We start from the raw sequence: 113,505 nt of genomic DNA on the forward strand, positions 1-113,505 counted from the left end.
TAACAAGCTTTAGTGGATAGGGGGAATGAGGTAGATGTGGTATATAGTAAGGCTTCTGATTCAGTCTTGCATGACCTTCTCATTAAGAAACTAGGGAAATACAACCTAGATGGAGCTACTATAAAGTGGGTGCATAACTGGTTGGAAAACTGCTCCCAGAGAGTAGTTATCAATGGTTCACAGTCATGGCGGAAGGGCATAACAAGTGGGGTTCCACAGGGATCAATTCTGGGACTGTTTTTTTTCAATGTCTTCATCAATGATTTAGATCATGGCATAGAGAGGACACTGATAAAGTTTGCGGACGATACCAAGCTGGGAGGGATTGCAAGTGCTTTGGAGGATAGGATGAAAATTCAAAATGCTCTGGACAAACTGGAGAAATGGTCTGAAGTAAATAGGATGAAATTCAATAAGGACAAATGCAAAGTACTCCACTTAGGAAGGAACAATCAGTTGCACACATATAGAATGGGAAATGACTGCCTAGGAAGGAGTACTGTGGAAAGAGATCTAGGGGACATAGTGGACCACAAGTTAAATATGAATCAACAGGTAACGCTGTTGCAAAAAAAAAGCAAACATCATTCTGGGATGTATTAGCAGGAGTGTTGAAAGCAAGACACCAGAAGTAATTCTTCTGCTCTCCTCTGCACTGATTAGGCCTCAATTGGAGTATTGTGTCCAGTTCTGGGTGCCATATTTCAGGAAAGATGTGGACAAATTGGAGAGAGTCCAGAGAAGAGCAACAAAAATGATTAAAGGTCTAAAAAACATGACCTATGAGGGAAGATTGAAAGAATTGGGTTTGTTTAGTCTGGAAAAGAGAAGACTGAGAGGGAACGTGATAACAGTTTTCAAGTACCTAAAAGGTTGTTACAAGAAGGAGGGAGAAAAATTATTCTCCTTAACCTCTGAGGATAGGACAAGAAGCAATGGGCTTAAATTGCAGCAAGGAAGGTTTAGGTTGGACATTAGGAAAAACTTCCTAACAGGGTGGTTAAGCACTGGAATAAATTGCCTAGGGAGGTTGTGGAATCTCCATCACTGGAGATTTTTAAGAGCAGGTCAGACAAACACCTGTTAGGGATGTTCTAGATGGTGCTGGTCCTGCCATGAGTGCAGGGGACTGGACTTGATAACCTCTCCAGGTCCCTTCCAGTCCTATGATTCTATGAAAATGTTGACTATTATATTATCATAATCTGACATGAGATGTCCCATTATGACATAACTTGACAATTATGCACCACTACTCTGAAAATAATAAAAGTATTGTAAGAATGAAAATAAAGCAGAAAAAATTTCAAAACAAAAAGTTTTAATTTTTTTTCTGAAATTAAATGTTCTGATTTCTTTTTATGGGAATTTTCACGGAAGTAGATATGATTTAATGAAAAAAAATCATTTAAGTTGATATGACATTGTCGGACAGAAAACTTTTAACAAAAATTTTCTGACCAGCTCCACTATCAACCTTTTGAATGCACATAAGCATTTTATGTACTCTATGGCCTTGCAAAAATATACAAAATCATACAGCACAGTTATGGAACAATGGGCCAAATGCTTGATTCCTAGTCAAGTGCAGCTGTGTTCCAGCATTGTCAGAACAAATCATTGCAAAAGATGGAATCTCCATATTTTATTTTTACAATCCAGCATAGCTTCAAAATCCTGGAGGTTGCAGGTTCCATTAAGAATTTCCTTTGATCGTTGGTAACTTAGTAGTTTTTGAAGTAGGACTCGGATCTGATGATAACTTTTTTTTTATAATCTTGTTCTTATCCCAGATAAACAGCAACACAGGGATGCCACGGTAACATCCAGAGATACTTAGCATAGGTCCAGTGGGCACAATTAAAACTTCTTTGGGAAAAAAAAGTTCTGTAATGACTCAAGTTGCAAACTGAATTATACTGTAACACACACTTAATTACTTAGCTATAAAGTGAGAATTTGCCATGCACAACAACAATTAGGGGAATCTCCAGATGCTGAAGTAAACTTGGAACAAAAGAATTACAGACACTGGTTTGCTTCACTCACGTTAGCCCAGCTCCTATGCCTGGTCTAATAGTTAAAACAAAGCAAAACAAAAAATTGATTGATGAATATATCTACAACCAAAGCAAGCACTTTGGGTCACTCTGATGCACTGAGTTCTGTTATTTGTTTTGTGTGGTTTCAGCCTTTGGGTGACCACTGGTATGTTTATGAAAGTGTTTGCAAACCCCAACTTTTCACAGATATTATTGCAAATTCTTCTGAAAATTGGTCCCCAAAAGAGCACTTTTCCACCTTTCATTATTCTCCAGATGAAAAGGTTTTATGTTCATCCCTACAAGTGGGGAGTAGGAAGTATATCATATGGCTTAGGTGTCCTGTCTCCCAAAAGAATAAACGGCAAAGACTGAATAGTCAAGATGAGCAGTTTGTGAATAACCCATAAATGAACATCGTTTGACCAAAGTACTGTCCAAAAACTTATAAATACCAAATTCATTCAAAGGAAATCAGGTTCATTTGACAAATGATTTGCTAAGCAAAAACTGAGGCTAGGTCTACACTACGGGGGGGTGGGGTGGGGTGGTCGACCTAAGATAGGCAACTTCAGCTACGTGAATAGCGTAGTTGAAATTGCGTATTTTAGGTCAACTTACTTGGCTGTGAGGACGGCGGCGAGTCGACCGCTGCCGCGCCGCGGTCGACTCCGCTTCCGCCTCTTGCCGCTGTGGATTTCTGGTACCTTTTAGGTACTTAAAAACTGTTATCACATTCCCTCTCAGCCTTCTCTTTTTCAGACTAAACAAACCCAATTCTTTCAATCTTCCCTCATAGGTCATGTTTTTTAGACCTTCAATCATTTTTGTTGCTCTTCTCTGGACTCTCTCCAATTTGTCCACATCTTTCCTGAAATATGGCACCCAGAACTGGACACAATACACCAATTGAGGCCTAATCAGTGCAGAATAGAGCAGAAGAATTACTTCTGGTGTCTTGCTTTCAACATTCCTGCTAATACATCCCAGAATGATGTTTGCTTTTTTTGCAACAGCGTTACACTGTTGATTCATATTTAACTTGTGGTCCACTATGTCCCCTAGATCTCTTTCCACAGTACTCCTTCCTAGGCAGTCATTTCCCATTCTGTATGTGTGCAACTGATTGTTCCTTCCTAAGTGGAGCACTTTGCATTTGTCCTTATTGAATTTCATCCTATTTACTTCAGACCATTTCCCCAGTTTGTCCGGATCATTTTGAATTTTCATCCTATCCTCCAAAGCACTTGCAATCCCTCCCAGCTTGGTATCGTCCGCAAACTTTATCACCTTATTATCTTCTAGATGTTTGCAAATTGATTCCCTAATTATTTGCTCCTCCTCTGTGTTTTAAATCTTTTTATTTACCCTGTAAAGTTACCTTCCATCCTGATTTTGCAGGTGTGATTCTTTTACTTAAAAAAAATAAAATAAAATTATTCTTTTAAGAACCTGATTTATTTTCAGTGTCCTAAAAACCCAGGGGTTTTGTCTGTGCTCACATTGTAACCAATTGGTTAGTATATTATTCTCAAGCCTCCTCAGGGAAGGGGGCGATGGGGTTTGGGGGAATGTTTTGGGGAAACAGGGACTCCAAGTGGCCCTTTTTCCTGTATTTTTGTCTAAATCACTTGGTGGTGGCAGCAATACCGTCCAAGGACAAGGAAAGGATTTGTGCCTTGGGGAAGTTTTAACCTAAGCTGGTAGAAATAAGCTTAGGGGGTCTTTCATGCACATCCCCACATCTGTACCCCAGAGTTCAGAGTGGGGTGAGAACCTTGACAGTAAGCCTATCTGGTGGATGTGAGGGACTGATCTTTGAATTGCAGGATTTCTTTTTCCCCCGGCATTGAGACCTTGTTGTCTTTCTTCCTTGCTAATTGTGCCTCTCTCAAGCCTGCTGCCATCAGACTTCCCCTTTGTGTGTCTGACCCAGAGGTGAAAGTAAGCCAATACGCCCCGGTACAGCGTACCGGCAAGAGCCAGTGCGCCGTACCGGGGCAGCCCAACTTCTCCAGGCAGCAATTTAAAGGGCCTGCGGCTCCCAGCAGTGGCTGGAGCCCCGGGCCCTTTAAATTGCCAACAGAACCCCACTGCTGGAGCCCTGGGGTAGCGGCAGTGGGGCTCCGGGGGCTATTTAAAGGGCCGGGGCTCTCCTGCCTCTACTGCCCATGGCCCTTTAAATAGCTGCCGGAGCCCTGCCGCGAGCTACCCCAGGGGGAGGGCACTTACCGGTACAGGGCAGGATGGGGCTGGCTCTGACCCCCCAATCCCTGCCCCTTCTACCCAAGGCCCCGCCCCTTCCAGGGGCCAGAGCCGGCCCCAACCCAGCCCTGTACCGGTAAGTCCCTATTTCTACTTTCACCCCTGGTCTGATCTTCCCAAAATGGCTGCGGCCATACTTCCAAAAGAAGGGAGAGAGAGCAAACTGTCATGCCCAGTCACATGTCAGGGAGTGAGGAAGACCCCATTTCACCCACCCATCCTACTCCAATTTACCAACCATCCAGAGACGTGGGGAGAGGAAGGGGATTCAGCCATGACTTCCAAGAGGTAGTTAGGGAAAGAGGGTTGTGAGGAAAAATGAAGGAAAAGAGGGAACAGTAGCTGTAACCTCTCTGCTACCTCCACAGCAATCACCCCACCCCCCCAATGAAATTCTGTGTATAGTTTCTCCCAAGTTACAGACTGGGTCTGGTGTGCTCCCTAAAAGTTCCCCTGAAGATTGTATTTTATCTCAACTTCCTCAAGAGCTATGTAAAGATTCATCTCCAAAGGGGACTTTAATAAATAGCTGAGATGGTGACATTACCACCTGTCCCATACATTCCATTCCATTTCCTGAGGTTGCCTGGTTTCTGCTTGCCCGGGTGCTGGGGGTGAGGTCCAGTTAAATAGCTTTAAGATTGTTTTGGGTATCGTAAACCAGCATCATGGTGTGATGACATGTTATCTTCATGTTGAATCATCAAGTGTTTTACCAAGCTGTTCTTGTGATACAATACCATCACATGCTGATGTGACCTCATAACGCAGTATCAGGACTTCTGGGACATGACTCTTTTCTACTGTGGGGCAAATTCCAAGAGGCAGGAACTCAAAGGTGGAGGAGGTGATAAGCTAGGAGGTCCTGTCCCACCCATCTCAAACCATCCTAAGTCAACATTAACCAAATACCATTGTCTTCTACCAACTGTTTTGTTGGGTGAATGAAATATCTAGTCATCACAATACAGCTCCTTGCTTCTTGACCTATTGGTGTTAGCCTTGTCCATGAGAGACAAGCACAAGGGTGAAAAAGTTCAGTCTTGCTCCTTCTCTGGAGATTGCTAACCATGGTATCCAAGTGGGGCAGCTCTCTTGGGTGGCCTGGATGACGCATATTCTAAAAAGATGATCTTTCTGCATGTGTATAATATGGGAGCAGAGGGAGGGAACAGCTGCTAGAAAGGGGGTGGTCCCTTACTGGAAGATATAGATTTGTTTTAGAGGACTCTCATATTCTCACAACCGGAGGTATGCTCTGCTTTGAGTGCTCTGAAGTTCTGGTGGTCACATTCAGAAAGTTTGCAGGAATCTATTGATTGTGAGGAGTGTTAATGTCTCAAATTGAATGTAGCTTGTTTAGGAGAGTAAGTAGCATCACTGTAATTAATGGAAGCGAATCTGAACTGAATGAGCATCCCATCACCAGGACTGTTGTTCTTTTTGTTGGATCGTTGTGTTCACATGAGGGTGGAGTTGTTCATTATGGGTCATGCACCAGATTTCAAATGTCTTAACCATTGTCACTCACAAACCTTCTCTTTTCAGATGGGTCGAAAGAACCCCCTTCCATGACTCTGTCCAAAATAGCTCTAATTCCAGAGAGACCCATATTGCACAACCATCTGTGGGCAGCTTAATTAAAATGTACTACCCTGACATGACATAAATTGCACTGTACTTAAACGCAAAGCTAGATGGTTCAGAATTCTGCATACTACCTCTAAAATGCAATAAGCTTTGTTTCTTCCTCACTCATAATGCTAATTGTTTGCAAAGAGACATAACAAAAAAAGGACACATGAGACGCTCAAAAGGATTCACACAGTTTTATATATATATACATTTGCATTTAACAGATCCTCATAGTGAGCACATGCCTACATGTTCATGAGAACATAATGCAAAATTATTACTATTAGTAGTATTTCAGTATTGCCTAGTGGCCTCAACTGAAACTGGGACTCCATGTGCTTGGTGCTGTACAAACATAGTAAAAGACAGTCCCTGCCCTGAAGAGTTTACAGTCCAAAATGGCAAAATGTGGGAGGGAAGCAGAGGTCCAGAGAAAGGAAGTGACTGACCCAAATTCAGAATGTAACAGAACCAAGACTAGTACCCCATCACTTCAGAGCCGCAGGCAGGGCTATCACTGGGTCATACTGGTCCAGTGCTACTGGGACTACAATAATGATCATAAATAATCTAACTGAAATTAGGTATAAAATTGAACAAAGAACTGGAAAAGTTTCCACTTTTCACTGAGCCTTAAATGTTGCAAGCATTGACATCAAAGTAGAATGGCAATATGTAGCCTGATTTAGGGTGTACTAATAATATTAATTTAAGTTATCAATTTAATTTTATTTCAATTTGATTAATGTTATTATTAATAATTGATTAGTAATATTAATCAGTATGGGTCTTAGGCTCGCCAATCTGTTTGATCAAAAGATAAAAGTTCTTGTCCCAAATCAGGCTCCACACAATTTACAAAGGACCCTCGGGGGTATGAAAGGAAGCACATAGATATAACTGTAAAGACTTTTATTAACATCAATGAACTAGTAAGTAAATGGTAAAATAATCAGAGTTACAAAGTTACAATTGCATTACTGCTATTCAAAAGATAGTATTATAGGCTACCCAGCTTTGGTTAATATACTCACACCCTTCCTTGATAACCTGGTGGTAAAAGACACAGGACCAGCCTTGCGGTTCGGGTTTCTCAATTCTTGAGTGAGAGATGCAGTGCTTAGAAGAAACTAATGCTCAGAGCTGTTAAAGCTAACTTAGTGTTTACTTGAATAACTTAAACTTAAACATAAAACCTAATAAACAAACTAAGAATAAAAGTTTAAGGAAACCAGATTTAGCCTAGTTCCCTTGAAACTTAGAAAATTAAGAAGAACAAGTACAGCCTACTAACAGTAGTAGTCGTAGTAGAGAGATAGAATAGAATAGAAGCGGAATAGGAATAGGAATAGAGATAGACTAGAAATAGAATACTATAGCGAGGTGGGTCACCTCTTTTATCCTTCCTCCTATGCCCAAATTTCATTCCTCACCCACAAAATGTTAGGGTACACTTACTCCATAGGCTAGTATGTATGTGTGTATGGATGACATGTACCTACACACATATATTATTTCTGTTCTTTAGTCATTTCAGTTCTTTCCTTGTGGTGTACCTGTTAAGTCTGTGGATACAAATTGAAAAAACCCCTATGCCATTCTCCATTGTCTATTAGTCCAGATAAAAGGTCTTAGCTATTTAGGTAACAAGATGTAGATCAACTTTGCTTTCTGGGTAAAAGGTCTTAATACGGATATGCTAACTTTGCCTTAGCTTAACATACAGGATATGGCCTGTAGGTCTCTTGTATTACAGCCAAACTTACTTAAATATAAATCTATAAACCTAGTACAATAAACCAAATACTTAAACTAAAATAAAAATAAAATATATATATAAGCAAGCAGGCTAATCCTATAGGCTACACATAGCAGGATTCAGAGAAAATCATTGGGAATTTTCACAGAAAAACTGAACACCTGTGATATTAAAGGTTTCAGAGTAGCAGCCGTGTTAGTCTGTATCCGCAAAAAGAAGAACAGGAGTACTTGTGGCACCTTAGAGACTAACAAATTTATTAGAGCATAAGCTTTCGTGGACTACAGCCCACTTGCAGCCGAAGAAGTGGGCTGCAGTCCACGAAAGCTTATGCTCTAATAAATTTGTTAGTCTCTAAGGTGCCACAAGTACTCCTGTTCTTCTTTTTGTGATATTAAAATCTCTTTTCTCTAAAATTTCTGCTGAATAGCATTACTTGGCAGAACTACCATCATTCCACACATCACATTTTTCATTTCACCCCTAAAGTCACTTTTCTGCTCCCTAATTTTCTCATGGCATTTTTCACCTCCTTATTGCGCAGGGTGTAGATCAAGGGATTCAGCACCGGAGTGATAATAGTGTAGAACACGGTGACCATCTTATCCTCCGAGAAGGTGATGGAAGGTCTTAAATACATGAAGATACATGGCCCGAAAAATATAATCACTACAGCAATATGGGAGGCACAGGTGGAAAGAGCTTTGCGACGACCTTCGGAGGAGCGAGTTCTCAAGGAGACTAAGATGATGACATAGGATACAACCAGCACAACAAAACAGGTCAGAGAAATCATCCCGGTATTGGCAATGACCATGACGCCAACAAAGTAAGTGTCAGTGCACGTCAGTTTCAGCAAAGGGTGCACATCGCAGAAATAGTGGTCAATCTCGTTGGGCCCACAGAAGGGTAACTGGATGGTCAGGAGAGTCTGAACGATGGAATGCACAAAGCCACCCACCCATGAAGCCATCACAAGTGAGCCACAAACACACCTAGTCATTATGGTTGTGTAATGGAGGGGTTTGCAGATTGCAATGTAACGATCGTACGCCATCACTGTGAGGAGGAAGATTTCAGTGCACCCAAAGAAATGGAACACAAACAGCTGTGCTATGCAGCCATCAAAGGAGATGGTTTTCCTCTCCACAAAAAAAGTCTGCAATCAGTTTTGGGGCTGTGACAGAGGAAAAGCACATGTCTACAAAGGACAGATAGCTGAGGAAGAAATACATGGGAGACTTCAGATACTGGCTGCTTTTTACAGTGACAATAATGAGAAGATTTCCCAGCACAGTTGCGATATAGAGGAGTACAAAGAACACAAAACACACTGGCTGTAACATCTCATTGTGGCAAAGTCCCAAAAGGATGAATTCAGTCACATTCTGCGTGGCCTCCATGTACTCAGTTTAAATAATGGGTATATAGAATACCGCTAATCCACCTGCTGTGACACAAAACAAGGATAGGAATAATCAACAGATATTGACCGGTGACGAGGTGAATGTCAAGATGCATTGACTGAAGTGGTAGACTTTGTCCAAAAATAAAAATGAGCAATATGTAACTCAAGGAATTAGAGAAATTGGCTTGAGTTACATATTGCCATGAACAGTATATACACCTCTACCCCGATATAACGCTGTCCTTGGGAGCCAAAAAATCTTACTGCGTTATAGGTGAAACCGTGTTATATCAGGGTAGAGATGTACTCAAAATAATTAGAGTGGAAACTCTGAAGACGTTTCATTATATTCTTCCCCCATAGTGAATCATCAAAGACTTTAACTGTAAGTGAAAAATTTAACCTTAACTACGCTTTGTAATCAGCCCTTCCATGATACGCATTCTATTTTATTCTTATTGCATTGTTAAACACCCTTCAGAAATCCCATTTTTCAGCCAAGGATAACCACATCGCTTACCTTTGCATTTGGGCACATAAATGCTCAAAAATATTGATTTGTGCATGCAAACATGAAACTGAGTTACCTCGTTAAGTAACCAATGATTGAAAACTGGTCTCTGATTATTTTCATCACAAAATTATTTCACAAAATTTATATTTAGTTGAAAAGCCATTTTAACTGAAAAAAATGGTTTCATTGGAGAATTTTGACCAGCTTTACACAAAACCCCAATTTAAACTAGAATTGAAACACTAATTTATCAGCAGGACTCATGGATACACTTTAGATTATCTATGCTGCTCCAAAAACGCAAAGTAGCCATAAACACTGTTCGATTGACCGGTTAACTCTGTCACCAGAGTGGTGGAAAACAGCTGAAGCCTATTAGTGAACCTGACCCTATATGTGTTATCATTTGTTTTGAGGTGACTGAATTAAATTTTCTGTGTTCAAAAGGAAGTATTTATGAGTGGTCATAAACAGGAATGGATTAAATATGGTGTGGCGGGTGGTCATTGCTTATGGACTAGCATCTAATTTATTTTATAGATTTCAAAACTAAAATTAAAATAACAAATAAAAATAATATGAAGATTTTTCAAGAGGGCAGTTTGTAATGAAGATTTTAGAGTCATTCATCGTATTTTAGGTGAATTAGTTGGAGACTGATTGATGGAGGGGGGAATTAAATTGGAGTGAGTCGGAATAAAGTGTTTTCTTTTTCTTTTACATTGGTAGAGCTAAGCAGGAAAAGAACAGCATAAAATACTCAACCTTGCTGGAAAACTCACATGGGTTGTATTTGCAGATCTCAAAACTTACCTGGATGGTGATGGGTTTTATTTCCCCTGCTTCTAACCTGCTCCCGTAGCAAAGGTGTTTGGCTCTGAACAACAGTAAGCAGTTGATGAGGGTGATTTACAAGGTCATCAGTTACTCCCTACTATATAGATTTTCTGCTTTGTAAATTTCATCCTAACACCCATCTTTACAAGCCCTGTCTTAGGATGTCCTTTGCTGTCTGTCAAATCTGCGAAGACCAAATTAGCGAACTAGAGAAGTGGTTTGGTCAAGGCAGCCCCCAGGAATATTTTCACATCAACCACTCTCCTAAATCACAAAGCCTCAGGTCTAAGACCATCTCCATCCCTCACTCTGCAAAATCTAAGACCCAACAAGATCTTTGGGGAAAACTGTCTCCCTCTTTGCTGTGAAGTCACAGCAGAAATTTTTAAAATAAATATGTAGTGGCAGTGTGTTATTCTCTGGTTAATGAGGTCCCAGAGGCATTTCACGGCTTCTCCCCTGGAAATAGTTTTGAAGAAGCACTCCCCTATACAACTTTAAACATGTATGTGAAGCAAACTTCCAAAGCTCTGCTGAGAGTTAGTCCCTTTCATTGTTTTCAAACTCCATCTTTCAATGTGAACCCTCCCCCCCCGCCTCCTCATATTTTCACCAAGTGGTGGCCTTAGAGATCTTGCTATTATCCAGTTCCTTCTACTCGCGCCCACTACATAACAAGAGGGCACAGGAAGTCAAGTGTCAAGTTCCTCATTTCACTCCTATGCTTAGAAAGGGGACCTCGAGAACTTGGGCAAAAGGCAACAAGCTCTGTGGACCTGCTGTGTGTGGACAGCCATTGGATCAGGCCTTAACCGAAGAGAACTCATGCCCAACAAAATCAATGGAAAATCGCCGGGTTGACTTCAGTGACTTTTGCATCACCCTTAATCACTGATATACGGGATTGAACAACGTTTGGATTTCTCTTCTACATGATAATGTGACTCAACGGTGACAGGACCAGGGCTTGTGACAAGACTGGGGCAATGGGATTTCACTGCAGCGTCAGTTCTCAGAGACACTCTGGCTGCACAGGATGATGGGAGTTCGGAGGAAATGCCTGGTGATGTGGCCACTGCTGCTTACGTTCCAGGATGTTATCTTGTATTCCGCCCTAGGCTTAGTCTGGGGTGCCACGGCTGTGGAAAGTGTGGGAAGGCTAGCAGCATCACTGGTGCTGGGACCTCCCACCTCATATAGGCACTTTATACTATTCACAGTGAAAGTGTAGCCCACTAGTGAATGTGCGTCTCCGACCTTCCTACGTGCCAAAGTGCTGACGCTGTTGCTCTTTAATTCAAGCTCTACCAACTCCTGCCTTTACTTCCGGAGATCCCCAGTTAAATCCTTGGTGTGTTGGGTGTCACAGATGGAAGCTGCTACAAAAACAGTAGTGGGACCATGTAATCAAGGATATAAAATATGTTTGTACTTCATATGGCTTTTCTAAATCCGTACACGGGGGTGGGAGGGGAGAGAATATGGCTTGATACCCTCTCTTCTACTTCTGCAGCCATAGACAAACTGGTCCATCATAAGAGAAGAGTTAGTTATTCCCTGGGGTAACAAAATGTTGTGTCATGAAACCTCAATTGCAATGATATGGCCAGATCGAGCAGATAGAGCAGCCATTTGAGACAATCAAACTATGCCATTGACATAGTATTCATTGGGAATGTATCCCCTTTTTTCCTAAGCGAATCATTCATAAAAGCACTACTGATCTTCTTTGATCATATTCGTAACTCTTACGTCTACATGACAATGTTCAGATGGGTAATTTTCACTTCTGAGTTGTTCACAAACTGTTCGCTCGGACTTTTCTCTCTTTGTATTGAATTTGACATGTTGGTGGCCTGCCAATCCCTTCCTAACTCTAAGTGGGGATCCCAGCTGGCTTCAGTAAACTCCCACTGTCCCAGTCATGAATGGAAACAATGGAGGGGCTGCGGAAGCCTCTTGAAGCCCCTTTTAGGTCAGAGGACAGAAGAGCTAAGCAAGGAAATTATCCATGTACTTGTTTGGAGACACTGGCCGTCGGTCATGGTGCTTTGTCAGGTCCACTGCGGCCTGATTGACTCACCCTGCCGAGCTGCCCTTTGTGGCTTCCAAGGTGTATGCTCTATAGCACAGGGAGGCCAATTCCTCACCCTGCTTTGCCCCTGGGTCCACTAATTGAGCTGCCTCAGCAGAGCAAAGAACAGCACAGAGCCCTCAGTCATCCTTGCCTGGCGGCTCTGCTGGCCCTCCTTCTCTTGCTGTGCCTTGGTTTCCTCTCTCTGAAAAGCAGGAGTGAATCCATTTCACTCTCCAACTCACCCATTGCTGACTCAGTTTCCCCCTTGTTGTCCCTCCCATCTAGTTAGTCCTGCCTCCCCTGGCACTGTATTTGCAGGGTTGAGGGGCGCGGCCTGCTCACAGCCTGGTCATAGGGCAGCGCAGGGGCTGAAGAAACACTGGAGACTGAGGTATCATTATGGCAGGAGCATGCCTAGCTTCAAAACTTCCATTGGGCAGCCCTGCATGAAATCCTATACTGTATCCCCACAGGATGTGTCCAGTACTGTCAAAGATGAGGCTGGGGCCTTTCCAAAGGTGAAGGGGCCTGAGGTATGATACCCCAAACTGCTCCTAGGTCTGATGACCCATGCCTTGGTGGGGGTCTGTGTGTGCTAGCTCTATGCAACTGGTGAGTGGCCCCATCAAATGGAAGAGGTGAGCACAGAATCCACACGTCCAAGATGGTGGGGAGGGTGAAGGAATCTGCTGCGCCTCCCGCTGAATAGACACAAGGCCCAGAGTGGCCCTTTGTGGCATCCCTAAGTGAATAACCCACCCAAACCCCTATTTCTGCCGACTGAGCATGAGCTAAAAGCCAACGAGCTGTGAAGTTACAGCAGAAATATTTAGAGTGAATCATAAAGAGTAGCATGTCATTGCCTTCAGTAATGAGTTCTCAGAGGCATTTCAAGGTGTCGTCATTGGAAGCAACAGTGAAGAGGCAGCTAAGCCATATTGCTTTGGACACATCTTTCAGGCAAACTTTTGGTGTGTGTTGACAGTTAAGCCCAGATTTTTAGGCATTTCTCCACTCGGCATTACAAGGGCTAAGGGATTTAGGTACACTGCCTTTTCAGGTTCTAAGCAGCCTAAGTCAGACTGAGACTTAGGCTTCTAAGTGTCTAAATCACTTTTGAAAATAGGATTCAGCAATCTAAGTCACTCCGGCCTTGTGATACGGAGTGGAACAACATCTAAATACCTTTACAAATTCGGTCTTTAGTCCCTTTAGTGGTTCTGTGCCTCACACTTACAATTAGAGGTTTTACCAACAGCTTGTGCTATAGGTTTGAGGCCTTTCTATCTCACACATGGTTCATATCTGGTTCATTCTATCGACACCTTCCTACATAACAAGACATTGCAGGAACTCCTGTGTCAAAATCTTCAGTTGTCTCCTAATGCTCAGGAAGGGGGATCTTGAGAAGAGTAGCAATGGAGAGTTAGCTCTATAGGAAATGGTGGGCGTGAACAGCCATCGCTCCTAACTAGAGCTGTGTAAATAGATTTTTCAGTTCACTGGAAATTCCAAAGATAAACTGTGGGGGAGAGGAACTGTTTTGGGTTGAACCAAAACCAAGATTTTGGTAAATTGAAAAGATTTAAAAAAACGTTTCATTTTGGGTCAAATGAAACTTTTTGTTTGACCAATAATGACACAGGTTGATTTGGTTTTGTGCAATTTTTAATAATTATTTTTATTTTTTTAATAAAATTAAAGGAAATGTTGAAACAAAAAGTCATTTTGAATAAAAAAAACTGAAAGATATTTTTAGAAAAATCAAAACAAAATATTTATTTTTCTCTGAAATTTTTAAAAAGTTTCCCTCCCCCCCTTACCAAAACAATTCAGTGAAATCAACACATAGTATTTCAGTTTACCTGAATCTGCATTTTTTGCTGGTAACAAGGTTTCCGTTTTAAAATGTCACCTCGCTCTAGTCTAAACAATCACTTAAATAAGAGATTTAACAATATTCCGATTTCTGTTTTAGTATGTATGTGTGTATGGATGACATGTACCTACACACATATATTATTTCTGTTCTTTAGTCATTTCAGTTCTTTCCTTGTGGTGTACCTGTTAAGTCTGTGAGTACAAATTGAAAAAAACCCTATGCCATTCTCCATTGTCTATTGGTCCAGATAAAAGGTCTTAGCTATTTAGGTAACAAGATGTAGATCAACTTTGCTTTCTTGGTAAAAGGTCTTAATACGGATATGCTAACTTTGCCTTAGCTTAACATACAGGATATGGCCTGTAGGTCTCTTGTATTACAGCCGAATTTACTTTAATATAAATCTATAAACCTAGTACAATAAACCAAATACTTAAACTAAAATAAAAATAAAATATATATATAAGCAAGCAGGCTAATCCTATAGGCTACACATAGCAGGATTCAGAGAAAATCATTGGGAATTTTCACAGAAAAACTGAACACCTGTGATATTAAAGGTTTCAGAGTAGCAGCCGTGTTAGTCTGTATCCGCAAAAAGAAGAACAGGAGTACTTGTGGCACCTTAGAGACTAACAAATTTATTAGAGCATAAGCTTTCGTGGACTACAGTCCACTTGCATCCGAAGAAGTGGGCTGCAGTCCACGAAAGCTTATGCTCTAATAAATTTGTTAGTCTCTAAGGTGCTACAAGTACTCCTGTTCTTCTTTTTGTGATATTAAAATCTCTTTTCTCTAAAATTTCTGCTGAATAGCATTACTTGGCAGAACTACCATCATTCCACACATCACATTTTTCATTTCACCCCTAAAGTCACTTTTCTGCTCCCTAATTTTCTCATGGCATTTTTCACCTCCTTATTGCGCAGGGTGTAGATCAAGGGATTCAGCACCGGAGTGATAATAGTGTAGAACACGGTGACCATCTTATCCTCCGAGAAGGTGATGGAAGGTCTTAAATACATGAAGATACATGGCCCGAAAAATATAATCACTACAGCAATATGGGAGGCACAGGTGGAAAGAGCTTTGCGACGACCTTCGGAGGAGCGAGTTCTCAAGGAGACTAAGATGATGACATAGGACACAACCAGCACAACAAAACAGGTCAGAGAAATCATCCCGGTATTGGCAATGACCATGACACCAACAAGGTAAGTGTCAGTGCAGGCCAGTTTCAGCAAAGGGTGCACATCGCAGAAATAGTGGTCAATCTCGTTGGGCCCACAGAAGGGTAACTGGATGGTCAGGAGAGTCTGAACGATGGAATGCACAAAGCCACCCACCCATGAAGCCATCACAAGTGAGCCACAAACACACCCAGTCATGATGGTTGTGTAATGGAGGGGTTTGCAGATTGCAACGTAACGATCGTACGCCATCACTGTGAGGAGGAAGATTTCAGTGCACCCAAAGAAATGGCTCACAAACAGCTGTGCTATGCAGCCATCAAAGGAGATGGTTTTCCTCTCCTCAAAAAAGTCTGCAATCAGTTTTGGGGCTGTGACAGAGGAAAGGCACATGTCTACAAAGGACAGATAGCTGAGGAAGAAATACATGGGAGACTTCAGATACTGGCTGCTTTTTACAGTGACAATAATGAGAAGATTTCCCAGCATAGTCGCGATATAAAGGAGTACAAAGAACACAAAGCACACTGGCTGTAACATCTCATTGTGGCAAAGTCCCAAAAGGATGAATTCAGTCACATTCTGCGTGGCCTCCATGTACTCAGTTTAAATAATGGGTATATAGAATACCGCCAATCCACCTGCTGTGACACAAAACAAGGATAGGAATAATCAACAGATATTGACCGGTGACGAGGTGAATGTCAAGATGCATTGACTGAAGTGGTAGACTTTGTCCAAAAATAAAAATGAGCAATATGTAACTCAAGGAATTAGAGAAATTGGCTTGAGTTACATATTGCCATGAACAGTATATACACCTCTACCCCGATATAACGCTGTCCTTGGGAGCCAAAAAATCTTACTGCGTTATAGGTGAAACCGTGTTATATCAAACTTGTTTTGATCCACTGGAGTGAGTCCCCCCCCCCCCGGAGTGCTGCTTTACCGTGTTATATCCGAATTTGTGTTATATTGGGTCGCATTATATCGGGGTAGAGATGTACTCAAAATAATTAGAGTGGAAACTCTGAAGACGTTTCATTATATTCTTCCCCCATAGTGAATCATCAAAGACTTTAACTGTAAGTGAAAAATTTAACCTTAACTACGCTTTGTAATCAGCCCTTCCATGATACGCATTCTATTTTATTCTTATTGCATTGTTAAACACCCTTCAGAAATCCCATTTTTCAGCCAAGGATAACCACATCGCTTACCTTTGCTATCTGAGCACATAAATGCTCAAAAATATTGATTTGTGCATGGAAACATGAAACTGAGTTACCTCGTTAAGTAACCAATGATTGAAAACTGGTCTCTGATTATTTTCATCACAAAATTATTTCACAAAATTTATATTTAGTTGAAAAGCCATTTTAACTGAAAAAAAATGGTTTCAGTGGAGAATTTTGACCAGCTTTACACAAAACCCCAATTTAAACTAGAATTGAAACACTAATTTATCAGCAGGACTCACGGATACACTTTAGATTATCTATGCTGCTCCAAAAACGCAAAGTAGCCATAAACACTGTTTGATTGACCGGTTAACTCTGTCACCAGAGTGGTCATAAACAGGAATGGATTAAATATGGTGTGGCGGGTGGTCATTGCTTATGGACTAGCATCTAATAAACCTATTTTATAGATTTCAAAACTAAAATTAAAATAACAAATAAAAATAATATGAAGATTTTTCAAGAGGGAAGTTTGTAATGAAGATTTTAGAGTCATTCATCGTACTTTAGGTGAATTAGTTGGAGACCGATTGATGGAGGGGGAATTAAATTGGAGTGAGTCGGAATAAAGTGTTTTCTTTTTCTTTTACATTGGTAGAGCTAAGCAGGAAAAGAACAGCATAAAATACTCAACCTTGCTGGAAAACTCACATGGGTTGTATTTGCAGATCTCAAAACTTACCTGGATGGTGATGGGTTTTATTTCCCCTGCTTCTAACCTGCTCCCGTAGCAAAGGTGTTTGGCTCTGAACAACAGTAAGCAGTTGATGAGGGTGATTTACAAGATCATCAGTTACTCCCTACTATATAGATTTTCTGCTTTGTAAATTTCATCCTAACACCCATCTTTACAAGCCCTGTCTTAGGATGTCCTTTGCTGTCTGTCAAATCTGCGAAGACCAAATTAGCGAACTAGAGAAGTGCTTTGGTCAAGGCAGCCCCCAGGAATCTTTTCACATCAACCACTCTCCCAACTCACAAAGCCTCAGGTCGAAGACCATCTCCATCCCTCACTCTGCAAAATCTAAGACCCTACAAGATCTTTGGGGAAAACTGTCTCCCTCTTTGCTGTGAAGTCACAGCAGAAATTTTAAAATAAATATGTAGTAGCAGTGCGTTATTCTCTGGTTAATGAGCTCCCAGAGGCATTTCACGGCTTCTCCACTGGAAATAGTTTTGAAGAAGCACTCCCCTATACAACTTTAAACATGTATGTGAAGCAAACTTTCAAAGCTCTGCTGAGAGTTAGTCCCTTTCATTGTTTTCAAACTCCATCTTTCAATGTGAACCCTCCCCCCCCGCCTCTTCATATTTTCACCAAGTGGTGGCCTTAGAGATCTTGCTATTATCCAGTTCTTTCTACTCGCGCCCCCTACATAACAAGAGGGCACAGGAAATCCAGTGTCAAATTCCTCATTTCACTCCTATGCTTAGAAAGGGGACCTCGAGAACTTGGGCAAAAGGCAACAAGCTCTGTGGACCTGCTGTGTGTGAACAGCCATTGGATCAGGCCTTAACCGAAGAGAACTCATGCCCAACAAAATCAATGGAAAATCGCCGGGTTGACTTCAGTGACTTTTGCATCACCCTTAAAGACTGACATACGGGATTGAACAACGTTTGGATTTCTCTTCTACGTGATAATGTGACTCAACGGTGACAGGACCAGGGCTTGTGACAAGACTGGGGCAATGGGATTTCACTGCAGCGTCAGTTCTCAGAGACACCCTGGCTGCACAGGATGATGGGAGTTCGGAGGAAATGCCTGGTGATGTGGCCACTGCTGCTTACGTTCCAGGATGTTATCTTGTATTCCGCCCTATGCTTAGTCTGGGGTGCCACGGCTGTGGAAAGTGTGGGAAGTCTAGCAGCATCACTGGTGCTGGGACCTCCCACCTCATATAGGCACTTGATACTATTCACAGTGAAAGTGTAGCCCACTCGTGAATGTGCGTCTCCGACCTTCCTACGTGCCAAAGTGCTGACGCTGTTGCTCTTTAATTCAAGCTCTACCAACTCCTGCCTTTACTTCCGGAGATCCCCAGTTAAATCCTTGGTGTGTTGGGTGTCACAGATGGAGGCTGCTACAAAAACAGTAGTGGGACCATGTAATCAAGGATATAAAAGATGTTTGTACTTCATATGGCTTTTCCAAATCCGTACACGGGGGTGGGAGGGGAGAGAATATGGCTTGATACCCTCTCTTCTACTTATGCAGTCATAGACAAACTGGTCCATCATAAGAGAAGAGTTAGTTATTCCCTGGGGTAACAAAATGTTGTGTCATGAAACCACAATTGCAATGATATGGCCAGATCGAGCAGATACAGCAGCCATTTGAGACAATCAAACTATGCCATTGACATAGTATTCATTGGGAATGTATCTCCTTTTTTCCTAAGCGAATCATTCATAAAAGCACTACTGATTTTCTTTGATCATATTTGTAACTCTTACGTCTACATGACAATGTTCAGATGGGTAATTTTCACTTCTGAGTTGTTCACAAACTGTTCGCTTGGACTTTTCTCTCTTTGTATTGAATTTGACATGTTGGTGGCCTGCCAATCCCTTCCTAACTCTAAGTGGGGATCCCAGCTGGCTTCAGTAAACTCCCACTGTCCCAGTCATGAATGGAAACAATGGAGGGGCTGCGGAAGCCTCTTGAAGCCCCTTTTAGGTCAGAGGACAGAAGAGCTAAGCAAGGAAATGATCCATGTACTTGTTTGGACACACTGGCCGTCAGTCATGGTGCTTTGTCAGGTCCACTGCGGCCTGACTGACTCACCCTGCCGAGCTGCCGTTTGTGGCTTCCAAGGTGTATGCTCTATAGCACAGGGAGGCCAATTCCTCACCCTGCTTTGCCCCTGGGTCCACTAATTGAGCTGCCTCAGCAGAGCAAAGAACAGCACAGAGCCCTCAGTCATCCTTGCCTGGCGGCTCCGCTGGTCCTCCTTCTCTTGCTGTGCCTTGGTTTCCCCTCTCTGAAAAGCAGGAGTGAATCCATTTCACTCTCCAACTCACCCATTGCTGATTCAGTTTCCCCCTTGTTGTCCCTCCCATCTAGTTAGTCCTGCCTCCTGGCACTGTATTTGCAGGGTTGAGGGGCGCGGCCTGCTCACAGTCTGGTCATAGGGCAGCGCAGGGGCTGAAGAAACACTGGAGACTGAGGTATCATGATGGCAGGAGCATGCCTAGCTTCAAAACTTCCATTGGGCAGCCCTGCATGAACTCCTATACTATATCCCCACAGGATGTGTCCAGTACTGTCAAAGATGAGGCTGGGGCCTTTCCAAAGGTGAAGGGGCCTGAGGTATGATACCCCAAACTGCTCCTAGGTCTGATGACCCATGCCTTGGTGGGGGTCTGTGTGTGCTAGCTCTGTGCAACTGGTGAGTGGCCCCATCAAATGGAAGAGGTGAGCACAGAATCCACATGTCCAAGATGGTGGGGAGGGTGAAGGAATCTGCTGCCCCTCCCGCTGAATAGACACAAGGCCCAGAGTGGCCCTTTGTGGCATCCCTAAGTGAATAACCCACCCAAACCCCTATTTCTGCCGACTGAGCATGAGCTAAAAGCCAACGAGCTGTGAAGTTACAGCAGAAATATTTAGAGTGAATCATAAAGAGTAGCATGTCATTGCCTTCAGTAATGAGTTCTCAGAGGCATTTCAAGGTGTCGTCATTGGAAGCAACAGTGAAGAGGCAGCTAAGCCATATTGCTTTGGACACATCTTTCAGGCAAACTTTTGGTGCGTGTTGACAGTTAAGCCCAGATTTTTAGGCATTTCTCCACTCGGCATTACAAGGGCTAAGGGATTTAGGTACACTGCCTTTTCAGGTTCTAAGCAGCCTAAGTCAGACTGAGACTTAGGCTTCTAAGTGTCTAAATCACTTTTGAAAATGGGATTCAGCAATCTAAGTCACTCCGGCCTTGTGATCCGGAGTGGAACAACATCTAAATACCTTTACAAATTCGGTCTTTAGTCCCTTTAGTGGTTCTGTGCCTCACACTTACAATTAGATGTTTTACCAACATCTTGTGCTATAGGTTTGAGGCCTTTCTATCTCACACATGGTTCATATCTGGTTCATTCTATCGACACCTTCCTACATAACAAGACATTGCAGGAACTCCTGTGTCAAAATCTTCAGTTGTCTCCTAATGCTCAGGAAGGGGGATCTTGAGAAGAGTAGCAATGGAGAGTTAGCTCTATAGGAAATGGTGGGCGTGAACAGCCATCGCTCCTAACTAGAGCTGTGTAAATAGATTTTTCAGTTCACTGGAAATTCCAAAGATAAACTGTGGGGGAGAGGAACTGTTTTGGGTTGAACCAAAACCAAGATTTTGGTAAATTGAAAAGATTTAAAAAAAACGTTTCGTTTTGGGTCAAATGAAACATTTTGTTTGACCAATAATGAAACAGGTTGATTTGGTTTTGTGCAATTTTTAATAATTATTTTTATTTTTTAATAAAATTAAAGGAAATGTTGAAACAAAAAGTCATTTTGAATCAAAAAAACTGAAAGATATTTTTAGAAAAATCAAAACAAAATATTTATTTTTCTCTGAAATTTTTAAAAAGTTTCCCTCCCCCCCCTTACCAAAACAATTCAGTGAAATCAACACATAGTATTTCAGTTTACCTGAATCTGCATTTTTTGCTGGTAAAAAGGTTTCCGTTTTAAAATGTCACCTCGCTCTAGTCCTAAACAATCACTTAAATAAGAGATTTAACAATATTCCGATTTCTGTTCTACGTGCTCATGCAGTAAAGTTACAGGCCTCAATCATAACAATGCAAAGGCCCATAGAAGGAATGATTCAGCAAGTTTTGCAGCAGAGACATTATACCACCATCAACCAGTGAGGGCTCTGGGGAAGTGCATGCTCAAATGGGTCCTGCCACATTTTGTCACAACATGCTGCTTACATACCACTCCGTGACTGCTCTGGGCCTACAGCTGGAGCGAAGGGAGGACCCAGCATCTGTGGGAAGTCTACCACCACCAGTGGTGCTGTATTCTTATGGTGAAAGCCAGTGAAAGGTTCCCATTGATTTCACTGGGACCTGGATCAAAGGCCACACAGATTTAGGAAGTGGCTGCCGTTTGTTCACCTGTGTAAGATATGTATTGGGAGTAAGGATAAACAACCTCACCCACACCCTCACTTACCCACTGACAGAACCAGTCCTGCATTGATGCATAATGAGAGACCTGTGACGTTAGCCTATCTATAATGACACAAAACAAAGACTCTGACATCTCTTTCAGAGCAGGCACATGGCAAAGCCAAACATATTCCTTTAATACAGTATTCACTGGGATTTAGACTCAGTTTTTGTTTAGGTACATAATGGTCCCACTACTGTTTTTGTAGCAGCCTCCATCTGTGACACCCAACACACCAAGGATTTAACTGGGGATCTCCGGAAGTAAAGGCAGGAGTTGGTAGAGCTTGAATTAAAGAGCAACAGCGTCAGCACTTTGGCACGTAGGAAGGTCGGAGACGCACATTCACTAGTGGGCTACACTTTCACTGTGAATAGTATCAAGTGCCTATATGAGGTGGGAGGTCCCAGCACCAGTGATGCTGCTAGCCTTCCCACGCTTTCCACAGCCGTGGCACCCCAGACTAAGCATAGGGCGGAATACAAGATAACATCCTGGAACGTAAGCAGCAGTGGCCACATCACCAGGCATTTCCTCCGAACTCCCATCATCCTGTGCAGCCAGAGTGTCTCTGAGAACTGACGCTGCAGTGAAATCCCATTGCCCCAGTCTTGTCACAAGCCCTGGTCCTGTCACCGTTGAGTCACATTATCACGTAGAAGAGAAATCCAAACGTTGTTCAATCCCGTATATCAGTGATTAAGGGTGATGCAAAAGTCACTGAAGTCAACCCGGCGATTTCCCATTGATTTTGTTGGGCATGAGTTCTCTTCGGTTAAGGCCTGATCCAATGGCTGTTCACACACAGCAGGTCCACAGAGCTTGTTGCCTTTTGCCCAAGTTCTCGAGGTCCCCTTTCTAAGCATAGGAGTGAAATGAGGAACTTGACACTGGATTTCCTGTGCCCTCTTGTTATGTAGGGGGCGCGAGTAGAAGGAACCAGATAATAGCAGGATCTCTAAGGCCATCACTTGGTGAAAATATGAGGAGGCGGGAGGGGGGGTTCCTACTGAAAGATGGAGTTTGAAAACAATGAAAGGGACTAACTCTCAGCAGAGCTTTGGAAGATTGCTTCAAATACATGTTTAAAGTTGTATAGGGGAGTGCTTCTTCAAAACTATTTCCAGTGGAGAAGCCGTGAAATGCCTCTGGGAGCTCATTAACCAGGCAATGACGCACTGCCACTACATATATATTTTGAATATTTCTGCTGTGACTTCACAGCAAAGAGGGAGACAATTTTCCCCAAAGATCTTGTTGGGTCTTAGATTTTGCAGAGTGAGGGATGGAGATGGTCTTAGACCTGAGGCTTTGTGAGTTGGGAGAGTGGTTGATGTGAAAAGATTCCTGGGGGCTGCCTTGACCAAAGCACTTCTCTAGTTCGCTAATTTGGTCTTCGCAGATTTGACAGACAGCAAAGGACATCCTAAAACAGGGCTTGTAAAGACGGGTGTTAGGATGAAATTTACAAAGCAGAAAATCTATATAGTAGGGAGTCACTGATGACCTTGTAAATCACCCTCATCAACTGCTTACTGTTGTTCAGAGCCAAACACCTTTGCTACGGGAGCAGGTTAGAAGCAGGGGAAATAAAACCCATCACCATCCAGGTAAGTTTTGAGATCTGCAAATACAACCCATGTGAGTTTTCCAGCAAGGTTGAGTATTTTATGCTGTTCTTTTCCTGCTTAGCTCTACCAATGTAAAAGAAAAAGAAAACACTTTATTCCGACTCACTCCAATTTAATTCCCCCTCCATCAATCGGTGTCCAACTAATTCACCTAAAGTACGATGAATGACTCTAAAATCTTCATTACAAACTTCCCTCTTGAAAAATCTTCATATTATTTTTATTTGTTATTTTAATTTTAGTTTTGAAATCTATAAAATAGGTTTATTAGATGCTAGTCCATAAGCAATGACCACCCGCCACACCATATTTAATCCATTCCTGTTTATGACCACTCATAAATACTTCCTTTTGAACACAGAAAATTTAATTCAGTCACCTCAAATCAAATGATAACACATATAGGGTCAGGTTCACTAATAGGCTTCAGCTGCTTTCCACCACTCTGGTGACATAGTTAACCGGTCAATCAAACAGTGTTTATGGCTACTTTGCGTTTTTGGAGCAGCATAAGTAATCTAAAGTATATCTGTGAGTCCTGCTGATAAATTACTGTTTCAATTCTTGTTTCAGTAGGGTTTTGTGCAAAGCTGGTCAAAATTCTCCACTGAAATCATTTTTTCCAATTAAAATGGCTTTTCAACGAAATGTAAATTTTGTGAAATAATTTTGTGATGAAAATAATCAGAGACCAGTTTTCAATCATTGGTTACTTAACGAGGTAACTCGGTTTCATGTTTGCATGTACAAATAAATACTTTTGTGAGCATTTATGTGCTCAGATAGCAAAGGTAAGCGATGTGGTTATCCTTGGCTGAAAAATGGGATTTCTGAAGGGTGTTTAACAATGCAATAAGAATAAAATAGAATGCGTATCATGGAAGGGCTGATTGCAAAGCATAGTTAAGGTTAAATTTTTCACTTACAGTTAAAGTCTTTGATGATTCACTATGGGGGAAGAATAGAATGAATCATCTTCAGAATTTCCACTCTAATTATTTTGAGTATATACTGTTCATGGCAATATGTAACTCAAGCCAATTTCCTCTAGTTTCTTGAGTTACATATTGCTCATTTTTTATTTTTGGACAAAGTCTACCACTTCAGTCAATGCATCTTGACATTCACCTGGTCACCGGTCAATATCTGTTGATTATTCCTATCCTTGTTTTGTGTCACGGCAGGTGGATTAGCGGTATTCTATATACCCATTATTTAAACTGAGTACATGGACCCCACACAGAATGTGACTGAATTCATCCTTTTGGGACTTTGCCACAATGAGATGTTACAGCCAGTGTGTTTTGTGTTCTTTGTACTCCTTTATATTGCGACTGTGCTGGGAAATCTTCTCATTATTGTCACTGTAAAAAGCAGCCAGTATCTGAAGTCTCCCATGTATTTCTTCCTCAGCTATCTGTCCTTTGTAGACATGTGCCTTTCCTCTGTCACAGCCCCAAAACTGATTGCAGACTTTTTTGTGGAGAGGAAAACCATCTCCTTTGATGGCTGCATAGCACAGCTGTTTGTGGTCCATTTCTTTGGGTGCACTGAAATCTTCCTCCTCACAGTGATGGCGTACGATCGTTACATTGCAATCTGCAAACCCCTCCATTACACAACCATAATGACTGGGTGTGTTTGTGGCTCACTTGTGATGGCTTCATGGGTGGGTGGCTTTGTGCATTCCATCGTTCAGACTCTCCTGACCATCCAGTTACCCTTCTGTGGGCCCAATGAGATTGACCACTATTTCTGCGATGTGCACCCTTTGCTGAAACTGACCTGCACTGACACTTACCTTGTTGGCGTCATGGTCATTGCCAATACCGGGATGATTTCTCTGACCTGTTTTGTTGTGCTGGTTGTGTCCTATGTCATCATCTTAGTCTCCTTGAGAACTCGCTCCTCCGAAGGTCGTCGCAAAGCTCTTTCCACCTGTGCCTCCCATATTGCTGTAGTGATTATATTTTTCGGGCCATGTATCTTCATGTATTTAAGACCTTCCACCACCTTCTCGGAGGATAAGGTGGTCACCGTGTTCTACACCATTATCACTCCGGTGCTGAATCCCTTGATCTACACCCTGCGCAATAAGGAGGTGAAAAATGCCATGAGAAAATTAGGGAGCAGAAAAGTGACTTTAGGGGTGAAATGAAAAATGTGATGTGTGGAATGATGGTAGTTCTGCCAAGTAATGCTATTCAGCAGGAATTTTAGAGAAAAGAGATTTTAATATCACAGGTGTTCAGTTTTTCTGTGAAAATTCCCAATGATTTTCTCTGAATCCTGCTATGTGTAGCCTATAGGATTAACCTGCTTGCTTATATATATATATATATATATATATATATACAATCTTTTCTTATAGTTTAAGTATTTGGTTTATTGTACTAGGTTTATAGATTTATATTTAAGTAAGTTTGGCTGTAATGCAAGAGACCTACAGGCCATATCCTGTATGTTAAGCTAAGGCAAAGTTAGCATATCCGTATTAAGACCTTTTACCCAGAAAGCAAAGTTGATCTACATCTTGTTACCTAAATAGCTAAGACCTTTTATCTGGACCAATAGACAATGGAGAATGGCATAGGGGTTTTTTCAATTTGTATCCACAGACTTAACAGGTACACCACAAGGAAAGAACTGAAATGACTAAAGAACAGAAATAATATATGTGTGTAGGTACATGTCATCCATACACACATACATACTAGCCTATGGAGTAAGTGTACCCTAACATTTTGTGAGTGAGGAATGAAATTTGGGCATAGGAGGGAGGATAAAAGAGGTGACCCACCTCGCTATAGTATTCTATTTCTATTCCTATTCCGCTTCTATTCTATTCTATCTCTCTACTACGACTACTACTGTTAGTAGGCTGTACTTGTTCTTCTTAATTTTCTAAGTTTCAAGGGAACTAGGCTAAATCTGGTTTCCTTAAACTTTTATTCTTAGTTTGTTTATTAGGTTTTATGTTTAAGTTTAAGTTAGTCAAGTAAACTCTAAGTTAGTTTTGACAGCTCTGAGCATTTGTTTCTTCTAAACACTGCATCTCTCACTCGAGAATTGAGAAACCTGAACCGCGAGGCTGGTCTGTGTCTCTTACCACCAGGTTATCAAGGAAGGGTGTGAGTATATTAACCAAAGCTTTGTAGCCTATAGTACTATCTTTTGAATAGCAGTAATGCAATTGTAACTTTCTGATTATTTTACCATTTACTTACTAGTTCATTGATGTTAATAAAAGTCTTTACAGTTATATCTATGTGCTTCCTTTCATACCCCCGAGGGTCCTTTGTAAATTGTGTGGAGCCTGATTTGGGACAAGAACTTTTATCTTCTGATCAGACACATTGGCGAGCCTAAGACCCATACTGATTAATATTAATAATCAATTATTATTAATAATATTAATCAAATTGAAATAAAATTAAATTGATAACTTAAATTAATATTATTAGTACACCCTAAATCAGGCTACATATTGCCATTCTACTTTGATGTGAATGCTTGCAACATTTAAGGCTCAGTGAAAAGTGGAAACTTTTCCAGTTCTTTGTTCAATTTTATACCTAATTTCAATTAGATTATTTATGATCATTATTGTAGTCCCAGTAGCACTGGAGCAGTGTGACCCAGCGATAGCCCTGTCTGCAGCTCTGAAGTCACGGGGTACTAGTCTTGGTTCTGTTACATTCTGAATTTGGGTCAGTCACTTCCTTTCTCTGGACCTCTGCTTCTCTCCCATGGTTTGCCATTTTAGACTGTAAACTCTTCAGGGCAGGGACTGTCTTTTACTATGTTTGTACAGCACCAAGCACATGGAGTCCCAGTTTCAGTTGAGGCCACTAGGCAATGCTGCAATACTACTAATAGTAATAATTTTGCATTATGTTCTCATGAACATGTAGGCATGTGCTCACTATGAGGATCTGTTAAATGCAAATGTATATATATATAAAACTGTGTGAATCCTTTTGAGTGTCTCATATCTCCTTTTTTTACTATGTCTCTTTGCAAACAATTATCATTATGAGTGAGGGAGAAACAAAGCTTATTGCATCTTAGGGGTAGTATGCAGAATTCTGAACCATCTAGCTTTGCGTTTAAGTACAATGCAATTTATGTCATGTCAGGGTAGTACATTTTAATTAAGCTGCCCACAGATGGTTGTGCAATATGGGTCTCTCTGGAATTAGAGCTATTTTGGACGGAGTCATGGAAGGGGGGTTCTTTCGACCCATCTGAAAAGAGAAGGTTTGTGAGTGACAATGGTTAAGACATTTGAAATCTGGTGCATGACCCATAATGAACAACTCCACCCTCATGTGAACACAACGATCCAACAAAAAGAACAACAGTCCTGGTGATGAGATGTTCATTGGGTTCAGATTCACCTCCATTAATTACAGTGATGCTACTTGCCCTCCTAAACAAGCTACATTCAATTTGAGACATTAACACTCCTCACAATCAATAGATTCCTGCAAACTTTCTGAATGTGACCACCAGAACTTTAGAGCACTCAAAGCAGAGCATACCTCCGGTTGTGAGAATATGAGAGTCCTCTAAAACAAATCTATATCTTCCAGTAAGAGACCACCCCCTTTCTAGCAGCTGTTCCCTCCCTCTGCTCCCATATTATACACATGCAGAAAGATCATCTTTTTAGAATATGAGTCATCCAGGCCACCCAAGAGAGCTGCCCCACTTGGATACCATGGTTAGCAATCTCCAGAGAAGGAGCAAGACTGAACTTTTTCACCCTTGTGCTTGTCTCTTATGGACAAGGCTAACACCAATAGGTCAAGGAGCAAGGAGCTGTATTGTGATGACTAGATATTTCATTCACCCAACAAAACAGTTGGTAGAAGGCAATGGTATTTGGTTAATGTTGACTTAGGATGGTTTGAGATGGGTGGGAAAGGACCTCCTAGCTTATCACCTCCTTCACCTGTGGGTTCCTGCCTCTTGGAATTTGCCCCACAGTAGAAAAGAGTCATGTCCCAGAAGTCCTGACACTGCATTATGAGGTCACATCAGCATGTGATGGTATTGTATCACAAGAACAGCTTGGTAAAACACTTGTTGATTCAACATGAAGATAACATGTCATCACACCATGCTGCTGGTTTACGATACCCAAAACAATCTTAAAGCTATTTAACTGGACCTCACCCCCAGCACCCGGGCAAGCAGAAACCAGGCAACCTCAGGAAATGTAATGGAATGTATGGGACAGGTGGTAATGTCACCATCTCAGCTATTTATTAAAGTCCCCTTTGGAGATGAATCTTTACATAGCTCTTGAGGAAGTTGAGATAAAATACAATCTTCAGGGCAACTTTTAGGGAGCACACCAGACCCAGTCTGTAACTTGGGAGAAACTATACACAGAATTTCATTGGGGGGTGGGGCGATTGCTGTGGAGGTAGCAGCGAGGTTACAGCTACTGTTCCCTCTTTTCCTTCATATTTCCTCACAATCCTCTTTCCCTAACTACCTCTTGGAAGTCATGGCTGAATCCCCTTCCTCTCCCCATGTCTCTGGATGGTTGGTAAATTGGAGTAGGATGGGTGGGTGAAATGGGGTCTTCCTCACTCCATGACATGTGACTGGGCATGACAGTTTGCTCTCTCTCCCTTCTTTTGGCTTGCTCTGCTCACCAGCTCCTGGAAAATGTTCCTAAGAATTACTGTCTTGAGTATCAGTGAGAGCCTGTAAAACATCTAAACCCTTGAGCACTGGCTGCAGATTTGGGGTCAAAATACTAATAACTCAGTGACATAAAATGTTTGTGTATTTTGAACTCCTATAGTGAACAACTATAGTGCTGCCCAGAGGAATCAAGCATTGGGCAAGTCCCCAGCAGGTATAAATTGGCATATCTCTGTTGAAGTTAGTCAGTGAACCAGATCCCAACTGGTGTCTGGAGTTGTTCGGAATCTAGACAGCCATGCCAACTTCTACCAGCTCTGGATTTGGTCCTATTAACTTTTAAAGTGACAGGACATTAGATCCAAAAATAAATTATTTTGCTTCCTGTTCCCACTGCTTGTAACTATGATCACAGACTTGCCACGAAATCTGTTAACAATTCTTGGAGTGGGTTCCCTTGAGTATAATTAAAAGTTGGTTTTAAGGGGGTCCTGGTGCAATGCAACATTTGAATAAGTCACAGCAACAAATCCAATTCCAGTTTTTAGCTAAATAAACCTCAAATGTTTGCCACCTAGAACTAGGCTGATGCAATATAAAATGTTATTGCTTTGCAAATGCTGCTGGAATCAGAATTTGGATCCCAGGTGCATGAATTTCACATAACTTACTTTAACTATTTCTCCTTCAACTTCCTCCCGAGGAGATCAACGACTGCCAGAAGAAGAGAGTGACCTGGTCAGAGAAATAGGGAAGAAAGCTACTCACTTAGGTCAAGGTCTGCCAGCAAGGACAGAAATAGCCATTGGTCCATTCTGAGCCCAGAAGGGCCTTGGTATGAAAATTTAACTCGGTGCTGACAGGGTTAAATACCCTCCCCAGATCCTTAAGCACATCATTAGTGACCTTTAGATTACATAGAGGGACCTTAAGAATGGGTCTCATTTCTGGCCCGGGGGTGAGGTTTGAACATCATCCGGCCACAAACTCTTTACTGTACCAATTGGCCAATGCCACACTTCAAATAGCCCTGTAGGAACCAGGCTTCCCTGTAGGTTCTTAAGCTGATTGCACCTGGAAGACTTTAATTGAGGACCAGGTTAAAGTAGCAGAAATTAAAAAAAAAACACCTCAGAAAGCATTGACAATGAAGCCAATGTAACCGGCCCACCTGTCTGTCTGTCTGTCTGTCTATCTGTGAATCTCTAATGCATCCTTCATCTAGCCCTAAATAGAAGGATTCGCTGATATATAATTAGTCTTCCTCTAGGACTGTAGTCTTTGCTCCTTCCACTGATAAGCCGTATTTCTGAGAGATTGTTTCCCTTTACTTTTTCTTTTCTTACAAAGAAATTAAAGCACAAAGGGTCAGATTTTGAAAGATACTTTGGTGCCTAAGTCAGGTTAATTTTCAATACCCTTAAAAATCTGTCCCTAAACCCATTGACGTTAATAGGAATCTTCCTATCGACTTCAGTGGGCATTTGACTGGGACCCTAGTGCTGGCTCAGTCCAATTAAACTCTCCCCTTTGAGGAACATGTTTTCCATTCTCCATTCATGTTTTGTGGTTGTTCTGTATTTAAAATGAGTTGAGGCTAGAGAGAGGGGTTGGACTGACAGATCTGGAGAGTGAATGTTCTACAGTTATTGCCAGAACAGGTACCCACCACGCAGACAAACAAATTCCCCTGAAATGTGTCTCAGCCATGACTATGCAAGACCCCACCCCTGACAGCTACTATCGGACTGGGGAATTCAGCCCCCATGATTCAGGGGGGACACCTGGTGCCAATTGTGACGGTGGTTTTTGCTTAGCTGACAGTCAGGAACTATACTGAGAACCCACCAACTCATTTCACATGTGCGCCTGAAGAGCCAACAGGTTGTAACAGTCCTGGGCAAGTCCTATGGGAATATACTGGAGGAGTTAATGCAGGGCTGACCAACGGGCATTTGGAAGCTAGGCCATTTACTGCTTCTGCTGCTGGCCTGGTGTTGCCGGAGTCCCTGTTATTTCGTTTAACATTTAAACATATTCTTCAGAATTACAAATATCGTCAAAGAAAATCAGGGTTGCATTCACGAATGATTCGCTCGGCAAAAAAGGGGAAATTTCCCAAGGATCACTGTCACCATTTGATCATGTTTACTGGCTTCTCTTGTGTGTTAGTTCTTGCAGTATTGTCACAATTGTGGTTTTTTGACCCAACACCTTGTTGCCATAGGAGTGATTAACGTCACTCATCTCTCATAATGGACAAATACGTGGAATACTGTGTAAGTAGAAGAGAGGGTACCAAGCCTTATTTCCTGCTCCCCATGTACAGATATTGCAAAGGCAGATGAAGGAAAAATATAGTCTATATCCTTGACCACCTGGTTCCAATCCTGCCTTTGTGACAGCTTCCATCTGGACTGACACATGAAGAGTTTAATCAGGGATCTCCATAAGTAAAGGCAGGAGCTGGTACAGCTTGAACTAAAGAGCCACTTTGGCACATACGAAGGTCGGATATGCACCTTGACTAGTGGGCTACAGTTCACTGTGAACGTATCAAGGGGCTGGAGCACAAGGCAGGATGTCGCAGCACCAGTGGTACTGCTAGACTTCCCAAAGTTTCTGGGTTCCTCTTCCACACCAATGGGGGTCCCAAACTAAACATGGGGTGGAATACAAGCGGCATCCTGGAATGTAAGCAGCAGGGACCATGTCACCAGGCATTTCCTCCGAACTCCCATCATCCTGTGCAGCCAGGGTGTCTTCAAGAACGGATCCCGCGGTGAAATCCCATGGCCCCAGTTTTGTCACAGGCCCTGGCCCTGGGTCACAGTTGTCACAATATCATCTGGAGCAGAAATCCAAAGGTTACATCCTGTATACCAAGGATTAACGCAAAAACTCTGAAGTCCACAAGGTAATTTTCCATTGATTTTGTTGGACACTGGCCTTAACTGAAGACAACTAATGGCTGGTCACACACAATGGATATTGGCCATTGAAGAATCATTCTAGACAGGACGTCTGTGATTAGCACCAATTTAGGTCATATCGTTATGTCTCTCTGACAATAGAGACCTAACCAGGAGAACTATAAGAGTCATGACTTAGCCTAGATCATAGTCTCCCAACCAACCTGTGGACACAGATTTGGAGCTGTGCTAAAGCAATGCTTCAGACATCTGTTTCTGGCCTCAGGGAAATGGGATCAGGAATGAGGGGCAAGGCCAGAGACCTCCCAGTCAATGAGCAAGGAGCACCAAGTAGATGCAGAGGTAGACAGGCTCCTGTGCTCCAGAAATTTGGGTTGTGATGGAGAAATGACGGGCAGAGACGGGCTCCCCAATACACAGAATTAGCCCCTCTTCTGCCCCTCACTCTGTTCTTTCCACTTCCCACATCACTAACAACACTGCTCCATCCATATCTTCATACATCATAGAAGAAGTCAGGGAACATCGCTGCCCTCCACGTCTGGCCAATGACAGCAGGTGGTTCTTTCAACGCATTAGGAAAGACAGTCATTGTGACAATTTTCAGAATTCTCGTTCCCTAACTATCTCTTGGATGTCAAAACTGGGTCCCCTTCTCCTCCCCACAACTCTGGATGGCTGGTAAATGGGGGTAGGTGGGAGAAATGGGGTCTTTCTCATTTCTTATCAAATGGTTAGAAGTGAGAGTCTGTTCTCTCTCCTTCCTCTGGACATTCACTGCTCACCCGCGGCTGGGAAACACTCCTCAGAATTATTATCTTGAGGGTCTCCAGAGCCTGCTTGAGGATCAAACCCTTGAATTTTGGCTGTGGCATTTGGGGATTAGAGTTTGGTCCTTAATACCCATAAACCTGTGACATACAGTGTTTCGGTGCTTTGAATACCTAGGAACAGTGACCATACCATTATCTAGGTAGCAGCAAAGAGTCCTGTGGCACCTTATAGACTAACAGATGTATTGGAGCATGAGCTTTCGTGGGTGAATACCCACTTCTTCGGATTCATGTCACATGCATTCGACAAAGTGCGTATTCAGCCACGAACGCTCATGCTCCAATACGTCTGTTAGTCTATAAGGTGCCACAGGACTCTTTGCTGCTTTTACAGATCCAGACTAACACGGCTACCCCTCTGATATTATCTAGGTAAATACTTATAGAGCTGCACAGACAAAGAAAATATAAGGCCTGGGATCCTACTGGCAGAAATCAGTGTAGCTTCATTTAGGTAAACAGGGCCAGGTTATGTAAATCCACATATCTCTATCGAAGTCAATGGGTCAGACTCCCCTGGTGAGTAAATGGATGTGGATTTTTTTAGAAGCAACACTAATACAAATAATAATTAATAATAGGTTTATATGACCGTGATAACTAACTCCTGCTCAGCATTTGTCCCAATTAACTTGCAAAATGAGAGGTCTTTCGATACAAAACTAATTTCTTTTGCTTCCTGTTCTTATGCCTTGTAACTATATCACAGACCCTCAATGAAATCCTTTGACACTACTGAGACCGTGTTCCCTTTGATATCACTAAAAGATGGTTTTAAAGTGGCCCTGGTGTGATGCAATAGACGCAAATCTAATTCCAGTTTTCAGCTATAGGCCCACAACATCAAAAGTTAGGAGGCTGATGAAATACAAAATTTAATTGCTTTCCAAATGATGCCAGTGTCGGAGTTCGATCCCCAGGTGCATGACTTTTTATGTAACTTACTTTACCTATTTCTGCTTCGGCTTACTCCTCCGGGAGATGAACGACTGCCAGAATAAGAGAGTGGATTGGTCCGCGAGATGGAGAGAAGCTGCCCAATTAGGTCAGGCTCTGCCAGCAAGGACAGAAATAGCCATTGCTCCATTCTGAGCTCAGAGGGACCTTGGTATTAAAATTTCACTGAAAGCTGATGGCTTCACGTCCTCCCCAGATCCCTAAGTGAGTCATTAGTGACCTCCAGACTGCATAGAGGGACCCATAGAATACATTTTATTTCTGGGCATGAGGGTGAGGTTTATACATCAGCAGACAGCACTGCGCTGACTGGCCAATGTCATAGTTTAAACAACTCTCTCTAAATCAGGTTTCCAATGCTGTTCACACCGAAGGACTTTTTCTCCATAGCAGGTGAAAGCAGTGGAGATTAAACCAGACCTCACTCAGGAAAGCATCGGCAACGCATCCCATGTAAGTGTCCTGTGTCTCTGTCTGTCTGTCTGTCTGTCTGTCTGTGAGACATCCATCAGCCTGCACTAAATGCAAGACTTAGTTGAAGCCTCATTACTCTTCTGCTAGGGCCATAGTCTAAGTTGTGTTTCTGGGAGATTGTCTGAGTTACTTCTTCTTTCTCTCACAGATAAATTAAAGCACAAAGGGCCAGATATTTAAAGGTACATTTAGATATTTGTCCCTAATCCCATTGATGTTAATGGGAGTAATTCACTTCAGGGACGTTAGACTGGGAGGGGACCCTAGTGCTGAATCGGTCTAATTAAATTTTCCCCTTTGATGAACGTGTTTTCCTTTCTCTTTTTGTTGTTTTGTTGGTTGCTCTCTGAATTTACCATGAGTTAGGGCTGGTGAAACACGGTGGTTTGACAGAGCTGGAGAAGTGACTTCTGCAATGATCACCAGAACAGGTGCCCACCACACACACACACACACACACACACACACACACACACACACACACACACACACACACACACTGCCCCAACAATGAGTCTCAGGCATGACTATGAAAGACTGCCCCACCTTTCCATACACACAATATTTGTGACAGGGGACTTCAGTTGCCACGATTCATTCAGACCTTGTCCTCGGTTGACGGACCAAGCGGGACAGCTAGTGCCAATCACGGTGGTGGTTTTTGCCACCTGTCCAGTAAGGAAGTGTACTGAGATCTCACCAACTCATTCCTCACATGCCTCTGAACAGCCAGCAGCTCGCAATGGTGTGAGACCTCCCTCGCTGAACTGACATATCAATAGGTGAGCTAGAGGGGGAAAGAATCAGTAACCCACAACCAGTGCAACAGATTATGCAGCCCTTAGTCCCTTGGGTAGACCGTCAGCATATGAAAACTATCTGGACTACAGGTGCATGGACATCCCATATGGAGCCTCACTCTCCTAGGTCTCTGCTGGTTTGAATACAACCTATTTGTAGTCATTGAAAATCATTCCCCTCTGATGGCCAATTTGAAATGAACCGAGGGTTTGAGTCTGGTTCCTAGACCCCCCATTGTAGAAATCCATAGTAGGCACCTGAAATCCAGGGGGAATACACCCACAGTAAGAGGCAGTCCCTGCCCCAAACCGTCTAAACAGACAAGAGAGACAAAGGGTGGGAGAGGAAACAGCGGCGAAGTGACTTGCCCAGAGTCACACAGCAGGTCTGTGGTAAAGCCAAGGACAGAAGTCAGATCTGCCAAGTTCCAGGTCATTGTCCCAGCCCCTGGACACATCGCCTCAGGCTGTCTTCTCCTAGAGTCTGGTCTTCCCACTTCAAAGTGTGACAGACCCAGACCAGTGGGGTACAGGAGTCTGGTAGAGGGCAAATATACTGGTCACTGGATGAGTAGTTTTCTGTTCCCTGAGTGGCTGCACTAGAGTAATCAGGAACCTGCTAGGACCAGGTAAGGCAGGCAGACTAATTAGGACACCCGGAGCCAATTAAGAAGAAGCTGCTAGAATCAATTAAGGCCGGCTAATCAGGGCACCTGGGTTTTAAAAGGAGCTCACTTCAGTTTGTGGTGAGAGTGTGAGGAGCTGAGAGGGAGAGGTGCAAGGAGCTGAGAGGGTGGCAGTTTTTCAAAGGGACACTATTAAGGGCCCAAAAGCAAGCTATTCCGCTGGTTAGGAAAGATAGAAAATGTGGCAAATGTTATGTTATCTAGCAACTCACCCATGGCAGGGGACTCCTCAACTTGGTGACTGGGTTGGCTTTGCACTCACTTTGTGCTACCAGCCTGGTGCATGGGGCTGGAAATGGGGGAAAGATTTGGCTCATCCTGGAAAATCATATGAAGTGCAATGTAACACCTCCCAGTGGAAAGGAGGGTGTCTGTCTCTATAAGAGTACAAGAGACAGAGCTTTCCTCAATTCCACCCTCACCCCCTACCCCACATTCATAAATGGTTGAGGGACTTATTTCTCTTTTCACCATGAGACATTCATTCACTGTAACAGGACTTCTCTAAAGACATGCCACACCATTGACAAATTCAGACCGAAAATATGGGGCACATTTTTAACAGTGAAGGTAATTAACTACTGGAACAATTTACCAAGGGCCGTGGTGGATTCTCCATCAATGACAATTTTTAAATCAAGATTGGAGGTTTTTCTTAAAAAAATCTGCTCTAGGAATGATTTGGGGGCAGTTCTCTGTCCTGCATTGTACAGGTAGTCAGACTAGATGATCACAAAGGTCCCATCTGGCCTGGAAATCCATGAATCTAGGTTTTGACAGAGCCTTGCCCTCCTGTGTGACATCACTAGAAGGCAGGGGATAGTCATAGAATCATAGAATATTAAGGTTGGAAGAGACCTCAGGAGGTCATCTAGTCCAATCCCCTGCTCAAAGAAGGACCAACACCATCTAAATCAATAATTTACATTCTGTCTTCATTAGCTTGACCAGGGACAAGGGGCTGCTGCTAGGACATTCTCCATGAGAGTGATTGTGCAGTAAAGGCCCATCTGTATTACAGAAATAACCGAGTGGTGGGATCTGTAGGAAGAGAATTCAAATTTGCAGTGCACTTGAGCTGCTGGTGTTATGACTGAGTCATGTCACAAGACTAAAGCTCTGAACACTAAAGCTCTTGACTTACGAGGAGAGGCTGAGGGAACTGGGGTTATTTAGTCTGCAGAAGAGAAGAGTGAGTGGGGTTTGACAGCAGCCTTCAATTACCTGAAGGGGGGTTCCAAAGAGGATGGAGCTCGGCTGTTCTCAGTGGTGGCAGATGACAGAACAAGGAGCAATGGTCTCAAGTTGCAATGGGGGAGGTCTAGGTTGGATATTAGGAAACACTATTTCACTAGGAGGGTGGTGAAGCACTGGAATGGGTTCCCTAGGGAGGTGGTGGAATCTCCTTCCTTAGAGGTTTTTAAGGCCTGGCTTGACAAAGCCCTGGCTGGGATGATTTAGTTGGTGTTGGTCCTGGTTTGAGCAGGGGTGGGACTAGATGACCTCCTGAGGTCTCTTCCACCCTAATCTTCTATGATTCTATGACACTAGGGTGACCAGACAGCAAGTGTGAAAAATCAGGACAGGGGGTGGGGGGTAATAGGAGCCTATATAAGAAGAAGACCCAAAAATCGGGACTGTCGCTATAAAATTGGGACATCTGGTCACCCTATATGACACTTATGTTATTGGACAAGAGAGATTCCCTATCCCAAAGGGCACCAGCTCTGATGAGGCCTGAGAACCAGGGGTAGAGGAGGAGTGGGAGGCAGGGTGAAGGAGCTGAGAGGAGAAGACTGAGGATGGACAAGTTAGAGAAAGAGAGAGGGGTAGGAACATGGGAAAGGGGATGAATGGAAGGAGATGAAATGCTAGATTATAACCTTACAATTTGCCCTGAGTATGGGTCAGTGGGTTGCTGCACCACCCAAGGAGATCAGAAACAGTCACAGTTTCTGTTATGCTTCATGGGGGGAGGAATAACTAATCATCCTGGAGCAGCCTACACCCTTACCCACCAGGCAGAGTGCAGGCAGTCAACTACTCTATATGGTGAGTAATGGGGTGGAGCCGGGGTTCCTCCCACTCCTTATCATCCTCCCCGACCGCTTGCTCCCAGAGGGGTGTATTGGGTGAGCAGCTCCTGCCATCTCCATCATGGCCAGAATCCATGATTTGAGCAGCATTGAGCAAGGGGCAAGGGGAGAGGTCTTATTCTCCCTAGCTGAGGAAAGACTGTGACAATCTAGCTCTGAGAGAGGGGGAAGGGAGAATGGAAATCACGCCATGAAAAGACTTAGGGAAAAGAGACGGGGAGAGAAGGGAGAATAAAATAAATAAATAAAGGAGATGTTGCTGGTTAATATTATTATTCAGCAGCGTGCATGGGGGTCAGCGTGGGATACCAGACTGATTCTGGGGTGTGCTTGCTGTCATTAGAGTCTTGGGGTTGGAAGAAGGACGACAACATCATTTTGTAGGACAAGGGGGGATTTGGAGACACGGACATCTTACACTGGGGTAACTCCATTGACATCCCATTTTCTCCCTCAATCTCCTTTCCTCCCCACTCCCATGATATTCCTCACACACCCTCCGCTCTTCATGCAGCTCACAGTGAAAGCAGCAGAATGAAACATACCCCTAGCTCTGCCCTGGGTAACTCTGCAGAAATGGGACCTTTAAATAACAAAAAAAGCAAAGAGTCCAACAGATTAAACGCCAGTGTACGAGTTACACTGGGGGTGGCTTTGGCCGACCCAGTGCGTTTTAATTGTGTGTTGTGCACCTTGGTGAACACAATTGCTTCAGGGATCAGGTCCCCCAGGTCACCAAGAACAGTGTAAAACCTCCTGAGTTCTCCAGAGTAGCAGCTTCTCTTGATGGGGGAAGCAAAGACACATCTCTCTATCTTCTGCAGGTACATGCGGTTGGACTGAATCATGCTTGCATACAAATTCAGATACTGAGGTCATCAGCAGGGATTGAACCAAGATCTTTGGAAGCCAAAACATCACTTTCTCTGTCTTGTGCTAAAGAAAAAAAAACCCTCATCTTTTGGAGAAAGAAGCAGTTTACAGGTGCGGGGGTATGTGCATTATATTATGACTCTGGGATTTCATACAAACAAATGCAAAGCCGATTTTCATTTTCTGAACAGGCTTAATTATCACACTAAGTAAGTGGGTCACACTAAGTAACCCAGAACTGAAATGCCAGAGCACAGAGCTCACCTTTTTATGAACTGGGGAGAGCTCCGATAGGCTGAAAACAAGGGGTGAGAGTTTCTGTCAGACATTCTCATGCAATAGTCAAAAGTCACTATTCGCTGCTGTGCTTACAGACCAGCAATGCCCATGTTTTGGGCATAGTTAACCCACTTGTTCTTACATTTATGCTGTGTGTCCATTTTATCAGATAACTGGAATAATCAGCTATGAACATCTGCCTTGGTGGACTAAGGCCTTTTCTTGATTCAGCAGGAGAGTCCCCTAAGAAACTAACCTCCATCATTTCTTCACTTTCTCTCCTTATAGGAAGGGATAGAATTCCTGAGCCACCTGCCTACCCGTGTCACCGCAGCTCCCTGATCTTCGTTCAGAGGAGATGGAAAAGGGAAATCACTCAACGGTGACTGAGTTCATTCTCTCAGGACTGACAGATCGTCCGGAGCTTCAGGTCCCTCTCTTTGTGCTGTTCCTAGTGATCTACATTGTCACCCTGGTAGGGAATCTGGGGATGATCGTGTTAATCCAGATTGACCCCCGTCTCCACACCCCCATGTACTTTTTCCTCGGTAATTTGTCTTTCTGTGATCTCTGCTATTCCTCTATAATTTCCCCTAAGATGCTGCTGAACTTCTTAGCCGAGAGTAAAAGGATTTCGTACACTGCCTGTGCTGTGCAAATGTATCTCTTTGGTACTTTTGGTCACGTTGATTGCCTCCTGCTGGCTGTGATGGCGTATGACCGTTATGTGGCCATCTGTAACCCACTGCTCTATACGGTCACCATGTCCAGGTGGCTCTGTCATCAGCTGGTGGCTGGGGTGTACGCTGTGGGCTTGCTGGACACAATGGTACACACCATTTTTACTTTTCGTTTATCATTCTGCAGCTCCAATGTCATCAATCATTTCTTCTGTGATTTTCCGCCGGTATTGTCGCTCTCCTGCTCCGACACACGCGTCAACGAGATTGTGATGTTTGCCTTGATTGGCTGCGTGGTCGTGAGCAGCCTTGTGATCATTCTCCTCTCCTACACCTATATCATCATCACCATCCTGCGGATCCGCTCCGCCGAGGGCAGGCGCAAAGCCTTTTCCACTTGCACCTCCCACCTGACGGCCGTGGCCATGTTCCATGGCTCCCTCCTCTTCATGTATTTCCGACCCTCCGCCAGTTACTCCCTGGATACTGACAAAATGGCCTCTGTGTTCTACACAGTCGTGATCCCCATGCTGAACCCCCTGATCTACAGCCTGAGGAACAAGGAGGTGAAAGACGCCCAGTGGAAAGTGATGCACAAATTGCTAACCTTCTCTTGAGCCTGTTTACTCCATACTGAGTTACTGACTGGGAGGCGGAAGCAGGAGAACTCAGTTCCCACTCCCCTGCAATCTCATTTCTCATCATGCTTGTTATCACTGTGAACTATTTGTATTGTTTTTTTCTTTCTTTTATTGTGTTCCAACAATGTCTGGCAGCCTCAGAAAGGTTCACGAAGGTTGCGACGCTTCCTTGGGGAATTCAAGCCTGTGAGTCACCCAGTCTCTCCCATGCATCAGTGAGCAAGGGACTTGCAGGGGCTAAATTATGTGTCAGCTCTCTGACCCGCCAGTTTGTTAACCCTCCTGCATCCCCCCCAACCAATCTCCTCCAAAGGTCAGCCAGCCTCTACTTTGCCTCACAGGTCACCTCAGTTGCACTCCAATCCTGAAAGTTCCTTGAAACGTGTTCCCCAGCAGTATCCAGCCCCTAGCCCTCGACTCTCTCAGAAATGACTGAGTCCACTGTCTCCAGAAAGATAGTATAAGCACCAGGCTGCTAGATTGGCTGAGGATTTGTGCTTTAATATATTACACTGAGATGAACTGACTGTAAAACCAAGAATACCTTTACTAAAAAAGAGCAGAGGTTTAAGCAAAGATAATAGAAACAGAAAATGGTTACAAATGAAAGAAAAAGTACAATGCATTTTCCAGTGGCTAAAACTCAACAGGCTACAATCCTTATCTGAGGGCTTATCTCCATTACTAGGTGGGTCTACGCTGCAGCGACCGATCCACCAGCGGTCCATGCCAAATGCACTCCCGTTCACTCCGATTCTCCACCAGAACGAGACGAGTAAGGGGAGTTGACGGGACAGTTTCTCCCATCGATCCAGCCTGGTGTGGACCCCGCGGTAAGTAGATCTAAACTACGTCAACTTGAGTTACGCTACTAACATAACTCAAATTGCGTAGCTTAGCTCGACTTTTCCCTGTAGCGTAGACCTGCCCGGAGACTGTTTCTCACTTAAAGGCACCTCTCTGTGGCACCAACCCACCTGGCTGGGGATCGACTGTTCATGGACCTCTTTGTCCCCTCAGTGATGAAGCACAAAATGTCTTTTCCCCTTCTTCTTATAGTCCAGTATGCCTTTGAAATGTATTCTTGTGCCTCCAGAGTTCCTCTGCCCTGCTGGTGTGTGAATGCCTTGCTGTCTATGCTGGTTTTCTCTCCCTTTTGTTAATGGGCTTTTCCAGTTGATTTCAAATGCAAATATAATTCTCATTGTCTTTGGCTTACCCTGTTCCATTTACATTGGAGACCTAGGCAGACAGATGTGACCGGATGTCCGGGAGTGGCTCAAAAGTGTAAATACCAACCCAAGGGCAGACTATTAACAACCAGGGCGCAAACCCCAAATTGGTTGTGAGTTCTAGGCTTAGATTTCACTTACTGATTTGCAAGTGTAAACTCCTCGGGCACTATAACAGCCTTAACATGGAGTCAAAGACAGTCTCCTTGGGTACTTTATCTATCTTGCCACCCATGTAAGGTTACTTTTGTGATAGATGGTTTCTTACACCAAAGATCTCAGCAATCTTAATATTTCTCCCAGTCCTAAAGGACCAGTCGCTTACCCTAGGTCAATTGCACCTTAGATCTCACACTGAAGACACATGTAGTCAATCCTATAAGAAACCATCTAAAGATTTATTAACTAGGAAAAAAGAAATGAGAGTTATTTACAAGGTTAAAGCTGGTCAACATACACACACAGATGAGTTAATCAGGTTTCAAAAGGTAATAGAAGCTTCTATAATAAGCAACTGCATGTATCTTTCAGGGCTAAACCAGGCCAAGTACTGGGGATCTTATGCCTAGTAATCTTTGCCCCTCGGAGTCCAAGCAGAAGAAAAGACAGTTCTTCCTTTTTAGTTTTTTTTTTTAATTATTTTTTAAATTATTATTCTGCTTCAATTGCAAGTGGAACTGTTGGGAGCAATTCACTTGCACATCTCCTCTTCAGGGAGTGGGAGGGATCCGTCAATGAAGTCTGTTGTTCTCTGACGTTCCACAATGGTTTGCGGGTGTTGATGGATCTCCTTTGTTGGACAGAAGATACCATCTCCTGTTAGAAACAAGGAGTCCGGTGGCACCTTAAAGACTTAACAGATTTATTAGGGCATAAGCTTACCCTAATAAATCTGTTCGTCTTTAAGGTGCCACCGGACTCCTCGTTGTTTTTGTGGATACAGACTAACACGGCTACCCCCCGATACATGTTAGAAACTGTTAATGCTTTTCTCCTGTCTGGTGATTTCCTGTTACAAGCACTTAAATATAACCTAATAACATGAGATAGAGGTATTATAAGTGAGAATAATGCTGGCAGAAACTTACAAGCATTTCATAGCATCTAAACTCTAAACACATTCCTATAATCCTAATGCCTATTTTAACAATACAAACACGCAGGAGAGCCAGACTGGTTCCAGCTTTCGCACGAGCTGGCATGTGGTCTGCCAGTGTCACAAGGTAAACCAACTTATTTATCTTGGATAAACTTGTTTACCAGCGCTGCCTGGTTTCCTCGTTTGAGCATATTGTTAGTACATATCCATAGATTTTTAATTGTTACATCACACAATGAGTATGAAGACCAGTATGATATAAGTTTTCATTTGATGCCTTACACAATGTTCTTTATAGATAAATACCATCACAGCAACACATTAGGTGTAGTGAGTTTGTCAGGGCTGACAGGAATTGCTTAACATGACCTTGAGCTCTTTGCCAGTGGGCACTGAGGGGTTGATAGGGTTACAAAGATACCAGTTTCAGACGTATAAATATACAAATATATGTGATGTGCTTTGCAAGTACGCAATTGTCTGTGTTGAGAGAGAACTAGGGTGCCTAATCCATCTTCCTCTCCTTTGCCATGGAGTTGGTTTCATTATACAGTTGCAAGTGTGGAGTGCAGGATTTCTGTGGCTGAACCAAAGGGAAGTTCACACACCGTGCTGGTTCTCTGCTGTTCTTTATGTGTTCTGTGTGGTCAAAATCAGTTGTCGAGATTGTCACCTGGCTTGTTGTCCATGCACCAAGCATGGAAAGAGGCTTTCACTCAGAATGGCCTTTATTTTAGGTTAAGAGAGCAACAACACAAGTTAGAGCAAATGTAAAGTTTCTATGAGAGCGCAATGTTTGTGGACACTGCCAGCAATGCCCCTCTGCCATGTACATTGGTCAAACCAGACAGTCTCTACGCATAAGAATAAATGGACACAAATCAGACATCAAGAATTGTAACATTCAAAAACCAGAAGACGAACACTTCAAGCTCCCTTGACACTCAATAACAGATTTAAAAGTCGTCATTCTTCAACAAAAAAACTTCAAAACCAGACTTCAACAAGAAACTTGCAGAACTGGAAATAATTTGCAAACTTGACACCATCAAATTAAGCCTGAATAATAAAGATTGGGAGTGGCTGGGTCACTACAAACTTATTTTCCCTCTGTTGATACTCACACCTTCTTGTCAACTGCTGGGAATGGGCCACATCTACCTTGATTGAATTGGCCTCATTAGCACCACAAAAAGTAATTTTCCCTCTGTTGATATTCACCCCTTCTTGTCAACTATTGGGAATGGGCTACATCAACCCTAATTGAATTGGCCTCGTTAGCACTGACCTCCCCTCTCGGTAAGGCAACTCCCACCTTTTCATGTGCTGTATATTTATACCTGCTTACTGTATTTTCCACGCCATGCATCGGATGAAGTGGGTTATAGCCCACAAAAGCTTATGCACAAATATATTTGTTAGTCTCTAAGGTGCCACAAGGACTCCTGGTTGTTTTTACTGATACAGACTAACACGGCTACTCCTCTGAGACCTCTGGGACAGTGACCTGATTACCAAAATGGCATCTCGGGGTGGGGAGGCGGGGTGGCATTTTTTGTAAAAGAGAAATAAACAGGAAAAAAAAGTCATATCCCACATAACATATTTACACCACATGCCATGTTTATTGTGAGTTCTTGCTTTTTGGTCTACTGGAAAATATTCTAGACCCTGAAGAGCAGGGATTCAGGGACCATTACAGCTCAGGGGACTGTGAATGGGACATGGATAGAGCTGGACCTGCCTTCAGTTTGCTGGGAAAAAAAATTCCGCTTCACCCCAAACCGAAAACGGCCGTAAATATTGGTGAATTAAAAAAGGCGACAAAACAAAAATATTCATTTTGGGTTGAATGAATCATTTCAATACCCCTACTTTCAGCGGCGACGCGTGAGAGGGGTGAACTGGGTCATGTGCCTTTTTTCACAGCGTCCCACGCAGGCCCACCCACTTTTCCGTCAGTGCCCCATCCCCGATTTTCAAGAGTCGCTCCTGACCATTTTACCATCTCCTCCTCCGACGTGGCGCCCAATTCCTGCCCCCCCCCCAAATGGATAAAACTATTTGTGGAAAGTTTCACCCTCTTCTAGCTCCATTTTGTGTCTTGGTCACTGCGTCAAGTGATGATGATGAGCAGGGGAGTGCACAAAGGGGGACGAGCAGGGGCATGGGCCCCCCAGAATCTCTGCCACTGCCTGCAGCTTCTGAATCAGCCCCTGCCCCAAGATTGCCTCCCCCAAGCCCGTCCTCCCCCCTTTCTGCCAGGGGGGAAGCTGGGGTGACCATGGCTGGAGGTGTGCCTGGGAAAGGCACTCCAGCTAACACTCCTGCTGAGCCCCACTAGGTGGCGCCCAGAACAGGGACGCCAGGCTGGTAGCAGAGTTCTGCTAGAGGGGGCCCGGGAAGCCCTGTCCCTTTCTTGCCGCAGCCTCCAGTTAGTGTTTGGAGCCTGGGACAATGAGGGGTGGAAGCAGTGGGGTGATGGGGGGATGGGTGGGGATCCCAGGGAGTCAGCAGGAGCTAAGGGGGGGGGGGAGCCAGCAGGGCCTGGGGGCATTGGGTGGGGGGTCAGTCTTTAAAGTGTCCCCCCCACAATAGTCACATTTAAATTCCACGTATACCCCTGATTATGAGTAGAATGGGTTATGGAGCCTTTCAACTTCAAGGCCCTTTGTGAATCTTGGGGTTAAAGGGCTAAGGGAGTGGACCGTCCGAACACTAAGCATTGTTGTTCTTAGCCTCAGCAGGCAATGCTAAAGAACTCATAAAGTGCTCTGGTAACTGCTGACACATGCAGTAAAAGTAGGTAGATAGATAGATAGATAGATAGATAGATAGATAGATAGATAGATAGATAGATAGATAGATAGATAAATTATATGTGAACCCTTGAATGAAATCTATCTCTATGTATTAAGGGTCAATATTAGCAGTGTTATTTTCACTTTGCTGATTTGCTGCTGACATCTATTTATAAATCTATCACATCTATTTAAGAATGGGTGGATTTGTTTGTAATAAAATAATCTCTCATCTCATATAAACCATATTTGCCTCTTCGCATTCTGACTAACCGGAGGTAGCATTTTCAAAGGCACCTGCTAATTATGAGTCTCTCTTGGACAGATATGAAAGAGGGGGCCCTAAACGCTTTCTGCCTCACTTGACCCACCTCTGAATGGGAGTAATCATTTTTGCCTGCCTTATAAGGATGCTGTGAAGGTTCATGAATGTGTTCAGGTCCTTGTATGGCCTCATCACCACAGTACCTCCCATCACCTCACAATCTTTAATGTATGTATCCTGACAACATCCCTGATAGGCAGGGCTGCATTATCCCCATTTTACAGATGACAAGCTGAGGCACAGAGAGATATGTCTCTCCTTAGGTGAACCTGGGATGTATGCAGTTGAGCCAGGAACCGAGCCCCAAAATCCAAAGTGCTCAGCAAGTGCCCAATCCACTAGACAATCTTGTCCACACATGGCAAGTGAGTAACAGTGGTGTAAAACCTGTATGTAAGAGAATGACAACTCAGCCCCTCAATCTATTCAGCAATGCTGTCTTCTCCTTTACAGTCAGCATGTATGTGTGTCTCCCAACTGCACAGTCTCTCATTGTCTCCAATACTGACTTTTTAGCTATTGGAGGGATTCCTTTGTGAATGTACATTACAAATCACATGTGCTGTCCAGGCAGCTTTGTAAACAGCTGGTGGCTGGGGTGTATGCTGTAGGGTGGGTGGATTCAATGATACACTCGTGTTCTACATTTCGGCTGTCATTCTGCAGCTCCAACATCATCAATCATTTCTTCTGTGACATCCCCCCGCTGCTGGCGCTCTCCTGCTCTGACACCCGCACCAATGAGATTGTGATGTTTGCTTTCATGTGCTGCATTGTAGTGAGCAACCTTGTGACTGTCCTCCTCTCCTATGTCTATATCACCTCCACCATCCTGCAGATCTGCTCCACTAATGGCCGGCGCAAAGCCTTCTCCGCCTGCACTTCCACTTGACCGCTGTGGTCCTGTTTCATGGCACCCTCCTCTTCATGTATTTACATCCCACCTCCAGCTATTCCATGGACACAGACAAAATGGCGTTAGTGTTTTACACGCTGGTGATCCCCATGGTGAAGCCCCTCATCTACAGCCTGAAAAACATGGAGGTGAAGGACGCCTTAAGGAAACTTTCCCCTACACTTCAGTTTAAACACACTGGATTAGATAAAACAATAAAACAAGTTCATTGACTACAAAGATAGATTTTAAATGAGTACAAATAAGGAGGCAAAGAAGTCAGACATGGTTACAAGAAAAAGAAAGCTAAAATGCAACTTGTGTCTAACTTAACAAACAATGTGAAATTCAAAGCAAAAGTTTTATCCCCACATGTTTTCAGCAGTCTTACTGATCAAACTTCTTAGGTCAGGATCCCTCCCCCAGTCCAAGCACTGCTTCCTTTATCCCTTCACATGCAGTGAATCAACGGGGAGAGAGAGAGATAGAGGGCAGGGGGATAACGCATATTCTCTCTTCCTTAGCTTGACCGGGTTTCTGGGTATGGACAAGGGGTTGCTGTTAGGACAATCTCTAAGGGACCCCTTTAATGACTTTAGGGGTCGGTAACAGTGTGGCACCCACCTCTCACAATCACCCCTTCTGGTTTTGAATGTCCATAGTCTTTAAACAGTCGCAGCCCTGGTATCTGGCCATACCCCCAAAGCTTCCTCCCTGGAGGCGACAGTTTTGTCTTTTCTGGGTCCTTCTGGCCCTAGCTCTCCAGCTAGGCCACTAAGTAGTTTGGATCATTTTAATCCCTTCCTCAGTGGCCTAAGCACTACTCAAGGTCCCAGATCACAGACCCTAAGAATAGCAGCCACACATCACTGTGTCCCCTTAACTAAACTGCTTTCAGCTCCCTTGGGCTACTGCCACATAGCCCAGCCTTGACTAATGCTTCACCTTTACATGAGGGCAAATGTACGTTCAGGCCCAGCAGCCAGCCAGGAGCGCTTTCTCATTCCCCCAGTCCCTGCCAGTTCTGAGCTGTCCATGGTGCTTCAGTTTCCTTTAGCCAGCCAGGAGTTCAGCAGAGCTACAGTGATTGACACCGGTGAGGGATCTGGGCCATTGACTTCTAAGAAACTATGCCAATTTACACCATTTGGGGATTGGTTCATTGACTTCATTTAAGTGACACAGATTTTCCATAGATTCATGACTTCTAGTCTGACCATTGGCTAACACAGGACATGGAACCTCAACCACTAACTAAAACTATTACATCTCTTTTAGAGAGCTACCTAGTCTTGATTTCAAGATGTCAAGTGATTGTGTCTTGGTACGTTGTCCCATTCACGATTCCATACGTGCTCAGATTCAGACCAGTTGAAGATCTGGCCCTTTGGCTTCAATGGAGCTAGGCTGATTTATACCATCTGTGAATCTGTCCCAATGACTCCCAGGGAGAGACATCCATTTACACCGGTAGGGGATGTGGTCTAATGGGTCATGTCCATGTTATGGTTACCTCTTTAAGCAAGTCTAGCAATATCCACCTGACCTAGGCACAGTGCAGAGAAGCCCTGAGCATCCTCATGGGCACAAGTTGAGGAATGTAGGACTTATGATGCCCAGTCCGCCTGTGTGATGTCACTAGAAGGCAGGGGCGTATGCACATTCTCTCTTCCCAAGCTTCACCAGGTTGCTGGGCAGGGACAAGAGGCTGCCACTAGGAACATATCCATGCAGGAGATTGTGCAGGAAGGGCTCATCCATATTTCAGAAGGAACCAAGTCCTGAGACCTGTAGGAAGAGAATGGATATTTTCAGTGCATAGGAACTGTTAGTGTTCCAACTTGGTCATTTCACAAGATGAAATCCCTGGCCATTCATTTTTATTCTTGAATTGCTTTTTTCCCATGAAATAAAAGGCATTTGCATAGAGAGTTGAAGGCTACTCTTTGCGTTTGAAACCATAAAAATCAAGATTTTCATCTCATCTGTCAAAACCTGCACCACCATCATCCAACACACCATTTTTATAATAGTGATTCCATTCAGAAGGGTCATTTCCATAGTTCCTTCTAAGGTGTGTGCCTGGGTGTTCGCGCACAAGGTTGTGAAGGGCCATTCCCCTAATTAGGTGCCTCGTCCCTGGGGAGAATGCACGCGTCAGATGAGGTGGTGGCCTTGGAAGGAATAGGGAGTAAGTGAGGGAGTGAGATAGGGAGTGAGGGGAAATTGGGACGTGCAGGGCTGTGCCAGCTGGAAAGAGACGTGACTCTACCCAACTCCAGGGCTGTGACTGCTGGGGACAGATGTCCCTCCTTCCCAGCCTCAGCTCAGTGGCTGCTGTTGCAGGAGAGAGACAGCTCTCCCCAAACAAATGCTAGAAAATAATGGAAATCACTTCTCCTGACAAGTGATTTCCATTAAGTTTTAGCATTTGTTTGGGGAGAGATATTGGAAACCATTAAGGCCAGAGCTTTGCTATCTGGTATAGTTTTGGCTCTTCAAAGTACTCCCATTGACTCATAGGTAGCAAGCAGCACTAGGTTTGGAGGAGGTGCTAGGTATTTGCTAGGATAAAGACCTTATTTGCAAGCTCTTTGAAATAGGGATCTCTCTGCAAACTCCAAAGCCATGTGTTAATGTCTTGCACAGCGTGTAAAAAAGTAATGAGTCCGTCTACTCCAAGTTTTTAACTTGGTGACACACACAATGTGAAACCAGGAGAACTTTGCCTGTTTCTACAGGGCTCTTTTGTGTTAGCACTGCATGGGCCCTAAACACTCATTTAAAATACCCATCACTAACCACTTGATGTTTTACTTCCCTTCGTATTTTCAGTGTTGTCACTTGTTTGTGTGTGGCTTTGTTTTGCTGTCTGTGTTGCTTTATTACTTATTTTTACTGTTCTCTGTGTGTGAAGTATTAATCAAATTAAGAGTTGAGATTCCAGAGAAATTGTATAATCCTGAGTGAATGCCTTTTACTCTCGTTTCCAATATCAGAAACTATTGTATTAATGTTTGCAGTGAGAGCATTTCTAGTTGACTCAGACATTTATTTAGCATCTTAAAGCTGAGCTCTGTGTGCAGATAATATGCATGCAAGTGGAATGGTTTTTTGAACGGCAGAAGTCCGTAGCATGCTAGTGTTTTGGCAGATGCTTCATTTTTCGAGAGCAACTTTACCTGAAGATTTAGTGGTCTATGGTAGGAGTAGGTTATATAATTGGCCTCTGGTGAATATTTTTTATGTTTTCACATAATGATCACAATGACTTTGTTTTATTTATAATGCTGTTTTCAGTACGCCACATTTTGCTGCGTTTACTAGCTTGAGTTGTTAGAAAGGATGATAAAAGACATGTACTCCAAGGGCAGTGTCCATTTTCTTTTTATTTGATTTCATATTAAATACGCATCTTAAGCAGTGCACCTTGTTAATTATTTAATATTCTTTCTTCTTCTTCCTACATAGCTATGAACTTTTTAAAATATATATTATATCTAGGTTTTGTATGGACAATAAATGACTTAGATATTGGTGCTGCACATAAAAACATTCCGTCTGCACATGGATAGAAAAAATTAGAGGGAACACTGGTCATTTCCAGCTTTACAGAGAAACACCAAATTAACAATGGAGGGCAGATGGCTGTGGTCTCCTCCTGAGCTCCTCTGGTCATCATGTGGTCTCCATCAAGCAAAATGCGTGAAACTATCCTTCCTACTTTGGGGAGTAACCCAGCAAGGGAAAGACATAGGATACCATGGTGATTGGGATCCTATAGATAGATAGATAGATAGATAGATAGATAGATAGATAGATAGATAATCTATCTTACATGTCTAACAGGTTTTACATTACACCTATTGGGGTCAGGACAATAATTTGATTCTGAAACAATTAGTACGTTTCAGCTGTATCTAATGTTATGTTCCTTTGATTCCAAACTTGTTGTAAGGCTGGTAGAAAATTTTTCTTGAGAAGTTTTTTTGATGGGAAATTGGATTTTCAATTCAACTATTTTTTCCATGAAATTATCTTTTCCCTGGAAATTATAAGATTTCCATCAAAAAGGCCAAACATCCCTCCTCCCCAAACCATGGCTGTGGGACTCTAGTGAAGTCCCAGGGCAGTTCAACAAGAGGAGAGACCATCATGCATCATGGAGGATATAGTCCATCCTGGGATCTTGGCGCATAGAAGAGATTGGTGGTGTGTGGTATTGGATGCTTACCCCATGTTATTTCCAAGCCGAAATGTGAAGTTTTCAGCAAAAGCTTTCAGTCTCCGCAACCAAACCCCCTTTGTAGATCAGCTCTACGCAGTACGCGGCTTGCATTGAAAACAGCAGGATGAAATATACCCCTAACCTCATACTCTGTAACTCTGATAGAAATTGCATCATTTAATAACACAGAAGGAAAGAGTGGGCGAAATTAATCCCCAGGGCATGAGTTACACCAAGGGTGGCTTTGGTTCATTGAGCACATTAATTAGGTGCTGTTTCTCTCTGAGCTCAGGTATTCCCAGTTGCTTCAGGAATCATGTCCCATAGATCACAAATCTCAGTATAAAACTTCCAAATGCTCCAAACTGGCAGTTTCTATCGATGAGGAAACACCATCACGCCCCTCTCTCTCTTCTCAGCAGGTACGTGCTATTGTCCTGAATTACAGTCACACACAAACATCCAGACATCATGGTGATCAGCAGGTATTGAATTCAGGACCTCCACACTAGAAGCCTCAACCCCAACTCCTACCCCTTCAGCTAAAGGAGCGACCTTCTTGCTTGGAAAAAATAGCCAATTACATAGTCACCGAAGCCAGTGCTTTCCATTATGTCTCTGAGTTTTCATACAGGCTAAAGTAAATGCCAGAAAGCTTAATTAGCACAGTAAGCAAGACTTACCCCAACCCGACATGCCAAGCCACAGAGTTCCCCTTGCCCAAAGAGGGTAGAAAGATTGACACTCCTTTACTCTCATCCCTTCTTTAGCTAAGGAATAATCTCTTCAGACTGATTCTCTCAGTCTCTTCAAGTCACTGTTTGCTGTTCGGATTAGTGAACAGGAGTCTTTGTGTGTGCGGCATGATTAACCTGTGTGTCATTATATTTGCACAGCATGTGCATTTTATCGAACACCTGGAATGACCAGCTGTGAACATCTGGCTCTGTGGACTAAGCCCTTCCCTGAGCAGATATTGATGTCCATTGAGAAACTGATCTCCATTTATCGTCACTTACTTCACTTCAGAGAAGGGACAGGTTTTCCGCACCGTCCACCTGCCCACATCTCTGTAGCTGCCTGTTTTCTGTTCAGAGGAGATGGAAAAGGGAAATCACTCGGAGGCGACTGAGTTCATTCTCTCAGGACTGACAGATCGTCCGGAGCTGCAGGTTCCCCTGTTTGGGGTGTTCCTACTGATTTATGGTATCACCCTGGTGGGGAATGGGGGGATGATCTTGTTAATCACCATTGATCCCCGACTCCACACCCCCATGTACTTTTTCCTCTGTAATTTGTCTTTCTGTGACCTCTGCTTTTCCTCGATAATTTCCCCTAAGATGCTGCTGAATTTCTTAGTTGAGAAGAAAAGCATTTCTTACACTGCCTGCGCTGTGCAAATGAATCTCTCTGTTGTCTTTACAGATGTTGAGTGCCTGTTGCTGGCTGTGATGGCGTATGACCGTTATGTGGCCATCTGTAACCCACTGCTCTATAGGGTCACCATGTCCAGGCAACTTTGTAACCAGCTGGTGGCTGGGGTGTACGCTGTGGGGGTGGTGGATTCAATGATAAATACGTTTTTTATATTTCGGCTGTCGTTCTGCAGCTCGAACATCATCAATCATTTCTTCTGTGACATCCCCCCGCTATTGGCGCTCTCCTGCTCTGACATCCGCAACAACGAGATTGTGGTCTTTGCTTTTACAAGCTGCATTACAGTGAGCAGCTTTGTGACTGTCCTCCTCTCCTATGTCTATATCATCTCCACCATCCTGCAGATCCGCTCCGCCGAGGGACGGCGCAAAGCCTTCTCCACCTGCACTTTCCACTTGACTGCTGTAGCCCTGTATTTTGGCACCCTCCTCTTCGTGTATTTACGTCCCACCTCCAGCTATTCCATGGACACAGACAAAGTGGCCTCAGTGTTTTACACGCTGGTGATCCCCATAATGAACCCCCTCATCTACAGCCTGAGGAACACGGAGGTGAAGGATGCCATGAAGAGAGCAATGAATAAACTCCTAACCAATTCTTGAAGCTGTTTAACTCTTTACTCATTTAGTGATGGGGAGTGGAAACAGGTGAATTCAATTCCCAGCCCATTGCAATGTAATTTTGCAGAGCCGGTGGGAGTATTGTTCATTATTGTATTGTTATTATTTTTAATTTGTTTGTATTCCAACAAGGTCTTCAGGCCCCAAATGAGATCAGTGGACAAAATACGGGAAGAATCACAGGTCCAGAAAGAGAGATTGATTCTATAAGCTGGTGGCTAGGGGCACCCACTTGGAGGGTGAGATGCTCAACTTCATATCTCTGTTCCAGTTGTTATTTAATTAGTTATCCACAGTAGAAGAACTTTGAAAGGAGAGATTGAGAGCAACCCAGACTGGAAGAGCACATCATTCAGGGGCTGGGATGCTTTCTGGAAATGCAGGAAATACAAGTACATAGTGTGACAGGTTCGGTCACAAAAACCCCCGTTGCGACTGTCACCTGATGTGCTAAAATTACCTCTGATTCCATTTTCCCTGCCAGCCTGGGCCTCCAGAACTCTGCCTTGTTGAGCCAGACACACTAGCCAGTTCCAACACAGACCAAGGGTCTGGGCCATGGCCGGAAAGCTGCAGATCTAGACTGAAACCAGCTCAGCAGGATACGTCTCTCCAGCACCCAGACACGTAGCTCCCAACGGGATCTAAACCCCAAATAAATCCATTTTACTCGGTATAAAGCTTATATAGAGTAAAATGATAAATGTAAAATGCCCTCTATATCACTGCAAGAGAGCTATGCACAAATGTTTGCCCACCAAGGTAACAATTACTTACACTGAGTTTATAAATAAATAAAAGTGATTTTATTAAGTATAAAAAGTAGGATGTAAGTGGTTTTAAGTAGTAACAGACAGAACAAAGTAAGACACAAAGCAAAATAAAACAGAACATGCAAGGCTAAGCTTAATACACCCAGAAATCAGTTACAAATGTTAACTTCTCACCCCAGTTGCTACTTCAGGTAAAATCTTTCTCAGGTCAGATGCCTTTTCTGACCTGGGTCCAGCCAGTTCTCACCCACCCCTGTGGTTACAGTCCTTTTGTTTCCAGGTGCTTGCAGGTATCTCTGTGGGGTGGGGAGGCCGTCTCTTACGCCAGCTGAAGACACTCATTGTTTGCTTCTCCCACTTTATATAGAACTTCCCTAAGGTGGAAAACCTTTGTTTGGAATTCCACCCCCGTCTGGAAAAGTAGCAGCTTCAAGATGGATTTCAGTATCAGGTGACATGGTTACATGTCACTGTAAGACCCCAGTCTCCATTCTTCCTGAGTTGGCCCACATGTACACAGGAAGGCTTGCAGGTAAACAGAGCCATTCACAGTTCAGTGATTCTGAAGCATCTTTAATGGCCTCCACTTAATACGTCTCCATCAGTGATACAAGTTTATATTTTATTCTCCTAACTCCAGATATTGAAATAGTCCATGCAAACAAATGGGATGATCACACTTAATAGATTATAACCTTCATAATGGTATGTTACATGGGGCACTTAGCATAAATCATATTCCAATTATGTCATATTCAGAAGCATATTTTCTTAAAGCATGTGGAATACAGTGTCACACACAGCTTTGCCCAGCACTGGACAGAAAGGGGAATTGAACCCAGATCTCCCACCTCACAGGTGAATACCCCAACTATTGGGCTAAACATTACAAAGGGAAGGACCATCACCACCTCTTACGGTGACCGTCTTGCGACCATCATCTAAATCCTCCGCCTGCACACACACATTGTTCTGGGACAAAACTATTAGCAGTATTTGTAACGTATTTGTGAATAGTTTCAGGTCAGTCCAAACGGTATTGTTTTTGACAAGAAATTATTAGTCCAGAAGAAATTCACCCATTTCTAGACACCTTTGTGTCCCAATGCTGGGAAATACTTAAGGAGACATTTGGAGAAGTGACCAACAAATAAAGGCTGCGGCTCATACATTTATTTAGCACTGAGTGGGTCCTAAACACTCATTTAAAATACTCATCATCAACCACTTGATGTTTTACTTCCCTTCATATTTTCACTGTTGTCACTTATTTGTTTGGGGATTTGTTTTGCTGTCTGTGTCACTTCATTACTTATTTTTACTGTTCTCTGCGTGTGAAGTATTAATCAAATTAAGAGTTGACATTCCAGAGAAATTGTATAATCCCGAGTGAATGCCTTTTACTCTCCTTTCCAGTATCAGAAACGATCGTATTAATATTTGCAGTGAGAGCATTTCTAGTTGACGCAGACATTTATTTAGCATCTTAAAGCTGAGCTCTGTGTGCAGATAATATGTATGCAAGGGGGATAGTTTTGTGAAGTCCGTAGCACGCTAGTGTTCTCGCAGATACTTCGTTTTTTGAGAGCAGTTTCCCCTGAAGATATTGTGGTCTATGGTAGGAGTAGGTTATTTAATTGGGTCTCTGGTGTATATTTGTATGCTTGCACTTAATGACCATAATGACTTTGATTTATTTATATATCTGTTTTCAGTATGCCACATTTTGCTGTGTTTACTAGCTTGAGTTGTTAGAAAGGATGATAAAATACATGTACTCCAAGGGCAGTGTTGATTTTCTTTTCATATTAAATAAGCATCTTAAAACAAGGGATAGTTAACAAGATGCACTGCTTAACATTCTTTTTTCTTCTTCCTCCATACCTATGAACATTTCAAAATATACATTATATCTAGGTTTAGTATGCACAATAAATGGCCTCAATATTGGTGCTGCACATAACAACATTCAGTCTACACATTCATGGAAAAAATTAGAGGGAACACTGGTCCTTTCCAGCTTTACAGAGAAGCACCAAATTAACAATGGAGGGCAGATGGCTGTGGTCTCCTCCTGAGCTCCTCTGGTCATCATGTGGTCTCCATCGAGCACAATGCATGAAACTATCCTTCCTACTTTGGGGAGTAACCTAGCAAGGTAAGGACATAGAATACCATGGTGATTGGCGTGTGATAGATAGATAGATAGATAGATAGATAGATAGATAGATAGATAGATAGATAGATGATCTGTAGTACTCTTACAGATCTTACATTCCATCTATTGGGGGCAGGACAATGAGGTGATTCTGAAACAATTAGTATGTTTCAGCTGTATCTAACTTTCTGTTCCTTTGCTTCCAAACTTGTTTCTCAGGTTGATTGAAAATTTAACTAGAGAAGGTTTTTGGATGGGAAATTGGATTTTCCATTCAACAATTTTTTTCGTGAAATTATCTTTTCCCTGGAAATTATCAGATTTCCATCAAAAAAGCCAAACTCCCCTCCTCTCCAAACCATGGCTGTGGGACTCTGGTGATGTTCCAGGGCAGTTCAGCAGGAGGAGAGACCATCATGCATCATGGGGGATATAGTCCAGCCTGGGAGCCTGGCCCATGGAAGAGATTGGTGGTGTGTGGTATTGGATGCAAACCAGTGGTATTTCCAAGCCAAAATGTTAAGTTTTCAGCCAAAAGCTTTCAGTCTCCACAAACAAACCCCATTTGTAGATCAGCTCTACATAGTACCCAACTTGCACTGAAAAGAGCAGGATGAAATATACCTCTAACCTCATACTCCGTAACTCTGGTAGAAATTGCATCATTTAATAACACAGTTGGAAAGAGTGGGCCAAATTAATCCCCGGGGCATGAGTTACACCCAGGGTGGCTTTGGTTCACTGAGCACATTAATTAGGTTCTGTTTCTCTCTGAGCTCAGGAATTCCCAGTTGCTTCAGGGATCATGTCCCATACATCACAAATCTCAGTATAAAACTTCCCGAATGCGACAAAATGGCAGTTTCTGTCGATGAGGAAACAGCAACACATCTCTCTCTCTCTCTTCTAAGCAGGTACGAGCAATTGTCCAGTATCAGAGTCACACACACACGCAGACATTTGGTGATCAGCAGGTATTGAATTCATGACCTCTAGCACTAAAAGCCTCAGCCCCAACTCCTACCACTTCAGCTAAAGGAGCGACCTCCAGCGTTGGAAAAAATAGGCAATTACATAGTCACCGAAGCCAGTGCTTTCCACTATGTCTCTGGGTTTTCATACAGGTTACAGTAAATGCCAAAGAGCTTAATTAGCACAGTAAGGAAGTGTTACCACAAACCGACATGCCAAGCCACAGAGCTCACCCTGACCAAAGAGGGTAGAAAGATTGACACTCCTTTGGTCTCACCCCTTCTCCACCTAAAAAATAATCTCTTCAGAGTGAGATGATTTTCACCCTGATACTCATACAGCAGAAACAGAAGTCACATCTTGCTGCTCGGATTAGTAAACAGGAGTGTTAGTGTGTGGGGAATGATTAACCTGTGTGTCATTGTATTTATGCAGTTTGTATTTTATTGAACAACTGGAATGAGCAGCTGTGAACATCTGGCTCTGTGGATTAAGCCCTTCCCTGAGCGGGTACCCATGTCCATTAAGAAACTGATCTCCATTTATCATCACTTACTTCACTACAGAGAAGAGACTGCCCACATCTCTGTAGCTGTCTGAACTCTGTTCAGAGGAGATGGAAAAGGGAAATCACTCGGAGGCGACTGAGTTCATTCTCTCAGGACTGACAGATCGTCCGGAGCTGCAGGTTCCCCTGTTTGTGCTGTTCCTACTGATTTATGGTATCACCCTGCTGGGAAATGGAGGGATGATCATGTTAATCATGAATGATCCCCGACTCCACACCCCCATGTACATTTTCCTCTGGAATTTGTCTTTCTGTGACCTCTGCTATTCCTCGATAATTTCCCCTAAGATGCTGCTGAATTTCTTAGCTGAGAAGAAAAGCATTTCTTACACTGCCTGCGCTGTGCAAATGTATCTCTTTGTCTCTTTTGCAGATGTTGAGTGCCTCTTGCTGGCTGTGATGGCATATGACCGTTATGTGGCCATCTGTAAGCCACTGCTCTACACATTCACCATGTCCAGGCGGCTTTGTAAAGGGCTGGTGGCTGGGGTATATGCTGTGTGCATGGTGGATTCAATGATACACACGTTTTGTACACTTCATTTGTCATTCTGTAGCTCCAACATCATCAATCATTTCTTCTGTGACATCCCCCAATTGCTGGAGCTTTCCTGTTCTGACACCCGCATCAATGAGATTGTGATGTTTGCCTTCATTGGCTGTATTGTAGTGATCAGCTTTGTGACTGTCCTCCTCTCCTATGTCTATATCATCTCCACCATCCTGCAGATCCGCTCCGCCGAGGGTCGACACAAAGCCTTCTCCACCTGCTCTTTCCACTTGATCGCTGTGGTCCTGTTTTATGGCATCCAACTTTTCATGTATTTACGTCCCACCTCCAGCTATTCCATGGACACAGATAAAGTGGCCTCAGTGTTTTACATGCTGGTGATCCCCATGTTGAATCCCCTCATCTACAGCCTGAGGAACACGGAGGTGAAGAACGCCCTGAGGAAAGCAATGAAGAAACTCCTAACCAATTCCTGAAACTGTTTAACTTAGTACTCGTTTTGTGATGGGGAGTGGAAACAGGTGAATTCAATTCCCAGCCCATTGCAATGTAATTTCACAGAACCCGTAATAGTATTGTTCATTAATGTATTCTTGTTATTATTAGTTTGTTTGTATTCCAACAAGGCCTGCAGGCCCCAACTAAGATCGGGGCTTTATTGGCGTATTGCCCCAGGAAAATTCCAGGGGGCACCTATTGCACATGTGTGAATATCTGTGATGTGCTTTGAAAGCACAGAGCTGTTTGTATTGGGAAGGAAGTGCGGGGCATCAAATCTATCTCCCTCTGCTTTGTTGTGGGTTTGGTTTCATTATGCAGTTGCAAGTATGAAGTGTGGGATTTCTATGGCTGAACCAAAGGGAGTTTTGCACACCCTCCTGATACTCTGCAGCCCTTTATGTCCCCTATGGGGTTGTTGTAGAGATTGTCACTGGTTTGTATCCATGCACGTGGAGGAGAAAGGTGATTTCCATCACAATGGCCTTTAAGTTAAGGGACCAACAAAACAAATAAAAGCATGGTGTGTGTGCATCCTCTGTGAGAATCTGCACTGAACTGAATACAAAATAATATGGAGAGGGTGAGTTTTCTCTACCATATAAATTAAACAGAAAGAAAAAGTCACTTATCCTCAGTCATTCCCAAGTCAAGGGTGGTCTATACTGACCCAATAGCATATCTTGAAAACTAGAGCGAATCAACAATTTTAGGCATCATTTTTGTTCTCAGTGGCCCAGAATTAGTACAGTTTGACTACATTTATTTCAGAAGCATTTTGGCTGTAGAGCAGTGTTGTAAGTGAAGGGAGGAAAAACAAAGAGGTATGTGTGTGCATGTGGTGGGGGTACAGTGGAGCTGAATGTCAAGTGTAGGCAGGTTTGTGTCTCTTGCCCTACCCAGTGCTCAGACAAGCATCCCCCCTCCTCCCAGTGCAGGGCTCCTTCTGAGACCATAGATTAATAGGACTGGAGGGGACCTTGAGAGGTCATCTATTCCCGTCCTCTGTGCTCATGGCAGGACTAAGTATTACCTAGATCATCCCTGACAGGTGTTTGTCTAACCTGGTGTTAAAAATCTCCAACAGTGGAGATTCCACAACCTTCCTGGACAAGTTATTCCAGTGCTTAACCAACCTCGCTCTTGGGATGTTTTTCCTAATGTCCAACCTAAAGCACCCTTGCTGCAATTGAAGTCCATCAGTTCTTGTCCTATCCTTTCCCCCCAGCCCGCAACCATTGCTTTGCAGTTTTACTCCTAAACTCTGTTTTAAGGACTATAAATTCTAGAAAATAAATAAAATTAACAAAAGAATTGGGAGGGAGCTGTGACATACCAGGGTACAACCCAGGCTAAGCAATAGCTGTGTCACCTGCAACCTTGCAATGCCTTGCTGAAGTGGCTTCCAGCTGGTCCACAAACAAACAAATCACACCCTGAGCATGTGTGTGTAACTGCAGCCTGGCCGGGAATAGTTGGGTTACACTCAAGCTCTCACCACCCTTGGTTATACTGCAGGGTGACTCCAACACACTCCCCAGTCTGCGATTTCCCTCCAGAAATGTACATCCTGTGCTGCCCAGTCCTCTCCTGGACAATACAAATTACATTGTCCATTATTTCTTTAGTAGCACTAATATCCAGGCAACTTAGTTTCTCAGACACTTCTACTTAAACACACTGGATTCGATAAAACAACCCCCTCCTCCCCAAAGTTTATTGACTACAAAGATAGATTTTAAGTGAGTGCAAATAAGGAAGCACAGAAGTCAGACATGGTTACAAAACGAAAATAAAGCTAGAATGCAACTTGTGCCTAAGTTAACAAATAAGGTGAAATTCAAAGCAAAAGTTTCCTCACCACATGCTTTCAGCCGTCTTACTGACCAAACTACTTAGGTCAGGAGCCCTCTCACAGTCCAATGGCTGCTTCCTTTATCCCTTCAGATGCGGTGAATCAGTGGGTAGAGGCAGAGATAGAGATAGAGAGTGAGCGGTGCTTTCGGATGTTTGCCCCTTCTTTTTATAGTCCTATCTCCGCTTTGAGAAACTTTTTCACCTGGTACCAGAAGACAAAATGTCTATGTAGAAGGATGTTCCCTGCTGCTTTTTCCTCACCTTTTTGGTCTTCCTTTGTTTCCCTTCCTGCTTGATGACTCTGGTTACTCTTTAGATAGAAAATTAAGCAGTGCACACATTTCTTTGTTTAAGACAGACCAGTTTGCCAGCCTGAGTTTGGAACATGTATTAATAACCTGATACAGTGTCATCTTATAACTTCACACACAGTAACTCCTCACTTAACATTGTAGTTATGTCCCTGAAAAATGCAACTTTAATTCTTATGAGGAAATTGAATTCACTTAACACCATTTTGCTAAATGTAAATGGGGTGGTTAGGTTCCAGGGAATTTATTTTTGCCAGACAAAAGGCATTATATACATTTTAAAAAAATGTAACAAGCAATTTAATACAGGTATACATTTTTAAAGAAACAGTTTAATACTACAACCATCATTGCTGAATATGAAGCAATGGGAGGTGCCCCCGCCGAACCCCACACAGGCACAGCCCAGTGACACTGCAGACAATGAGGCAGGCAAGGAGGCTGAAGGTCCCGTAGGTAGGAGAAGCAAGTTGCACAGCAGCAGTGGCAGCTTCCCCTACTCTGCAAGCACCAGGGGCTTAACCCTCGGCCCACCCACTCCACCCCTTCCCCCAAGACCCCACCCTTAAGCTGCCTCCTCTCCCCCCATCTCCTTCCCCTTTACTCCGCACGTCGCGTCCTCGCTCCTCCCCTGCCTCCTAAACGCCGCAAATCAGCTGATTGCCGTGGGCAGGAGGGGGGAGGAGAAGGGGGAAGGCGCTGATCCATGCAGTCCACCGGTGGGAGGCACTGCGGTGGCATACGGGAGCTGATAGAGGGGCTGCCAGCTGTGGACAAAGCAGGCAGCCAAACGACCTTATAGCAAAACATTGCACAACTTTAAACGAGCAGACGTTAGGTAGAGAGTTACTGTACATTATCAAAAATATTGTATTAATATTTACAATGAGAGCATGACTATTTCTAGTTGACTCATAGCTTTATTTAGCATCTTAAAGCTGAGCTCTGAGTGCAGATAATATGCATGCAAGAGGGATAGTTTTGTGAACTGCAGAAATCCGTAGCACGCTGTGGTCTCCTCCTGAGCTCCTCTGGTCATCACGTGGTCTCCATGAAGCAAAATGAGTGCACCTATCCTTCCTACTTTGGGGAGTAACCTAGCAAGGGAAGGACAAAGAATACCATGGTGATTGGCATGCTATAAATAGATGGATAATCTGGAGTACTCTTACATGTCTTACAGGTTTTACATTCCACCTATTGGGGCCGGGACACTGAGGTGATTCTGAAACCAGGAATGATTGACAAGATATCAGTTACAGATGCAAACAATTAGTACATTTCACCTGTATGTAACTTTCTGTTCCTTTGATTCGAAATTTGTTGAAATTTTTTTATGAGACATGTTTTTCATGGGAAATTGGATTTTCCATTCAACTATTTTTTCCATGAAAATATCTTTTACTTGGAAATTATGAGTTTCCCATCAAAATACCAAACTCCCCATCTCCCTAAACCATGGCTCTGGGATTCTGGTGATGTTCCAGGGAAGTTCAGCAAGAGGAGAGACCATCATGCATCATGGGGTATGTGGTCCAGCCTGGGAGCCTGGCCCATACAAGAGATTGGTGCTGTGTGGTATCTGATGCACCCCTTTGGTATTTCTGAGCAAAAAGATTTTGGTCTCCACAAACAAACCCCCTTTGTGGATCAGCTCTACGCAGTACCCGGCTTGCACTGAAAACAGTAGGATGAAATATACCCCTAACCTCATACCCTGTAACTCTGGTAGGAATTGCATCATTTAATAACACAATAGGAAAGAGTGGGCCAAATTAATCCCCAGGGCATGAATTAAACCGAAGGTGGCTTTGGTTCACTGAATGCATTAATTAGGTGTTATGGCTCTCTGAGCTCAGGTATTCCCGGTTGCTCCAGTAATCATGTCCTACAGATCACACATCTCAGTATAACTTCCCGAATGCTCCAAACTGGCAGTTTCTGTCAATGGGGAAACACCACCACATCTCTCTCTTCTCAGCAGGTACGTGTTATTATCCTGAATTACAGTCACACACACACATACACACCATGATGATCAGCAGGTATTGAATTCAAGACCTCCAGCACTAAAAGCCTCAGCCCCAACTCCTACCCCCGACTGAGACGATTTTCACCCTGATTCTCTTACAGCAGAGTCACAAGTCACTGTTTGCTGCTCGGATTAGTGAGCAGGAGTCTTTGTATGTGGGGCATGATTAACCTGTGTGTCAGTGTATTTACGCTGTGTGTATTTTATCAAACAACTGGAATGACCATCTGTGAACGTCAGCACCATCCACCTGCCCACATCTCTGTAGCTGTCTGATCTCTGTTCAGAGGAGATGGAAAAGGGAAATCACTCGGAGGCGACTGAGTTCATTCTCTCAGGACTGACAGATCGTCCAGAGCTGCAGGTCCCCCTGTTTGGGGTGTTCCTAGTGGTTTATGTTATCACCCTGGTGGGAAATGGGGGGATGATCTTGTTAATCACCATTGACCCCCGACTCCACACCCCCATGTACTTTTTCCTCAGTAATTTGTCTTTCTGTGACCTCTGCTTTTCCTCGATAATTTCCCCTAAGATGTGGCAAAATTTCTTAGCCGAGAGGAAAAGCATTTCTTACACTGCCTGCGCTGTGCAACAATATCTCTCAATTGTTTTTGCAGATGTTGAGTGCCTGTTGCTGGCTGTGATGGCGTATGACCGTTATGTGGCCATCTGTAACCCACTGCTCTATACGGTCACCATGTCCAGGCAGCTTTGTAACCAGCTGGTGGCTGGGGTGTACGCTGTGGGGTTGGTGGATTCAATGATTCAGTGTTTTACATTTCGGCTGTCATTCTGTAGCTCCAACATCATCGATCATTTCTTCTGTGACATCCCCCCCCTGTTGGCGCTCTCCTGTTCTGACACCCGCAACAAAGAGAGCTGTTTTTATGAGCTGCATTCTAGTGAGCAGCCTTGTCACTGTCCTCCTCTCCTATGGCTATATTATCTCCACCATCCTGCAGATCCGCTCTGCCGAGGGGAGGCACAGAGCCTTCTCCACCTGCACTTTCCACTTGACTGCTGTAGCCCTGTATTTTGGCACCCTCCTCTTCATGTATTTACGTCCCACCTACAGCTATTTCATGGACACAGACAAAGTGGCCTCAGTGTTTTACATGCTGGTGATCCCCATAATGAACCCCCTCATCTACAGCCTGAGGAACACGGAGGTGAAGGATGCCCTGAAGAGAGCCATGAATAAACTCCTAACGAATTCTTGAATGTGTTCAACTCAGTACTGGTTTCGTGATGGGGAGTGGAAACAGGTGAATTCAATTCCCAGCCCATTGCAATGTAATTTTGCAGAGCCCGTGGGAATATTGTTCATTATTATATTGTTATTATTTTTAATTTGTTTGTATTCCAACAAGGTCTGCAGGCCCCAAATGAGATCAGTGGAAAAAATACAGGAAGAATCACAGGTCCAGAAAGAGAGATTGATTCTATAAGCTGGTGGCTAGGGGCACCCAACTAGAGGGTGAGATTCTCAACTTCACGTCTCTGTTCCAATGGTTATTTAATTAGTTATCCACAGTAGAAGAACTTTGAAAGGAGAGATTGAGAGCAACCCAGACTGGAATTGCACATCACTCTGGGGCTGGGATGCTTTCTGGAAATGCAGGAAACCCAAGTGCAGAGTGTAATGGGTTCGGTCACAGAGACCCCCATTGGGACTGTCAACTGATGTGCTGAAATTACCTCTGATCGCATTTTCCCTGCCAGCCTGGGCCTCCAGAACCCTGCCTTGTTGAGCCAGACATGCTAACCTGCTGCAACACAGACCCAGGGTCTCGGCCACGACCCCAGAGCTGCAGATCTAGACTGAAACCAGCTCAGCAGGATACCTGTCTCCGGCAGGCCGACACCCAGCTCCCAACGGGATCTGAACCCCAAATAAATAAATACAGGGTAAAATGATTAATGTTCCCCATCTATATCACTGCAAGAGAGCTATGCACAGCTGTTTGCCCCCCAAGGTAACCATTACTTACACTGAGTTTATAAATAAACAAAAGTGATTTTATTAAGTATAAAAAGAAGAATTTAAGTGGTTTTCAGTAGTAACAGACAGAACAAAGTAAATCACAAAGTAAAATAAAGCAAAACACGCAAGGCTAAGCTTAATACACCCAGAAATCAATTGTAAAATGTTAACTTCTCATCCCAGTTGTTACTTGAGGTAAAATCCTTCTCAAGTCAGATAAAAGAGACTGGACCCAGGTCAGAAAAGGTCAACCACTCCTGTGGTTACAGTCCTTTTGTTTCCAGGTGCTTGCAGGTATTTCTGTGGGGTCGGGAGGCCGTCTCTTACGCCAGGTGAAGACACTCATTGTTAGCTTCCCAACTTGATATAGAACTTCCCTAAGGTGGAAAACCTTTGTTTGGAATTCCACCCCCGTCTGGAAAAGTAGCAGCTTCAAGATGGATTTCAGTATCAGGTGACATGGTCACATGTCACTGTAAGACCCCAATCTCCATTCTTCCTGGGTTGGCCCACACATAGACAGGAAGACTTGCAGGTAAACAGAGCCATTCTCAGTTCATAGATTCTGAAGAACCCTTAATGGCCTCCACTTAATATGTCTCCATCAGTGATACACGTTTATATCTTATTCTCCTAATTCCAGACATAGAAATAATCCATGCAAAGAAATAGGATGAACACAGTTAGTAGATTATGGGCTTTACAATGACATGTTACATGGGGCACTGAGCATAAAGCATATTCCAGTTATGTCCCATACATAAGCATATTTTCATAAAGCATATGGAGTGCAGTGTCACACATAGCTCTGCCCAGCACTGGACAGAAGGGGGAACTGAACCCAGATCTCCCACCTCACAGGTGAACACGCCAACTACTGGGCTAAAAATTACAACGGGAAAGACCATCACTGCCTCCTACAGTGGCCATGTTGCAACCAGCACCTAAATCCTGCCCCCGCACACACACTCTTCTGGGACAAAGCTATTCGAAGTATTTGTAACACATTTGTGAGTAGTTTCAGGTCAGTCCAAACGGTATTGTTTTTGACAAGAAATTATTAGTCCAGAAGAAATTAATCCATAACTAGACACCTTTGTGTCCCAATGCTGGGAAATACTGTTCTCTGCGTGTGAAGTATTAATCAAATTAAGAGTTGACATTCCAGAGAAATTGTATAATCCCGAGTGAATGCCTTTTACTCTCCTTTCCAGTATCAGAAACTATTGTATTAATTTTTGCAGTTAGAGCATTTCTAGTTGGCTCGGACATTTATTTAGCATCTTAAAGCTGAGCTCTGTGTGCAGATAATATGTATGCAAGGGGGATAGTTTTGTGAAGTCCGTAGCATGCTAGTGTTCTCGCAGATGCTTCGTTTTTTGAGAGCAGTTTCCCCTGAAGATATTGTGGTCTATGGTAGGAGTAGGTTATTTAATTGGGTCTCTGGTGTATATTTGTATGCTTGCACTTAATGACCATAATGACTTTGATTTATTTATATACCTGTTTTCAGTACGCCACATTTTGCTGTGTTTACTAGCTTGAGTTGTTAGAAAGGATGATAAAATACATGTACTCCAAGGGCAGTGTTGATTTTCTTTTCATATTAAATAAGCATCTTAAAACAAGGGATAGTTAACAAGATGCACTGCTTAACATTCTTTTTTCTTCTTCCTCCATACCTATGAACATTTCAAAATATACATTATATCTAGGTTTAGTATGCACAATAAATGGTCTCAATATTGGTGCTGCACATAACAACATTCAATCTGCACATGCATGGAAAAAATTAGAGGGAACACTGGTCAATTCCAGCTTTACAGAGAAGCAGCAAATTAACAATGGAGGGCAGATGGCTGTGGTCTCCTCCTGAGCTCCTCTGGTCATCATGTGGTCTCCATCGAGCACAATGCGTGAAACTATCCTTCCTACTTTGGGGAGTAACCTAGCAAGGGAAGGACATAGGATACCATGGTGATTGGCGTGCGATAGCTAGAGAGATAGATGATCTGTAGTACTCTTACAGGTCTTACATTCCACCTATTGGGGCCAGGACAATGAGGTGATTCTGAAACAATTAGTATGTTTCAGCTGTATTTAGCTTTCTGTTCCTTTGCTTCCAAACTTGTTTCTCAGGTTCATTGAAAATTTAACTAGAGAAGGTTTTTGGATGGGAAATTGGATTTTCCATTCAACAATTTTTTTCGTGAAATTATCTTTCCCCTGGAAATTATCAGATTTTCATCAAAAAAGCCAAACTCCCCTCCTCTCCAAACCATGGCTGTGGGACTCTGGTGATGTTCCAGGGCAGTTCAGCAGGAGGAGAGACCATCATGCATCATGGGGAATGTAGTCCAGCCTGGGAGCCTGGCCCATGGAAGAGATTGGTGGTGTGTGGTATTGGATTCAACTCAGTGGTATTTCCAAGCCAAAATGTTAAGTTTTCAGCCAAAAGCTTTCAGTCTCCACAAACAAACCCCTTTGTAGATCAGCTCTACATAGTACCCAACTTGCACTGAAAAGAGCAGGATGAAATATACCTCTAACCTCATACTCCGTAACTCTGGTAGAAATTGCATCATTTAATAACACAGTTGGAAAGAGTGGGCCAAATTAATCCCCGGGGCATGAGTTACACCCAGGGTGGCTTTGGTTCACTGAACACATTAATTAGGTGCTGTTTCTCTCTGAGCTCAGGAATTCCCAGTTGCTTCAGGGATCATGTCCCATACATCACAAATCTCAGTATAAAACTTCCCGAATGCGACAAACTGGCAGTTTCTGTCGATGAGGAAACAGCAACACATCTCTCTCTCTCTCTTCTAAGCAGGTACGAGCAATTGTCCAGTATCAGAGTCACACACACACGCAGACATTTGGTGAGCAGCAGGTATTGAATTCATGACCTCCAGCACTAAAAGCCTCAGCCCCAACTCGTACCCCTTCAGCTAAAGGAGCGACCTCCTTGCTTGGAAAAAATAGGCAATTACATAGTCACTGAAGCCAGTGCTTTCCACTATGTCTCTGGGTTTTCATACAGGTTACAGTAAATGCCAAAGAGCTTAATTAGCACAGTAAGGAAGTGTTATCCCAAACCGACACGCCAAGCCACAGAGCTCCCCTTGCCCAAAGAGGGTAGAAAGATTGACACTCCTTTGGTCTCACCCCTTCTCTAGCTAACAAATAATCTCTTCAGAGTGAGATGATTTTCACCCTGATACTCATACAGCAGAGACAGAAGTCACATCTTGCTCCTCAGATTAGTAAACAGGAGTGTTAGTGTGTGGGGAATGATTAACCTGTGTGTCATTGTATTTATGCAGTTTGTATTTTATTGAACAACTGGAATGAGCAGCTGTGAACATCTGGCTCTGTGGATTAAGCCCTTCCCTGAGCGGGTACCCATGTCCATTAAGAAACTGATCTCCATTTATCATCACTTACTTCACTACAGAGAAGAGACAGGTTTTCCGCACCATCCACCTGCCCACATCTCTGTAGCTGTCTGATTTCTGTTCAGAGGAGATGGAAAAGGGAAATCACTCGGAGGTGACTGAGTTCATTCTCTCAGGACTGACAGATCGTGTGGAGCTGCAGGTTCCCCTGTTTGTGCTGTTCCTACTGATTTATGGTATCACCCTGGTGGGGAATGGGGGGATGATCTTGTTAATAAGGATAGATCCCCGACTCCACACCCCAATGTACTTTTTCCTCAGTAATTTGTCTTTCTGTGACCTCTGCTTTTCCTCGATGATTTCTCCTAAGATGCTGTTGAATTTCTTAGCTGAGAAGAAAAGCATTTCTTACACTGCCTGCGCTGTGCAACTGTATCTCTTTCTCTCTTTTGCAGATGTTGAGTGCCTCTTGCTGGCTGTGATGGCATATGACCGTTATGTGGCCATCTGTAAGCCACTGCTCTACACATTCACCATGTCCAGGCGGCTTTGTAAAGGGCTGGTGGCTGGGGTATATGCTGTGTGCATGGTAGATTCAATGATACACACGTTTTGTACACTTCGTTTGTCATTCTGCAGCTCCAACATCATCAATCATTTCTTCTGTGATATCACCCAATTGCTGGTGCTTTCCTGCTCTGACACCCGCATCAATGAGATTGTGATGTTTGCCTTCATTGGCTGTATTGTAGTGAGCAGCTTTGTGACTGTCCTCCTCTCCTATGTCTATATCACCTCCACCATCCTGCAGATCCGCTCTGCCCAGGGTCGACACAAAGCCTTCTCCACCTGCACTTTCCACTTGATCGCTGTGGTCCTGTTTTATGGCATCCAACTTTTCATGTATTTACGTCCCACCTCCAGCTATTCCATGGACACAGATAAAGTGGCCTCAGTGTTTTACACGCTGGTGATCCCCATGTTGAATCCCCTCATCTACAGCCTGAGGAACACGGAGGTGAAGGACGCCCTGAGGAAAGCAATGAATAAACTCCTAACCAATTCCTGAAACTGTTTAACTTAGTACTCGTTTAGTGATGGGGAGTGGAAACAGGTGAATTCAATTCCCAGCCCATTGCGATGTAATTTGACAGAACCTGTAATCGTATTGGTCATTAATGTATTCTTGTTATTATTAGTTTGCTTGTATTCCAACAAGGCCTGCAGGCCCCAACTAAGATCGGGGCTTTATTGGGGTATTGCCCCAGCAAAATTCCAGGGGGCACCTGTTGCACATGTGTGAATATCTGTGATGTGCTTTGAAAGCACAGAGTTATTTGTATTGGGAAGGAAGTGCGGGGCATCAAATCTATCTCCCTCTGCTTTGTTGTGGGTTTGGTTTCATTATGCAGTTGCAAGTATGAAGTGTGGGATTTCTATGGATGAACCAAAGGGAGTTTTGCACACCCTCCTGATACTCTGCAGCCCTTTATGTCCCCTATGGGGTTGTTGTAGAGATTGTCACTGGTTTGTATCCATGCACGTGGAGGAGAAAGGTGATTTCCATCCCAATGGCCTTTATTTGAAGTTAAGGGAGCGACAAAACTCGTAAGAACAAGGGTAACATTTCCAAAAGAGAACATGGTGTGTGTGCCTCCTCTGTGAGAATCTGCACTGAACTGAATACAAAATAATATGGAAAGGGTGAGTTTTCTCTACCATATAAATGAACCAGAAAGAAAAAGTCATATCAGACACTAGATGTTTATACCACATGAGCAGGTTAGCTGTGAGTTCTTACTCTTCGTTCTGTGGGAAAGTACTATGGACTCTGAAGAATAGGGGTTATGGGAATTGTGCAGCTCTGGTTACGGTGAGTGAGAAATGGATAGAGCTGGGGCAATAGCTGATTTTTTAGTTCATGGGTGGTTACAAAAACTGAAAAACAAATTCAGTTCAACCTGAACCAAATCTGAAAATTTCCTAAATGTTTGGCAAACTGGAAAACATTGACAAAAATTGCCTGTGAGATTGAAGGAAATATTTAGCATGACCAGAAACTGAACATTTCTGTTCCTTCCTGGATACTTTTTGATGTAAAAGCAAAGACACTGACAAAATGGATAGGAATGGAAGAGGCAGTAATGGTGCTGATTCCATTGTAGATTTTAAACGAGTGATAAGATCACTGCTGTGGGATGTGGGAGATCCAGGTCAATTCCCCCCTCTGTCTGATGGGGAGAAGCCATTTGGAAGTGGGTCTCCCACATTGCCTGGTGACTGGGCTATGTTCTGTCCTGCATCGTTCTCAGGACTGGTCTACGCTACCGTTGTAAATTGATCTCAGTTACGCTACTTCAAGTTGACTAAGTTGGTCTGACTTACAGCGGTGTCCACACCGCGCTATGTCACCGGGAGAGTTATGTAACTGAAGTAGGGCAACATAGATCAGCCGACAGCGTTACTGTAGCCCAGCCCTGAGGAAGATCCATGATGGAACATCGTCTCTGAGGGAGGTGGAGTACAGACTTCAACAGATGAGCGGTCTCCCATCGATTTAGCATGTCTTCCCCAGACCTGCTCAATCTACACCATTTCATCTATCGCTGTAGTCTTTTTTTAGCCAGTAGTGTAGATTTGCCCTCAGTCTCTCCTGTTGAAGAATCACAGCACCAGAAAGAGAGAATGACTCTGTACACAAGTGGTTTGGAGCACCCACATGCTCAACTTCACGTCTCTGTTCCAAGGGTTATTTAATTTGTTATCCACCGTAGAACAACTTTGAAAGGAGAGACTGAGAGCAACCCAGACTGGAATAGCACATGACTGAGTGGCTGGGATGCTTTCTGGAAATACAGGAAACCCAAGTGCACATCTTTGCCCAGCATTGGCCAGAAGATGGAATTGAACCTGGATCTCACACCTCACAGGAGAACACCCTAAGTATTGAGTTAAAAATTACAGAGAGAGGGTGCATCACCACCTCCTACTGGTAGCTGCTTCGTGACCAGCACCTAAATCCTACTCCCCCACACACATTGTTTTGGGACAAGGCTATTAGGAGACTATGTAGCACATTTGTGAATAGTTTCAGGTCAACCCCAATGGAATTTTTTTTTCAATAAATTATTAATCCAGAAGAAATTCACCCATTTCAAGATACTTACATGTCCCAATGCTGGGAAGTTACTTAAAGAGACATTTGGAGAGGTGACTAACAAATAAAGTGGAATATATTCACCTCAGTTTTGTATCATATTCAAAAGACCTCATGGGAGAGACAGCGATACAAACCAGCTGATGATCTGCCCCTCTGTGTTCCATTTCCACAAGGAAAGACACGGTCACAACATTAATTGCATGTGCTGTGCACACCTCTTGTGCTGGGAGCAAAGATGTTCCAGGGATCAAATCTCAAAGTCATCCCAGGAAGCAGCTCCAGAGGTGTTAAGGATAATGTTGGTACGGTTAGAAAAGAGGGAAAGATTCGTCTCTAAGTCTGATTTTAGGGTTCTGAGCAGATACTGCTTCCGTCCTCAACTCAATCTAAGTGAAGGGAGAGAAAACAAAGAGGTGTCACCAAGTCATGGGCAAACAAATCAGTTTCAGAGCATTTCGGCCTTTAATTGAAATGACAGTGAGCCATTCCTGGGTGGGAAAGGAAGGAATTATCCTGAGAGGAGAAATTTAAACTTTTCTGAACATATTTACCTATCAAAAGCAGGAAAGAGCTTTACCAAGGGAGGGAGAAGAATGACTGGAAAAGGAGAGAGAAATAGCTTTAAAAGGAAGGGGGAAAACTCCCCCATCGATTCAGGGAATGTCTATACTAAAGCCATTACATTGACTCAGCTATGGTGTGCAGCCATGCCGTAGTGTAGATTGTTTCCACATTGCAGTAGCTCGGTCAATAGAAGAATTACACTGAGGGATCAGTACAAGATAACTCCCTCGCACAGGGTGTGAAAAGTCCCCCCTCCCCCGTACGACCGAGCTGTATTGATCTATTTTTTAAGCATAAATCAGGGCTCAGAGAAGCTGCCAATCAAAAAGACCAGTTGGGAAATCTTGTCCTATCTCCCTGCCAGGGCAGCAGAATCCCCTTCGGTTCCTTTTGTTCAGGCTAGTTGGAAATATTCCAGCTGTCCCAGCTTCCCAGTAGAGATTATTCTGCATTCTGATTGAACTCAGTGTCAGGCTGTGTGTGTGTAGTGGGCACTCTGTGTGTGTGTGTGTGTGTGTGTGTGTGTGTGTGTTTGGTGTGCAGTGGGCACCGTGTGTGTGTGTGCATGTGGTGGGGGATACAGTGGAGCTGAATCTCAAGTGTGGGCAGCTGTGTGTCCCTTGCCCTGCCCAATGCTCAGGCTGGCTTCCCCCCTCCTCCCAGTGCAGGGCTCCTTGTGAAGTCATAGAATCATAGGACTGGAAGGGACCTTGAGAGGTCATTTAATCCAGTGGTTCCATGTAATAACAGACCGAGCAAAGTGAATCGCCATACAAAATAAAATAAAACACGCAAGTTTAAGCCTAATACAGTAAAAACTAAATGCAGGTAAATCTCACCCTCAGGGATGTTCCAACAAGTCTCTTTTACAGACAAGACTTCCTCCAAGTCTGGGTCCAGCAATCACTCACACCCTTGAAGTTACTGCCCTTTGTTCCAGTTTCTTTCAGGCATCATCTTGATGTTGAGAGGCTGTCTTTTGTGCCAGCTGAAGACAAAATGGAGGGGTCTCCCAGAGGCTTAAAAAGACTTTCTCTTGCGGGTGGAAACCGCTTCCCCTCTCCTATGCAGAATCCAGCTCCAAGATGGAGTTTTGGAGTCACACGGGCAAGTCACATGTGCATGCATGAGTCAGTTCCTTGCAGGCTGACGCCACATTCCCAGGAAAGCTCAGATGTGGATTGGTGTCTCTCAAATTTCATTGTTAGCTTACGTGTTTCTTGATTGGACATTTACTGAGAATAGTCTTTTCTCAAGAAGCTGACCAACTGCTTCAGTGAGGCTACTTAAAATCAAACCAGTACACAGACAATATTCATAACTTCGAATATAAAAATGATCATGCATACAAATAGGATGAATATATTCAGTAGATCATAACCTTTGCATAACTCTGTTTCACGGACTATAAGCTATAGGAAATGAATAGATTTAGTAAAAGAATAATTGGAATGAAGCTGGCATGCTTGGAGATATTTTGTAGAAGCATCTGCAGAGATACTTCAGTCCTCCTTTTTGCAGCCTGCCCTGACCTTGGCATTTTCAGTGAGGACTGCCCCAGGCACTTCCAGGTCACAGGAGGCAGAGAAGCCAGGAGGACGAGTTATGAGCATGACTCCTAGAGGACGTAGGGGCATAGTGTTTCCTGGGCACAGACCTGGGGCAACAGACTTGGGAGTTTCTGAATACAGAGATTGCTGGCTGTTGGTTGTTTCTACTGGTGTTAAGGGAAGCAGAACTTTGTGTACATTCTTTGTAACCCCTCCCACACGGATTATACCAAAGAATAGAGCTGACTTGGATCATCAATTTTTCCTCCTAATACAATCAACCCTGCAGTGCCTCACAGGTTGGCACCACGTAGGAGAAGGGGGCACCCACATGCCCTGGAGTATTAGGCTTCAGGCCTATATGATAGTATCTATGTGGTAGTCCTAATGTAAAGATTATTAAACTTTATGTCTAGATAGCAGTGTTTTTGTGGCATTGCTCATCTAAAGATTATTACGCCATACGCTACGCCTTCATGGTCGTACCTGTGTGGCATTATTCACCCAAAGGCCTAATTGGCATTACCTGTGTGTTATTGCTCCCCTGCAAGGTATGTCTATAGAGTGTAACTCGGGTGGCATGAAGAGCTAGCCACCATAATTACATGCCTAGCATCTCGGATTGATATGTACTTGGGGTGGCTAGCCCCTTCGGCTGCTTGCACCTCTCCAACTACACAGGAAGTACCAGTGACCTATTGCTGACCTAAAGATTTTCGGGTCACAAACCTACATGGTAATATCTGTGAGGTATTACTGCTTATGTCAAAATTATTAGGCCATAAACCTGCATAGAAGCCCCCTGTCAGGTACGGCCCACCTACATGGTATGAGACCTTAAGCCTAGATGGCAGTACCTGTGTGGTTTTGCTCACTGAATGAACAGTCCTTGTTATGGCTCAAGTGCTTATTAAGGGCAAAATTGATGGTGTTAAAAGTGGTATCAAAACGGCAGTCTCATTTGCACATTTCTTTATATTTTTGACATTGAGCCAAGTTCATCGAAGAGGCGGCTCTGCCGGGTTCATCTGGAGTTACACTGGGAATGATTATGGCCCAAGTTTTTACTACAAAGCCCTTTTTATGTTGACGTTTCTTACATATTTGAATGTCGTTTATTATAACATTAAATTCACTCACGTTGTCTACTCAAAATCTTGTCCCCTATTTGTGTATCTCTGACTTCTCTCCTAGTCAGTGGCTTTAGTGCCACAATCGGGGATAAAACCATATTGTCAATTGTTCTGTCAGGCGGAGTGAGCCGTACGAGACCCAAACAAGAGGAAGTGTGCAGGACAGGAGTGCTGGGAGTGATGAAATAGCCTGGGCAGTGTGCCAGATGTTAGACAGTCTTATCTTTGCCAAACAGACCTCTGAGTTTATTCTCTACGGTATGAGAACTGTGGGCCAGATTCATCAGTCTGCTCTGGCCGCTTTGTGCTCTTCTAGCAAGGCAAAGTATTTAGAACCCTATTTAGTTAAGCCTAAGGCCTTGTCTACACTTGCAGATGTAGAGCGCTGGGAGTTAAACCAGATCTCAGAGACAGCAGCAGGGAAAGTGCTGATGTGTGTTCAAACTGTCAGCTGCAAGCGCAGTGGTGTGGCCACTTTTGCGGCACTTGCAGTGGCATTTGGAGCAGTGCATTATGGGCAGCTATCCCACAGAGCACCTCTTCCCATTCTGGCACTGAGGCTTGTGGGAAGGGGAAGGGGGCACGGGGCATCCTTGGTCCTGTCCCACGACCCCATGATACATCGCTTTGCATCCTAGTGTGGAAGCAGATCAACACCTGACAGGAATTGGAAGGGAATTTCAAATTCAAACAGGCTTTGTTAGCAAGAGTCAGGCTAACTGTAACCCTAATAACGCGAGATTTGTAGAAGCGAGGATTGTGTGAGGCGAGTGGGAAAGAACTGTGTGAGAAGTTGTTGCAACCTTGTGTAGATAATGTGCAGACAATATGGAATGTAGACTAAGAGTCTACATAAGTGAGAAAAACAAGATATCAGAATGACCAATGTATAAACAAAATGCAGCTGTTGCTTTTCATTGTCTGTAACAAAAGGTATAAATGCTTGCTGTAATTGTTTACCTGTTGAGAGACCTGCCTAGGAGGGGGAGACCCTGTGTCCTAGTGCACTCTCTCCCTCTATGCAATTGATAGAGAGAGAATAAAGTATCTGACTTTGCTGTACCCAACCAAAAGAGTGAGAACTGTGTCATTCTCCGACACTAGAAATCCCTGTACTTCTGTCCACATTTGGCGCCATCTTTCAGAGGTTTTTGTACTGCACACTGTCTTCCCTTTCGGTCTGCGGGAATGGATCCCGAACTACTGAGGAAGATGCTGATGGGTCATGCCAGCACGTCACGAATTGCAGTCAAGTTACTCCTTAAGCTACAAAGTGACAGTGAGGAGTCCGACTGTGATGTCGACTCGCATAACGCATACGACAAGAGATTGCTTGTGGCATTCACAGACATGCTGACCACAGTGGAACGCCGCTTTGGGACTCGGGAAACAAGCACTGAGTGATGGATCACATTGTCATGCAAGTCTGGGATGACGAGCAGTGGCTGCAGAACTTTCGGATGAGGAAAGCCACTTTTATGGGACTGTGCGCTGAACTCGTGCCCACCCTGCAGCACAAGGACACGAGATTGAGATGCCCTGCCTGTGGAGAAGCGCGTGGTGATTGCAATCTGGAAGCTGGCTACTCCAGACAGCGACCAATCAGTCACTTACCAGTTCGGAGTGGGCAAGTCTACCGTTGGAATGGGCAAGTGTGGAGGGCCATTAATCGTATCCTGCTCAGAAGAACTGTGACTCTGGGCAACAAGTGTGACATTGTGGATAGCTTTGCACAAATGGGTTTCCCTAACTGTGGAGGGGTGATAGATGGCACGCCTATTCCCATTCTGGCACCAGACCACCTAGCCTCCGAGTACATAAATTGGAACGGGCATTTCTCTATGGTTCTCCAGGTGCTTGTGGATCACTGTGGGCATTTCACAGACATTAACACAGGCTGACGCAAACATCTTTCGGAACACATGCCTTTTCAGGAAGCTGCAAGCCAGGACTTTCTTCCCAGACCACAAGATCTCCATAGGAGAAGTCAAAATGCCCATTGTGATCCTTAGAGACCCCGCCTACCCTTCAATGCCATGGCTCATGAAATCATACAGGGGGAGCCTTGACAGCAGCAAGGAGCAGTTCAACAACAGGCTGAGTCAGTGCAGAATGACAGTTGAGTGTGCTTTTGGCCATTTAAAGGCCCGCTGGCGCTGTCTGTATAGGAAGCTGGACCTGCCGATGACAACATCCCTACGGTTATAGCCTCGTGCTGTACCCTCCATAACATTTGTGAAGGGAAGGGTGAAAGCTTCACTCAGGCATGGACCACTGAGGTTCAATGCCTGGAGGCTGAATTTGAACAGCCAGAGACCAGGGCTATTAGAGGGGCCCAGCGCGGGGCTGTAAGGATTAGGGATGCCTTGAGAGAGCAATTTGATGCTGAAAGCCACCAGTAATGTTTGGTGCCCTGCACAGGAGTGAAGTGCAGTGGTTCCAATGCTGTAGGCATCTGTGTTTGCTACGTATGATGCACTGACTTGCAGTGCCTGTTGCTTTCCTGGGCTACGGTATCTTTTACTTAATACAATAAAGAATGTTTCCCAAACCAAAAAATTCATTTATTGAAAAGAAACACAACTGCTGGAGAAACACACATGGCATGACACATCTGTGCTGTGTGGGAGGAGGGAAGGGGGCGGGGTGGGGAATGGAACAATCACAGATTTGCGTATGTCCTGTTATCATATTCAACCTTCCTGTCTGGAGTGCCATGCAATGAGTGAGGCACTTCAGGCTGGCTAAAATGCATGGTGATGGGGGTTGAGTGCAGTGGGGAAGGGTTGTAGTTTGCAGGGCTGGGCAGTAAAGCTAAAGGTGTTGGAGGCAGCTGGTGGTGATAAGAAACCGGATGTTGGGGAAAGTGGGTTGGCAGTGACATGGGGGTGCAAGGGAAAGAGTTTTGGGACAAGGGCTGCTGGGGGGGGCGGGGAGTGAAAGGATCTGCTTCGTATGCAGTGCTATGAGCACCTGCATCAAGTTTCTTGGTGCTCCATAATGCTTAGGAGCCGCTCCGTGGTTTCTTGCCGTCGAGAAGCATTTTGCTGGCGGACACTCCTTTCGCTCCCTGCCACTCCTTCGCTTTTTGATTTTCAGCAAGGGACTGCTGCATGACTTCATGCAGAAGGTCCTCCTGGCTTCTTCACGGCCCTCCCTGAGGCTGTGCAGCCTTTCGGCCGTTGATAACAAGGATGGCTGGGATCTCAAGGTTGCATCTGTAAAGCCAAAAGGCAACATTTTACAGAGGCAGCATTGTTCACACCAGACGGAGCAATGATTTGGCCGAACTTAAAGAGAAGCATGTTGTACACAATAGCACAAACTGTTAAGGTGAGCGCACATAACCCACAAAAGCCCCCAAATGGTGAGTAACCACAGGGGTAGGGGGAACTGATTGTTCCAGGGCCGTACTGTCCTCTGGGGTCCTGTGTCATGGGGAGAGCCCACAGCTGCAGGGGACCCCTATACTCAACACTGTTCCCACATTTTCCACAGGCTGGGTTTGTGCTGGAAGTTATCTCACTGCTGAGGGTGACTTGGGAAGCAAGGGAGGGTCTTCTGTAACAATGCAGCTTCCAACCTGCTAATTTCAATGAATGTTTGCAATGTCTTTAAAACACATTCAGATTTTAATGATGCACAGTGGACCCACTTTAACCACACTTCCAAACTTGCTTGCCAAGTTACGCAATCTCAGTTTGGCAGGCACAGACTTTTAATCATGCCCACCGGGAGCTTATTAAAATGGTCAGAAGCTAATACTGTTTCTGGAGAGATGGGTCAATTACACTAAATTGATCGCCTAAGGTCCTGAGACGGAGGCACCTGGAAGTGTAACCTCCCTGGAATTTTCATTTTTGTTTTGTTGCCAGAGCCAGGATGATTATTTTGAACCAGCGTCATAATCGCCAAAGTGCATTGCCTTGTTCCTCATAGGGGAATTAAAGAAATTACCAGCAGAGAATTCCCTAAGAGGGAACATACAGAGACAGAAACTAATTATTTGATTTGTAACTGCAAAACTGCACAGAAGATACATTTGAAATTCAAAACTGTTGTTCCAGTGACTATATTAGTATCAGTCAAATATTACTATTAATTCTACTCATGTCAGACCTACATATCCACCTCTCTCTCTACAGCCCGCATACCCTCTGCCCAGACCTTGTAGACCAGGACAGACACATCTTGACTGGATGCACCTTAATACCATGGGAAAACAGCGAAAGAATATGGACAGAATAAACATGTTTTAAACTGAAACTACTATCACAGCCACAGATTACAAAACAGGCCCTCCCATAGGAATGAATAATTCCCTTCGCTGTAGGAATGATTGGAATATTCTGATCTGTGGCATGCAGGACATGAGACTATCTGATAATCATGAACTCTTCTGGCCTTAAAATCTATGGACCCATGTACCTGTTTAAAAATAAAGCAAAGAGAAGCCTCTGTATTCGGAACTGTTTGGGTGAATTCAGAGCGGAATAAAAAAAAAATTTAAACCAGTTGCTAAAGACAGAAAAGAACATTTTGAAAATCCACCCACTCCCCAGATAGACAGCGCACTTCATTTCTGATCTGTAGCAACCCTCCTGGCATTTCTATTTCTATTCCTGGATCCCCTGGCATTCCAGTCCTGTCCAGCTCATCTGTAATCTGCCGGACTCTCAGACATGCCCCCAGCTCTGCATCAAATACTGATTTGCATCACCTTGGTTTCCATTACATTAAATATGTAGGATACTTGCGTGCACACACACACACACACACACTTTAGTTGAGAGGATAGATAGCCTAGCATTTAGGGTGCCTGTGGCAGGGCAGGGAGGCTAGCTGTAATGGGGGCAAACTCACAATTAGAGGCTGGGGACTGGCTAGAGCAACATTTAGGGTGCTAGCCTGTTAGATGAGGTGGGTTCACGTCCCTGCCCCCCCGTCAATGAGATTTTGACAGTCAATAGTATTTACATTTCTAAGTGCCCAAAAGCCTTTTTGAAAATGATATTGGAGCAACATAACCTACAAAGGGTGTGACACTCTAAGGGTATGTCTACACTACCCACCCACGAAAGCTTATGCCCAAATAAATGTGTTAGTCTCTAAGGTGCCACAGGACTCCTCGTTGGTTTTGAGTGTACTGAATTTCCTCTGCTCCCACACTACCCTTGTGCATCTGAGAGGCATCATGCAGACTGGACTAGCTATGAGGGAATGTGGAGCAGAGAATGTCCGGGGACAGGAGTGGGAGCGTGTGTTATGGTGTTGGGCCCTAGAGATAGTGTAATGAACCTGCTGGCTCATGGTCAGGCCCCACCGCCCACCCCACTCCAGAATTAGCTGGAGGGAAAGGATTGGGCCACAGCTCATTCTGGGAGGGGATCTGGTTCGTGTATGGCCACCAGAGAGCGCTGTCTTACCCAAGTTCCGCATGGTGACAGCAGAGGGGTCCGTGTGACCGGGCAAGGCAGTGCCACCCAGAGGCCAGAAGAGGATGAGGGTCAGCCAGCGAGCTGCTGCGAGTGGGCAGAGGCGGCCAGAGGCAGCCGCCTGGGAGCTGGCTGTGGAAGAGGAGGACAAGTAGCAGGCGGCCTGAGAGCAGGGCCAGAGGCCGGGGATGGGAAGTTGTTAGCAGAGCATTGAAGCACCTGAGGCTCTCAGAAGGGGAAGTGTTTAATGGGGACCCACCAAGGGACGGAGAAACCACCATGAGCCTAGGGCTCGAAGGGCCACCGCGCTGACCTCTGCGCTCATGGTACACGGCGCTCACTAGAAGGGACTGGTGAACTCCCAGCAACACCCTCCACCGGGCACAGTAGATTCGATAGCAGCAAAGGAAGAGCTGGACTGTTCCTTGCATCGTGCGGGCCCCGATTGTGCTTGTTAGGCACAGCCAGCCCAGATCCTTACAGGTATTTAGGTGCCTACCTCACATTGAAATCAATGGGGCCCAGATATGAAATCAATAGACCTAGTAACGTCAGTGGGACTTACAGCAGGCCCATGGGGAACAGCACCTCCTCCTGTCCAGGTCCAGTCATCTCTGCTGCCTTCTAAGAGGGAGGGGGAACATGACCCTATCTCCCCGCTGCTTCTCCCCCCCGTTTTGGGGGATAGATCGCAGCCAAAAGGGATGAGCAGGGAGCGATGCTTGGACTCAGGAAAGCAAAGAGAATGCAATCATGCCTGGTATCTGTGCAGGAGTGGAAAGTTTCCTTGCACTGTCTCCTTAACCCTGCACGTTCAAGCAAGGACAATGTGACCATTTGCAGGCAACTGCTCCCCTAGAAACTTAGCTGTGCACAAATCCCCAGGCCTAGAAAACATGTCCTGCATCAAAACTATGTGTCATAATTCTTTATAGGACCCAAGACCTTCAGCACCAAAGCATAGCCCCATACCCCTTGAGCACATCGTAATTTCTTTTGCTGGTCTTTGTAGTAGATTTTTATCTTCTCTAGGGACCAGCCACTAGATGGGGGCAGGGCGCATTACGCTAGTATGTTACATTCACTCAGAAAGTTTTCCCTGTGCAAACTGCTCCCATAGAACTTTTAATTTGCTGGAATCTTGGTGTTTCCAGGTTTAATGGAACATTTCTCTTTCAAAACCTTTCCCCATAGAAAGTTTCAAAGCCTGGAGTGACGAGGCATAAATGAACAATAACGGAAAAAGCTATTTGTTGAGGCCTAGTCTACCCCAGAAAAGGTTTGCCTGGTTAGCTGTACTGGTATAGCTACACCGGCAAACCTGCCCAGTGCAGCCTCAGTTTATGGAAGCAAAAGAGCATTTTTGCCTCTATAATTTATATCCATTCCCCAAAAGAAATAATTATATCAGCAAAAGCACTTTTTTTTTTTGCCATTATACCCGCATCTCCACTAGGGGCCGGTTTACACTAGAAACTTAGCTCGACCCGGCTTTGTGACTCAGGGGTGTGGGAACATCAAACCCCAAGCGATGTAGTTAAGCCAACCTAAGTCGCCAAGTAGACAGCACTTGCTACCACCTCTCAAGGAGGTGGATTACCTCTACTGACAAGAGAAGACCTACCATCAGCACTGAAAGTCTCTACCCAGAAGCGCAACAGCGCTGCTACTGTAACAGTCCAAGTGTAGACAAGCCCTCGCTGGCTGACCCTGATCCTCTTCTGCCCTCTGGTGGCACTGCCTTGCCTGTTCACACGGACCCCTCTGCTGTCACCATGCGGAACTTGGGTAAGACAGCGCTCTCTGGTGGCCATACACGAACCAGATCCCCTCCCACAATGAGCTGTGGCCCAATCCTTTTCCTCCAGCTAATTCTGGAGTGGGGTGGGAGGTGGGAACTGACCATGAGCCAGCAGGTTCGTTACACTATCTCTATATGGCCCTATGGCTTTGCTGGTGTAGAAATGTTGTTTAAAAGAAAATCACACGCCTAACGCACATTGCTGTACTGGCAAAAATTTCTAGTGTACAGCTGGCCTCACGCTGGTCAAATACCAAAACCATAATTTGTGAGAGTTTTAATAAGTAAAAGTGCCATTGTCAGCCGGCTCTGATTCGTATGGACGTAGTATAGAAGTTGGCCAAAGGAGGCCGTGCATTGGTGAGCCTTAGGTCAGATCTTCTGCGGGTGCAAATCGGTACAGGAGTCACACCCGCTGTGGCTCTGGCCTGTCGACTTTAATGCGACCACTCCAATTTACATCACCCAGCGACTCCAAATGAGCGATGTCAGTTACACCACAAAGAATCTGGTATAGAGACTTCAATGGGGCTTCTTTGCTTCACACACCCTAAGGATCTGGCCCACTGACTTCAGTGGATCTAAGCTGATTTATGCCAGTTGGGAATCTGGCCCCATGGAATGACACAGTGTTTATGGCCAGTGTACATTAGCAGGAGATCTGGGCAATTAACTTGAATAGAGCATTTCTTGTTTACACCTGGTCCACTGGCATCAATAGAGTTATGCTGACGCACAGCAGCTAGGGATCTGGCTTTCACACAGCTGAGTGGGGGAAAACAGTGATGTTTAAAGAATGATAGTATGAGTTTGATTCCCATTAGCACTCGCTCCCTTCATGGGTTTGGGGCTGAGGTGGGGGACGAAGGCTGGAAGACTGAAGCTGCTCACTGGAGGCAAACTTTTCAAAAGCGAATAGTGGTTTTGGGTCCCAAGCATGAAGCACCTCAAAAGGACTGGACTTGCAGAGAGCGCTGAGCTTATACAGGGTAAACTCATAGATTGTTTGCCCTCTATAACACTGATAGAGAGAAATGCACAGCTGTTTGCCCCTCCCCCCCCCAGGTACTAATACATACTCCGGGTTAATTATTTAATAAGTAAAAAGTGATTTTATTAAGTATAGAAAGTTGGATTTAACTGGTTCCAATTAATAACAGAGAGAAGAAAATGAGTTAGCAAGTAAAATAAAATAAAACACGCAGATCTATCTCTAATACAGTAATGAAACTGAACACAGATAAAAACCTCACCCTCAGTGGTGTTCTATTAAGCTTTCTTTTACAGACTAGGCTCCCCCTAGTCTGGATCCAGCAATCACTCACACCCCCTGCAGTTACTGTCCTCTGTTTCAGTTTCTTTCAGCTATCCTTGGGTGTGGAGAGGCTCTCTCTTGAGCCAGCTGAAGACAAAATGGAAGGGTCTCCCAGGGATTTTTAAAGACTTTCTCCTCTGGGTGAACACCCCTCGCACTCCTTGTGCAGAATCCAGTTACAAAATGGAGTTTTAGGGTCACATGGGCAAGTCATATGTCCCTGGATGATTGTGTTCCTTACCAGCCAAGCCACATTCCCAGGAAAGCTCAGATGTGGATTGGCATCTCTCAAAGTTCATTGTTAGCTTAAGTGTTTCTTGATTGGGAACTTACTGAGAAAAGTCTTTTCTCTGGAAGCTGACCAAATGCTTCACCGAGGCTACTTAAAATCAAACAAGTACCTAGCCAATATTCATAACTTTGAGAAAAAAATGATACATACATGCAAATAGGATGAATATATCCAGTAGATCATAACCTTTGCAGAGATCTGTTACATGGCCTATCTAGCATAAACCATATTCCAGTTATGTCATATTTCCAGCCATGAGCATATTTCTATAAAGAATTATGGGGTGCAATGTCACACTCTGTTAACCACTAGTTTGGGGAATATCCTCCTTTTTGCAGCCTGCCCTGACGTTGGCATTTTCAGTGAGGACTGCCCCAGGCACCTCCAGGTCACAGGAGGCAGGGAAGCCAGGTGGAGGATTTATGAGCATGACTCCTAGGGGAAGTAGGGGCATAGTGTTTCCTGGGTGTAGACCTGGAGTGACAGACTTTGAAGTTTCCGAATACAGAGATTGTTGGCTGTTGGTTGTTTCTACTGGTGTTCAGGGAAGCAGGACTTTGTGTCCATTCTTTGTAACCCCTCCCACACAGATTACACCAAAGAATATAGCTGTCTTGGATCTTCAATTTTTCCTCCTAATACAATCAACGCTGCTATGTCTCACAGATTGACAAAACCTACGAGAAGGGGGCACCAAAATTCCCTGGAGCACTGATAATGCCAGGAAAGCCTGAACACCGGTGGGGGACAATTTCTGCTTCCACAGTGAAGAAGGGAAGATTCAAAAAGATTTCAGTCTCCACAAAAAAATAATCCTTTGTGGATCAGCTCTTCACGGTGCCCAACTTGCACTGAAAACAGCAGGATGAAATATACCCCTAACCTCATAATCTGAAACGCTGGTAGAAATGGCATCATTTAATAACACACTAAGAAAGAGTAGGTCAAATTAATCCCAAGGGAACCAATTACGCCAAGGTGGCTTTGGTTCACTGAACGCATTTATTAGGTGTTATGGCTCTCGGAGCTCAGGAATTCCCAGTTGCTTCAGGGATCATGTCCCAAAGATCACACCTCTCACTATAAAATTTCCCGAATGCTCCAAACTGGCAGTTTCTATTGATTGGGAAATGCCACCACATCTCTCTCTCTCTTCTCAGCAGGTACGTGCTATTGTTCTGAATTACAGTCACAAAAACATGCAGACACCATGGTGATCAGCAGGTATTGAATTCAAGACCTCCAGCACTAAAAGCCTCAGCCCCAACTCCTACCCCTTCTTCTAACGGAGCGACCTCCTGGGTTGGAAAAAATAGGCAATTACATAGTCACTGAAGCCAGTGCTTTCCACTATGTCTCTGGGTTTTCATACAGGCTAAAGTAAATGCCAAAAAGCTTAATTTACACTGTAAGCAAGACTTACCCCAAACCACAGAGCTCCCCTTTTCCCCAAAAATGGTAGAAAGATTGGGACTCCTTTACTCACACCGCTTTTTGAGCTTACAAATAATCTCTTCACACTTAAACAATTTTCAACCTGATTCTGTTACAGCAGAGTCACAAGTCACTACTTGCTGCACAGATAAGTGAACAGGAGTGTTCATCTGTCAGGCAAGATTAACCTGTGTATCATTGCATTTACGCAGGGTCTATTTTATCAAAGAACTGGAATGACCAGCTGTGAACATCTGGCTCTCTGGAATAAGCCCTTACCTGAGCGGGTACTGATGTACATTGAGAAACTGACCTCTCTTTATCTTTACTTACTTAATTACAGAGAAGAGACAGGTTTTCCGAATCATCCACCTATTCACATCTCTGTAGCTGCCTGATCTGTGTTCACAGGAGATGGAAAAGGGAAATCACTCGGAGGCGACTGAGTTCATTCTCTCAGGACTGACAGATCGTCCGGAGCTGCAGGTCCCCCTGTTTGTGCTGTTCCTACTGATTTATGGTATCACCCTGGTGGGGAATGGAGGGATGATCATGTTAATCATGAATGATCCCCGACTCCACACCCCAATGTACTTTTTCCTCAGTAATTTGTCTTTCTGTGACCTCTGCTTTTCCTCGTTAATTTCCCCTAAGATGCTACTGAATTTCTTAGCTGAGAGGAAAAGTATTTCTTTCATTGCCTGCGCTGTGCAACTGTATCTCTGTATCATTTTTGCAGATGCTGTGTGCCTCTTGCTGGTTGTGATGGCGTATGACCGTTATGTGGCCATCTGTAACCCACTGCTCTATAGGGTCACCATGTCCAGGCAGCGTTGTAACCAGCTGGTGGCTGGGGTGTACGCTGTGGGGTTGGTGGATTCAATGATACACACGTGTTTTACATTTCGGCTGTCATTCTGTAGCTCCAACATCGTCAATCATTTCTTCTGTGACATCCCCCCACTGCTGGCAATCTCCTGTTCTGACACCCGCATCAATCAGATTGTGATCTTTGCTTTCACATGCTGCATTCAGGTGATCAGCTTTGTGCCTGTCCTCCTCTCCTATGTCTATATCATCTCCACCATCCTGCAGATCCACTCTGCCGAGGGCCAGCGCAAAGCCTTCTCCACCTGCTCTTTCCACTTGACTGCTGTGGTCCTGTTTTATGGCATCCAACTTTTCATGTATTTACGTCCCCCCTCCAGCTATTCCATGGACACAGATAAAGTGGCCTCAGTGTTTTACACACTGGTGATCCCCATGTTGAACCCGCTAATCTACAGCCTGAGGAACACGGAGGTGAAGGATGCCCTGAGGAAAGCAATGAATAAACTCCTAACCAATTCTTGAAGCTGCTAAACTCAGTACTCGTTTAGTGGTGGCGAGTGGAAATGGGTGAATTCAATTCACATCCCATTGCAATGTAATTTCGCAGAGCCTATGGTAGTATTGTTCCTTATTCTATTGTTATTATTATTAATTTGTTTGTATTGTAACAAGGTCTGCAGGCCCCAACTGAGATCAGTGGACAAAACACTGGAAGCATCGCAGGGCCAGAAAGAGATAACGATTCTATAGACTGTTAGCTAGGAGCACCCACCTAGAGGGTGAGATGCTCAACTTCACCTCTGTGTTCCGAGGGTTATTTAATGAGTTATCCACAGTAGAACAACTTTGAAAGGAGCGATTGAAAACAACCCAGACTGGAATAGCACAGCACTCAGGGGCTGGGATGCTTTCTGGAAATGCAGGAAACCTAAGTGCAGAGTGTGACCATTTCAGTCACAGACACCCCCATTGGGACTGTCACCTGATGTTCTGAAATTAACTCTGAGCCCATTTTCCCTGCCAGCCTGGGCCTACAGAACCCTGCCTTGTTGAGCCAGACATGCTAGCCTGCTGCAGCACAGACCCAGGGTCTCGGCCACGACCCCAAAGCTGCAGATCTAGACTGAAACCAGCTCAGCAGGATACCAGTCTCCACCACGCAGACACCGAGCTCCCAATGGGATCTAAACCCAAATAAAGTAATTTTACTCTGTATGAAGCTTATCCTGGGTAAAATGATAAATGTTCACCCTCTATATCACGGATAGAGAGATATTCAGAGCTTTTGCCCCCCCAGGTAACAATTATTTATGCTGCATTTACAAATCAACAAAAGTGATTATATTAAGGATAAAAGTAGGATTTAAGTAGGAACAGACAGAACAAAGTAAGTCACCAAGCAAAATAAAACAAAACATGCAAGTCTAAGCTTAATACACTCAGAAATACAATTGCAAATGTTAACTTCTCACCCTGGTTGTTACTTCAGGTAAAATCTTTCTCAGGACAGATACCTTTTCTGACCTGGGTCCAGCCAGTTCTCACCCACCCCTGTGGTTACAGTCCTTTTTCTTCCAGGTGCTTGCAGGTATCTCTGTGGGATGGGGCGGCCGTCTCTTATGGAAGCTGAAGACACTCATTGTTTGCTTCCCAACTTGATATAGACCTTCCCTAAGGTGGGAAACCTTTGTTTGAAGAGGGATTTCAGTATCAGGTGACATGGTCACTTGTCACTGTAAGATCCCAGTATCCATTCTTCCTGGGTTGGCCCACACATAGCCTGAAAGGCTTGCAGGTAAACAGCCATTCACAGTTCAGTGATTCTGAAGCACCTTTAATGGCCTCCACTTAATATGTCTACATCAGTAATACAAGTTTTTATCTTATTCTCCTAATTCCAGACACTGAAATAATCCATGTAAACAAATAGGATGAACACACTTAGTAGATTATGGGCTTTACAATGACATGTTACAGGGGGCACTTAACATAAAGCATATTCCAATTATGTTATATTCATAAGCATATTTTCATAAAGCATATGGAGTGCAGTGTCACACATAGCTTTGCCCAGCACTGGACAGAAGGGGGAACTGAACCTGGATCTACCACGTCACATGTGAACACCCCAACTACTGGGCTAAAAATTACAACGGGACAGACCACCACCGCTTTCTACGGTGGTTGCGTTGCAATCGGCACCTAAATCCTCCCCCCGCACACACACATTGTTTTGGAATAAAGCTATTAAGAGTATTTGTAACACATTTGTGAATAGTTTCAGGTCAATCCAAACGGTATTGTTTTTGACAATAAATTATTAGTCCAGAAGAAATTCACCCATTTCTAGACACCTTTTTGTCCCAATGCTGGAAAATTTCTTAAAGAGATCTTTGGACAAATAAAGTGGAATACATTTGCCCCAGTTTTGTATAATTTTAAAATGTCCTCACGGGAGAGACAGCGATACAGACTGGCTGATGCTATGGACCTCTGTGTTTTATTTCCACAAGGAAACACATGGTAACAACATTACCTGAATGTGCTGTGCACACCTATTGTTCTGGGAACAAAGATGCTCCAGGGAGCAAATCTCAAGGTTAACAAAGCCAAATTTAGCCTGTGCCACCCAAGGATGCAGCTACAAAGGTATTAAGGGTAATGTTGGTGTGGTTAGCAAACAGGGAAAGATTCAACTCTGATTCTACGGTTCTGATTTTAGGGTTCTGAGAAGATGCTTCTTCCGTCCTCAACTCATTGTAAGTGAAGGGAGGAAAAACAAAGAGGTGTCACCAAGTCATGGGTAAACAAGTCAGTTTCAGAGAATTTCGGCCTTTAATTGAAATGACAGTGAGCCATTCATGGGAGGGCAAGGAAGGAATTATCCTGAGAGGAGAAATGTAAACTTTTCTGAACATGTTTACCTACCAAAAGAAGGAAAGAGCTTTATCAAGTGAGGGAGAAGAGTGATGGAAAAGGAGAGACAAATAGTTTTAAGAGGAAGGGGGAAAACTCCCCCACCAATTCAGGGAATGTCTAAGCCCATTACATTAACATTAGCTATGGTCTGCAGCAGCGCCATGTTGTGGATTGTTTCCACATTGATGGAAGGTTTTTCCTTCTATGTAGTTAATCCACTTCTCCGATAGGCAGTAGCTCGGTCAATGGAAGAATTACACTGAGGATCAGTACAGGCTAACTGCTTCGCACAGGGTGTGAAAAGTCCTCCCTCCCGCCGTACGACAGAGCTCTGTTGTTCTATTTTTTAAGCATAAACCAGGCCTCAGAGAAGCTGCTGATGGAAAAGACCAGTTGGGAAATCCAGTCCTATCTCCCTGCCAGGGCATCAGAATCCCCGTCGGTTCTTTTTGTTCAGGCTAGTTGGAAATATTCCACCTGTCCCAGCTTCCCAGTAGAGATTATTCTGCATTCTGATTGAGCTCAGTGTCAGGATGTGTGTGTAGTGGGCACTCTGTCTGTCTGTGTGGGTTTGGTGAGCACTGGGCAATATGTGTGTGCATATGGTGCGGGGTACAGTGGAGCTGAATGTCAAGTCTAGGCAGGTGTGTGTCCCTTGCCCTCCCCAGTGCTCAGGCTGGTGTCCCCCCTCCTGCCAGTGCAGGGCTCCTTGTGAGGTCATAGAATCATAGGACTGGAAGGGACCTCGAGAGCCCATTTAGTCCAGTCCCCTGTGCTCATGGCAGGACTAGGTATTATCTAGACCATCCCTGACAGGTGTTTGTCCAACCTGCTCTTAAAAATCTACAGTGCTGGAGATTCCACAACCTCCCTAGGCAATTTATTCCAGTGTTTAACTGCACAGACATTTAGGAAGTTTTTCCTAAAGTCCAACCTAAACCTCCCTTGCTATAATTGAAGTCCATTGGTTCTTGTCCTATCCTCCCCACAACAGACACTGTTTTGGAATTTTATTCCTAAACTCTATGTGATGGCTTGGGTCACAGAAACCTCTTTGGGACTGCCACCCGATGTGCTGAGACTACCTCCGAGCCTGTTTTCCCTGCCAGCTTGGGACTTCAGTACTTTACCTTGTTTGAGCCAGACACACTTGCCTGCTACAAACAAAGATACAGGTCTGTACCATGTCCCCCACGAGCTGAAAACAGCTTAAGAAGTGCTCCTGTCTCCAGCACTCAGATGCCCAACTCCCAATGGGGTCCAAACCTCTAAAAAATCCATTTTACTCTGTATAAAGGTTACACTGTTTAAACTCATAAATTGTTCACCCCCTATAACACTGATAGAGATGCACAGCTGTTTGCCCCCCCCCCCCAGGTATTACTACATACTCTTCATTAATTAATAAGTAAAAAGTGATTTTATGAAATACAAAAAGTAGGATTTAAGTGGTTCCAAGTAATAAAAAACAGAACAAAGTAAATTACCCAACAAAATAAAATAAAACACGCAAGTCTAAGCCTAACACAGTAAAAACTAAATGCAGGTAAATGTCATCCTCAGAGATATTCCAATAAACCGCTTTTATGGACTAGACTTCCTCTTAGTCTGGGTCCAGCAATCACTCATATCTCTGTAGTTACTGTCCTTTGTTCAAGTTTCTTTCAGGCATCTCTTTGGGGTGCCAGCTGAAGACAAAATGGAGGGGTCTCCTAGGGGCTTATATAGTCTCTCTCTTGTGGATGGAAACCCCTTCCATCTCCTATGCATAATCCAGGTCCAAGATGGAGTTTTGGAGTGACATGGGTAAATCACATGTCCATGCATGACTCAGTTCCTAACAGGTCGACACCACATTCGCAGGAAAGCTCAGATGTGGATTGGCGTCTCTCAAAGTTCGTTGTTTGCTTAAGTGTTTCTTGACTGGGCAGTTACTGAAAATAGTCTTTTCTCAAGAATCTGACTAACTGCTTCACTCAGACTACTTAAAAACAAACAAGTACCTAGCCAATATTCATAACATTGAATGGAAAAATGATATATGCAACTAAATAGGGTGAATATATCCAGAAGATTATAACCTTTGCAGAGATATGTTACATGGCCTATCTGACATAAAACATATTCCAGTTATGTCTACATTCATACGCATATTTCTCTACAGTATTATGGGGTGCAACATGACACTCTGTTTCATGGAGTATAAGTTATAGGAAATAAATAAAATTATCAAAAGAATCGGGAGGGAGCTGGCATGCTCAGAATTATTTTGTAGCAGCATCTGCAGAGATGTTGCAGAGATCTTCAGTGTTAATAACCTCCTTTTTCAGCCTGCCCTGATCTTGCATTTTCACCGAGGACTGCACCAGGCACCTCCGGGTCAGAGGAGGCAGGGAGAAGGAGTTATGAGCATGTCTCCTAGAGGAAGTAGGGGCATAGTGTTTCCTGGGCACAGACCTGGGGTGAAAGACTTCGGAGTTTCTGAATACAGAGATTGCTGGCTGTTGGTTGTTTTTACTGGTGTTCAGGGAAACAGGACTTGGCGTACATTCTTTGTGACTCCTCCCCCACGGATTATATGGGTCATCAATTTTTCCTCCTAATACAATCAACCCTACAATGCACAGATAATACCAGCCAAGCCTGCACACCCATGGGGGATAATTTCTGTTACCATAGTGAAGAAGCGAAGAGTCATCTCTCGGCCTGCCAAGGATCTCCTTGGGGGAAGTGATGACCACAATGTCCTTCTGCATCTAAAGCCATGGATCAGTGCATGGGCCCATCCCTGTGGTGACCTCACCCTTTCATGTCAATCGGACACGACTGTCAGTCAGCACCACAACTTTGGTGTTACTGGGATAGTTTCTAGGTTGGTGGCTGTGACATACCAGGGTCCAACCCAGACTAATCAGCAGCTGTGTCACATCTGCCTGCAACCTTGCAATGCCTTGCTGAAGTGGCTTCCACCTGGGCCACTCACAAACAACCGTCTAGCAGGCAAATCACACTGTGAGCGTGTGTGTAACTGCAGCCTGGCCAGGAATAGTTGGGTCACGTCCTGTGCTGCCCAGTCCTCTCTTCTACCATAGAAGTTGCATTGTCCATTATTTCTTTAACAGCACTAACATGCATGCAACTTAGTTTTTCAGACATGTCTATTTAAACACATTGGTTTAGATAAAACAATAAAACAAAGTGTTTTGACTACAAAGATAGATTTTAAGTGAGTGCAGATAACGAGGCATAGAAGTCAGACATGGTTACAAGAAAAATAAAGCTAGAATGCAACTTGTGCCTAAGTTAACAAATGATGTGAAATTCAAAGCAAAAGTTTCCTCACCACATACTTTCAGCCGTCTTACTGACTAAACTTCTTAGGTCAGGACCCCTCCCCCAGTCCAATGGCTGCTTCCTTTATCCCTTCAGATGCGGTGAATCAGTGGGCAGAGGCAGAGAGAGAGAGAGAGGTGCCTTGGGATGTCTGCTCCCTCTTTTTATAGTCCTATCCCCCCTTTGAGAACCATTTCCACCTGGTTACCGGAAGACAAAATGTCTATGTAGAAGGATGTTCCCTGCTGCTTTTTCCTCACCTTTTGGGGCTTCCTTTGTTTCCCTTCCTGCTTGATGACTCTTGTTACTGTTTAGATACAAAATTAAGCAGAGCACACATTTCTTTGTAAGACAGACCAGTTTGCCAGCCTGAGTTTGGAACATGTATTAATAACTGGATAGAGTGTAATCTTCACATAGAGTTACTACTCACTTAAGGTGGTAGTTCTGTTCCTGAAAAATGCGACTTTAAGTGAAACGATGTTAAGCGAATCCAATTGCTCCATAAGAATTAATGTAAATGGGGGGGGTTAGGTTCTAGGGAAAAATTTTTTTTGACAGACAAAAGGCATTATATACGTTTTAAATAATTTTAAACAAGCAATTTAATACAGGTGTACGTTTTTAAAACACTGTTAAAGAAACAATTTAATACTACAATCATTATTGCTGAGTATGAAGCCTTGGGGACATCATTGCTGAGTACGAAACAATGGGAGGTGCCCCCACCTTACCCCACACAGGCACAGCCCAGTGGCACTGCAGACAATGAGGCAGGAAAGGAGGCTGATGTTGCCATACATAGGAGAAGCATATTGCACAGCAGCAGCGGCAGCTTTCCCTACTGTGGAAGCTCCAGGGGCGGGGGGCTCAACACTCGGCCTGCCCATTCCACCCCTTCCCCCAACACCCCACCCTTAACCCACCTCTTCTCCCCCCCTCCTCCCAATTTCCTCTGCACGCTGCCTTCTTGATCCTTCCCCTGCCTCCTGAATGCTGCAAACCTGCTGATGGCCATGGGCATGAGGTGGGGGGAGTGGGTCGAAGGCGCTGATCTGTCGTATCTGCCAGCAGGAGGCGCTGGGAGGGCATAGGGGAGCTGATAGTGGGGCTGCTAGTTGTGGACATAGCAGGCAGCCAAATGACGTTATAGGAGAGCATTACACAACTTTAAACGAGCACATTCTGTAATGGAGCAGGGACGTAAGATCGAAACAACATTAAGCAAGAGGACATTAAGTGGAGAGTTACTGTACATTATCAAATATATTGTATTAATATTTACGATGAGAGCATGGCTATTTCTAATTGACTCATAGATTTATTTAGCATCTTAAAGCTGAACTCTGTGTGCAGATAATATGCATGCAAGAGGGATAGTTTTGTGAAATGCAGAAGTCCCGTAGCATGCTGTGGTCTCCTCCTGAGCTCCTCTGGTCATCATGTAGTCTCCATCATGCACAATGAGTGAACCTATCCTTTCTACTTTGGGGAGTGACCTAGCAAGGGAAGGACTTATGATACCATGGTGATTGGCATGGTATAAATAGCTCGAAAATCTGGAGTACTCTTATATGTCTTACAGGTTTTACATTCCACCTATTGGGGCCGGGACAATGAGGTAATTCTGAAACCAGGAATGACTGAGACGATATCAGCTACAGCTGCAAACAATTAATATGTTTCACCTGTATCTAACTTTCTGTTCCTTTGATTCCAAATTTGTTCCTAAGGCTGGGGGGAAATTTTTCTTGAGAAGATTTTTTCATGGGAAATTAGCTTTTCCATGAAATTATCTTTTACCTGGAAATTATAACCTTTCCTTTCAAAATACCAAACTCCCCATCTCCCTAAACCATGGCTGTGGGACACTGGTGATGTTCCAGGGCAGTTCAGCAAGAGGAGAGACAATCATGCATCATGAGGTATGTAGTCCAGCCTGGGAGCCTGGGACGTGGAAGAGATTGGTGCTGTGTGTGCTATCTGATGCACCCCTGTGGTATTTCCAAGCAAAAGGATGGTCTCCACAAATAAACCCCCTTTGTGGATCAGCTCTACACAGTACCCAGCTTGCACTGAAAACAGCAAGATGAAATATACCCCTAACCTCATACTCTGTAACACTGGTAGAAATTGCATCATGTAATAACACAGTAGGAAAGAGTGGGACTAATTAATCCCCAGGGCATGAATTACACTGAAGGTGGCTTTGTTTCACTGAATGCATTAATTAGGTGTTATGGCTCTCTTAGCTCAGGTATTCCCAGTTGCTGCAGGAATCATGTCCCACACATCACACATCTCAGTATAAAACTTCCCGAATGCTCCAAACTAGCAATTCTGTCGCTGGGGAAACGCCACCACATCTCTCTCTTCTCAGCAGGTACGTGCTAATATCCTAAATTACAGTCACACACACACATACAGACATCATAGTGATCAGCAGGTATTGAATTCAAGACCTCCAGCACTAAAAGCCTCAGCCCCAACTCCTACCCCTTCAGCTAAAGGAGCGACCTCCTTGCTTGGAAAAAATAGGCAATTACATAGTCACTGAAACCAGTGCTTTCCATTATGTCTATAGGTTTTCATACAGGCTAAAGTAAATGCCAAAAACCTCATTTAGCACAGTAAGCATCTTTACCCCAACACGACCTACCAAGCCACAGAGCTCCCCTTGCCCAAAGAGATTAGAAAGATTGAGATTCCTTTACTCTCACCCCTTCTTTAGCCAAGGAATAATCTCTTCAGACTGATTCTCTCACAGGACAGTCACAAGTCACTGTTTTTTGTTTGGATTAGTGAACAGGAGTGTTTGTGTGTGGGGCATGATTAACCTCCATGTCATTGTATTTGCATAGTGTGTGCATGTTATTGAACACCTGGAATGACCAGCTGTGAACATCTGGCTCTGTGGATTAAGCCCTTCCCTGAGCGGGTACTGATGTCCATTAAGAAACTGATCTCCATTTATCTTCACTTACTTCATTACAGACAAGAGACAGGTTTTCCGCACCATCCACCTGCCCACATCTCTGCAGCTGTCTGATCTTCCAGGAGATGGAAAAGGGAAATCACTCGGAGGCGACTGAGTTCATTCTCTCAGGACTGACAGATCGTCCGGAGCTGCAGGTCCCTCTGTTTGGGGTGTTCCTACTGATTTATGGTATCACCCTGATGGGGAATGGGGGGATATTCTTGTTAATCATGATTGACCCACGACTCCACACCCCCATGTACTTTTTCCTCAGTAATTTGTCTTTCTGTGACCTCTGCTATTCCTCGATAATTTCCCCTAAGATGCTGCTGAATTTCTTAGCCGAGAGGAAAAGCATTTCTTACACTGCCTGCGCTGTGCAACTGTATCTCTCTGTCCTTTTTGCAGATGTTGAGTGCTTCTTGCTGGCTGTGATGGCGTATGACCGTTATGTGGCCATCTGTAACCCACTGCTCTATACGGTCACCATGTCCAGGCAGCTTTGTAACCAGCTGGTGGCTGGGGTGTACGCTGTGGGGTTGGTGGATTCATTGATACAAACGTGTTTTACATTTCGGCTGTCATTCTGCAGCTCCAACATCATCGATCATTTCTTCTGTGACATCCCCCCACTGTTGGCGCTCTCCTGTTCTGACACCCGCATCAATGAGATTCTGATGTTTGCTATCATGTGCTGCACTGGAGTGGGCAGCCTTGTGACTGTCCTTCTTTCCTATGTCTATATCACCTCCACCATCCTGCAGATCCGCTTTGTCGAGGGCCGGCGCAAAGCCTTCTCCACCTGCACTTTCCACTTGACCGCGGTGGTCCTTTTTTTTTGCACTCTCCTCTTCATGTATTTACGTCCCACCTTAAGCTATTCCATGGACACAGACAAAGTGGCCTCAGTGTTTTACACGCTGGTGATCCCCATGTTAAACCCCCTAGTATACAGCCTGAGGAACACGGAGGTGAAGGACGCCCTGAGGAAAGCAATGAATAAACTCCTAACCAATTTTCACTCAGTGCTGGTTTAGTGATGTGGAGTGGAAACAGGTGAATTCAATTCCCAGCCCATTGCAATGTAATTTCCCAGAGCCCATGGTCGTATTGTTCATTATTGTTATTATTATTAGTTTGTTTGTATTCCAACAAGGCCTGCAGGCCCCAACTAAGATCGGGGCTTTATTAGGCTATTACTCCAGTAAAATTCCGGGAGGCACCTGTTTCACATGTGTGAATATCTGTGATGTGCTTTGAAAGCACAGAGCTATTTGTATTGGGAAAGAAGAGGGGGGGCATCAAATCTATCTCCCTCTGCTTTGTTGTGGGTTTGGTTTCGTTATGCAGTTGCAAGTATGAAGTGTGTGATTTCTATGGCTGAACCAAAGGGAGTTTTGCACACCCTCCTGATTCTCTGCAGCCCTTTATGTCCCCTATGGGGTTGTTGTAGAGACTGTGTACTGGTTGGTATCCATGCATGTGGAGGAGAAAGGTGATTTCCATCACAATGGCCTTTATTTTAAGTTAAGGGAGCAACAAAACAAGTAAGTACAAGGGTAACATTTCTAAAAGAGAGCATGGTGTGTGTGCCTCCTCTGTGAGAATCTGCACTGAACTGAATACAACATAATATGGAAAGGGTAGGTTTTCTCAACCATATGAATTAAACAGAAAGAAAAAGTCATAGCAGACACTAGATGTTTATACCACATCAGCTATGAGGTCTCACTCTTAGTTCTTCTGGAAAATATTATGGACTGTGAAGAATAGGGATTTGGGGAATTGTACAAATTGGGTTATGGTGAGTGAGAAATGGATAGAGCTGGGGCAATAGTTGATTTTCGAGTTCATGGGTGTTTACAAAAAAATGAAAAACAAATTCAGTTCCACCTGATTCAAATCTGAAAATTCCCTAAATGTTTGGCAAGTTGAAAATATTGACAAAATTTCCTTTTGAGTCAAAGGAAATATTTAGCATGACCAGAAATGGAACATTTCCTTTCCTTCCTGGATACTTTTCAATGTAAAAGCTAAGACAATGCAGGGCCACAGTGACAAAATGGATAGGAATGGAAGAGGCGGTAATGGCGCTGCTTCCCTCGTAGACTTTAACCCAGTGATTAGATCACTCCTGTGGGATGTGGGAGATCCAGGTCAATCCCACCTCTGTCTGATGGGAGAAGCCATTTGAAAGTGGGTCTCCCACATTGCCGATCAGTGCCCTGGCGACTGGGTTATGTTCTGTCCTGGATCGTTCTCAGGACTGGTCTACGCTACTGCTGTAAATTGATCTCAGTTACGCTACTTCAAGTTGACTAAGTTAGTCTGACTTACAGCGGTGTCCACACCGCGCTATGTCAATGGGAGAGTTACGTAACTGAAGTTGTGTAACATAGATCATCCAACAGCGTTTCTGTAGCCCAGCCCTGAGAAAGATCCATGGTGGAACATAGTCTCTGAGGGAGGTGGAGTACAGACTTCAACAAGTGAGTCCTCTCCCATCAACTTAGGATTGTGGATAAAGCATGGGAAGAATCATAGGACCAGAAAGAGAGAATGACTCTATAGAGTGGTAGTTTGGGACACCCACATGCTAAACTTCATGTCCCTGTTCCAAGGGTTATTTAATTTGTTATCCACCATAGAACAACTTTGAAAGGAGAGATCGAGAGGAACCCAGACTGGAATAGTACATCACTCAGTGGCTGGGATGCTTCCTGGAAATGCAGGAAACCCAAATGTACCTCTTTGCCCAGCATGGGACAGAAGGGGGAATTGAACCTGGATCTCCCACCTCACAGGTGAAAACCCGAACTATTGGGCTAAAGATTACAAAAGAGGGAGCACCACCACCTCCTACTGGTGGCCACTTTGCGACCAGCACCTAAATCCTCCTCCCCCACACACATTCTTTTGGGACAAGGCAATTAGGAGACTTTGTAACCCATCTGTGAATAGTTTCAGGTCAACCCCAACAGCATTGTTTTTTACAATAAAATATTAGTCCAAAGAATTCACCCATTTCTAGATACTCGTATGTCCCAATGCTGGGAAATTACTTAAAGAGACTTTTGGAGAGGTGACCAACACGTGAAGTGGAATACAGTCACCTCAGTTTCGTATCATATTCAAAAGATCTCAGGGGCAAGACAGCGATCCAGACCAGCTGCTGCTCTGGCCCTCTGTGTTCCATTTCCACAAGGAAAGACACGGCAACAACATTAATAGCATGTGCTGTGCACACCTCTTGTGCTGGGAGCAAAGATGCTCCAGGGAGAAAATCTCAAAGTCATCCCAGGAAGCATCTCCAGAGGTTTTAAGGGTAATGTGGGTGGGGTTAGCAAACAGGGAAAAATTCGTCTCTAAGTCTGATTTTAGGGTTCTGAGCAGATGCTGCTTCCGTCCTCAACTCATTGTAAGTGAAGGAAGGAAAATCAAAGTGGTGCCACCAAGTCATGGGCAAACAAGTCAGTTTCAGAGCATTTTGGCCTTTAATTGAAATGACAGTGAACCATTCATGGGAGGGGAAGGAAAGAATTATCCTGAGAGGAGAAATTTTAACTTTTCTGAACATATTTACCTATCAAAAGCAGGAAAGAGCTTTACCAAGGGAGGGAGAAGAGTGACTGGAAAAGGAGAGAATAATAGTTTTAAGAGGAAGGGGGAAAACTCCCCCATTGATTCAGAGAATGTCTATACTAAAGCCATTACATTGACTCAGCTATGGTGTGCAGCCGTGCCATAGTATAGGTGCTTTCCACATTGATGGAAGAGGCAGTAGCTAGGTCAATGGAAGAATTACACCTAGGCTCAGTACAAGCTAACTGTCGCACACAAGGTGTGAAAAATTTCCCTGCCCTGTGCGACAGAGCTCTGTTGATCTAATTTTTAACCATATACCAGGCCTCAGTGAAGCTGCGGATGGAAAAGACCAGTTGGGAAATCCAGTCCTATCTCCCTGCCAGGGCAGCAGAATCCCCTTCGGTTCTTTTTGTTCAGGCTAGTTGGAAATATTCCAGCTGTCCCAGCTTCCCAGTAGAGATTATTCTGCATTCTGATTGAACTCAATGTCAGGCTGTGTGTGTCTATTGGTTTCTCTGTCTGTGTGCGTGTGTGTTTGGTGTGCAGTGGGCACTGTGTGTGTGTGTTGTGTGATGTGGACACTCTGTGTGTGAGGGGTACAGTCAGGGCCAGCTCTAGGTATTTTGCTGACCCAAGGTAAAAAAAAAAAAAAAAAGCCCGGAGTGCCTCCGCTGAAGAAGAAAAAAACAAACCCCGGAATACTGCCGCCGAAGCAAAGTGCTGCCCCAAGCACATGCTTGGAGCACTGGTGCTAGAGCCAGCCCTGTGGAGGCAGGTGCATGTTCCTTGCCCTGCCCAGTGCAGAGCAGACAAGCATCCCCCATCCTCCCAGTGCTCTTCTTCTGTGACATCCCCCCACTGCTGGCAATCTCCTGTTCTGACACCTGCATCAATCAGATTGTGATCTTTGCTTTCACCTGCTGCATTCAGGTGATCAGCTTTGTGCCTGTCCTCCTCTCCTATGTCTATATCATCTCCACCATCCTGCAGATCCGCTCTGCCAAGGGCCAGCACAAAGCCTTCTCCACCTGCTCTTTCCACTTGACCGCTGTGGTCCTGTTTTATGGCATCCCACTTTTCATGTATTTACGTCCCCTCTCCAGCTATTCCATGGACATAGACATAGTGGCTTCAGCGTTTTACACGCTGGTGATGCCCATGTTGAACCCCCTCATCTACAGCCTGAGGAACACGGAGGTGAAGAACGCCCTGAGGAAAGCAATGAATAAACTCCTAACCAATTCTTAAAGCTGTTATACCCATTACATGTTTAGTGATGGGGAGTGGAAACAGGTGAATTCAATTTCCATCCCATTGCAATGTAATTTCGCAGAGCCTGTGGTAGTATTGCTCATTTTTATATTGTTATTATTATTAATTTGTTTGTATTGCAACAAGGTCTGCAGGCCCCAACTGAGGTCAGTGCAGAGAACACGGGAAGGATCACAGAGACAGAGAAAGAGAGAGAATGATTCTAGAGACTGGTAGCTAGGAGCACCAACCTAGAGGGTGAGATGCTCAACTTCACGTCTGTGTTCCAATGGTTATTAAATTAGTTAGCCACATTAGAACAACTTTGAAAGGAGAGATTGAGAGCAACCCAGACTGGAATAGCACAGCACTCAGGGGGCTGGGATACTTTCTGGAAATGCAGGAAACCCAAGTGCAGAATGTGACCATTTTGGTCACAGACACCCCCATTGGGGATGTCACCTGATGTGCTGAAATTACCTCTGAGCCCATTTTCCCTGCCAGCCTGGGCCCCCAGAACCCTGTCTTGTTGAACCAGACACACTAGCCTGCTGCAAGACAGTCCCAGCCTCTGGGTCACGCCCCAAAGCTGCAGCTCTAGATTGAAACCAGCTCAGGAGGAGACCTGTCTCCACCACGCAGACACCCAGCTCTCAATGGGATCTAAACCCCAAATAAAGTAATTTTACTCTGTATGAAGCTTATCCTGGGTAAAATGATAAATGTTCACCCTCTATATCACGGATAGAGAGATATTCAGAGCTTTTGCCCCCCCCAGGTAACAATTATTTATGCTGTGTTTACAAATCAACAAAAGTGATTATATTAAGTATAAAAGTAGGATTTAAATAGGAACAGACTGAACAAAGTAAGTCACCAAGCAAAATAAAACAAAACATGCAAGTCTAAGCTTAAAACACTCAGAAATCAACTGCAAATGTTAACTTCTCACCCTGGTGGTAACTTCAGGTAAAATCTTTCTCAGGACAGATACCTTTTCTGACCTGGGTCCAGCCAGTTCTCACCCACCCCTGTGGTTACAGTCCTTTTGTTTCCAGGTGCTTGCAGGTATTTCTGTGGTGGGGGAGGCCGTCTCTTACGCCAGCTGAAGACACTCATTCTTTGCTTCCCAACTTGATATAGAACTTCCCTAAGGTGGGAAACCTTTTTTTGGAATTCTACCCCCGTCTGGAAAAGTACAAGCTTCAAGATGGATTTCAGTATCAGGTGACATGGTTACATGTCACTGTAAGACCCCAGTCTCCATTCTTCCTGGGTTGGCCCACACATAGGCAGGAAGGTTTGCAGGTAAACAGCCATTCACAGTTCAGTGATTCTGAAGCATCTTTAATGGCCTCCACTTAATATGTCTGCATCAGTGATACAAGTTTTTATCTTATTCTCCTAACTCCAGATATTGAAATAGTCCATGCAAACAAATAGGATGAACACACTTAGTAGATTATGATTTTTATAATGATATGTTACATGGGGCACTGAGCATAAAGCATATTCCAGTTATGTCCTATTCAGAAGCATATTTTCATAAGCATATGGAGTGCAGTGTCACACACAGCTTTGCCCAGCACTGGACAGAAGGGGGAACTGAGCCTGGATCTCCCACCTCACAGGTGAACACCCCAACTACTGGGCTAAAAATTACAATGGGATGGACCACCACCGCCTCCTACGGTGGTTGCGTTGCGACCGGCACTTGAATCCTCCCCCCGCACACACACATTGTTTTGGAATAAAGCTATTAAGAGTATTTGTAACACATTTGTGAATAGTTTCAGGTCAATCCAAACGGTATTGTGTTTGACAATAAATTATTAGCCCAGAAGAAATTCACACATTTCTAGACACCTTTGTGTCCCAAAGCTCGGAAATTTTTTAAAGAGACCTTTGAAGAGGTGACAGACAAATAAAGTTGAATACATTCACCTCAGTTTTTTATCATTTTAAAATGTCCTCACGGGAGAGACAGCGATACAGACTGGCTGAATCTCTGGACCTCTGTGTTCTATTCCCACAAGGAAACACACGGTAACAACATTACCTGAATGTGCTGTGCACACCTGTTGTCCTGGGAGCAAAGATGCTCCAGGGAGCAAATCTCAAAGTCATCAAAGCCAAATTTAGCCTGTGCCACCCAAGGATGAAGCTACAGAGGTATTAAGGGTAATGTTGGTGTGGTTAGCGAACAGGGAAAGATTCAACTCTGATTTTACGGTTCTGATTTTAGGGTTCTGAGCAGATGCTGCTTCCGTCCTCAACTCATTGTAAGTGAAGGAAGGAAAAACAAAGAGGTGTCACCAAGTCATGGGTAAACAAGTCAGTTTCAGAGAATTTCGGCCTTTAATTGAAATGACCGTGAGACATTCATGGGAGGGCAAGGAAGGAATTATCCTGAGAGGAGAAATTTCAACTTTTCTGAACATGTTTACCTACCAAAAGAAGGAAAGAGCTTTACCAAGGGAGGGAGAAAAGTGATGGAAAAGGAGAGAAAAATAGTGTTAAGAGGAAGGGGGAAAACTCCCCCATCGATTCAGGGAATGTCTATGCTAAGGCCATTACATTAACATTAGCTATTGTGTGTAGATGTTTTCCACATTAATGGAAGGGTTTTTCCTTCGATGTAGTTAATCTATGTCTCCAAGAGACAGTAGCTAGGTCAATGGAAGAATTACAATGAAGCTCATTACAAGCTAACTGCCTCACACAGGGTGTGAAAAGTCCCCCCTCACACCCCCGTACGGCTTTACTCTGTTGATCTATTGTTTAAGCATAAACCAGGCCTCAGAGAAGCTGCCAATGGAATAGACCAATTGGAAAATCCAGTCCTGTCTCCCTGCCAGGGCAGCAGAGTCCTCTTCGGTTCCTTTTGTTCAGGCTAGTTGGAAATATTCCAGCTGTCCCAGCTTCCCAGTAGAGATTATTCTGCATTCTGATTGAGCTCTATATGAGGCTGTGTGTGTCTGTTTGGTGTGCAGTCGGCACTGTGTGTGTTGTGTGTAGTGGGCACTGTGTGTGTGTGCATTTGGTGTGCATTGGGCACTCTGTGTGTGCATGTAGTGGGGGGTACAGTGGAGCTGAATGTCAAGTCTAGGCAGGTGTGTGTCCCTTGCCCTGCTCCTTGTGAGATCATAGAATCATAGGACTGGAAAGGACCTCGAGAAGTCATCTAGTCCAGTCCCCTGCGCTCATGGCAGGACTAAGTATTATCTAGACCATCCCTGACAGCGGTTTGTTTGTCCAACCTGCTCTTAAAAATCTCCAGTGATGGAGATTCCACAGCCTCCCTAGGCAATTTATTCCAGTGCTTAACTGCCCTGACAGTTAGGAAGTTTTTCCTAATGTCCAACCTAAACCGCCCTTGCTACAATTGAAGTCCATCGGTTCTTGTCCTATCCTCCTCCCAACAAACTTTGTTTTATAGTTATATTCCTAAACTCTGTGTGACAGCTTGGATCACAGAAACCCTTTTGGTACTGCCACCCGATGTGCTAAGACTACCTCTGAGCCTGTTTTCCCTGCCAGCTTGGGACTTCAGTACCTTCCCTTTTTTTGAGCCAGACATGCTTGCCTGCTGCAAACATAGACCCAGGTCTGAAACATGTCCTCCACAAGCTGCAGGCTTAACTGAAAACAGCTTAAGAAGTGCTCCTGTCTCCAGCACTCAGATGCCCAACTCCCAATGGGGTCCAAACCGCTAATAAATCTGTTTTACTCTGTATAAAGGTTATACCGTTTAAACTCATAAATTGTTCGCCCTCTATAACACTGAGAGAGAGATGCATAGTTGTTTGCTCCCCCAGGTATTAATACATACTCCATATTAATTAATAAGTAAGAAGTGATTTTGTTAAATACGAAGGTAGGATTTAAATGGTTCGATGTAATAAAAGACAGAACAAAGTAAATTACCAAACAAAATAAAATAAAACACGCAAGTCTAAGCCTAACACAGTAAAAACTAAATGCAGGTAAATCTCATCCTCAGAGATATTCTAATAAGCCTCTTTTATGGACTAGACTTCCTCCTACACTGGGTCCAGCAATCACCCACATCCCTGTAGTTACTGTCCTTTGTTCATGTTTCTTTCAGGCATCTCCTTGGGGTGCCAGCTGAAGACAAAATGGAGGGGTTTCCTAGGGGTTTATATAGTCTCTCTCTTGTGGATGGAAACCCATTCCATCTCCTATGCAGAATCCAGGTCCAAGATGTAGTTTTGGACTCACACGGGTAAGTCACATGTCCATGTATGACTCAGTTCCTTACAGGCCGACACCACATTCCCAGGAAAGCTCAGATGTGGATTGGCGTCTCTCAAAGTTCATTGTTAGCTTAAGTGTTTCTTGACTGGGCACTTACTGAAAATAGTCTTTTCTCAAGAATCTGACCAACTGCTTCACTGAGGCTACTTAAAATCAAACAAGTACACAGACAATATTCATAACTTTAAATGGAAAAATGATATATGCAACCAAATAGGAAGAATATATCCAGTAGATCGTAACCTTTGCAGAGATATGTTACATGGCCTATCTGACATAAAACATATTCCAGTTATGTCATATTTACACTCATACGCATATTTCTATAAAGCATTATGGGGTGCAACATTACACTCGGTTTCACGGACTATAAATTATAGGAAATAAGTAAAATTAACAAAAGAATTGGGGGGGAGCTGGCATGCTCAGAGTTTTTTTGTAGCAGCATCTGCAGAAATATTGCAGAGATCTTCAGTATTGATAACCTTCTTTTTGCAGCCTACCCTGACCTTGGCATTTTCACTTAGAACTGCACCAAGCACCTCTGGGTCAGAGGAGGCACAGAAGTCAGGAGAAGGAGTTATGAGCATGACTCCTAGAGGAAGTAGGGGCATAGTGTTTCCTGGGTAGAGACCTGGAGTGACAGACTTGGGAGTTTCTGAATAAGGAGATTGCTGGCTGTTGGTTGTTTCTACTGGTGTTCAGGGAAGCAGGACTTTGCATAAATTCTTTGTAACCCCTCCCCCACAGATTATACCAAAGAATGTAGCTGACTTGTATCATCAATTTTTCCTGTTAATACAATCAACCCTGCAGTGCCTCACAGCTTGGCACCATTTAGGAGAAGGGGGCACCCACATGCCCCAGAGCACTGATAATACCAGCCAAGCCTGCACACCCATGGGGGATAATTTCTGCTACCATAGTGAAGAAGAGAAGAGTCATCATTGGGCCTGCCAGGATCTATCTGGGGGGAGGTGATGATCACAATGTCCTTGTGCATCTGCAGCCATGGATCAGTGCATGGGCCCATCCCTGAGGGGACCTCACCCTTTCATGTCAATCAAATACTACAGCCCATCAGCACCACACCTTTGATGTTCCTGGGATATTTTCTAGGTTGGTGGCTGTGACATACCAGGGTCCAACCCAGGTTAATCAGCAGCTGTGTCACATCTGCCTGCAACCTGGCAATGCCTTGCTGAAGGGGCTTCCACCTGGGCCACTCACAAACAAGCGTCTAGCAGGCAAATCACACCCTGAGCATGTGTGTGTAACTGCAGCCTGGCCAGGAATAGCTGAGTTACACTCAGGCTCTCACCACACTTGGTTATACTGCAGGGTGACCCCAACACACTCCCCAGTCTTCGATTTCCCTCTAGAAATGTACATCCTGTGCTGCCCAGTCCTCTCCTGGACAATACAAGTTACAGTGTCCGTTTTTTCTTTAATAGCACTAATATCCATGCAACTTAGCTTCTCAGACACTTCTATTTTAACACACTGGATTAGATTAATTGACTACAAATATAGATTTTAAGTGAATATAAATAAGGAGGCATAGAAGTCAGACATAGTTACAAGAAAAATAAAGCTAGAATGCAACTTGTGCCTAAGTTAACAAATGATGTGAAATTCAAAGCAAAAGTTTCCTCACCACATACTTTCAGCCGTCTTACTGACCAAACTTCTTAGGTCAGGACCCCTCCCCAAGTCCAAGGGCTGCTTCCTTTATCCCTTCAGATGCAGAGAGAGAGAGAGAGAGAGAGAGAGATAAAGAGATGCCTTGGGATGTCTGCCCCCCTTTTTTATAGTCCTATCCCCCCTTTGAGAAACATTTCCACCTGGTTACCAGAAGACAAAATGTCTATGTAGAAGGATGTTCCCTGCTGCTTTTTCCTAACCTTTTTGGGCTTCCTTTGTTTCCCTTCCTTCTTGATAACTCTGGGTACTGTTTAGATACAAAATTAAGCAGAGCACACATTTCTTCATTTAAGACAGACCAGTTTGCCAGCCTGAGTTTGGAACACGTAGTAATAACCTGATACATTGTAATCTTATAACGCCACATACATTAGCTCCTCACTTAACGTTGTAGTTATATTCCTGAAAAATGCGACTTTAAGTGAAACGATGTTAAGCGAATCCAATTTCCCCATAAGAATTAATGTAAATGGCAGGGGTTAGGTTCCAGGGAATATTCCCCTACTGTGCAAGCACCAGGTGTCGGGGGCTTAGCCCTCGGCCCACCCACTCCACCCCTTCCCCCAATACCCCACCCTTAAGCTGCCTTTTCAGCTCCCACCTCCTCCCCCTTTACGCCGCACACTGCATCCTCGCTCCTCCCCCTCCCTCCACTGACTCCTGAATGCCACAAACTAGCTGATAGCCATGGGCCAAAGGTGGAGGGAGCAGGGGGAAGATGCTGATCTATGCAGTCTGCTGGCGGGAGGCACTGCAGGGGCGTAGGGGAGCTGATAGGGGTGCTGCCAGCTGTGGACAAAGCAGGCAGCCAAACAACGTTATAGCGGAGCATTGCACAACTTTAAACGATCAGGTTCTGCAATGGAGCAGCGACGTAAGATTGAAACAACGTTAAGCGAGAGGACGTTAAGTGGAGAGTTACTGTACATTATCAAAAATATTGTAATAATATTTACAATCAGAGCATGACTATTTCTAGTTGACTCATAGCTTTATTTAGCATCTTAAAGCTGAGCTCTGTGTGCAGATAATATGCATGCAAGAGGGATAGTTTGTGAACTGCAAAAGTCCATAGCATGCTGTGGCGTCCTCCTGAGCTCCTCTGGTCATCATGTGGTCTCCATCAGCAAAATAAGTGAACCTATCCTTCCTACTTTGGGGAGTAACCTAGCAAGGGAAGGACATAGGATACCATGATGATTGGCATGCTATAAATAGCTAGATAATCTGGGATACTCTTACATGTCTTACAGGTTTTACATTCCACCTATTGCGGCCAGAACAATAAGGTTATTCTGAAACCAGGAATGACTGAGAAGATATCAGCTACAGCTGCATACAATTAATACATTTCACGTTTATCTAACTTTCTGTTCCTTTGATTCCAAATTTATTGCTAAGGGTTTTTGAAAATTTTTCTTGAGAAGATTTTTTGATGGAAAATTGGATTTTCCATTCAACTATTTTTTTCCTTGAAATTCTCTTTTCCCTGGAAATTATCAGCTTTCCATCAAAATACCAAACTCCCCTCCTCACTAAACCATGGTTGTGGGACTCTGGTGATGTTCCAGGGCAGTTCAGCAAGAGGAGAGACCATCATGCATCATGAGGGATGTAGTCCAGCCTGGGAGCCTGGAATATGGAAGCGATTAGTGGTGTGTGATATCTGATACACTCATGTGGTATTTCCGAACTGAAATATTATGTTTTTAGCAAAAAGATTTCGGTGTCCACAAACAAACCCCCTTTGTGGATCAGCTCTACACAGTACCCGGCTTGCACTGAAAACAGCAGGATGAAATATACCCCTAACCTCATACTCTGTAACTCTGGTAGAAATTGCATCATTTAATAACACAGTAGAAAAGAGTAGGCCAAATTAATCCCCTGGGCATGAGTTACACCAAGGGTGTCTTTTGTTCACAGAATGCATTAATTAGGTGTTATGGCTCTCTGAGCTCAGGTATTCCCAGTTGCTCCAGGAATCATGTCCCATAGATCACACATCTCAGTATAAAACTTCCCGAATGCTCCAAACTGGCAGTTTCTGTCAATGGGGAATCATCACCACATCTCTCTCTCTTCTCAGCAGGTACGTGCGATTGTCCTGAATTACAGTCACACACACGCAGACCCTATGGTGATCAGCAGGTATTGAATTCAAGACCTCCAGCACTAAAAGCCTCAGCCCCAATTCCTACCTCTGCAGCTACAGGAGCGACCTCCTTGGTTGGAAAAAATAGGCAATTACATAGTCACCGAAGTCAGTTCTTTCCACTATGTCTCTGGGTTTTCATACAGGCTAAATTAAATGCCAAAAAGCTTAATTTACACTGTAAGCAACTTTACCCCAAACAACATGCCAAGCGACTGAGCTCACCTTTCCCAAAGAGAGTAGAAAGATTGACACTCCTTTACTCTCACCCCTTCTTTAGCTAACAAATAATCTCTTCAGACTGAGACAGTTTTCACACTGATTCTCTTAGAGCAGAGCCACAAGTCACTGTTTGCTGCTCAGATTAGTGCATAGGAGTGTTTGTCTGTAGGGCATGATTAACCTGTGTGTCACTTTATTTATGCAGTGTGTATTTTATTGAACAACTAAAATGACCAGCTGTGAACATCTGGATCTGTAGATTAAGCCCTTCCCTGAGTGGGTACTGATGTCCATTCAGAAACTGATCTCTGTTTATCTTCACTTACTTCATTACAGAGAAGGGACAGGTTTTCCGCACCGTCCAACTGCCCACATATCTGTAGCTGCCTGATTTCTGTTCAGAGGAGATGGAAAAGGGAAATCACTCGGAGGCGACTGAGTTCATTCTCTCAGGACTGACAGATCGTCCGGAGCTGCAGGTCCCCCTGTTTGTGCTGTTCCTGCTGATTTATGGTATCACCCTGGTGGGGAATGGGGGGATGATCTTGTTAATCAAGATTGATCCCAGACTCCACACCCCAATGTACTTTTTCCTCAGTAATTTGTCTTTCTGTGACCTCTGCTATTCCTCGATAATTTCCCCTAAGATGCTGCTGAATTTCTTATCCCAGAGGAAAAGCATTTCTTACACTGCCTGCGCTGTGCAAATGTATCTCTTTTACACTTTTTCAGATGTTGAGTGCCTGTTGCTGGCTGTGATGGCGTATGACCGTTATGTGGCCATCTGCAACCCACTGCTCTATACGGTCACCATGTCCAGGCAGCTTTGTAACCAGCTGGTGGCTGGGGTGTACGCTGTGGGGTTGGTGGATTCAATGATATACGCGTGTTTTACATTTCGGCTGTCATTCTGCAGCTCCAACATCATCAATCATTTCTTCTGTGACATCCCCCCACTGCTGGCAATCTCCTGTTCTGACACCCGCATCAATGAGATTGTGATGTTTGCTTTAGTGTGCTGCATTATAGTGAGCAGCCTTGTGACTGTCCTCCTCTCCTATGTCTATATCACCTCCACCATCCTGAAGATCCGCTCCTCCGAGGGGCGGCGCAAAGCCTTCTCCACCTGCTCTTTCCACTTGACTGCAGTGGTCCTGCTCTTTGGCACCCTCCTCTTTATGTATTTACGTCCCACCTCCAGCTATTCCATGGACACGGACAAAGTGGCCTCAGTGTTTTACACACTGGTGATCCCCATGTTAAACCCCCTCATCTACAGCCTGAGGAACACGGAGGTGAAGGATTCCCTCAGGAAAGCAATGAATAAACTCCTAACCAATTCTTGAAGCTGTTAAACTCAGTACTGGTTTAGTGATGGGGAGTGGAAACAGGTGAATTCAATTCCCAGCCCATTGCAATGTAATTTTGCAGCGCCCATGGTCGTATTGTTCATTATTGTATTGTTATTATTATTAATTTGTTTGTATTCCAACAAGGTCTGCAGGCCCCAACTGAGAGCAGTGGACAAATCACAGGAAGAATCACAGGTCCAGAAAGAGAGAATGATTTTATAAGCTGGTGGCTAGGGGCACCCACCTAGAGGGTGAGATGCTCAACTTCACGTCTCTGTTCCAATTGTTATTGAATTAGTTATCCACAGTAGAACAACTTTGAAAGGATAGATTGAGAGGAACCCAGACTGGAATAGCACATCATTTAGGGGCATATCCATGTGCCTAGTGTGACAGGTTTGGTCACAGAAACCCCTATTGGGACTGTCACCTGATGTGCTGAAATTACCTCTGATCCTGTTTTCCCTGCCAGCCTGGGTCTCCAGAACCCTGCCTTGTTGAGCCAGACATGCTAGCCTGCTGCAACACAGCCAAAGGGTCTGGGCCACACCCCCAAAACTGCAGAATTAGACTGAGACCAGCTCAGCAGGATACCTGTCTCCAGCATGCAGACACATAGCTCTCAATGGGATCTAAACCCCAAATAAATCCATTTTACTCTGTATAAAGCTTATATAGAGTAAAATGATAATTTTTCACCCTCTATATCACTGCAAGGGAGATATGCACAAATGTTTGCCCCCCCCCCCATTACAATTACTTACACTGAGTTTATAAATGAACAAAAGTGATTTTATTAAGTATAAAAAGTAGGATTTAAGTGGTTTTAAGTAGTAACAGACAGAACAAAGTAAGACACAAAGCAAAATAAAACAGAACATGCAAGGCTAAGCTTAATACACCCAGAAATCAGTTACAAATGTTAACTTCTCACTCCAGTTATTACTTCAGGTAAAATCCTTCTCAGGTCCGATGCCTTTTCTGACCTGGGTCCAGCCTGTTCTCACCCACCTCCTTGGTTACAGTTCTTTTGTTTCCAGGTGCTTGCAGGTATGTTTGTGGGGTGGGGAAGCTGTCACTTCAGCCAGCTGAAGACACTCATTGTTTGCCTTCCCCACTCTAAATAGAACATCCCTTTGTTTGGAATTCCACCCCCCTCTGGAAAAGTACCAGCTTCAAGATGGATTTCAGTATCAGGTGATATGGTTACATGTCACTGTAAGATGCCATTGTGACGTTGCACCTCATAAGGCTTTATGGAAATATGCTTATGAATGTAAATATGACATGACTGGAATATGTTTTATGCTAGATATGCCATGTAACATATGTCAGCAAAGGTTATGTTCCACTGAATACATTCCTCCTATTTGCATGAATGTATCATTTTTCATTCAAAGTTATGAATATTGGCTATGTACTTGTTTAATTTTAAATACCCTCAGTGAAGGAGTTGGTCAGCTTCCTGAGAAAAAACTATTCTCAGTAAGTGCCCCATCAAGAACCACTTAAGCCAATAATAAACTTGGGGATGCCAATCCACATCTGAGCTTTCTCAGGAATGTGGCTTGGGTGGTAAGGAACTCAGTCATGCATGGACATGTGACTCCAAAACTCCATTTTGTAGCTGGGATTCTATGCAGGGACAGGAAGGGGTGTCCACCCCAAAGGATACCTTAAAGAAACTGGAACAAAGGATAGTAACCACAGGGGGTGTGAGTGATTGCTGGACTCAGACTAGAAGGAGACTAGTCTGTAAAAGAAAGCTTACTAGAACACCACTGAGGGTGAGGTTTTATCTGTATTCAGTTTTCTTACTTTATTAGGCATAGACTTGCATGTTCTATTTTATTTTGCTTGGTAATTCACTTTGTTCTGTCTGTTACTACATGGAACCACTTAAATCCTACTTTCTGTATTTAATAAAAATCACTTTTTACTTATTATTTAACCCAGAGGATGTATTAATACCGGCGGGGGTGGGGGGGCAAACAGCTGTGTGAATCTATCTATAAGTGTTATAGATAGTGACCAATTCAAGAGTTTACCAGGGTAAAATGGATTTATTTGGGGTTTGGACCCCATTGGGAGTTGGACATCTGAGGGCAGGTCTTCACTACAGGGGTGGTGTCGATTTAAGATACGCAAATTCAGCTACGCGAATAGCGTAGCTGAATTCGAAGTATTGGAGCCGACTTACCCCGCTGTAAGGACGGCGGCAAAATCAACCTCCGCGGCTTCCTGTCGACAGCGCTTACTCCCACCTTTGCTGGTGGAGTAAGAGCGTCAATTCGGGGATCGATTGTCGCGTCCCGACGAGACACGATAATTCGATCCCTGAGAGGTCGATTTCTACCCGCCGATTCAGGTGGGTAGTGTAGACCTAGTCTGAGTGTTAGAGACAAGAACACTTTTTAAGCTGCTTTCAGTTAAGCCTTCAGCTTGTGGGGGACGTGGTTCAGACCTGGATCTGTGTTTGTAGCTGGCAAGTGTGTCTCGCACAACCAGGCAGGGTTCTGGAGTCCCAAATTGGCAGGTAAAGCAGGGGCAGAAGTAGTCTTGGCACATCAGTTGGCAGCCCCAAGGGGGGTTCTGTGATCCAACCGGTCATATTCTTCCTGGGTTGGCCCACAGGTACAAAGGAATTCTTGCAAGTTAACAGAGCCATTTGCAGTTCATTGATTCTGAAACACCCTTAATGGCCTCCACTTAATATGTCTACATCAGTGATACACATTTATATCTTATTCTCCTAACTCCAGACATAGAACTAATACATGTAAAGAAACGGGATGAACACACTTAGTAGACTATAACCTTTAAAATGGTATGTTACGTGGGGCACTTAGCATAAAGCATATTTCAGTTATGTCATATTCAGAAACATATTTTCATAAAGCATATGGAGTGCAATGTCACACATAGCTTTGCCCAGCACTGGACAGAATGGGGAATTGAACCTGGAGCTCCCACCTCACAGGTGAACACCCCAACTATTGGGCTAAAAATTACAAGGGGAAGGACCCCCGGCACCTGAATTCTCCCCCCGCACACACACATTGTTCTTGGACAAAGCTATTAGGAGTATTTGTAACACATATGTGAATAGTTTCAGGTCAATCCAAACGGTATTGTTTTTGACAATAAATTATTAATCCAGAAGAAATTCACCCATTTCTAGACACCTTTTCGTCGCAACACTGGGAAATTACTTAAGGAGACATTTGGAGAGAAGACCAACAAATAAAGTGGAATACATTCACCTCAGTTTTGTATCATATTAAAATTCCTCACGTGAGAGACAGGTATCCAGGCCAGCTGATTCTCTGTCCCTCGGTGTTCCATTTCCACAAGGAGAGACACGGTACTAACATTAATTGCATGTGCTGTGCACACCTGTTGTCCTGGGAGCAAAGATGCTCCAGGGAGTAAATCTCAAAGTCATCAAAGCCAAATTTAACCTCTGCCACCCAAGGAAGCAGCTACAGAGGTATTAACTAATCACATCAGCCATACCATCAGGGGCTCGTTCACCTGCACATCTACCAATGTGATATATGCCATCATGTGCCAGCAATGCCCCTCTGCCATGTACATTGGCCAAACCGGACAGTCTCTACGCAAAAGAATTAATGGACACAAATCTGACATCAGGAATCAAAATACTCAAAAACCAGTGGGAGAACACTTTAACCTGTCTGGTCATTCAGTGACAGACCTGCGGGTGGCTATATTACAACAGAAAAACTTCAAAAACAGACTCCAAAGAGAGACTGCTGAGCTAGAATTGATATGCAAACTAGACACAATCAACTCCGGTTTGAATAAGGACTGGGAATGGCTGAGCCATTACAAACATTGACTCTATCTCCCCTTGTAAGTACTCTCACACTTATTATCAAACTGTCTGTACTGGGCTAGCTTGATTATCACTTCAAAAAAATTTT

General features: G+C 44.0%; 9 protein-coding genes and 3 pseudogenes across 12 annotated transcripts; 10 read left to right on the forward strand and 2 right to left on the reverse strand.

The window, feature by feature from the left end:
• Positions 1-8,173: 8,173 nt before the first annotated feature.
• On the reverse strand, positions 8,174-9,104 carry LOC128835656 (olfactory receptor 4S2-like; annotated as a pseudogene).
• Positions 9,105-15,276: 6,172 nt separating this feature from the next.
• LOC128835657 (olfactory receptor 4S2-like) lies at positions 15,277-16,206 on the reverse strand. Its single transcript, XM_054025245.1, has one exon. It carries the CDS (start codon positions 16,204-16,206, stop codon positions 15,277-15,279), a length of 930 nt encoding a protein of 309 aa, XP_053881220.1.
• Positions 16,207-19,559: 3,353 nt separating this feature from the next.
• LOC128835655 (olfactory receptor 4S2-like) lies at positions 19,560-25,813 on the forward strand. Of its 2 annotated transcripts, XM_054025244.1 has the most exons (2): positions 19,560-19,574; positions 24,899-25,813. In XM_054025244.1, the coding sequence occupies exons 1-2, from the start codon at positions 19,560-19,562 to the stop codon at positions 25,811-25,813; spliced, it is 930 nt and encodes a 309-aa protein (XP_053881219.1). The 2 variants fall into 2 exon arrangements, with proteins under 2 accessions (XP_053881219.1, XP_053881218.1); XM_054025243.1 differs by lacking the exon at positions 19,560-19,574 and having other exon boundaries at positions 24,884-25,813.
• A 7,189-nt stretch (positions 25,814-33,002) lies between these two features.
• LOC128835661 (olfactory receptor 1009-like) lies at positions 33,003-40,544 on the forward strand. The gene is made up of 2 exons (XM_054025249.1): positions 33,003-33,039; positions 39,601-40,544. Exon 2 carries the CDS (start codon positions 39,606-39,608, stop codon positions 40,542-40,544), a length of 939 nt encoding a protein of 312 aa, XP_053881224.1. The 5' UTR covers positions 33,003-33,039; positions 39,601-39,605.
• Positions 40,545-43,000: 2,456 nt separating this feature from the next.
• LOC128835564 (olfactory receptor 5AS1-like) lies at positions 43,001-47,510 on the forward strand (annotated as a pseudogene).
• A 4,732-nt stretch (positions 47,511-52,242) lies between these two features.
• On the forward strand, positions 52,243-53,187 carry LOC128835666 (olfactory receptor 1009-like). The gene has a single exon (XM_054025253.1). It carries the CDS (start codon positions 52,249-52,251, stop codon positions 53,185-53,187), a length of 939 nt encoding a protein of 312 aa, XP_053881228.1. The 5' UTR covers positions 52,243-52,248.
• A 4,537-nt stretch (positions 53,188-57,724) lies between these two features.
• LOC128835648 (olfactory receptor 1019-like) lies at positions 57,725-58,663 on the forward strand. The gene has a single exon (XM_054025234.1). It carries the CDS (start codon positions 57,725-57,727, stop codon positions 58,661-58,663), a length of 939 nt encoding a protein of 312 aa, XP_053881209.1.
• Positions 58,664-63,177: 4,514 nt separating this feature from the next.
• Positions 63,178-64,105, forward strand: LOC128835658 (olfactory receptor 1044-like; annotated as a pseudogene).
• Positions 64,106-68,397: 4,292 nt separating this feature from the next.
• On the forward strand, positions 68,398-69,336 carry LOC128835650 (olfactory receptor 1038-like). The gene has a single exon (XM_054025236.1). The coding sequence runs from the start codon at positions 68,398-68,400 to the stop codon at positions 69,334-69,336; it is 939 nt and encodes a 312-aa protein (XP_053881211.1).
• Positions 69,337-85,365: 16,029 nt separating this feature from the next.
• Positions 85,366-86,304, forward strand: LOC128835651 (olfactory receptor 8U9-like). The gene has a single exon (XM_054025237.1). It carries the CDS (start codon positions 85,366-85,368, stop codon positions 86,302-86,304), a length of 939 nt encoding a protein of 312 aa, XP_053881212.1.
• Positions 86,305-95,094: 8,790 nt separating this feature from the next.
• Positions 95,095-99,844, forward strand: LOC128835653 (olfactory receptor 1019-like). Of its 3 annotated transcripts, none has more exons than XM_054025238.1 (2): positions 95,095-95,733; positions 99,527-99,844. In XM_054025238.1, exons 1-2 carry the CDS (start codon positions 95,095-95,097, stop codon positions 99,842-99,844), a joined length of 957 nt encoding a protein of 318 aa, XP_053881213.1. The 3 variants fall into 3 exon arrangements, with proteins under 3 accessions (XP_053881213.1, XP_053881215.1, XP_053881214.1); XM_054025240.1 differs by having other exon boundaries at positions 95,095-95,715; XM_054025239.1 differs by having other exon boundaries at positions 95,095-95,634; positions 99,446-99,844.
• An 8,763-nt stretch (positions 99,845-108,607) lies between these two features.
• On the forward strand, positions 108,608-109,552 carry LOC128835665 (olfactory receptor 8U9-like). The gene has a single exon (XM_054025252.1). The coding sequence runs from the start codon at positions 108,614-108,616 to the stop codon at positions 109,550-109,552; it is 939 nt and encodes a 312-aa protein (XP_053881227.1). The 5' UTR covers positions 108,608-108,613.
• Positions 109,553-113,505: the final 3,953 nt, after the last annotated feature.

This window comes from Malaclemys terrapin, chromosome 4 (genome assembly GCF_027887155.1).
Source record: "Malaclemys terrapin pileata isolate rMalTer1 chromosome 4, rMalTer1.hap1, whole genome shotgun sequence".
Lineage (NCBI taxonomy): Eukaryota > Metazoa > Chordata > Testudines > Emydidae > Malaclemys > Malaclemys terrapin.

Excerpts from the sequence above, each read along its gene's own strand:
- LOC128835657 (XM_054025245.1), bottom strand. The coding sequence starts at position 16,206 with ATGGAGGCCACGCAGAATGTGACTGAATTCATCCTTTTGGGACTTTGC.
- LOC128835661 (XM_054025249.1), top strand. The coding sequence starts at position 39,606 with ATGGAAAAGGGAAATCACTCAACGGTGACTGAGTTCATTCTCTCAGGA.
- LOC128835666 (XM_054025253.1), top strand. The coding sequence starts at position 52,249 with ATGGAAAAGGGAAATCACTCGGAGGCGACTGAGTTCATTCTCTCAGGA.
- LOC128835648 (XM_054025234.1), top strand. The coding sequence starts at position 57,725 with ATGGAAAAGGGAAATCACTCGGAGGCGACTGAGTTCATTCTCTCAGGA.
- LOC128835650 (XM_054025236.1), top strand. The coding sequence starts at position 68,398 with ATGGAAAAGGGAAATCACTCGGAGGTGACTGAGTTCATTCTCTCAGGA.
- LOC128835651 (XM_054025237.1), top strand. The coding sequence starts at position 85,366 with ATGGAAAAGGGAAATCACTCGGAGGCGACTGAGTTCATTCTCTCAGGA.
- LOC128835653 (XM_054025238.1), top strand. The coding sequence starts at position 95,095 with ATGGAAAAGGGAAATCACTCGGAGGCGACTGAGTTCATTCTCTCAGGA. Across the intron at positions 95,734-99,526 it reads GAGTGGGCAGCCTTGTGACT|GTGATCAGCTTTGTGCCTGT; the intron begins GTCCTTCTTTCC and ends TGCTGCATTCAG.
- LOC128835665 (XM_054025252.1), top strand. The coding sequence starts at position 108,614 with ATGGAAAAGGGAAATCACTCGGAGGCGACTGAGTTCATTCTCTCAGGA.